The sequence below is a fragment of the Felis catus genome, chromosome D1 (assembly GCF_018350175.1).
Source record: "Felis catus isolate Fca126 chromosome D1, F.catus_Fca126_mat1.0, whole genome shotgun sequence".
In the NCBI taxonomy this organism is placed as follows: domain Eukaryota; kingdom Metazoa; phylum Chordata; class Mammalia; order Carnivora; family Felidae; genus Felis; species Felis catus.
The window spans coordinates 22,680,511-22,824,689 of NC_058377.1; the positions used below are offsets into that span (position 1 = coordinate 22,680,511).

The 144,179-nt window shown below is 42.1% G+C and overlaps 4 protein-coding genes and 1 pseudogene across 6 annotated transcripts in view; 4 read left to right on the plus strand and 1 right to left on the minus strand.

Annotated features, from left to right (window-relative positions):
* Window positions 1-6,296, plus strand: part of LOC123380390 (acrosomal protein SP-10-like) — a 26,603-nt gene extending 20,307 nt beyond the window's left edge. For both annotated transcript variants that reach the window (XM_045038503.1, XR_006586085.1), the window contains exons 3-4: window positions 4,114-4,242; window positions 4,373-6,296. In XM_045038503.1, the coding sequence (XP_044894438.1) occupies window positions 4,114-4,242; window positions 4,373-4,530 (287 nt within the window). In that variant the 3' untranslated portion in view covers window positions 4,531-6,296. The remainder of the gene's footprint in view (window positions 1-4,113; window positions 4,243-4,372) is intronic.
* An 18,842-nt stretch (window positions 6,297-25,138) lies between these two features.
* Window positions 25,139-25,958, plus strand: LOC123380262 (annotated as a pseudogene).
* Window positions 25,959-50,665: 24,707 nt separating this feature from the next.
* PATE1 (prostate and testis expressed 1) lies at window positions 50,666-52,640 on the plus strand. Its single transcript, XM_045038507.1, has 4 exons — window positions 50,666-50,768; window positions 51,241-51,276; window positions 51,557-51,685; window positions 52,382-52,640. Exons 3-4 carry the CDS (start codon window positions 51,562-51,564, stop codon window positions 52,513-52,515), a joined length of 258 nt encoding a protein of 85 aa, XP_044894442.1. The 5' UTR covers window positions 50,666-50,768; window positions 51,241-51,276; window positions 51,557-51,561; the 3' UTR covers window positions 52,516-52,640.
* A 1,839-nt stretch (window positions 52,641-54,479) lies between these two features.
* On the minus strand, window positions 54,480-60,457 carry LOC123380391 (prostate and testis expressed protein 13-like). 2 transcript variants are annotated; one of them, XM_045038506.1, is made up of 4 exons: window positions 56,734-60,454; window positions 56,578-56,601; window positions 56,083-56,226; window positions 54,480-55,766 (listed from the first exon to the last, which is right to left on the minus strand). In XM_045038506.1, the coding sequence occupies exons 1-4, from the start codon at window positions 56,795-56,797 to the stop codon at window positions 55,567-55,569; spliced, it is 432 nt and encodes a 143-aa protein (XP_044894441.1). In that variant the 5' UTR covers window positions 56,798-60,454; the 3' UTR covers window positions 54,480-55,566. The 2 variants fall into 2 exon arrangements, with proteins under 2 accessions (XP_044894441.1, XP_044894440.1); XM_045038505.1 differs by having other exon boundaries at window positions 56,578-60,457.
* Window positions 60,458-89,507: 29,050 nt separating this feature from the next.
* Window positions 89,508-92,456, plus strand: PATE3 (prostate and testis expressed 3). The gene is made up of 3 exons (XM_045039118.1): window positions 89,508-89,556; window positions 91,267-91,509; window positions 92,015-92,456. The coding sequence occupies exons 1-3, from the start codon at window positions 89,508-89,510 to the stop codon at window positions 92,137-92,139; spliced, it is 417 nt and encodes a 138-aa protein (XP_044895053.1). The 3' UTR covers window positions 92,140-92,456.
* The last annotated feature ends 51,723 nt before the right edge of the window (window positions 92,457-144,179 follow it).

The window sequence follows — 144,179 nt, forward strand, 5'->3', positions numbered from 1 at the left end:
AAGTAAGCTTGGACTGAAGTCATGAATTAGGACTATTAGCTCTTTTCCAACTTTAAGAGTATGGAGGGAGGCCCTTATGGGCTCAGGATAAATTTAATATGTGACATCTATCAAGCTGTCAATCTCTAATGGACCTCCTAAGCCTCCTCTCCTGAAAAGCCAGAAAACATCCATAGCATATCATTCAGAGACGTGCATGTGCTATCCAGCATAATCCCACCATGTAAAATGCCCATTATCTCCCTGTGCACCTGATGTCGAATCGTTACTGGATGGTGTTTAGGAAGCTTTATTGGGAGAGCAGATGAAGGAGGTCCAGCCAGGAATCTAGGGCAGTATATTGTGCTGTGAGGTGATCGTGGCCTTTGCTGGAGCAGACTGAACTTGAGATTCCTGGGCGGTGTCAGATATACAAGTGGGGCTTTTCAGTCATTTACCATCCCTACTTTATTTTACCGTAATTACATAGCCGCCAGGGACATTTTCCAGGGGGGCCACATCCCATAAATCTTTAAAAGAAGGTTTGTTTATTGCCCACCAGCTACATAGAACAGGTGCATCTCACAACGAGAATTCCGTAGTGAAGGGTCCCCCACTGTCCTCTCCTTAGGGAGCATCATCAGGATGTTCGAGGAGCATACGTTTCCACAGGGAGATTTGACCAGATCATTATTTTCTTTTCTCACTCTCTTTGCCTCGATTCCCCTGGTGAGAACATGTCCCTTTCCAATATCACATTAGGCATCATTAATACATTCTTCAAGTTTGTGCAGAACAGCATATCTTCTGTAAAATAATACTATGGAAGAACAAAGTTGCTCTTTGGCAGCTCTGATAAATGGTTTATAATTTGTTTTCCCTGTTTTCTTTTAAAATTATTTTAAAAATTGAGGTGTAATTGACATCCATTATTATATTTGCTTTTTTTTTTTTTTTAAGTGCCTGACTTAAGTTTTAATTGCCAAAGCGTCCATTTCTAGGAGGCATCCCCTTCAACGAAGGCCATCTGGAATAAACACATAGCCAGCCTCACACTAGGTAAAGAGCCAGGCCTCCTGCCTCAACTGAGACTCCTTTGTGTCAGAGATCTTGGTTGATTTTGATAAGTGACTATTTGTGCCACTTGGTTTTTTTCTCTCCCTGCATTTCAATCTCCTGTTTTTATGTTTAAAATGGTTTAAATTTTTTTAATGTTTCTTTATTTTAGAGAGAGAGAGAGAGAGAGAGAGCAAGCAGGGGAGGGGCAGAGAGAGAGGGAGACAGAATCCGAAGCAGGCTCCAGGCTCTGAGCTGTCAACATAGAGCCTGATGTGGGCTTGAGCTCACAGACCATGAGATCATGACCTGAGCTGAAGTCAGATGCTTAACCGACTGAGCCACCCAGGTGCCCTTTCTGCTTTTATGTTTTAAATTACCAATAAAGATTGAGCCCATCCACGCTGACAGCACGAAACCTGCTTGGGATTCTCTCTCCTTCTCTCTCTACCCTTCCCTGCATGCCCTCTCTAAACTAACTAACTAAAAAAAAACAAACAAAAAACTGAGCCCACAAAACTCTAAGCCCCATGCTCAACCTCAAAAGCAAACCCATGTTTGTGCTCACCTTCCCTACTCCCAATCTCACTGTGTGGCCCCAGGTACGCTGTGTAGTTTCCAGGTCTTGTAAGTAGTAAACCTTTATATTTTCAAAGTTCCCTGATGGTTGTTGCTGAAGGGCATTTTGCAGTTATAAGGGCTGCACTAACTACAACATTGGTTGATAGGCTGAGTTTGGCCCGAAACAGGTGTACATCATAATGATTTGATATTTGTATTTACTGTGAAATGGCCGCCATAATAAATCTAGTCAACATGTATTGCCTTACATAGTTACAAAAAGTTTTCTCTTTGTGTGATGAGAATTTTTTTTCAATATATGAAGTTTATTGTCAAATTGGTTTCCATACAACAGCCAGTGCTCATCCCAAAAGGTGCCCTCCTCAATGGGTGGCACCCATTGGTGCCTCAGTGGGTGCCCCATCACCCACCCTCCCCACCCTCCCACCCCCCATCAACCCTCAGTTTGTTCTCAGTTTTTAAGAGTCTGTTATGCTTTGGCTCTGTGTGATGAGAATTTTTAACATCTACTTTCCTAGCAACTTTCAAATATGCAAATGTATTATTAACTGTAGTCATGCTGTACGTTACACCCCCATGACTTATTTATTTTATCACTGGAAGTTTGTACCTGTTTCCCCTTTTTCTACTCCTTCTTCATTGCCGTTTTGCACGAGCAAATGTTTGCTATGATGGCTATCCCTATAGCTGTGAACACTGGTTCAATTTTGAGAGGGCCCCAGTCCTAACGATGAGCACAGACACAGGGAGGGGAAGGGAAGCAGAAGGTACGGCCCATACCCATGATGGACACATCCTGAGACCTGGAGCAGGGTGTCAGCCAGGTTGAGGACTGGCTTGGGCCATGGCACTGGTGGGGAGGTGGTCACAGGGGACATGGGACTAGAGGAAAGGAGCCTTTTAGCAAAGCCCTGACCACATTAGAAGCCCCTGTCTTGGACCGGGCACGGTGGGATGTCCAGAGAGTGAAGGGTCAGGGACTGTTGAGGGGCCAGCAGGTCTGGCCAAGAGATGTTGCCCACTCAGCAGGAGGCAGTCCCAAGGAAACAGGAGGGGCACGTGGGCCATCCTTTGCCCCTTGGAAGTATCCAATGGGGCTAGAGTGTGGGAACGTTTTCCGGGCATGGGCGGTGGAGGAACGCCCGCTGGCAGGGGTGAAAAAGGAAGCTTCTGCCCACAGCCTGGGAGCAGCTCAGCCCAGATTCTCCACCCTTCTCTCAGCACACGCTAGAGCAGCCTGTCCCAGCCCTTCCTGGGCACACTGCTCCCCTGCTCCGGTCACTCTGTGCATCTTCCTACCGCCCCAGACTAGATGGGCAAGTTCATGCTCCTGCTCCTGCTGCTGGTGGTCTCCCCTTTCGTGTTCTTCCAGGGCGTGGGTGAGGCCCTGGGCTGGCTGGGCAGGGGGTGAGGATGTGCAGGTAGGCTGGGGAGCCGTGCCGGCATGGTGATCTGACCTGGCTGGGAGAGAACGAGGTTAAGGGTCAGGTTCTGGGATGATCTGCCCACGAAGGGTTCAAGGTCTCTGTGCACTGTCCCTACTCTGACTCCTCCCAGGGAAACAGCTCAGGTCCCTTCCCAAGGTCTCAGAGTGGGGCAGTCACTCCCTTGGGGCTGACTGGGGCCGAGGGCTCTCGTCACTTTCTGGGTTTGGGTCTGGCTGGGATGGAAGAGCCAATGGTAGCTCAAGACTTTCTATAAAGACACAGCTTAGGGGCAGTGACGTAGCCAGTGGGGTCATTAGATGGCTTATGAAGAGCTAATATTTTCATAGTACTCTTTTCACTTAGATAGGTATGTACTTGGGATGATTTTTGGTGCTCAGCTAGGAAATCTTGGGAGACCAAAATCTGCCTCCTCATCTTCAAGCCACTGTAATCCTAATGCCCATCCATTTCCCCTGAGATCCCGGCCCAGAGTGGCTGAATGCATGTTTTCTGCTTTGTTCTGCATCATGGCTCCACAGCTAAGGGGAGACCCTTTACATAGTAACCTCTTTTAGATTTTTATGAGCATATGAGTACAGAGCTGGTACCGGAGCAAGGTGGGGGGCGCTCGGCCAGGCTCCTAGGGAACAACAATTCAAGAAAGATATAATCTCTTACTGTTGTTTGCTGCCAGGTTGGAAATTTCACTTACCTGCTTTAGAACCCATGCCTTTCGTCCTTATGTCTCACTTCCTAGGGCCTCCTGTATCACCTGGCAGGTAACATCTTATATTTTTGTTCAAGGTTATTTTTTCTAAACTGCTTTAGTGTTAAATAATCCACCTGTCACACAATTCACTGCTAGAGTATACATAAAGCTGTTTAGCCTTACTAGCTTTTCCAGATCACTACGCCAAAGACCCCATTTCCTTCACTATCCAACGGCAGCAACCTAGCGGGAATATCTCCCGCTCCAAATTGCGTGTGGAAGTATTTGGTGTCATGCTGTGTCCCTGAGCTCCTGGGTGTCGGTCCACTCAGCTCCGGGCTCGTGTCTGTGTCTCCACAGCTCCAGCCACAGTATGCATGGTCTGCAGTGTTTTTAAGAAGGGCAGATGTAAGGCAGGCAAAGGCAACTGCACGGCGGAGCAAGGCCCAGGATGCAGGACCAGGGATATATTCTATTTCAATATCAGAGGTAATGGTATTGAGCCAGGAAGGTGAAGCGGGTGTCCGGGGGCCAGGCTTGCCTGGCTGGGGAAAGTCCACTTACTCTGAGCCCCAGCTGTCACTCTCTGACCCTGAGTATGAACGTCCTCCTCTTCCAGATGGATGGGGCTACAATCACACTCAACTGGACTGCTACGATGACTGTAAGTCCTGGAAGCTGATTCGCGGGAACCTGAAGGTTTCGAGCTTTTGCTGTGAAGGTCAAGATTTCTGCAATAAATATAAAGGGCGGTCGCAGAAGTGGAAGCCTCGCTAACTGTTCTGCCTTTGTCGGTATAGGTGTCCGTTCCCCCTTCCCCATCCTTGGCCTCTCTGGTCCTCTCTCCCTCCGCACGTGCTCCTGAGGAGTGCAAAGCATCCTCCTGTCTCTGCCCGGTTTCTCTCTTCACTCCTCTCCTGCCCACTGGTCCTGCACCCCAACACCAGGCAGGGTGGGTTCACCCTTGCGCCATTTCACTTGTGAATCACCCGCTCTCCTCACCTCGCATCTCCTCCTCCCGCACAATCACTGTGCTTCTCTGTCTGACCCGCTGCCTGGTTTCTAATCCCACAACTCAGGAGCGACTGCCAGGTGCCCAGACAGGTGATGGGCTCCATTTTGCACATCAGGAGTTGGAGGGGTCCGTGGAAAGCTCAGGAAAATGTGTCCAACTGGCAGATTGACAGAGAAGCCTCAAAGTGCACGAAGGTGCCAAGGCCCGAGGCAGATGGGATCACCAGCTTTAGGTGTTATGCACATTCTCTCAAACTACTGATGGCTCAAGTTCAGAGACTCCCAGAGGTTGTCCAGGGAGGCGAGTGGGGGTGGGGCTGGGTGAATCACAGCCATGGGAGACCATGGGAGAGAAAGTGGGGGAAGGCCACAGAGGCAGGTGGGGAACCAGGACAGAGGGGCGGTGCTATCTGTTTTCTGTGACAACTTGCAGGTCACTGGCAGAGCAGGTTGAATGGAGAAGTGGCACAGAGGCCACATTACGGAGGGTTGAGGAATGAAGGGACCATGACAGGAGGACATAGGGGGTATCAGCCACTCTTCCAAGGAGCTTGGAAGCAACTGAGAGAGTGGAATAGTACTTTTTTTTAATTAAAAAAAAGTTTTTTAAAGGTTATTTATTTTGAGAGAGAGAGAGAGAGCAGGGGAAGGGCAGGGAGAGAGAGAGAATCCCAGGCAGGCCCCACACTGCCAGCCCGGGAGCCCGAGATGGGGGCTTGAACCTAGGAACCTTGGAGATCATGACCTGAGCTGAAATCAAGAGTCAGATGTTTGCCCACTGAGCCACACAGGTGCCCTGGAATCATATCTTTTATAAAACAGTGAATCTCGTATGTTTTTAGGCAAAGAAAGATTTCTATCTTCTCTAGTGTAAAATGCCTCTGCTGCTATTATTATAGGAATATTTGTCACCATCTCATTAGCTTTTCAGAGTATATTTTAAAACTTCTATCACCACTTTTATATGTATTTTTCCCACTCTTTTGCCCTCTCTTTTTCCCTTTATATTACACTTCCTCTGTCTTTATCTCCTGCCTTCATCCTCTTTCCCTTACCAACCATGATGCAAAAATGGAGAATATTATCTTGTTCAAGTCCGTATTTAACATAAACTTACAATTTTCATTCATAAATTAAAACAAAGAGGAACGTTTTGTTTCTCTTGTAGACACTAATCAAAACAAATTCATTTTGTGTGATTTTTACTTAGCTGAGATTTTTTTGCACTCAGAAGAATATCGTTTCAATATCTACTTTTATTTTCAGAATGTCGAATGTAAATATTTTTGATGGATTTTTTTTCCCCCTCAGATTGAGGTGAGATAGGAGTTAGAAGGTATGGCTAGTTGGATTAGCTATTGTGGGACACATCCTTATCCCTAAACTCGAAAGCATCAGGAACAACCCCATGAGCATCCACAGTAATAAAACCCAACTCAAGTATTCCAATCTACATTATGCTTATCTAGTTGGGTCCAAGTGTACTAACGAGAGCCATGGATGGGTCAGGGTGAGAGAGGCTGGACCAGTGAGAGGCCTTTTCTTTTCTTTTCTTTTCTTTTCTTTTCTTTTTTTGCAAACTGCCTTAATAGCCATACTCTAATGAACCATGTAAATCCCAACTATTGTATAATATCTGAAAAATACAGATACGTTAACAGAAAAGTCAAAAAAGAAAGATGTAATGGGCTATGCTTAGTGACTCACTTTCAAAGAATACCATGTGGAAAGGGGAAAAATCCAACTTACAGTGGCCTGGCCTGGCACGTGGTCAAGGTTAACGTCCACGGCGATACATCCAAGGCTAACATACACGTTTGATATTATGGGATGAGAATGGCACTTCAGCTCTGTGGTTCTCCTGCCCCATTATCATACATAACCTTAGTCTAACCATGAGACAAACATCAGACAAACCCAAACTGAGGGGCATTCTGCAAGATAACTGCACAGTCATCTTCAAAGTTATCGACATCCCCAAAACCAGGGAAATTCTGTGATACTGTCCAGAGGAGATAAAGAGCCATGATGAATGAAAGAAATGAGGTATCCTGGGCGAGAAATAAGACGTTCAGCGAGAAGCTAAGGGAATCTGAATACAATATGGAATTTAGTTAATAGTAATGAATCAATATTTTGTCATTAGTTGCTACAGAAGTACCCAGGTGATGTAGACTGGTAATAGTAGGGGAAACTGGCTGAAAAACTGAGTATTATCTCTGTAACTTTTCTCTAAGTCTAAAATTATTCTAAAATTTTAAAAAAATTATTGAAACAAACCAGCCAAACCAATACTTAGAGATTCCTTGTTTTAGGCACATCATACAGAATTTCTCATGACATCGATGCGTGCATCCGTGGCAATATATGCAAGTATATACACGGAAGTTTTTAGCACATTTTTTTTTAATTTTTTTTTCAACGTTTATTTATTTTTGGGACAGAGAGAGACAGAGCATGAACGGGGGAGGGGCAGAGAGAGAGGGAGACACAGAATCGGAAACAGGCTCCAGGCTCTGAGCCATCAGCCCAGAGCCTGACGCGGGGCTCGAACTCACGGACCGCGAGATCGTGACCCGGCTGAAGTTGGACGCTTAACCGACTGCGCCACCCAGGCGCCCCGCACATGTTTTATAAGAATAGGATCGTACATAGAATGTGGGTATTGAATGTCAACTGTTCTTTGGTGGCCACACAGGAGGCCTCAGACTCCTGATTTGTCTTAGGCCAGCTTAGATCTCGCTCCAGCCTATCTTCTCAGACTCCCTCCCAACTCAGCCCCTTCGGGAGAAGGCATGGGAGGAGCCTGGAATCCTACTGCCAGCCCCCATCTGCCTAGCTCCACCAAGAATCATCAGAGCAGAGGCCTGCCAGCCCCCACAGCTTGTCCAAGGCCCTCAGGCACTGAGGTCTTGCATGAGGGGGGCAGGCTTGAGGCTTCAGCCTTACCCTGTCCTGAGGTCAGGCAGTAGTCAGCAACAGAGTGGTGTCTGCCCTGTGTTTTCTTTTTTTTTTTTTAAATATTTAAAAAAAATTTTAATGTTTATTTTGAGAGAGAGAGAGCACAAGAAGGGGAGGGGCAGAGAAAGAGGGAGACACAGAATCTGAGGCAGGCTCCAGACTCTGAGCTGTCAGCACAGCACGAACTCACGAACTGCGAGATCATGACCGAAGCCAAAGTCGGACGCTTAACTGACGGAGCCACCCAGGCACCCCTGCCCTTTGTGTTCTTGAATATGAGCAGAGAACACTCCAGTTCCTTCCCCTGGGATTGCTGCCTGGTGATTCTAGGGTGTGATTGGGCTGCCTTGTGAATTCCCTTTCCTGGAAACTTTCAGGAGTGTTAGCCCTCCAAGCTTGCATTGTCTCTTTCTGTTTCTGGGGTGGGTGTGTGTGGGGGGGAGGAGTCAGTGGGGAAGGGGATGCTCTCATACCCCTCTTCCTGCTTGGCCAGAGTCAGCTGGAAAGAGTTCATGACTCAGGACAGCTGGGAGATGAATGAATAATCAGGGCCAGGACCTCTGGGACCTTACATTGCCTCTCCCTGGGGCTGGGGCCGTTCTTTGAAGACATAAGGTCAATCCCTGTGGATTTGAGTAATAAATAACTATCTCCTTGGATAGGTTTTTGTGCGAGATCGTGTGAAGCTGTTTGGTGAGAGCAGAGGGCACCGGGTGGTAGGTATGGGGGCTCCGAAACAGGTGTCAATACCTGGATTTTATGTACACCTTGCCTTTATTCCATGTGGGCAAATGGTTTGTCTCTCGCTGTCTACACGTTCCCTCTTACCATGTAGTAAATTTTGAAACGGACATATAGCTTCTCAGCTAAAGTTTACACTTCATTGTTTTAGTTCATTTACTTAAACCCATCTGAATGAAATTTGAAGAAGTTCCCAAATCACCTTAAGAGTATGGTTCTTAAATAGAGCAGCCTTTTATTTATTTTTATTTTTTTATTTTTTATTTTTTTCAATATATGAAGTTCATTGTCAAATTGATTTCCATACAACACCCAGTGCGTGCCCTCCTCAATACCCATCACCCACCCTCCCCTCCCTCCCACCCCCCTTCAACCCTCAGTTTGTTCTCAGTTTTTAAGAGTCTCTTATGCTTTGGCTCTCTCCCACTCTAACCTCCTAAATAGAGCAGTCTTATTAAAAGTTTTGAAACAGTAGTGAAAGACCCTCCTTAAAATATACAAGCAAAACAAACAAAACCCAAAATAAGTTCTGATGGCTTCGCACGCGTATCTACCAAACTTTCAAAAACTGTTCCCCTCTATCTTTTGAGAAATTTTCTGGGAAATGGAAGCCACGCTAGAGCTAACCAGCTGATTGGACTCCAAATTCAGATGATAGTAAAAGAGAGAAAATTATAGGCCAAAATTATTTAAATTATTTATTACATATAATAATTATTATACGTAATATTTATTTATGATTATAAATGCACAATACTAAATAAAATGTTAGCTGTGGAATCAAAAATCTGAGCTAAAAACTACACTCACGTATCATCACTTATTTCTATAGGCCAGATGTAAGTCTACCTAAGTAATCTCCTGAATTTGCAGCCCAAAGATTAGTAAAATTCATGACGTTTGCAAAATGCCCTATGCCATTTAGCACACCATCACCATGGGAGTTATAACAGGTGGCAAAAATCATGGGGCTGTGATAGAATTCTGCCTACCACAGATAGTGAGACACGTCCTAAGCCACCCTACTTCTCATCACCCAGAGCAGAGCCACAATTGGCACCAGCGACCTGGCCATCATCTTCAGGAAGTGAGGTCGTCCCCACAGACCATCCCTATGGCACATCTTCCCTGCGGCTGTGGTCTTATGTCACCCAAGTGGGCAAAGGGTCCAAGCACTGGCCGAGCTCAACCATCAGTGTCCGGGGATGAGATAGGAAGACTGGGACACGGGCTTTCTGCTGCAAAGAGAGTGGGAAATAGGGCAGAGCAGCAACTCCCTTTATCAAGCTGGCCCTTAAATGTGTTCCCAGTATGTGTCTTTCCTTTCTCTGCATAAGGTAGTTAAGGAATTTGGTGAATGAGGCCAAAAGAGGCAGTGGAGGGAGGGAATTCTGGCAGTACTCTCACTGCTTGGCCCTGATGCTCTAGACAAAAGTTTACATTGATGCATTTGAGAAACTGACACAGACTCAAAGTCTGATTTCCCCAGTGCTTTCTGGCCCGGATGTATATCCGTCCCCACCACCTACCCCATTCCTCCATGCCCCGAGCCCACACAGCACTGGAAATGGCCTGGCTTCTCAGCAGTGACGGCTGAAGAATGGCTGGAGTGCATTCGTGGCCAGTGTTGGTGGGGGAGAAGGAAGCGGTGGCCGTGGTGGATGATGCTAGGGGGTCGGTGGGGCAAGCCAGACAGGAGAGGTTTAGGGGCTGGGTCCAGGAAGTCTCTATATATGGGTTTTATAATGAATGTTCCAGAATAAGCAGCTCTTTCACTAGACCATACTTTGTGCGTAATGGATGAAACCACACAAAACCCACGAGACACGTTGTAGGAAGATGCATGTTCACCATGGTGATTTGGGAATCGATGAAGGGCCAGTGGTGGGGGCAGCCTGTTCATTGCCTCATAAAGTAACATTCCTTTTCTTGCTGCTACAGTTTGGTCTGGATGGTGGCAGCAGGTTCCCAGCGTGGAACAGGAACGAGAGGGGAGGTACGTGGTAGGAGATGGTGGTTCAGGGACTCGGCAAGACCGCCACAGTCTCTGTGTGCTGTTGGGGGAAGGGGCGCACAGGTGTGTATGGAGGGATGCGTTTGTCAGTGTATGTGTGCGGGGGGTGAAGTTCTCTGCTCATACAGACAGAGAATAGGTGTCAGTAACTATAAACTTGGGATATTTCTTTTTTTAATGTTTACTTTTGATATATAGAGAGAGACAATGTATCAGGAGTGGGGCAGAGAGAGAGGGAGACACAGAATTCAAAGCAGGCTCCAGGCACTGGTCTGTCAGCACAGAGCCCGATGCAGGGCTCGATCTCATGAGCTGTGAGATCATGACCTGAGCCAAAGTTGGACGCTCAACTGACTGAGCAATCCAGGCGCCCCAACTTGTGATATTTCTTAGTCCCTATTTTGAGCCCAACTTTTATTAAGAGATTTCATTGGTAGCATTGAAACAGAGCAATAATATGGATGATGGAGGTAATAGTCATGACTGTTAGTACTATGACATTAAGTACTATTATTATCATTTCTCTTTGGTGGAGGAATTGAGATCTACAGACGTGATGGAATGCGCCATGACCTTAACATGTTTAAATGCTGTAATGAGGCTTTAAACCTAGATCGGTCTGGTTTCTGAGTCTGTGCTCTGGCCAGGGCACTCCCTCACTGGGCCTCAACCTACACACTTCCCCAGAAGATCTGTGGGGACTGGCGTGGGCCTGGAAGTGTGGTAGTTCCGGACACCCACTGTCTGGATGCTGCAGGGGAGGGGGTTCCTGCACCAGGAAAGAGATTGTGCCTGGCAACCTCTAAGTAGGCTGGCCGTATAATTTATCTTGTGGACTGGGACATGTTGGGAGTAAATGGGTCTTTATTAATAACTAAGCTTGGAATAGAGGCATAGGTTAGTCTAACTATTGGATTTATGCCAAGCTCATGAGTCTGGGAGGCACTTCTGGGCTCAAGATGAATTTAATACATGACATCCGTCATCCTTCCAATTCCTCATGGCCCCCAAACCTCCCCTGCTTCTAAGTTGTCAGGAAACCTCCACAACTTATCACTCAACACAATTCCACTGTGTAAAATGACCTTCCTGTGCATCTGATGTCGAGTCGTTACTGGATGGTGTTTAGGAAGCTTTATTGGGAGAGCAGATGAAGGAGGTCCAGCCAGGAATCTAGGGCAGTATGTTGTGCTGTGAGGTGATCGTGGCCTTTGCTGGAGCAGACTGAACTTGGGATTCCTGGGCGGTATCAGATATACAAGTGGGGCTTTTCAGTCATTTACCATCCCTACTTTATTTTTACCGTAATTACGTAGCCGCCAGGGACATTTTCCAGGGGGGCCACATCCCATAAATCTTTAAAAGAAGGTTTGTTTATTGCCCACCAGCTACATAGAACAGGTGCATCTCACAACGAGAATTCCGTAGTGAAGGGTCCCCCACTGTCCTCTCCTTAGGGAGCACCATCAGGATGTTCGAGGAGCATATGTTTCCACAGGGAGATTTGACCAGATCATTATTTTCTTTTCTCACTCTCTTTGTCTCGATTTCCCTGGTGAGAACATGTCCCTTTCCAATATCACATTATTGTTGTTGTTGTTGTTACATTCTTCAAGTTTGCACAGAATGGTATATCTTCAGTAAAATAATGCTACGGTGTATGTAACCCACAATTTCTATGCTAAGTGAAATAAGTCATACAGAGAAAGACAGATACCATATGTTTTCACTCTTATGTGGATCCTGAGAAACTTAACAGAAGACCATGGGGGAGGGAAAGGATAAAAAAAAAGGTTAGAGAGGGAGGGAGCCAAAGCATAAGAGACTCTTAAAAACTGAGAACAAACTGAGGGTTGAAGGGCGGTGGGAGGAAGAGGAGGGTGGGTGATGGGCATTGAGGAGGACACCTGTTGGGATGAGCACTGGGTGTTGTATGGAAACCAATTTGACAATACATTTCATATTAAAAAAAATAATGCTATGGAAACAAAGTTGCTCTTTGGCGGCTCCAGTATTTTGTTTATATCCTGCCCCCCTCCTATTTTGTATTCCTCCCTCACCCCTTTTTCTTGTGCAATGATGAAGGGGGCTGTGTCCGATTTGGGGAACTGGGGGCACCCCCAGAATTCCACTGCCACTGTTAGAGAGGCACGCTAGCATACGAGGACCTTGGGTTACTCAGCAAAGTGACTCAGTTTGGGGAGTGTGGTGAAGGGGAGTTCTCACGGATTATAGCTCTGCTCTCAAAGTGTGGGAGGCAGCCAGACTCTTGGTCTTTGGGGAGTTGGATTCTCAGCCTTTTCTATCCTGCAGCTGCTTTCTGGGCTGGCAGTTACCCATGCATTCATTCATTTGCTCTATCATTTTTGTTTGGCCAGAAATACTTACTGAGTGCCCGCTCTGTCCTGTGCATTGGTTTTGCTGGAGCCCGAGCTCGAGCCCGGTGCATTGGTTTTGCTGGAGAACATGACTGTCAAGGTCTCTTCTGGGAATGGGATGTCTAGATAGAAAAGGAAAGAAGGAAAAGAGGGTGTCACTGCTCCCTGGGACATTTTCTTTAACGTCCACCCTGCACATTGGGATCTTGCTCCATGGTCTCTCTCGTTCCCTTGGCTGGATCTCCAAGCGTGAATATTCTGGTGGAGCGCTGGCTATTTTTATCAGGCATGATGAGTGAGCTGAAGACACGTCAGCGGACGTAAGTAGAGAATTAGAATTAAAAAACCAGAAGAGTATATTGTAAAAAAAAATGAGAGAGAAATAAAAAAAAAGTATACTGTACCCTCAAAACAAACATGAAGAATGTTTGTAAAATTCCAAGCCTTTTGGCCATGTCCTGGAGCAGGACGTGAGAGTCTCGATCTGAAGTACATTCATCTTGGTGAACATGGTCCCTGTTGTTAGGGGCTAGAAAAATAAGACAGTGGAATATAGTAGGAATTATTTTACTCTTTGTAAAATAACCTCGCCACTATCTATCCACAAGGCTTCTATTTGTCATTTGGAGGGTATTTGCTATACATTTTACGTGTTTATGAGAGGCTGAAGACAGGCCTTACATCATGTATTGCATGGTACCAGGCAGATGTAGATCCTGGCTTCTGGAAAATTCTAAATGCTTGTTATTATAACTATTCTCACATTGCCAGCACTGATTTAGTACTGAGAGGTCACAAAAGCTCTCTAGTCAAACCTGAGGGAAGCCCCCCACCCTGAGTACTTGTTCTGACTAGGTCCTGACTTTGGGTCCCATCTTGGCATGTTATGTCCAGTTTTTGCAAGAAGTCTTGCTGGATCAGTTTAGTAAAAACCCTACCCTTTGATATCTGATTAAATGTCCCTTCCCTAGCCCTCCTTATATCACCCTGTCCTGCCTTCAGCAGGACTCCTGTTTGGTCAACCTAGCAAAAATTCTTAGAGACCTGATGTGTCCTCTTAGGGATTTTGCATTACTGACTGCACCCTCCTTCTTGGCTATAAGTCTCCACTTGATTTTGTATTCAGAGCAGAGTCCTATCTCTATCCCCTACGACAAAACCCTGTTACAGTTTTCCCCTTGGATAAAGTCTACCTTACTATCTTTAACAAATGTCATGAATAATTTTTATTTAGCAGAGGGCCCCAGTCCTAACGATGAGCACAGACACAGGGAGGGGAAGGGAAGCAGAAGGTACGGCCCATACCCATGATGGACACATCCTGAACCCTGGAGCAGGGTGTCAGCCAGGTTGGGGACTGGCTTGGGCCATGGCACTGGTGGGGAGGTGGTCACAGGGGACATGGGACTAGAGGAAAGGAGCCTTTTAGCAAACCCCTGACCACATTAGAAGCCCCTGTCTTGGACCGGGCACAGTGGGATGTCCAGAGAGTGAAGGGTCAGGGACTGTTGAGGGGCCAGCAGGTCTGGCCAAGAGATGTCGCCCACTCAGCAGGAGGCAGTCCCAAGGAAACAGGAGGGGCACGTGGGCCATCCTTTGCCCCTTGGAAGTATCCAGTGGGGCTAGAGTGTGGGAACGTTTTCTGGGCATGGGCGGTGGAGGAACGCCCGCTGGCAGGGGTGAAAAAGGAAGCTTCTGCCCACAGCCTGGGAGCAGCTCAGCCCAGATTCTCCACCCTTCTCTCAGCACACGCTAGAGCAGCCTGTCCCAGCCCTTCCTGGGCACACTGCTCCCCTGCTCCGGTCACTCTGTGCATCTTCCTACCGCCCCAGACTAGATGGGCAAGTTCGTGCTCCTGCTCCTGCTGCTGGTGGTCTCCTCTTTCGTGTTCTTCCAGGGCGTGGGTGAGGTCCTGGGCTGGCTGGGCAGGGGGTGAGGATGTGCAGGTAGGCTGGGGAGCCGTGCCGGCATGGTGATCTGATCTGGTTGGGAGGGAATGAGGTTAAGGGTCACGTTCTGGGATGATCTGCCCACGAAGGGTTCAAGGTCTCTGTGTGCTGTCCCTACTCTGACTCCTCCCAGGGAAACAGCTCAGGTCCCTTCCCAAGGTCTCAGAGTGGGGCAGTCACTCCCTTGGGGCTGACTGGGGCTGAGGGCTCTCGTCACTTTCTGGGTTTGGGTCTGGCTGGGATGGAAGAGCCAATGGTAGCTCAAGACTTTCTATGAAGATGCAGCCTAGGGTAGTGTTCTAGCAGGAGCAGGTCATTGAAGGCTTATGTTGAACCAGTTTTGCCAGAGCAAGTGCACTGTTGCCACTTAGATATGTTTGGCCATTAGATGACTTTTAGGGGAGGTATAATAGGAAATTTTGTGGGACCGCATCCCCACCTTAGAACTTCCACAGTCCTTATATCTTACCATTTTCTAATGGACTCCTGGTCTCAGGCAGCTGTATGTAGATGCTCTCACTGTGTTCTGCATAATGACATCATAACTAAGGGGATACCTTTCACTTTATTTTTAATGGAATCAAGATCCCTGGGCCAAAGGCCCATATCCTTAAAGAATTAATGGACGTGATCCAATGGGGGAATGTTTCCAAGCTTTAAGAGTATATTAGAGGAGGTGTTTAGGGTCATGGTTTCCCCTTGAACTCCTTGGCCCTACCAGTGTCCTAGCACACTTTAGTCTCGCTCCACTCAACCCTGGGATTAGCCTTCATGTCTCTTTCCATAGCTCCAGCCACATTATGTATGGTCTGCAACAATTTTAAAAGAGGTCATTGTTTGAGGGGCAAGGCCAATTGTACCATGGAACAAGGTCCTGGATGCAGAACCAGAGATTTCTTCATTTTCACTGAGAGAGGTAATGCTGTTGAGTGAGGCTCTACGGGCTTGAGCTGGCGCCTGCCTCCTGATACTGCATAGGGGTCCTCCACTCTGAGCGGATCTTGCTGGGAGGTGGGTGTGTCCCAAGTCTGGAGGCCCGGCTTGGCATGGTTGGGAAAGTCCTCTTATTCTGAGCTCCAACTTTTGCTGTCTGACCCTGAGTATGAACGTCCTTCTCTTCCAGATGGATGGAGCTACAATCACACTCAACTGGACTGTTTTGATCATTGTTTACCTTCAAGTTTCCATTTTGGAGTCCTGAAGATTTCGAGCTTTTGCTGTAAAGGTCAAGATTTCTGTAATAGATACCAAGGAAAAGGACAGGAATGGAAGCCTCGCTAACTGTTCTGCCTTTGTCAGTATAGGTGTCCTCTCCCCCTTCCCCATCCTTGGCCTCTCTGGTCCTCTCTCCCTCCGCACGTGCTCCTGAGGAGCGCAAAGCATCCTCCTGTCTCCGCCCGGTTTCTCTCTTCACTCCTCTCCTGCCCACTGGTGCCTGCCCCCCAACACCAGGCAGGGTGGGTTCACCCTTGCGCCATTTCACCTGTGAATCACCCGCTCTCCTCATCTCGCATCTCCTCCTCCTGCACAATTACTGTACTTCTCTGTCTGACCCGCTGCCTGGTTTCTAATCCCACAACTCAGGAGCGACTGCCAGGTGCCCAGACAGGTGATGGGCTCCATTTTGCACATCAGGAGTTGGAGGGGTCTGTGGAAAACTCAGGAAAATGTGTCCAAATGACAGATTGACAGAGAAGCCTCAAAGTGCACGAAGGTGCCAAGGCCCGAGGCAGATGGGATCACCAGCTTTAGGTGTTATGCACATTCTCTCAAACTACTGATGGCTCAAGTTCAGAGACTCCCAGAGGTTGTCCAGGCAGGCGAGTGGGGGTGGGGCTGGGTGAATCACAGCCATGGGAGACCATGGGAGAGAAAGTGGGGGAAGGCCACAGAGGCAGGTGGGGAACCAGGACAGAGGGGCGGTGCTATCTGTTTTCTGTGACAACTTGCAGGTCACTGGCAGAGCAGGTTGAATGGAGAAGTGGCACAGAGGCCACATTACGGAGGGTTGAGGAATGAAGGGACCATGACAGGAGGACATAAGGAGTAACAGCCACTCTTCCAAGGAGCTTGGGAGCAACTGAGAAAGTGGAATAGTATCTTTTATAAGAATAGCGAATTTTATACATTTTTAGGCAATGACCGATTTTATTTCTGCAGCAATAGTACAGTTTCCTAATGATGCAAAATTTGAGGTACAAGTTTGGAACCACCTTAATCCATGTAGAAATTCATATTAAAAATTTTTTAATATTTTTTTTATTTTTGAGAGAGAGAGAGAAAGAGAGAGACGAGAGCCTGAGTCCAAGTGGGGATGGTGCAGAGAGAGAGGGAGACACAGAATCTGAAATAGGCTCCAGGCTCTGAGCTGTCAGCACAGAACCCGACGCGGGGCTTGAACCCATGAACCATGAGATCCTGACTTGAGCCAAAGTAGGATGCTTAACTGACTGAGCCACCCAGGTGCCCCTAAAAATTCATATTTTTGTTCTAAGACCAAAATATCCCAAATTTATAATTTACCATAACTCTATGTATCTGGGAAGGAAAGCAGATAACATGACTATGGGTTCACAGCTAAAATTTGTTATAATTAAAGTAGCTGATGACTTTAATGAACTGATCTTGTGGGCTCCTAGAGCTTATCTGCACATTTTATTGATTTGACATTCTTCTTTTCCTTTCTTTACATGGACTGACTTTTACTTTTTATGTACCTGCTATATTTGAAATCTAGAAAATATTGAAATATTATATATTCCTTTGAGATCATTTTATAATTCTGAGTAAATATTATATATACCTATGATATTATTTTATCATTCTGAGTATTTTCTACTTCTTTTTTAATATTAACTTAAATACTATTCTATAATTCTGGACATAATACCCTATCTTCCATTGATTCTGAAGGGGCTTACATTAGTGTATTACTGAGGTTATAAATATCTGTTATTTTGTAAAGTCATTGAGAAATTAAAATGCAACCATAAGACTGTCCGTATAAAAAAAAATAGATTGTTGTAAATCTTCAAATCTCCAGTGATTTACTTTAGATTTACCCTTTTCTAAAGGCTGAATCCTTCTTTAAAAGAGATTCTTCAGATATCATGTTTTTGTATATTTTTAATGTGGTTTGTATTATTCTGTGTCATAGCATAAAGAGGAAAAATATCCCAATTGTAACAAATATTCTTCTGATTAATATTGTCATGCTTAAATAGGGTATTGTTAAATTTGTGATATTTTATCACTGCGTGTGTATTATTTGGAAGAAAAAGAGAACAACAGGTTTTGAAGATGGGAAACTAAGAATCCAGGAAGCTACTAGGAATGCAGCTCACTGCTTTTAAAATTTTTATTTTATTTTATTTTATTTTATTTTATTTTACTTTATTTTATTTTATTTTACTTTATTTTATTTTATTTTATTTTATTTTACTTTACTTTATTTTATGTTATTTTATTTTTTTAATGTTTATTTATTTTTGAGAGAGATAGACCAAGCATGAGCAGGGAAGGGGCAGAGAGAGGGAGACACAGAATCCGAAGTTGGCTCCAGGCTCTGAGCTGCCATAGAGCCCCATACGGGACTCAAACCCACAAACTGAGAGATCATGACCTGACCCAAAGTAGGACACTTAACCAACTGAGTCACCCAGGTGCCCTGCTCACTGCTTTTAAATAGCAATCCCTAAATGGGAATAAAAAAATTTATCTTTTTTATTAAAATTTGTGTAATTCAACTACATCATCAGATAGTTTTCGAGATTAGATGTCATAGAAGTCCCACCACAAGCTGACCAAGACATCTAGGTAATTGATTGGCTGACCACACTGGAAATCAAAAGGATGTTTTTCCAGAGTTGGTCAAATCTAGGATCTCTGGTTTCATTTCTCTGGGGTTCTCTCACACTGCCTTTTTTTCTTGGGGAGGATTAATCCTCTTGCTGTTTACATTCATGGTTACAAAATGGCTGCATTAGCGCCAGGTCTCAGATATATACACACCATCCAGAGAGAGACTTCATTGGTGCCACAATTTTCTTCCAAATTCCTGACATTGACTTGCATAAGACAAGATTAGGTCACATGCCCACTCAAAACAAGTCCTTGGGGCGCTTGGGTGGCTCAGTCAGTTAAGCGTCTGTCTTCAGCTCAGGTCATGATGTCACGGTTCCTGGGTTCAAGCCCCACATCGGGCTCTGTGCTGACAGCCTGAAGCCTGCTTCCGATTCTGTGTCTCCCTCTCTCTGTCCCTCCCCTGCTCACATGCTGTCTGTCTGTCTCTTTCTCAAAAATAAATAAATGTAAAAAAAAATTAGAAAACAAAACAAAACAAAAACAAGTCTTTTTGCCAAACCCGGATTATTGACTGAGTCTCAGTTTCTGCACCATCTCAGGGGACCAGGGTGGACTTAGCCTCCCTGAAATCATGTGGTTCTCCAATAGAAATCTGGGGCTCTTGAAAGGGGGAAAGGAGTGGATCCTTGTCAGGACAACCAACAGCTGTCCATCCAGTAGAGTTCTGCACGGAAGCTCTCCTTCCAACTGCCTGCCAAAGACACTACATGACCAAACAACTTTCATGACTGAGGTGAGCTTTGAGAGAGTGAAGGTCCTAGTTTTCAAGGGAGGCCATCCCCACTGGACGTGACCTTGAACCATTCCTGTTCCTGCCCAAACACATTTTCCTCCTGAGAAACACAAGAACCATTATACAACCATAGGGCTTCTGCGGTGAGTCTAGCACATAACATAACAGTGCAGAGGAGAAAATGTCTGAGCGAGGAATATCATACCATCTGTAGAGACATGCTTCCCATGGGGGGAAATACCCTAGTGCGGTGTATAAATGGGGAGGACGTGGTGAAAGAGAAAACAGAACAGGAAGGGGCAGGTGCAGTCCCCAACATTTCAGGAACTGACCTTAGCATAAGTCAGCAGTCTCATTTTATTGCGCTTCCTGTAGCCTTCTCATCTAGTCTGCACTGCTAGGTGTCTATTTGTCTCTTCTGGATTTACTATCCTCTTCTGTGCCTCAGTGCTTTTTTTTTTTTTTTTTTTTTTAACGCTTATTTATTTTTGAGACAGAGAGAGACAGAGCATGAACAGGGGAGGGGCAGAGAGAGAGAGGGAGACACAGAATCGGAAGCAGGCTCCAGGCTCTGAGCCATCAGCCCAGAGCCCGACGCGGGGCTCGAACTCACGGACCGCGAGATTGTGACCTGAGCTGAAGTCGGACGCTTAACCGACTGAGCCACCCAGGCGCCCCGTGCCTCAGTGCTTTAGCACATGTAGTCCTACGCTTCAAATACCTTTCCTTTCCTCCCTGCCTGGTAGTTTCTATTCGATCTTCAAGATTACTTTTCATTCTTCTCTCCATGATTCTTCAACTGATCTTTCAGACAAAGGAACTCTGTCTTCTCAGCTCCCAGAATAGTCTCTCCATTCCTAGATCAGTACATATGATAGATTTTTTTTTTTCTACGTCCACTTTCCTAAGTTATACATGAGCCCCCTGGTTCAATCTCCAGGTATAACCACACTATTCATTGCCCAGCATCGTGTTCACAAAGTAGGTGCCAAATCAACATTAGATGATTAACGAACCAAATTAGAGTGAAAGTCTATTCTATTTTCATGGCTTTGTTCTCTACTACCTCACTGTCCCATCCTCTATGACACTGGACTTTAATCTCCCACTGAGCTGTTCCTCCAATAATGATCACAGAACATTACTATATGTACAACCAGGCACGGCTCTAAACACCCTGCCTGGATAGTCACATTTGAATTTCATCAGAGCTCGGAGACAAACCCTTACTTTACGCCCATTTTATATATGAGGTCATTAAGCAAAATGCCACAGAGACTTGCTCAAGCTCAGACAGCTAACATACGTATCCCTTGGGATTTAAATCCAGGCTGTATGAGGACAGAGCCTACGCTCGTAACCACCACAGGACAGTAGATGCAAATCTGTATCCTGTTCCCATTTTCTATGTTTATACCCTGTATACCTGTTACCTCGTATTCCTCATGAACATACCCCAAATTGTCTCGACTACAGACCCAATGGCGATAACAAGTACAAACTAAATGGATGTTAATCAGCACATTCCTTTCCTGTGTGAGGTACGGGCTTCCAGTTATGGAATGAATAAGTCACGGAGATAAAAAGCACAGTGCCGGGAAAATAGCCAGTGGTATTCTAAAAAAAAATTTTTTTTACCTTTTATTCGGTATGGAGAGACAGAGACAGAGACAGAGCATGAGTGGGGGAGGGGCAGAGAGAGCCAGAGACACACAGTCTGAAGCAGGCTCCAGGCTCTGAGGTGTCAGCACAGAGCCCGACGCAGGGCTCGAACTCACGAACGGTGAGATTATGACCTGAGCTGAAGTCCACCGCTTAACCGACGGAGCCACCCAGGCGCCCCACCAATGGTACTCTACTAGTGTTGTATGGTGACAGAGGGTAGCTACACTTATCATGAGCATAGCATAAACTTGTTGAATCACCATGTTGCACACCTGAACCTAATGTAACAGTGTGTGTTAACTATACCCAAATTTAAAAAGGGAGGCTCCGAGAGCCCAGGAAAGGATGAATTTTTAGGTATTGTTTATCGGATGAAGGAAACTGAGTGCTTTCAGGACGTAGGTGTGTGCTGCCGTAGGCTGTCTGACTTTTCTTATGTGAGTTATCAGCACAGAATGCACTAGAAGAACTAGAAAAAGAAGAGGGAAAAAGACTGTCAGCCCACCCCTGAGAGCAGTCTGAGAATGTGTTGGATCAACATTGCTGTGAAAAATCTCTTACATTTGCCTGGCACATTGTGGAAATCGCCAAATCACCATTCTGTTAGTAAAGGTAGGACTGAGATAGCGTTACACCCCTAAGTCCCACAGCAGATCTGAGAGCAGAAATAACCTGGTCCAATTCCAGAAGCTCCCGGGTATGCGATGCACATGTCACTAAATAGAAGGGACGTCCTCAGGGAAAAAGCAAGGTATATCCTGGTTGTCATTATGTCCAGGCTTCTGCAGTCTCTGGGGGCATCAATCCTCCCCTTCAATACTTTGCCCATCTTCCCTCTTCAATGCCCACCTCACTCCGACCTCGCTAAGAGAGTCACCTCGGCTCCATTGTTTGTGCTGGAAGATCTTAGTGTGTACAGAGCTCTTGTTTTCTGTATGACGATTTGCCTTCTGGCTACTTTGAGAGTTGCTTCAGTACACAGATTTCTGACCCATTTCTCTCACTGTCCCAGCCCAACCCATTTCCAGTGACCAATGCACAAGATGGACCCTCCATGATAAACTAGCTTATGGGGAGATTACCCCTGGGACAGCCTACAGCAATCTAGGTTGGATGTGGGAGAAGAGGAGAACTGCCAAGAGGAAGCCTGAGGCACATGGGCAACGAGCATCAGAACAAGGTAACTTCTTCCTCTCAGGTGGGGGATCAACCCAGAAATCAGATGGCTCCAGGGCTGTGGAGACAACTATCTCCAGGGTTTTTCTGAGCTAAAGAAGAGAGGTGATGAAGAAATCTGTGACTTTCAGCCCATCTCAGAGAGCACTCTTGGAGTTTCCCAGGTCACCATGCCCCTCCACCTTCTCCTGTCCTAGTGGCCAATGCCCATGGTCAAGAGCATCATGAAGGGACTGCAAAGTTGGGATGAACAACACATGCTCAAGCGTCGGCCACCTCAGGTGCCACTGGACTCCATTGGTGCTTGTTCTATGGATCAGCTGAGGAAGTTGTGAGAATGAGAAAGTTACTGCACTGGGCCTTTCTCTGTTCTGTGTAGAAAGCGGTGAATGGGAAATGGCTTAAGGATGCTGCCCCTATCAATCTGTTCTTTACTGTGGGTATTCTTGGGGTAAGGGCTTCAACATTCCTGTTTCTCTGGGCCACAGTAGTGCTGAATTTTCACAGACCAGTGACTGTTAAGTGCCTTACATTCTCTCCTTTTGAATGGAGGTATTTATTACAGTTACTGTTTCCCGCTCTTTTATGTGAGGTGCGTGGAGAGCGGATATATGCCTATTGAGTTCATCTGACCAAAGGCACCACACCCGGCAGCCTCACCCACCCCAGGACCTGATTTAGATGATAAGATCCTGGATTTTCATTTGATACTGTAATGGAACGGGATTATGGATCTGAGCAGACATTTGTCCCAAGAAGACATGCAAAAGGCCAACACGCATGTGACAAGGTGCTCAACATCACGAATCATCAGGAAAATACAAATCAAAACCACTCAGATATCGCCTTACACTTACCAGGTTGGCTATTGTTTAAACAAGAAAAGAAAACAGGTGTTGGCCAGGATGCGGAGAAAAGGGAACCCTCGCGCCCTGTTGGTGGGAATGCAGCCACTATGGAGAAGAGTATGGAGGTTCCTCCATAAATTAAAAATAGAAAAACCATCTGATCCAGTCATTTCACTTCCAGGTATTTATCCAAAAGAATTAAAATCACTCTTGCATAGCGATATCTGCGTGTCTGTGTTCATTGCAGCATTATTTACAGTAGTTAAGACATGGAAACAAGCTAAGTGTCCGGCAGATGAATGAATAAAGAAAATGCGGTGAATATATACAACAGAGTATTAATTCAACCTTAAACAAGAAGGAAATCCTGTCATCTGTGACAACAAGGTGGACCTGGAGGGCATTAGGTTAAGTGAAATAAGCCAGACACAGAAAGAAAAATACTGTGTGATCTCACTTATATGTGGAATCTACAATAGTCAAACTAATGGAAGTGGAGAGTAGAATGTCGGTCACAAGGGCATGGGAGGAGGGTCATGGACAGACGGACTCGTTGACATCCTAAACAGATAGGAGAACAAAGTTTTAGTTATATAAGATAAATAAGTTCTGGAATCTACTGTACAGCAGAGAGCCTATAGATAACAGTACTGTATTATATACTTAAGATTTGCCGAGAGTAGATCTTATGTTAAGTATTCTTGCCACAAAATGAAATAAATAATAATAATACAAATAATAATATTGGAGATGGGAGGGAATTTTGAGAGGCAATGGATATGTGCATGGCCTTGCTGGTACAACGGGTTGTACCCGTTTTCTCAACGGGTTTTCTCAGGTATATACTTATCCCCAGAGTCATCGGGTTGTTTACATTAAATATGCACAGCTTTTTACACATCAATCATACTTTAAATTTTAAAATATTAAAAAAAAAGTTTTTAAAATTAATTTTATTTTTTAAAATCTGCATCCAAATTAGTTAGTATAGAGTGCAACGATGATTTCAGGAGTAGATTCCTTAATGCCCCTTACCCATTTAGCCCATCCCCTCTCCCACAACTGCTCCAGTAACCCTCTGTTCTCCATATTTAAGAGTCTCTTATGTTTTGTCCCCCTCCATGTTTTTATATTATTTTTGTTTCCCTTCCCTTATGTTCATCTGTTTTGTCTCTTAAAGTTCTCATATGAGTGAAGTCATATATTTGTCTTTCTCTGATTAATTTCGCTTAGCATAATACCTTCCAGTTCCATCCACATAGTTGCAAATGGCAAGATTTCATTCTTTTTGATTGCTGAGTAATACTCCATTGTATATATATCACATCTTCTCTATCCATTCATCCATCGATGGACATTTGGGCTCTTTCCATACTTTGGCTATTGTTGATAGTGCTGCTTAAACATGGGTTTTTAAAAAATATTTTTAATGTTTATTTTTAAGAGAGAATGAGTGGGGGAGGGACAGAGAGAGGAGGAGGGACAGAGGATCCAAAGGGGACTCTGTGCTGACAGCAGTGAGCCAGACATGGGGCTCGAACCCACGAACAGTGAGATGGAGACCTGAGCCAAAATCAAGAGTCAGATGCTTAACTGACTGAGCCACCCAGGCGCCCGCGTCATCTACATATTTAATTCCTTTCCTCTGTTCCCCTTTCTTTTCTTTTTATTATTTTATTTTCACCTCTCTGTCTCTCTCCCCCACCCCCATCCCCTAGATTAAATCCCTAAATGTGGACACCCAGCACGACAGAGAGGACCTGCGAGCATATCTGATAGATCCTTCTAATGAACTTAGGGGCGTTGTATACCATGCCGAATAACTGATTAGCACCCCCACAGAACATCAGTCATGCTGGGCTTCTTCCAGGCCACCCTCCGAGTGGGGGGGAAGCCAGCCGAGCCCCGAGCAAGCAGAGGAGGAGGAGACCATGCTGGCAGTGGTCTCCTGGCGGAACTGACCGCTGAGAAACCTGAAGGAAGGGACGTGTGGCAGACGGGCGGTGAGGAGGCTGGAACTTATTTGATGAAAAGTGCCAGCCATGAGGGTGGCAGGATGCAAAGTTGGTGGTAGCGGCCGCAGCATGGTTACCACACGTTATGTTACTTCTCAAGTATTTGGAATACAGATGGATGCAAGTTTTGGAAATCTCTTTGTAAGGTCAGCATGGGTCATGGCTGCATGATCTACAGACCTTTCCGGATATAACTGTGAGATGTCAAAAGCTTGCCCTGAGAATCAGTTTGCCTTTAAAAATGGTAAGTAGAGCAGCCAATGTGGTGGGACCCAAAATCTGCCTAATGAGCGTTCTAATGAGTGGTGTTATGATAATGTTAGGAGAGGAGCCAGTGTTGCCTCGGTAGAGGGAAAAATAGAAGAAGTATTAGGCACCCAATATTTTGACACGTGGGGAAAAGATGTGGCCCCGTTTATGGAGTTTGTGAAGTCCATGCCAGATGGGAAAATAGTCTTAACCGGAACATACGATGACGGAGCAGCCAGACTCAGTGATGAGGTGCTGAACTGAGGAGAGCATCTATCACTAACCTTGGTTTTACAGACAACTGGGTCTTCTGTGCTGGGAAAAGCATTAAGACAAAAAGCCCTTTCGAGCAGCACATAAAAGGACAATAAGGACACCAAGAAATATGAAGGAATTCTGCCCAAAGTTGCAGAAAGGAAAGAATGCATCCCCCAGAAGCAAGACGAATGTGGAGGAAGTCGAAGAAGGTGTGCTGTCAGTAGTAATGGGAGAGCTGGCACAGAGAAACTTGGTGGAGATATTTGAAGAGCATGCAGCCATCTCAGGGTGTGAATGAGCATTCTCTTTTCGATATCAGGATTATTTCTTGCTAACGTATATAGACATCTTTGTAAATGGTCATCACGAGCAAATGTGCAAATCACGGAGCCATTTCTAATGGAGTACCATGTTGAGCCTACTATGGTAATGACAAATTTTGATTCTAAAAGCATACTTAATGGATAACTGAACAGATTGTGGGAAGACATATACATACACTGATAGTTTTATTATCCTTAAGTCTATCTATCTACCTCCCTCTCTATCATTTATGTGTTAGTGCAGGTAAGAGATGTGATATCATCTATCATCGATCTATCTATTATCTACCTATCTATCATCTATTTATCATGTGTCATCTATCTATCTATCATCTATCTATTATCTATCTATCTATCTATCTATCATCTGTCCTTCTATTTATTGATCTATCATCTATCTATACACTGATAGCTATGGAAATCTATCATGGAATAATACAGATTTAAGGGAGACTATGTTTCCTTTTATATATAGATATAGCATTTTGATTATAGTATCTTTTAAATTAAAAAGCTATTTGGCTTAGTTCTGTGTGAAATGTGACTTTACAGTCTGACCCTCCTGCAATATCTCTTTTCTTTAGATTTCTTTCTCTTCCCAAGAAACCGAGAAATAAAATATGAAAACACAAATTTTAATTATACGCAGTACAAAGTAAATACATAAATGTAGGTGGCGTTGGGGACTGTAGCTGGCTGGGTTTTGTGTAGGCAATGTGAATAACCCGATTTTGCAGAAGCCGTTTAGAGTGAGGCTGAGGTTGGTAACTCCACAGAATCCAGGAAGCAGACCAGTTCATTCCCTGTCCTAATTGAGGACAGCCGTGTCTGTATATTGAAAGCAATATTGCCATATATTCTCCTTATTTGATTGTTATCAGCATGGGCCAACCTGTCTGGGAAGCGGCGTGCATGAATATCACAATAATTGTGGTTTGCAAACCAAGACATTAATTGTGTATTTACTTCATTTAACTTCATAATAGAAATTTTTGCCTGAAGATATAGTGACATATTTAGGAAAGTCTTAATGGCTGAGTGGACTCAGTCATTAAACATTTACAACATAATTTTATTTGACCCAAAATGACTTTATACCCAATTCTACATCAACATATAGGAGATCTAACTTTTTGGTTAACTTTAATCATCCGCTAAATGACTCAAGCTTTCTTAAATATTGTTTTAGGGCACTAAATATCTACTGTGCATGAAGTATCTTAAGCTGGTACATATACACAAATTTAGTGATCAAACTGCCATTCATAATAAAAGACAGCACTTAAATTTTGAATCTAAATTTTTTAACTTGATTTTATTTATTTTGAGAGAGACACAGAGGGAGAGAGAGCACACACATATGTACACACACACACACACACACACACACACACATATATGCATGAATGGGGGAGGGGCAGAGAGAGAGAGAATCCCAAGCAGGCTCCACATAGACAGCACCGAGCCCTGCTTGGGGCTTGAACTCACAAATTGTGATATGACCTGAACCGAAATCAAAAGTCAGGCTCTTAACCCACTGAGGCACCCAGGTGCCCCTGAATCTAAATTTTAGATGACTTGTATAGAAAAAAACCTAAAAGTAATAATTTTCATTTTGCTGTAAGCCCAGTTAGAAGCTATTCAGTTATTTCTTTTCTTTCCTTTTTTATTCAGCTGTTTCTTAAATGTTAATGAGCTTTGGGGTACTTCCTCAAATTGAATGTAATTCGTGAACAAATGCACCTTACACATTTAAACAATTTTTGTGCATTGTTCAGACTTTTGGCATTTCTAAGCTAGATCACATTCAGCATGTATGTGCTAACATTTGAAATACTTCCCAAGATTCTTTAAATTGAAACAAGGCACATTATACAGGAGTTTTGAAATAAATGTTACGTTAAAAAATAATGAAAATAAATGGTATTGGTTTTGCCTTGTGAGAAAATTAAAATAAAAAAATCTATTATGGTTTCCTCCATTCAAGTTCTAAGTACCGTAAATATCTGGTAGTGGGGCAGTAAATGGAACTATAATCATTACAGTATAATGTTGATACTACACACTCTGCCCTCAGAATCAGGCTTTATCAAAATCTTTTTTAGTGCTTATTTTTCAGAGACAGAAAGACAGAGTGTGAGCAGGGGAGGGGCAGAGAGATAGGGAGACACAGTTTAGCTTATCCCAGTGCTATAATAACTGTGTGACATTGGGTAAATGATTTAGTCTCTGTTTCAGTTCCCTCATCTGCAAATAGGACCATCCTACAAATTAAAGGAGATAAATCGTATAAAATGCCCAGCAAGTATGCAGAAGAGCAACAGCTTCCATCCATTGAGGAATTACAACGTTCCAGGCACTGTATCAGGGGCTCGTTAAATATACGATCTCTTTTTTTTTTTTTTAACGTTTATTTATTTTTGGGACAGAGAGAGACAGAGCATGAACGGGGGAGGATAGAGACAGAGGGAGACACAGAATCGGAAGCAGGCTCCAGGCTCTGAGCCATCAGCCCAGAGCCCGACGCAGGGCTCGAACTCATGGACCGCGAGATCGTGACCTGAGCTGAAGTCGGACGCTTAACCGACTGAGCCACCTAGGCGCCCCATTATATATATATATATATATATATATATATATATATATGATCTCTTTTAATGTCACATGAGGATGCAAAGGAGCTTTATAGCTTCCTTATAGCTTCCATTTTACAGAAGAAGAGGCTTAGAATCAGGGTGGCGAGGTGTCTTGTCCAGAGTCTTTCGACCAGCAAGCATCAGAGCCCTCTTACCTACCTAGTTCTGTTGGAAGCCAAAGCATGTACTCTCCACCGCTTGGCTCTCCTACCTCAGTGGGCCACGCAGCCAAGGGGACACAGAGGTGAGTTAGAGCAGAGACCGATGGTGTGGTTCTGGGCAGAGTAGGGAAGGGAGGCCTGGGCCACAGTTAGGAGACCAGGGCCATCGGAGGGAAGGAGAGGAGACTGGGATTGGGCCGCAGTTCCGGTGGTCATGGTGCCAATCCCTACGGGAACCCACTTCTGGAATGTAGAATGAGTGCAGTCAGATGCCTCTGGCACTTACCTGCTTTGCACATTCTACAAAGTTAGTTAACCTCTCTGACCCACAATTCATTCACCTAGAAAGTAGAGATAATAATAATCTCCTCATTGCACTGGAAGGTTTATGGGGTGATGCATAAGATCACCAGCCCAGCGCTTGCCACACAGTTGATAAGAAACTGCAAACACCTGTGCTTAATAATGTACCTACAAGCCATAAACTCAATCTTCATATCCACAACATAAAGTGGGAGGTGGGCATGTACAGAGAAGCTAAATGGTTGCCTAAGGCCATTAGGGCTCGTAAGAGTGTGAGATTCAAATTCAGGCAATATGGCATTCTCCTTCAGAATATGTGGTCTTCAATACAAAGTCCTACAACGACCAGAACCAGTCCCACTGTCCTCATCATACTTACTCATCTCAGCCAGCCCCCAAGAAGGCAGAAGATGCTCTTTGGAAAGCCAGGCCTCCTTGTCAGCCCCTTCCCCCCTGCTTCTGGGATCTACCCAAGCCTAGAGTGTCATTAGCCTGGTGGGATATTGGATCTGTGACATTTGAGAAATGACCTGGGGACCTTTTCCAGGCCATTCTCTGCCCAGCATCCCTTCCTTCTTATCTGGCTCACTACTGAAACAGCCCATGAGGTCCCCTGCATATGGTCTCATTATTCAATAACAGTTGCTACTGTAATCAATTCAGAGGCCCAGGGTGTCCCAGTGAAGACTCCCCAGTCTTCTCCCCCCACTTAGACTTGGAGTTTGGCCCCTAACCAGAAAAGCAGAGCCACACGACCAGGCTGACTGGGTGTTACTTGGGCCCAGACAGCATTTCAAAGTTGCGTCACAGTCCTTCTTCATCCACAGTTCATTTCTCTTGGGCATCTTGGCTCTTAAGAGACAGTGTGTGTGGCAGTTGAGGGCGAAGGTATTTCTGGATGTTGATGTTTGTTCAGGAAGGATGGGCAGGATGCCGTCAGGAGGAGATTCCTGCAAATCAGCTGAGTATCTCAGGCTAAAAATTCTCTAGCAGGAAGGGTTGGAATGGAACATGGTCCTTCACGTTCAAGCTATTGCAATGGCTTTCATTACAACAGAAGAACACATTTTTCTCCCACTTGGTGATGCGTATATATTCCACACATCTTTTTGGGCAGCCCAGAATGGAATATTGATAGGAATATTCTGAAGAATAACAGAGAGACCCAGGTTAGACTTGGAATGTGAGGGAATGTGGCTGAGAAAGGAGTCCCTGCCTTCCCTCCTGTCCTCTGAGGCAGAGCCCAAGACTTGAACCCCCTCCACACAAGGGACGGTTTCCTTCCGGGACAACTGGGTGTCCCCAACACCTCCCCCCACCCCGCAACATTTATAGCAAAGGAGTTGCAACAGCTGTGCTCTCTTAGGGATTCAGTCACTGATTATCAGGGATGGATGGGAATTTGGAGGTCAACCATAAAACCCAATTGTTGCACAAGTGAGACATTTGAACTCAGAGAAGGGAAGTAACAAGCCCTAGGCTATTGACTGAGTTAGGCCAGAACTGGTGAGACTAGAGAATGCTGACTCCAGATCTAGTGTCCTTTTTTTGCCAAAGCAATCATAAAATTCAATCTCCCCTCACCCTCCTTCTCTTGCCCTCATCTTACCGCCAGTGAAATGTTGGGTATACACTTCTTTGATCTGACACGCAGAGTCAGGATATTTGGATTGACAGGAACCTAAATTCTTTCTGCAGTTCTTGCCAACAAATTCATCACAGGAGGTGCAAAATATAAATTTCCGTGTAGGATCTGGACATTATATGAGAACCATAGGGTGAGACCAAAGGGGGGAGAAAAGAAGATCGCTGCTGTAGGTATTGAGATTGAGGTCAGGACCTCAACTGAGGCCAGGACTTTGCAGATTTCCCTCTTCCAACCTCTGGGCGTCTCCCTGTAGAACCCAGATTTATTAAGGAGTCTGGTTTTAAGAGTCATGGGGTTACCAGGAAGCTCTTTCCCTTCTTTCCAGGATCAGCTTGCAGTGTTCTGAAAGGGACACTGAAATGGACATTTCTTGCTGGTAGGGATGGGTTAGGTTATCTGAGAGAGAAGACCCACTGTCCAGTGGGGGAAAGAAGGAGGAGGATCTCTCTTCTGAATTATTTATCAAGACCTGGGTCTTAGTTGAAACAAAAGGTGCTACAGGTCTCTAGCATGCCTATCTGTAGACCCCAGGGTTCTGCATCATCCCTTTTCCTTACACCATTCCTGAAGTTAGAGTTTGGGGGAGCTCCTGGACAGCTGCAGTGGCAGGATCCCCAGGAAGAGTTTCCATGGTAGACAAGGGAGTTTGCAGCAACCAGAGGCTCAGGGCCCAGAGCCCACGAACGCTGTCAGGACTTTTTAGGACTTTGCTCCTGGAACTCATCACCCTGCCCCCTTTGCCTCCCTGCCATAGGACTCACCCTCCGTGGAAGACCAGCACAGAACCAGGAGGGCTCCTGGAAACAGGAGAAACCGGAGCCAGTCCATATATGTTAGGGAAAGGATGATGAGGCAGGCAATCAGGCTCCAGGAAGGGTTCAGTAATGGAGCACAAGACAGGATATGGGGTGGAGAAGAAGCTGTGATCTCCTCTCTAGTCTCCTACTCTGTGAGTTATGTCCTAGACTATGAAAGGTGCAGTTCATTTACCTATATTGGGAGGCCCTGCCTCTAAAAGAGTGGGTGTTGTGCTTCCTCCCCCCACTCCATTCCACCGCCAATGCAGGGCCTCAGCCAAGGAACTTGCACAAGGAAAAGGTGACCTTGCTTCTCCCAGAGAAGGCAAAGGATCTAAGTGAAGCAGAGGTGGGAGCCACCATCAGATTCCACATTTTCTCTGGGTGTTCAACTTTCTACGTGTGACGCTACCACTTGCCCCACTGAGCCCTGGCATCGGGCTTTGTCCTACAGGCTTACAAGTGCACGGCACACTCCTGTGTTGTGTTGGATTCCTTGAGTCAGCTAAATCATGTATCACTGCTATAGGACTCAATTACTTTCAGAGAGTTTCACAGTATATTCCACCTAATAAGACTAAAACCTGTTCAGAAGAAGCATTGGTCACCATGGACCAGAAGAAGAGAGCAACAATTGATAGAGGAGGTATAATGTAAAGAATGGTAGGGTTGGGTTAAGCAGAATCAAGGTCATTGGCATTCTATAATGAGAGAAAAGTGCATGTGAAGTTCTAGAGATGGGAACAGATGTCACAGATCAGATGCTCTTGTCGTAATGTCTTTATCTGGTTTTGATATCAGAGTATTGCTGGTTCCATTAAATGGGTTAGGACAAATGAACTCCTCTTCAATTTTCTGGAAGACTTTTTCTAGAATTAGTAGTATACCTTCCTGAAATGTTTCACAGAGTTCACCAGTGAAGCCATCTGGGCTTTCCTTGTGAGGTTTTTAACTACAAAGGCAGTGTTTTTAACAGATAGAAGTGAGGTTGCCTGGGGGGCTTAGTTAAGCATCTGACTCTGGGTTTCAACTCAGGTCATGATCTCGCGGTTTCATGAGTTCAAGCTCCGTGTTGGGCTCTGCGTTGGCAGTGCAGAGTCTGCTTGAGATTCTCTCTCTCTCTCTCTCTCTCTGTCCCTCCCCTACTCATGCTGTCTCTGTCTCTCTCAAAATAAATATATAGGCTTAAAAAATAGATAAAGAAATGTATTTATTACTTTTTTAGCGTCCTTGGGCAGTTGGAACCCTTCGAGACTTCCCATTGTCTAGCACAATAAGCACCATATGCGTTTGCCTATTATAATTGGCTTTTGTGAGGACTTCAGATAATATATTTGCAGTGTTTACAACACGGATCAAGTGCTTAGAAAACAACAGTCCTTATTACTGCTATCGTCTAAGGAGAAAAAGAGCCATCTTTAATGAAGACAAAAAAATGCTCTAGGCTAATTTTATACTATAGAATAACAGGAATTCAAAAGATTCAAACACTAGCCTCCAGGAGGAATAAAACCATCAGTATTGAACCCCAGGGGCTTTTCATTTGCTCTTCTCTGAGCTAATACCATCTTTTAAGTAGCAAAAGCAATCATCTTTTCTAAGACTGCCTCTATACCTCATATGTGGATATAGAAATGTCAGATAAGTCCTTTTCCATAGCTCAGGGGGCCGGCAGGTGACTGGCTCTGCCCTCCTTCTGTGGCTCTAGCTGAGAGGTGGCTGTCTGGCACCCCTGGAGATGGGTGGAGATCTTCCCATAGCTCTGCCCTGGTTACGGAGGCCCTTTGATGTGAGCAGCTGGGTGAGTGACACTGCTTGGGTCCCATGTGTCTTCTGGTTCTAAAGGACCGAGGTGATTCTTTGAGGAAAACTCGGAGACACTGACCCTGGACTGTTTTCTCCTTGAAGCATCCTTCTGCCCATTTTACAGGTTTGGAAATGGAGGCTGAGAAAGGTTAAGTGAGTCACCAAGGTCAAAATGCTAGAGAGCAGAGCTGAGATTTCAGTTTGGGCCTGTCCCCAAAACCCAGGCAGGTTTTTGTTTGTTTGTTTGTTTGTTTGTTTGTTTACATTTCAGCATTATAGGATTATAATTGACAAAATTGGAAAGTCTTTAAAGTATACATCATGGTGGTTTGATATACATATAAACACACGTTGTGAAAAGATTTTGCCATTTTCTATCTAGATAATTAACATATCTTTCATCTCATATATTTATCTTTTTGGGGGGAGAGGGAAGTGAGAACATTTAAGTCCTACTTACTTCCTGGGCAAATTTCAATTATACAATATGGTGTTGTCAACTATAGTCTCTGTGGTTTACATTCGATCTTCACACCATTAAAAAAAAATTATTTTATTTATTTTGAGAGACAGCACATGCACACACAAGCAGGGGAGGGGCAGGGAGGGAGGGAGGAAGAGAGAGAATCCCAAGCAGGCTCCAAGCTGTCAACGCAAAGCCCGACATGGGGCTTGATCTCACAAACCATGAGATCATGACCTGAGCCGAAATCGAGAGATGGACGTGTAACTGACTGAGCTGCCCAGGTGCCCCTGCAACTTTCATCTTATAGTTGAAAGTTTGTACCGTTTTGCCAATCTGTCCCTATTTCCTCCACCCCCTGCCCCTGGCAACCACTTTTCCACCCTCTGTTCTATAAATTGGACTTTTTGTTTGTTTATTTGTTTCCAATTCCACATATAAGTGACACCATGAAGTATCTGTGTGGCTTATTTCACTCAGCATAACCCCTTCAAGGTCTACCCATGCAGCTTTTAATCACTACGCCAAATGATGTGTGTAAAGCGATGACCCAGTGACTTGGACACAAGAGGGACTCATTTAGCATTTTTCCTGTTTCTTTTTCATTTGAAGCATATATGTAACTCTTTGTTGTCTGAGCAGATGTTAATAAGTTGAATGTTAAAAATATTCTAGAGCACTGATTTCTTCAAGGAAAGCCTGAGAGGCCGATCAGTGTGCAAGAGACGAGGGAGGCAAGGCAGGGACACAGGATAAGCTTGCTTTCAGTTATTGAAAGGGGAGGAGGGACGCATGTAGCTTACTGGGTAAGAAGATCCTCTTCGGAGTCAGGCATTCTGCATTTTGAATCCCTGCTGAGTCTCCTAGTAGCTGTCTGATCTTGGGCAAATTAGTAACTTCTCTAAGCTTCCATTTCCTGAAAGGTAACATGGAATTATAATAGCGTCCACTGCATAAGCTCGTTATGTTTATAGGAGTCAATATATGTAAAGCTACTAGGGCAGTTGCTGGCATACAGCTAGTATGTCTAACTGGTTTATGACAGACTGGGGGCCAGAGTAGAGGGAGGCTCCAGGATGGGAAGCATGGTGTGAGATTGACTGCGGGCGTCTGGCATGACAAGAAGGATCCGGCTGGGTTGCACAATGAGATCGCGTCCTGGGGACAGAACCACATTTGTGGGGTTTTAGCCTAGAGCTAAGTACTTCGGCGCGCCGAGCACCTTGCACATCTTAGGATTCCTTACCAGTCTGGGGATTAGCGATCATCCCCACCTGTACATGTTGAAGCTGAGACTCTTCGTAAATGGAAGAGCTGGGATTTGAACCACAGTTGATATGATTCTACTGCATAGACTCTTACAGTTGTGGATACAGCCTTGTGAGTAAGGCAGTATGCTGAAGAGGCTTTGCACCCTGAGAGCTGGCTTTGCACCCAGACGCTAGGGAGAAGAGCGTGCGGACTTCTAGAGAAAGCAGAGCGATCCAAGGACTCTGTTCTTTAAGGAAAAACATCTGCCTTCTTTGGTCCTGCCAGAAGGTGACCAGGACCAGTTTGCAAGGCAGTCTTCCATTTTCTTTGGTCCTGCAACAACTCTCTTTCTCCTGGGGGTTTCTTGAGTATTATTTCTTCTTTCGGCCTCCCGGCTGACCCCCACCCCCTCACCGCCAGCTTTTATTCCTCTCTCTCAGAACCTGAGAAGGATTCTTGTCATTGCCCAAAGCACTAGGAGTTCCGTCTCCCAGGAGGGAGCTGAATGTTCTGGCAGCAATGTGTAGGATGGAGGGGAAGGGGCTGGTGAGAGTGCGGTTCAGGAGACCAAACCCCTGGGTGCCAGGGGTCAGAACAAGGGTACGTGATCTCATTAGCTCCCAACCACAAACCTCTGAGGGAGGTGACAGGCTGGTTATTTTCGGGGTGAGGAAACAGAGCTCTGAGAAGGTGTGACCTGAGGGGAAGGGGAATCTCAGGGCCCTGTGCTGTTGTGACCACACCGTACAATTGCTTTAGTCTCCACCATAATTTTGGGTGGTTGGGGCACACTTGGAGATGGGGGTGGGGCTTCCAAACTTATTCCCCCCAGCCCTATGCCCAGCCCAAATCCCTCCCCATCTCATACTATTTATGGCAAACCCACCCACTGAGAGGATGAGAGGAAAACACGAGGCCCTCTTCAGCTAGAGGAGAAGTGACTTAGCAGGAATCTTTTCAGAAAGCCAAGTCTGAGGGTTTTCCAATTGCTTTTGTAGTCAGGACTCAAGGAGTGTGTCCACATACAACACACTGCAGAGAATCTGAGGAAGACGAGGCATCAGGGCACCTCGGAGAGTGGGTCTCTGCCCTTTCCTAGCTCCTCGGGGCTCCCGCTTGACCCCGGAAGTCAGTGCCATTTCCTTACACTGTTGCCATGGCTAAGAAAGGAATTTGAGAAGCTAATTCCTACTGAGGTGTTTTGTTTGTTTGTTTGTTTGTTTTTTAAGATTTTATTTTTTAAAGTAATTTCTACACCCCAAGTGGGGCTTGAACTCACAACCCTGAGATCAATAGTCGCACGTTCTACAGACGGAGCCGGCCAGGCGTCCTCAGAGGTGTTTTGGACACAGGACCCCTCAGGGGTATTCCCGTGTATTTAATACATAGTTATGGAAGATCTCAAACACTCCAGGAACTCCATGTTAGAAGACACACAGAGGGGCACCTGGGCAGCTCAGTCGGTTAAGCGTCCGACTTTAGCTCAGGTCATGATCTCACAGTTCGTGTGTTCCAGCCCCACGTCGGGCCCTGTGCTGACAGCCCAGAGCCTGAAGCCTGCTTTGGATTCTGTGTCTCCCTCTCTCTCTGCCCCTCCCCCACTCGGGCTCTGTATTTCAAAAATGGATAAACATTTTTAAAAATTAAAAAAAAAAAAAAAAAAGGAAAACACACAAAGAAGTGACTGTTGGCAGTGAACCGGGCCCCGTGCCATTGGGTCCAACCACGAAATAATCGTGATACTAATAATGATAAAATTACGACCAGGCACTAGATAGTCACTGTGTGTCAGGCACCGTGCTCGATTTTGTATGTATTATCTCATTTAAGTATCATGACAACATCATTATTATTCCCTTTTCTGATGAGAAACTGAGGCCCAGCGACGTTAAATCTCTCACAAATGTGTCATTTCTACTAAGTGGCAGAGCTGGGAGTCATACGCAATTCTGCTTAACTCTAAGCACTAACTTTTAATCGCTTTGAATGCGGTGATGGCCAGTTTAAGGAGAAGCAACTGGCAGAGGGGGAGGCGGCCCCTTTATGAGGAGGACTCTTTGGGGTACCCTCTGGGCAAGTGTGGAGAGCTAAGGGGTAGTGGAAATTGTAGCCTCAGAGCTTGGTGTTGGGGAAAAGCCCTCTGTTTTCATGACTTTGTCTTGTGTCTCTTTTCCTGGAATTGAATCGTTTCATTTATCCTGGGTGTGGGGTTCAAGGTCTGTGCCACTACCCTCTGGCATCTTCTGCCCTTTCCCTTTCTGGGGTACTCTCTGTCATCTTTTTCAGCTAGTTTTCCCTCAGGGCGGTCACTGTGCACTTCAGTGGCTGGTTGATAGAATGGCCTGTGGGCAGAGATACTTACACCCACCTTGACTGGCTTCTTTCTCAGCCCCGGGGCTCAGGTTGTCCTGAGTCTCTCTGTTACACTGTGGGTCCCACTGTACCAGGACTGAGAGATTGGGATGTCAGGAATTATGTGTTCTTGAGCCATTGCCTCAAGGTTTCAGTTAATTTCCATTGCCCAGGCCTGGAAAATGGTGCTTCTCAAAATATGTTTAATGAACTATTAAACTAAACCCACGTCTTCCTAGCTCACGTGGGAGAGAGCTCACATCAACTCTCCCTCTGCTTGGGCATTAAGAGAAATATCTGCACATCGGGCAACAATCAGTTCACTTCTGCTTCGTGAGCTCCTACCCTTGGCCCAGTCCTGTCCTAGGCACTCTGGAAAAACCATGTGAACATAAGTCCCCAGAGGGGTTAACAATCTAGAGAAAATGAGGCTAGATGGAGGAAATATACCAAACGCTAAAAGTTTTCAGTGCACTGAAAGTATTTTTTTTTTCAATGGCAGCTCCCTTGAATCTTAACCACCTTTTAAACAAATGAAAGAATAGCTTTACAGAGGTAGGGGATTGGGGACCCAAACTCATTGGGTGTGTGCGTGTGTATGTGTGTTGGGGGGGGGGGCTGTGGGAAGCAGGGGAAAGAGAGGAGGAATATTCAGGAAATATAAGACACTCAGTGATATGAGAAAGAGAGAGGAGTAGAATAAGGGGTGGTGAGGCTGGGAGCGGCTTGCGTGGACAGTATGATGTTGTTGGTGTGAGATGGGATACGAAATCAATCTGTTTTTGGACTTGTTGAATTTGAGATGCCCATTCAAATGGCGAGAAAGAGAGGCCAGAGGAGGGTTCAGAGAGGAAAGCAAAGATTTGTAAGTCGTCCATATACAGAGGGTATTTAGAGCCATGACATGAGGTCACTGGAGGAGATAATTAATAGGGCAAGAAGACCAAGGACTGAGCAAGTCCCATCACGTCTATAGCCTCAGGTTTTTGGTACTGAAAAAAATAAATAAAAACCTGAAGCTCAAACCACTAGGTGTGATTATTACTATCACTATCACCATTAGCAGGGGGCCGCTGTTGTTTTGTACAACTGTTGTGCACCTACTTGTAGGGAGACAATGCCAGATAAGCACAGCCTTGCCATCTGCCTTTCACCTGGTAGCTCGTGTTCTGACTGAGCTGCTCACTCAGGCCTCCCGGGTGAGCGCGGTTGGGTCTGTGCCTGCTGGCTGACTTCTGAGGAGCAGCCCAGAACGGAGGGCGTCAGAATAACAGGAGTGCCAAAAAGAGGACCCCCCACCTAACACGCCATAAAGCCCAGCGGTGGCACCTGAGTGGCAGGAGGCGGGACAGAAGACATGCTTGTAAGCCACGGGCAAGCGGTGATGCCAAAAAATCACTTGATAGTTAAAAGAAGAAAAAGAAAGTATGATTCCAATTATGCCCGATTATACCTGCCACGCTAAACCTATTCCAATGATTTTGAAATTATGGGGACCCGGGGACCCCGGTGGACCTGAGCAGAAAGTCCTCCTCAGACTGCCTTCGGACCTGCATTCCAGACTTCTGTTTGGGGGAGGAACTTTCTGGGACCAGGAGGGGAGTACGGAGGTTATTACGAGTGTCTCACTTCCTTGTTGTATGTGTGAGCATATATCCTTGGGAAATTCATAAGACCTCCTCTTCCTAACCTTGGATCTTCAACATTTGGGCATATGTCTAAATCTCTGAAAGCTGGGTTTTTTCCTTCCTTGAGGAGACTGGTATCTTCGAAACCTCGCTCTTACCCCTCCCCCCGCCCACCTCTGAGTGGTGCCAAGACTTCCAGTGCTGTTTGATCCCTTTTCTCGTGTGATTAAGCTTTTCACCTCTCAACTGCTGCCCATCTGGACTTTAATGATCAGAAACCACCTCAGCTCAGGCAGAAGATGTTCTGTGCCTCTAACCCCAAGGGCTGGGTCCCAGGCTGTTCCTGGAACAGTGACCCCGGGCTTGTCAGGATGACGTGCCCCTGAACTCCTGGGTCCACAACCCACCTCCCACACTGTCTGGGGCTCCATGAACCACCCCCCCCCCCCCAGCAATATCTCCCTTCTTTGAGCACAGGCATCCAATCTGACTCCCCCCAGCGCTTCAGGCCCTGACCAGGGAATGCGTTTCTCTTGGGGCTCCTCTTCTTGACTTTACACAATCTTTCCTTCTGCAGTTTTATCAGGTAACTCCTTCCTCTGCGTCTTCCCCCAGGTTGAAGTGCTTAACACAGCCTCTCCTTCAGCTCCTCCAGCCTTCTTCCTTCACCCCTCCAAGCAGCTTCAGCATCCCAGCCCTGGAATAGCAGCCTTCCTTTACTCGAAGGCGCAGAGGCAAAGCTTTCTTCTCTAATCCATTGTTATTAAGGTTCCATTTCAGTGGATTGAACGCAATGAATTGTTCCATATTGAGGAAAGAATAGGCTCCAGGTGAAGCCTGTTATGAAGGCCATAACACAACAGCAAAGAGGGAATGGAGAAGGGAATGATAGTAGTAACAGTCTGAACAGATGGGACTCTGTCACTAGTTTAACATGGAATGGGAGAGGAAGAAGAGTCAAAGTGAAGGCTATCTTCATATCATGGCTCTCAGCTGTGCTGTGGGAATCAGAGGAGGAGTCCTGGAAGAAGGAACATTTACACCAACACCTGAAGTTGTGTAGGCACTTTCCTAGGAAGGAAGAGAGGGGGAACGCATGTGCAGGAGAGAATGGGGCTTTTGCCAGAAAATGGGGAAGCTTCTCCATCGTGCAAGCCTAGGGAGCAAGTTGGGCGGGGCTGTCTGCAGAGGGGGCAACCAGAAGAGAGCACCGCCCCACTCTGGGGGCTTCCCAGGACCCCTCAGTCTTCCCCACAATGACCCAGGGGCTCAACTGTCTTTCTTTTTTCCCCAGACTGCCACTATCGACCGCATCTTTTAGAGCTTTTCTCCATTGATCCCTGGGCATGAAATAGGCCACTAAGCTTCCTACATATATTTTCAGTTTTGTAATTTTACTGTCAATCACTTCAAACACAGGAATATTGCAAGAGTTTTAAAAAATCTTACCATGTTCTTATAATCCCTGGTCTTTGAAAACCTACTGCCTTCTTTCTACAGTTGGCCACTATGACATCATGATCAGGAGGCAGATGAAACTCTGTTTCAACTTGGATTCTCCACTTGGCTGGTTGTGTGACCCTGCATGTGTCTGTCTTTAACGTCTATCTTCAGCTGTTGCAACAGAAAAAAAGTAGTATCTATCAAGAAAAATCGTGAGGACTAAATTGGTACATATAAGCTATTTAATTGCTTTCAAATGTCAGACGTTTTGAGGAAGCCTGGAGGCGATACCAGTGGAAATGGCAGAGGAGGGAGCTCCAAAGGACAGTCCCTCCACAGAAATACTGATAGTAGCCAAAGTCAGAATCCACTTTGTCTAAGGTTTACAGCCACCAGGAGAATGATGAGTCAGAATAAGGCAGCTTAACCATGGGGGGAGAGTTTTACGACATTTTAAACTTCACCTTTGTCCCAGCAGCCTACATTCCTGTTGTGGGTACCTGGCTCCAGAGGAAGGAATGCAGACTTTGTTTTCAAAGAACTGTGTTTGTCTTGACATCTCTACAATTGTCTTTGTTTCACCTGCCTTGTAACTCTCTCACGGTGAACTGGCAGCTAAGTGGAAGGCTTTCCTTGAAAAACATTGAAAGGTAAATGGACAAGCTCTTCCTACTTGGGGCAAAAGATTTAAGTTAAGGCAAACAGTAGACATGCCAAAAACCAGGGAGGAAAATCTGGGGTGAGAGTCACTTTGGGGAATGAGCTTCGAAACACTCTCACACATCACGGGGGGATCTAGAAGACCACACACAACTTCCAGAGCAGGAAAGACTTGAGAAGAACTTAAGTTTTCACTTCCATCTCACTTCAGGCTCAGTGAGAGCAGGAAGACACAGAATGGATTAGTGGTGCCAGTGGTTGAAAAGGTAGGGGATGCAACCCTTTGTCAGTCTAGAAGAACGCTTTGTTCTTCCCCATTCTGGTAATAGACACATGATCTGAGCACTTCAGTGCTCAAGGACTTTTTTGATTCTCCACGGCCGTTATTGTCACTGCTGTCTGATTTTAATCCCTCCACCTTGAGGATGGGAGGCTAATCAAAGCTTCTACGGGACGGAAATTCGGACCCAAGTGACTTTATTCCTTTTCCTCAAAATTGAAAATCTTCCACGAGCTTTCATGATCAAAATGAAGAAGAAGATTTATCCTTCCCAGGGCTTGGAATTTCTTGTTAGTGAGGCTTCAACACTTGCAGGTAGCATCAATACAAACAGGGTGTATACAAGCCATATACAAACCATATATGAGCCATATACAAGCCATATACAAGCCATATACAGACCATATACAAGCCATATACAAGCCATATACAAGCCGTGTACAGACCATATACAAGCCATATACAAGCCATGCACAGACCATATACAAGCCATATACAAGCCGTGTACAGACCATATACAAGCCATATACAAGCCATATACAGACCATATACAAGCCATATACAGACCATATACAAGCCATATGCAAGCCATATACAGACCATATACAAGCCATACAAACCATATACAAGCCATATACAAGCCATTTACAGACCATATATAAGCCATATACAGACCATATACAAGCCATATACAAGCCATATACAAGCCATATACAGACCACATACAAGCCATATACAAACCATATACAAGCCATGTACAGACCATATACAAGCCATATACAGACCATATACAAGCCATATACAAGCCATATACAGACCATATGCAAACAATGCAAGGAAAAATTATGAGACTCACGCACAAAACACTTTTTTTTTAAATTTTTTTTTCAACGTTTATTTATTTTTTTGGGGACAGAGAGAGATAGAGCATGAACGGGGGAGGGGCAGAGAGAGAGGGAGACACAGAATGGGAAACAGGCTCCAGGCTCTGAGCCATCAGCCCAGAGCCTGACGCGGGGCTCGAACTCATGGACCGCGAGATCGCGACCCGGCTGAAGTCGGACGCTTAACCGACTGCGCCACCCAGGCGCCCCTAACAAAACACTTTTTGAGTCAATTTTATTAAGGTATAGATTGTGCACATCAAAATGAACCCCTTCAAAGTACCGATTTCAGTGAGTTTTGACGTATGTGCACCATTGTATACACACCATCCTAATCAAGATATAGGACATTTCCATCACTTCACAAAGCATCTCTATGCCCCTCTGCGATCAATACCACTCTCCCACCTCCTACCCATTTAACCACTGATCTGCTTTCTGTCACTAGAAATGTCACTAATTATTGACTGCTGTACTATTTAAACACTCTGTGTCTAGTTTTTTTCACTCAGTATAACGCTTTTATCCTTGGGGCACCTGGATGGCTCAGTCGGTTGAATGACCGGCTCTTGATTTCAGCTCAGGTCGTGATCTCACAGTTTGTGGGTTCAAGCCCCATGTCGGGCTCTGCACTGACAGTGTGGGGCCTGCTTGGGATTTTCTCTCTCTCCCTCTCCATCTGCCCCTCCCCTCCCTCGAAATAAATAAATAAACTTAAAAAAAAATGTTTTTGTCCTAGAGGAAGAAAAAAACACAAGAACCTGAAAAAGAATATTCATAGCAGCTTTATTTGGACTAGTTCCAAACTGGGAAAAAAACAGATTTTCTTCCATGGGTGAATGGATAAACAAACTGTTTGTCTGCAATAGAAATGAATTTGATACACACAATAACTGGATGGCTCTCAAGGGTATTATGCCGAGTGACAAAAATTCAATCTCAAAGGATTACATACTATAAGGATTCCATTTATATAACACCCTCTGAATGATAAAATTATGATGATGGAGAATAGATCAGTGGCTATCAGGCTGTAGAGTTGGAGTGTCTGACTGTAAAAGAGTGGTATGAGAGAGCTTCTTTGTGGTGACAGAACAGTTATATATCCTGATCTTGGTGATTATTATACACATCTATACATGCAATAAATTGTCATACTAGTACACACTCCCAAAAATGAGTACGTGTAAAAACTGATGAAATTTGAATAAGGTACATAGTTTAGTTAATAGCTTTGTATCAATATCTATTTCCTGTTTTGTAGAATGAACATGAGAATGTGCGTATAGTATTTCATTGGGAAAGATGGGTAGAAAATACACGGAGACTCTCTGCACTATGTCTGGTAACTTCTTGGGATTCTTAAATTGTATCAAAATAAAAACTTTTTTTGAGATTTTGTTGACGCCATGGGTCTGGAGGATATTAATTTACATTAATGAATTTTCCATCCAATAATCATGATCTGTTTCTCCGTTTATTTTTGGATCGTAGTTGGCTTTTCTTAATTATGCTACTTTCTCTTCAGAGAACTTACACAACTTGGTTTAGATTTCTTGCTAGATACTTAATATATTCCACACTGTTTAAAAGTTCACTTTCTAACTTTATTTTTTTTTTAGACAGTTCATTCTTTATTCCTTTTCGTCTGGCTTCTCTCCTCCTCTCCTTTATTTATCTCACTGTGGACACGAAAGACCTCTATGTTGGGGCACCTGGGTGGCGCAGTCGGTTAAGCGTCCGACTTCAGCCAGGTCACGATCTCGCGGTCCGTGAGTTCGAGCCCCGCGTCAGGCTCTGGGCTGATGGCTCGGAGCCTGGAGCCTGTTTCCGATTCTGTGTCTCCCTCTCTCTCTGCCCCTCCCCCGTTCATGCTCTGTCTCTCTCTGTCCCAAAAATAAATAAACGTTGAAAAAAAAAAAAAAGACCTCTATGTGCTCAATCATTCTGGCACATTTCAGGCTTAATTTTAACTTAGTCTTAGCAGATATCTTAGAATTGGACACTGAATTTGTTCATCATCCTGTGTCTGGTGATGCTTTTTCATGAACTTCTTGAGTACCAAGGATACTGCTGGCCCAAAGGTAACATGTCTGTGTTTTTCTGGGTTCAATAAGAACACCTGGACCCACCTCTGAACATTCAAGAATATTGACCATGGAGGAGGATTATGGGGGTGGGATTGCTGGAGCATGGGTTGAAGCACCTAAGGAGGTCTGAAGTTCGAGGACTCTGTGGTCCTGTGGAAACAGATGGCAGCATCAGAAATCTCTTATTCTTCTCCTTCTTCTTCTTACCCCCTTCCTCCTTCTTCTATTTCTTCTTTTTTTAAAAAAAAATATAATTTATTGTCAAATTGGTTTCCATACAACACCCAGTGCTCATCCCAACAAGTGCCCTCCTCAATGCCCATCATCCACTTTCCCCTCTCCCCCACCCCCCCATCAATCCTCAGTTTGTTCTCAGTATTTAAGTGTCTCTTATGGTTTGCCTCCCTCCCTCTCTGTAACTTTTTTTCCCCCTTCCCCTCCCACATGGTCTTCTGTTAAGTTTCTCAAGATCCGCATGAGTGCAAACATATGGTATCTGTCTTTCTCTGCCGGACTTGCTTCACTTAGCATAATACCCTCCAGTTCCACCCACGTTGCTGCAAATGGCCAGATTTCATTCTTTCTCATTGCCAAGTAGTATTCCATTGTATATATAAACCACATCGTCTTTATCCATTAGTCAGTTGATGGACATTTAGGCTCTTTCCATAATTTCACTATTGTTGAAAATGCTGCTATAAACATTGGGGTACATATGCCCCTATGAATCAGCACTCCAGTATCCTTTGGATAAATTCCTAGTAGTGGTATACTGGGTCATAGGGTAGTTCTATTTTTAATTTTTTGAGGAACCTCCACACTGTTTTCCAGAGCAGCTACACCAGTTTGCATTCCCACCAACAGTGCAAAAGGGTTTCCGTTTCTCCTCATCCTTGTCAGCATCTGTTGTTTCCTGAGTTGTTCATTTTAGCCACTCTGACTGGTTTGAGGTGATATCTCAGTGTGGTTTTGATTTGTATTTCCCTGATGATGAGTGATATTGAGCATCTTTTCATGGGTCTGTTGGCCATATGGATGTCTTCTTTGGAAAAGTGTCTATTCATGTACTCTGCCCATTTCTTCACTGGATTATTTGTTTTTCTGGTGTTGAGTTTGGTAAGTTCTTTATAGATTTTGGATACTAACCCTTTATCCAATATGTCATTTGCAGATATCTTCTCCCATTCCATCAGTTGCCTTTTAGTTTTGTTGATTGTTTCCTTTGCAGGGCAGAAGCTTTTTATCTTGATGAGGTCCCAATAGCTCATTTTTGCTTTTATTTCCCTTGCCTTCAGAGACGTATTAAGAATTTGCTGTGGCTGAGGTCAAAGAGGTTGTTGCTTGCTTCTCCCCTAGGGTTTTGATGGTTTCATGTCTCACATTCAGGTCTTTCATCCATTTTGAGTTTATTTTTGGGTATGGTGTAAGAAAGTTGTTCCGGTTCATTCTTCTGCATGTTGCTGTCCAGTTCTCTCAGCACCATTTGCTAAAGAGACTGACTTTTTTCCAGTGGATATTCTTTCCTGCTTTGTCAAAGATTAGTTAGCCATACATTTGTGGGTCCAATTCAGGGTTCTCTATTCTATTCCATTGGTCTATGTGTCTGTTTTTGTGCCAATACCACGCTGTCTTGATGATGACAGCTTTGTAATATAGGCTAAAGTCCAGGATTGTGATGCCTCCTGCTTTGGTTTTCTTTTTCAACATTACTTTGACTATTGGGGTCTTTTGTGCTTCCATACAAATTTTAGGATTGTTTGTTCTAGCTCTGAGAAGGATGCTGGTACAATGCTGCATTTTAAGTTATTTCTCAGGAATTTTTTAGGCTCCTTGAATCTCTGAGCTGATGTTTTCCATTGTTAGTGAAAAGTTATCAACCCTAAAGTTCACATAATGGAATACAACATAGAAAAAAATGTAAAGCTTTATACAAAAATATGAATAATTCCTAGGGTGCATACCGCTTGATTCCATTTATATCAATATTCAAAAACAACAAAAAATATAGTGTGGTAAAACTATAAAACAAAACAATGGTTAAATTCCATTTAAAGAGAAAGGGTAATATTTCCTACTAGATAAGGAAAAAGGAGAATGTAGTTAGGAAAAAACACTTTGTGTGGGGAATTTTCTGTGGTTTTGGTAATACTCAATTTCATGACCTGGTTCATTGTCACATGGTTTACTTTTCAATGATTTGAATATGCACTTATGTTTTCTCCCCTTCTTGGTATTTTTATTATTGTTCATCAATATAAAAACTCTGCACCCATGTATAGACACTCACACAGAGGAAATAACAGGTGGGAAATCTGCTTTGGTCAACTGGTCAGGGACAGTCTCTGAACACAGAGAAATTGTTGTTTTAAAAAAATTTTTTAAATGTTTCTATTTATTTTTGAGACAGAAAGAGACAGAGCATGAGCAGGGGAGGGGCAGAGAGAGAGGGAGACGCAGAGTCTGAAGCAGGCTCCAGGCTCTAAGCTGTCAGCACAGAGCCTGTCGTGGGGCTCAAACTCACGGACTGTGAGATCATGACCTGAGCTGAAGTCGGACGCCCAACCAACTGAGTCACACAGGCGCCCCGAGAAATTGTTTGATAATCTGAAGGGATTCATTTAAATAGCATGTTGTAAATTCAGCCGTACAGAGGACTATATGCCACCATGGAAGTGCCTGCAGTTTACAAAGAGGTCTCTGAGCGCGGTCTTTGTGTTCTGGTGAATTTACCATGGAAATGGAAAAGTGTTCCCTAATTTCTCCTTCACTGACATCACCCTTTGAAGGAGTTCTCCTGGTGAGAGCTAGGTTTGTTGATACAGCATATTGAAAGCGTAGGAGATTTTATTTGAGCTGTATGCCATAACAGGGACAATGGGTAGATTATTGGTTACTTCTGCACCCTTGAATCCTAGACTTACTTCCCTAGTCATGTCAATGTCCATGCTCTCTTCTCCAGCCCTTAGCGTCATAAGAGGGAACTATCTTGGGAGCTGTGGACACACTGAGCAATTCTGAGATTCCCAGGGGATCCTTGGGGATAGCAAGTCTCATGATAGAAAAAACAATACACACAGGAAGGCTCCCCAGAGACTTTCTTTTTATGTTCTTTCTTGGACCTGCTCATATTGTCAGAAAATTTCCTGTTTTCACATCTCTAGATAGGGGAGAACCTCTCTGATTTCATCTAGTCTCAGTCACCCAAGGCTATACTGGTCACTGGCCTGAGGAAAAAGAGACAGACTGTTCTGGTCTGGCCATTTTTTCAAACCCCAATTTAGAAGAAACTGTTCTTTCCCTGCTAGATCACCAGTACAAGTTTTGTGGGGACTGGGGAAGCCCCAGGACCTTAAGGCTTAAGCTCCTGGGGCTTCGATGGAAAAGTAACTGGAGTTCTTCATTTTGTTGACCCTCCTCCTATGTTCTATCTGCCTAAGTGAAGGTCTCATTCCTCAGATCCCGGTGGTGTTCACCTCCAGCCCCATTAACCTATTCAAAAATGTTGTTATGTGAAAATATCACAATTATGAATGATTTTCTGCATATTTTGCTGTATTCCCTGTGTAGTAGTAGAGAAACAGTAGTCTGTGCCTTTTTAAAATAATGATAACTGATTGGAAAGTGAATTTCCATTCAAAAAACATCTTTTTTTTTCTGTTTTGCTGTTTTACATGACAACATTGGAGATGCGAACCAAAAATGCTAGCACGTGTTTGAAACATCTCCTAATCATACACATAGAGACATAATTGGGTACCTACCTGGTCACTAAGAGTTGAGTATTTGGGCTAATCTTCTGGACTAGTTGTCCTAATTGGAGTACTAATTGTACTCCCAGAATTTTGTGGTGGTGAGAAAAACATCATGAGCAAAGGGGTTGTGACAGATTTAAGTAAACTTCAAAGCAATAGGCCAAAGGGATCCACTCCTGAATACTTTTAAGTCATAGATCTGAAATATATGACATAAAATGAATTCTGTGGGGCCCTCGAGGAGAGTTAGGGGCACTGAGGAAAGGAAAGAAGGGGTCTGGGAAGAAAATCAGGTATTGTGAGAAAACTAAGTCTGAAAGTATGAATTTGAGGGGACTTGAGGAGAAAAGTATGTCAGTTAGGTAAGGTTCATATATAAGCTAGGAATCCAACTTAGTAATCCAGGATCACTAAGGCTGGGAGAGGAAAATTATGCTTTAGGAAAAAGTGGTATAATCATCGCACAAGAGTGTAATCATGGGAAGAGACAGCTTCTGACGAGACAGAGGAGGAGAACATTTCCTCCCTTCTTGTGGGCTGCCATTAGCCAAAGAATGAAATATGGAATTCTTAGGCGGTAAAGAAGGTTGGAGAAAGGATTGTAAAGATGGAAGAGAAGACAGTAAATTCCAGGGCAATGAGAAGAGGGAAAGGGAAGCATCTGTTTGTAAATATGCATAACACAAAAGTCAGTGATGTTGTTTGTATGTGTGAGTGCGTGTGTATAAAAGCTTCACCAGGGTCCTATGTATCCTGGGTAAGCAGTTAACTGGTCATAATTCTCTTCCTCCTTCCTCCCTTTATGGAGATGCCAGTTTTCTCTTTTGGTGTGTAATCATAGCCTCCAATATATCGTGGAGAAAATCTCCACACATCACTCTCATTGTCCCCTGTCTCTTCAGCCAATATCTGGTTAGACCAAGACCCCACCCTGCCCTAAATTGTGTCCCATTGCAATTTGCTTCCTTCTAGTTGCTGCTCCTCTCTCTCTGTTGCTCTGCCCTAAACACAGGCACAGACATTTCCCTCAATTCCTTGTAATGACACCAGAGACGAGGCTGCAACTTCCATTAGTACCTGTTAAAAGTATAGGAATAACGGAAAGAAACTACCAGAAGGCTTAGAATGAGATACTAGGTGTGGCTGTTCTTAGACCCCACCAGCTCAACCCCCTCCATGGGAATTGTACCTTCAGCCACCTCTCTGATTGAATATCTAGTCCTTCTCAGAGTTGAGGTAACTACCCCCAATACCTGGCCTGACCTCAAGTGGGAAGGACCAGCTTACCTCACTCCAGAAGTAATCTCAGTCCTCTCTCTCCTAACGACATCTGTCTCACCCTCTGGTTAACTCCAAGAATGGCAAACAGCTTCCTCCTCGGCTCTCACCTCCATGGTTTGCTTTGTTCCAGGATGACAAACAGTGTGAAACTGGCCCCTCATGAGAATCCTGTCAGTGCCTCTGTGTCTATTCTTCCGCCTCTCTTCTCCACTCTCTCCAGGTATGCCTTTTTACTGGTCTGTGCTCAGCATCCTTTTGGCCTTTCTGCATTACAATGATCTGTGCTCATATAGTCTCTCATCTGTAATGAGCACCTTGAATCCTACCCACCCGACTCCGATTTATCCTTGTTTTCTCCCACAGTGTGGTATCCTGAAAAAAACCATAGAACATGGCATCATCCTGAGTAGTTGGACTGAAACAAATTAGGTCAGCTGGGCCTTTTTCTGCCCAGTTCTCCAAAAAGAGAAACCAGAGAGTCACTGGCTTCCCTAGGAGAAGGGTATGCCTTTCAAGGACTTCCACAGTGTCCCCACCCCTAACCCAACCTGGCTGAGGTATAAATAGACACCTGGCAGCTTCTTGCCCTAACCTGCTCTTTTCTTTCCAAAATGGACAAGCCCCTGTTGCTGGGACTCCCCATCCTGCTCTGCTGCATTAGAGGTAAGTCCCTAGGGTTGACAGTTGGTGAGGTGTGTCCAGGATACGGGAATGGGTCAGGGTTCCTGTGACAAAGGTCCTCTTCTGGAGGCCATATGATCATTCTTTTTAAAAAATTTTTAATGTTTATTCTATTTCTGAGAAACAGAGACAGAACATGGGTGGGGGAAGGGCATAGAGAGAGGGAGACACAGAATCCAAAGCAAGCTCCAGGCTCTGAGCTGTCAGCACAGAGCTTGATGCGGGGCTCGAACTCACGAACCATGAAATCATGAGCTGAGCCGAAGTCGGATGCTCAACCAACTGAGCCACCCAGGCGCCCCTCATATTACCATTCTAATACCACGCCTTCCACTCACAATGCATCACATCCCTGGGACCCTTCCCCTTATAGGAGGAAATAAGTGGATTGAGAAGATTTTCATAGAAGTTGTGAGACGGGGTTTGTAACATGAGGTCTGCAGAACATGTATCTTTTTCCCCAACAGTATTGTCTGGGTCACTGGCAGACAGTGAACACGCATGTGAATACAAATGGATCATGGTGTGGGAGGGGGAAGAAGGAGGCAGGGGAGGAGATGAGCCAGGCAGTGTGGGCATCGGGTGTTGAGAGGAACCCAGAGATAGCCCTTGAATTTCAACACTCAGCAACCTCTTACAGCAGGATGGGCTGGGATGGGAGCTGATTTGAAGTTTGACAAAATAATATCAGCAGCAGTTGACAAGGCTGAGGTAAGTGTAATAAAAGGAAAGCAAAAGGGAAAGGAGAGAGTGGAATATTGACTTTACAGGCACTGGTTGGCCAAACCGAAGTGTAGCAACCTCGTGAATTTCAGATGCTTTTCTGCATTGTCAGCTTCTAGGAACACGGAGATAAGAAAGCCACCGTAGGTCAGTTAAAAAGAAGGGAATGAGGGGGAGAAGATACACTTATCTTTCTCTTCTGGTCTGTGCTACACCCTAGAGTGATGAATAGGGTATCTGGGAGGCCCCACCGGAGGTAAAGGGAATTGAAAGGAGGGAACAGGTGCAAAGATACCAGGAGGCAGTTGCCGGGGCTTTGGAGCGACAGAAAGAGCCTACAGTGGCCCCAGGTGAAAAGCACAGGATGGACCCCATGTGTTACAAGCATCACAGGTGCCCTGGGCAAGGCTAAATCTCAAACAAAATTGCAGACTGATTTTGTTTCTCTTTGCCAATACAGTTCATGAACTATTTACTGATGAAGACTATTATCCTGGTGAGTCTGAAGAGTCTGAAGATTATCTGTCTTGATTTAGTTCTTTTCCTTACCCCTCCACCTTTCTTTCCCCTCCCGTTTTTCCAGTCTAAATTCCTGAGACCATAAACTGCAGTCCTTCTCCTGGCTTAGCCTCTCTTAATAGAGGCAGATGCCCACACTTAATGGGTCTCTGGTAAAGACTTCTGGGCTCCAAGCAGACTTCAGACCTGAAAGGGGGAGATGGGTTTTCTCATGGCAGTGTGAGATCACTTCTCACTTCTATTTCTTGACTCATTAGCCCAAATGACAGGAATCGTTCAGTGTAGGATGTGCCACTTGCAGTTTCCAGGAGAGAAGTGTTCCAGAGGCAGAGGAATATGCATTGTAACAAGTGAAGAGTCTTGCACAACTGGCAGGATTTCCAAGAGTAAGTTGTGGGATGGGGGTGGGGGAAGCCGACTGGGACATACGAGCTCTAGGAAAAAGCAGGGACCGTATTTCGCCACAGGCAGCCCCAGCCCTGGGATGACTGCTGTCTCTACCCTGAACATAGGCCCTAATGAAAAATAGACGGAGGTGGTCACCAAGGGGTGGGGATCTATAGCTATGGAACCAGTATTCTGAGCAGCTTGCAGAAAGCGGGAAGACCGCTGGAGAGTGGAGAGTGGAGAGTGGAGGCGCAATATGGCCAGTGGACACTGGGTGGTTGTTGGAGGGTGGAAGGCAGTTCCTTGTCTGTTGCTACCTGGACTTCCATGGGGACGGGTCAGTGTCAGCATTAGATACTGTCTAAATGGCCTCTATTTTCCTGCCCTTTGTGCTCAGTGAGCCCTTGGCATTTATCACTCTTACTTAAACCAGTTGTTGAGATTCTCCACTGAGATACCCAGCTTTGGAAATCCCTCAATTGCTTCTGTCATTACCTCCCCACCCCCAGGAATTTTTTCAAACTTCTCTGCCATTGCTTTTCTTCTGGAAAGCCCTCAACTTGTAGCAGCTTACAGTTCTTCACACTTGAATAACAGAGACTTGAACTACACACAAGTTGTTCTTATGTCCTGGTATGGAAAGAGGTTTCTTTGCAGAAGCCTCTCTGCTAATACGTTTCTTCTTCCTTCTGCAGAAGACGGTACTCCATGGTTAATGTTCATGGGCTGCCTGAAGAGCTGTGCTAATGTGGGCAAAATAAAATGGAGTGTCTACTTGGTGGAGTTCAGGTGCTGCCGGGGCTATGACTTCTGCAATGAATACCTATAGAGACTGCCTGTCCTTCAGGAGCTCCAATCTCTGGATGATATTGTTGCCTCCGCCTCCTTGCAATGATCTCTTAAAAAGCCACATTTCAGGTTGCAAACACATGGTTCTGCCTTCTGCGTGTGTAAGAAAAAGTCCTCTCCTTTTCTAGATTTTCTCTCTTGGTCTCTGGTGGCAGGTGGGATTTGGGGAAGGGGCGGAGGACAAACACCTTGGGAGTAAGATCAATGTCTCCCACAGGTTATTGCAAAACCTAGTGCTTCTACTGTATAGCCTAAGGTGCTTCCAGAAAGGGAAGACGAGAATCGGGGGCAATTCTTTTCCCGACCTTCCCCCTTCTTTCTGAGGCAGGATATTTTCCTCCCTTTCTTCTTCTTAAATGTTTCTATCTCTTGGTATTATCCTTCCTATCTCACTCCCACGAAAGCTTATGACCCTGGCCTCACAGGGAGGGAAGTAGCAAAATGAAGAGCTGGCCTGAGTCTTCTTGAATTTTGTTCACGAATGCTGTTCCCAGGGTGAGGAGAAGGGTAGAGCGTAGAAAAGAATTTGCATCAGAATCCTGAAGAGAGAATAATTTTCTGCCTTCCAGAATGAGACTCTCTTCAGGGTTACGGGTCGGAGAAGAAGTGGAGAAGTCAGCTACGGGATCTAAAGACAGTAACTTATACCCTGCTTCCCTGGCAAACTCACCAGAAAGCACCCTTAGATATGGAAGGGCTGTGGGATACTTTCAAGGAGATGAAACCAGAAGGAGTAGCCACACAAATGTTACCATGTGTCTAGCATTGCGTGAAAGAAGCTGAAATTTGTGGGATCTGAGTGAGCCATGTGAGTCTGGCCCCTGGACATCTCAACAGCAATCTCTGTACAGAGCTGTCCCCATGAGCAGATGCCTCTCCCCTTCCCCCACTGCACACACACTCAGGCTTTCCGCTCTGTCTAGTTCTAGTACCCTGGAAAAATAAGAGTGAGCATGAGCATGCACACAGGATTGAGACTAATTTCTAACAACCTGGTAGGATGAGGCCTATTTATGTGATTATGTAAATATAAATTCACTTTTCCTGTTTTGTTCAGCTGATTATCATACTGAATCTAGAACTAGGGTGTGTGTTCAGGGTCTGTCTTCTGTCATTGTTCCCTCTACTTCCTATGTTTTTCCCTCCAAAATGTTAAGAACAGAGATGTACTGCAACTGGACAAGAAAATTAGGAAGTGTTGTACATGCGACAATATAGGAGTTAGAATCTCATGAAAATCAAAGATGGGAAACACAATAGGGCAAGGCTCAGAAAGATTGGACCTAGAAAGCTAGTCTGGGTAGGATGAAGGTCTGGGGGCTTTGCCAGAATGATTTAGGAAGCTTCACTTCAAACTTAGCTATAAATGTGTGCTGGTCAGCCTCCAGCTGTCAGTATCACTCAGTATCTATCTGCTACTCTTCCCGCCACTGGCTAACTTCTTCACTCTACATTGTTTCTCTCCTCTAATCTGAAGTTTCCAATTTTGACTTGCTTGGGACCATTCTGGGCGCTAATCACACATCACAGTAATTCCCCTGGTAAAGCACTTCATCGTTGGAGCCTCCTGCCAGCACCTCCGTTCTCTCCATATAGACTAATCCTAAATGGAAGAATCTAGCATATTTTCTGCTTCTCATGATACTAAAGTATAACACTCCTGCTAACATGATACAATTTGGAGGAAATCCAAGCATACATATATTGCAAACTTTTCAAAATTAATTTGTCTGTTAAAATATTTTATTGGGGCGCCTGAGTGGCTCAGTCGGTGGAGCGGCCGACTTCGGCTCAGGTCATGATCTCACAGTTCGTGGGTTCGAGCCCCGCGTCGGGCTCTGGGCTGACAGCTCGGAGCCTGGAGCCCGCTTCAGATTCTGTGTCTCCCTCTGCCCTCCGCTGCCTGCACTCTGTCTCTCGCGTTGTCTCAGAAATAAATAAACATTAAAAAAAATATTTTACTATGTTTATACAAATACAATGTGGTAGAAAGCAGTAAGCAATTATAAGCCTGGATCAGGAGGGATACTACTAAAACTGGGATGATATTATATATGTACACATAACTGTACAGCCAAATATGAAATGTAATAGTGTCTGTAGATTCCAACATAGGAATGCAAGCATAGTAAAAGAAAAGTTCAACCCAAAGTGAGTGAATAATACTTTAGGGAGTCATTTTTGTCATTTCGTAGCTTATTATTTTTGTTAGGACACCACAGTGAAGTCTGAAACTCTTATCTTCCCTTGACATAATTTGTTACGGGGATGTGTCAATAGACGAAAAGCACTCAGCTTTTTACCAATGAATTCATTGAATGCAAGGAGATATTTAAATATTTTTCAGAACTGGGTGGGAGGGGACTCCTCACATGCCAGGAAACAGAGTAGCTGGCCAATACCAGGCCAAGTGCTTACCCTGATGTCCTTGGCTTTGGCCATGAAAGCAAGAGAAGATCATTAGAAACATGGTAACTTTGGTCTGTGTGGTCAGGAGGAGCTGTGGTTGGTACAGTTTCCCCCAAATGGTGGCAGAGGCACAAAGACTGTTTGTCTAGTTCACGGCAGTTAGAGTTTTCTATCTTCACATTTACTTTCTCAAGCCCCTACTTAACACAAGCCTTTCCTGCCCTCCAACAAACCCAAAGATTTCTCCTAAAATCTCTTGCAATTTCGTGTCCCTATTTCTCTCCAGCCTGCTTTCTCTTGATCTTTGCTCAGAAGCTCTACCAGAAAAATACTTTGTTCCCTTTGCCAAAGATTTGACCCCAGGCTTAGCATCAGAACTTAAGGATAGTTACAGATTGCCAGACGCTATCAGGAGGTAAAGACAGGGGAATCCAACCAGAAGGCAGACATGGGTGTTCTTATTTTCCTCTTAATGGAAAAACACTGACACAGGACATACAGAGCTTCCATGGGTAGTTCTGCTGGAAAAGAGTAGAGAGTAGGGTCTGGGTTTGAGATAATGTGAGATGATGTTGCCATTGTGTAGGGGAAGGGCAAAAATTACTGGGAGGATAGTTTAAGGTTATGGTAGGACATCATCATGGATAGTGTGTTCTTTATCTTCTCCAAAAAGCGCTGACTTTTCCAAAATATCATGTCCAGTATTACACATATGTTTATCAGTGCAGCAAAATGTTTCTCTCGGTAAGTCATGGTATGCTTGGAACATTCCCTCTTCACAAGGATTACAAGACAGTTTTGTATATCGGTACAGATATCTCCCTAAAGAGAGAAGAAAAGTAAAGGTAATCGCCTTACTTAATCACACTGTCTCCCTGGCAATGATGGCTGTCAAGAATCTCATTGGTTTTCTGTAGCCAGGGATGAGCCCTCAAACTGTGTCTGCATCTCATCTCGGTCTCTCTAGACAGGACGGGGCAAAAGACATCTGCCTCCCACACAGGCTCCACCCGAGGTCGGGGTATGGAGAATTCCATTTTCCCAGCCTCTCCATGGGCCCTGTTCCCTCCACACCTTGACCTCAAGGAAGGTGGGCACCACTGGTAAAGTCTTGTGTCTCTCTCTACCTCTCACTTACCTGTAATTGGATCATTGTAGTAATAGTGATCTGTGGTGCAACTCTTATTGGATTTGAGGGATAAATTAAACTTCCAGCAACGTTTCTTGGGACCACGGCATTTGAATCCATCATAGAAATCACAATCATGGCAAAATCGAAGCCCTAAAGAAAAAGGGGAAAGATTTAAAGCAGAGCTCTAGGGAAGGCAATTTTTCAGAAGCCTGCCCCACTGTCAACATTTACACTGGCGAGGGGCAGTCCTCACAGGAAGGAAGTTGACACCCTCCCCAACTTCTGCCAGGGGTCCTTACTCCCTTGTAGCGACAGCTATAACCCTATATATTCAAACCCCCTCCCGCCTTCACCCAAGGCTGGGGGCAGAAAAAAGATCCCAGGGCAGTGAGTGAAAAGACTGGAAAATAGTCAGAGAGATACAACGTGTGAAAAAATCAGGAATGTCCTCTCTCCCTGTGGCATCATATATCCCAAAACTGCAAACCAACTACACCATACATTTTGATTTGGGGCCACGGATATCTGTGAAAAGAAGAAGAAAAATTCTCCTTGAGCCATTTTACAGTATCCCAAAAAGCCAACTTTAGAAACCACCTCCATTTCCTCCCCATATAGCCTCTCACCACCCATCACTGCCTCCTTCACAGGTTTTACCTTCATCCATGAAGACCACTGTGAAAATGCCCAGCAGAAGCAACAGCAACAGCCTGAGACCCATTTCTGAGACATTCCCAGTGGGAGGTTCAGCTTTATTTATTCCCGTCACCTGCCGTCAGGCATCGCACTAGATCCCAGAATCATAAATTTCAGATCGAGCCACCTGAATCCTCTCTACAACGTTCCCAGGAGACGGTACATCCTGTCTGCATTTGCATTTCTCCAGATACTTGGAACTCAGCCCACCCAGACAGCTCACTTCACTTTAGTAGATCTAACATAAGGAACTGATTAACGTTGGTGTAGAATCTCTCTCCCTAGTACCTCTTCACTTCGCTTGTCGTTCTATTCGTTGGCCTACACGGAGCATGTCTAAGCCCACGTTCCAGGACAGCCTTTCACATGTAGCAAATCTGGGGGGGTCCTGAGCCTTGCGAGGGAGTGGCTCAGTCCCTTTCAGGTACCAGAACCATCCAGACACTGGCCTCAGCATGACCTCCAGCGGTACTCCCTCCCTCCCAAAGTGAGTCGTCACTGCCACCAGGATACTCCAGATGTGGTCTGACCGCCCAGCGTTAACACCCTTCTGAGAGTTGGATGGGGCAGCACAAGAAAGGGGGATGCAGAGGTGAAGATGATCAGTTTCCCTTCAGCTTTATTCACTAATTTGTTCAAGGGAGACAAAGACCGGAAATGATTCCAGTGGGGAGACGTACACTGGGGATTATGGGCAGAGAGGAAGACATATTTGGATTAGTCACTAGAAAGGGGACAGAGCGGGGAAGGGAGCAGGGAGGGCTGGAAATGAGCTTTCCCATCAGTCCCCTGCCTTTGCCTCACTTCCTCCAGATGGTGCCACACATTTGTGCCTCCCTCCTTCATCTACTAAGTGTCACTTTATCACCGAGGCTTTCCAATATACACCCATGTAAATAGGAAATATTTGTCCATACGTGCAAAACTCCCTTACCACACTTGCCACGTCCCTTTCCCGTTTTCTCCGGCATGCTCAAGCTGCTTTGTCATTCTAAGACTTTCCTCATTTATGTTTTCTTGCCTCTTTCCCCTCTAAGAACGAAAGCGCCCTGAATGCAAGATTTCCCTGTGTTGTGTTTGCTGCTTTCTCCTCACACTGGGATGCCTTGCAATTATCAGATAGGCAAGATTATCTGATGAAAAAGTGAATGCATCATTGGTGTGGTTAACCTGAGACACGAGGGAATGGTGAAAAGCCCCTAGTACCAAGTTGCGGGATGACCTGTGGTTGGTGGTCACCACAGAGAAGACAGGCGATGGCAACGGAAGATTCCCCTGTCTTGGGGACAGAGTGAGTGTGGGGCCCACTTATCTGAGTGGACTTATTCCCAGAGCCAGACACATGCTATTCCCAGGTACGATCCCTCACATAATCTTCGCCAGGAGGGTACTCCCTGTACATCTGGGATGGAGGCCCAAGGGTGCTACCTACCTGCTACGTGACCTTAAACAAGTTACTCATTTCTCTGGGATCTGGGACCTCACAGGTGAAATCAAGGGCTGTCAGAGGTATATCAGCTGTAGTTATTAGGACTTAATAAATTCACATATGATAATGGTCAGTAAGACCCTACTTGGTGGCAGACATTCTTGATTTCTTTGACTTCTCTGAACAACCACATAGCTTAGAAATAATTGACCTCATCTTCAAGTGTGCTTGAAGCCCAAGTACACTTAGAGATGAAGTATTATTCCCCAGGGAACAAGGGTGGACCCGGTGAGCCATATCCTTCCACTACATCATGCTGTTTCTTTCTCTTTACAATCCGAGAAGGGTTGTACATGATACGTATGAGATTCTGGTTCCTTATTGTGAAAATTGTGACTTTATCAGTGTACCTGTCTTCCCTGTTGAATGTGAGGCCCAGAAATGGTGGGAGATTCAGGAGCTGGTGCCCTGGTAAATCCCTTTAAATGGGCTAACACCTGAGTTGCCTTCCAGACTCAGCCAGAAGCTTTGGCTAGCTGCTTAGCCTTTCAACACTTCTGTCCTCAGGATCTTAGTGTGTGCCTCCGACAGACCTTGGACACCCGTGGCCACCTCTCCCTCCCACAGAGAGAGAGGATGTGCTGTCCAGGCATTCTTTCCTCCCCGCCTCCATATCTGAGTCCCCAGAACTAGGTTCCCAGCCCTCCCCTGGGGCCTCTCCTGGGGCTGAGGGTCTGCACCTTCTCCCCTCCACCCCTGGCTCCTATTCAAAGCCTTTCCAGCCTGCTGCCCCTTCCTAGATGGGTGGTTGAAGGACTCGCTGTCCTGCTCTTTGCTGCTCCCGCCCTGCCCAGAGGCTCAACCTGTACCCACGTCCTATCTCTGCAGACAGAGGAGAAGGTAATGGACTTGAGGCCACATTTGGCTCCTTTGTAGTCAGCCCGTGGTTGGGCTCACTTTGTCCCTGCAGGAGGGCAGCGAAGGGGCAAAGGATACAGGGAAAAAGAAAATAAAAGCAGAACACCACCCCCACTCACACAGAGAAAGTTCCCTGCATAGAGCAATATGCCCTTCAACCATTTCTGCCAACCTCAGACAAGCACTTTCCCTGGCCCTGCTCAGCAGGGAACACACCTGAGGGTGGGATCATCTGGTCCCAGGTGAGTCCACGACAAGAGGGAGCCTTGCTTTATTACAGGACTCCATCTGAGCCCCACACACCCAGAAAAAAGGACATGTGTGACGGAGGTCCAGGCACGTTTCTCCTCCATGACCATTTCCCTTGCACGCAGTGCAAACCTGCCTCACTGCCAGGCCAGCAGGGGACATGGGGTCTGGCTGACTCGTTCTCCTGGCTGGCCCTTCACCCAGCCCTGCCTCAGAACCACACTCCCTCTAGTAGCTGGACCCACCCCACATCACTGCCCTGCATGCCTGGGTCTCACTCCAGAAACCCTTGCCGTCCCCCCATACTCAACCCAAAGCAGCCCCACTTCCCTCCTTTCACTGTCCTTCAGACTTTCTCGCTGTGGGCAGCCTCGAAGGTACCGTTTTCCCCAGTGGGTCAAATGGAGGAGTTGGGCATGGAAGCAATAGAGCCCCATGTCTTTATTTTACGCCTAAGAAACAGGACTGAATTGCAATTTCACCGCAGTGTGAAGACAGAGGGAGATCCTGATCTGGGTGCTCTCAGCTGTCAGGTCAGGGATCATGTCTGATTGGTGCTAACAGAGCAAGAAACGGGAAATCAGGGTCAGACACGGATTCTGGGTCACCACTTCCCATCGATTCGGCTCCTACCACATGCCCTGCTTTGGAGCTTAACTCATCTAACCAACTTGACAGTGGATGGATTGTGGGGAGGCCAGGAGTGACAATGGACTTCTTCAAGAGGACTCCTCCTCAAAAGCCCCTATTTCCTGAGGCTTTTCTTACACTGAGTCAGCAGGATCTCAGTCTCTAAGGCAGTGAGGGCTTTGCCCTGAAGTCCTATTCCATTGCCCCAGCCCACTGCCTAACACTCCTTTGTTCCAGTAGTTGCCCATCCCGTTTTGGAGTGATGAGTACGGGATGGAAGGCTGCTGCAAGCCACCCTTAACAGCAGTTCTCGACCACCTTCCAGGACTGCGGTCACAGTACGTGTGCAGTAAATATGCTTCCCTGTACAGGCTGCTGGGACATTGACAAGTCAGGCTGGAGAAGAGGGACTGGAAGTTATACTGCCCTCTAGCTGTAACTTACACCTGTTCTTGCCTACCCAGGAAAACTCACCTGTGGAGCCCAGGAGAGTGAGAACACCCACGTTAAGGCCATTTAAATTTTCTCTGAAAGTGCATCGGGAAGAATGGAGATTGTCACCCCAAACATGACATGTCGGATCCGTATTCTCTATGTTCCCAGACTAAAAGTGAGCCAAGTGGGTGCTCACCAGGGCTACCAGAATAGAAAGCCCTGTGATAGGGCTGAGATGAGAACTAAGAACATGGAACACTTTGTGTTACTTTCCATAGTAGCCCAGACCTCTTAGCCAGAGTAAATGTCAGAGCCTTCAGCCAGCAGGAGCCATTCTCAAGATGGTCATCTGTCCATAGAGAACAGCAGGCTAGAGCCTGCAGGTGCCCCTCTGGCGTGGGATGAGGAAGAACCTGGCCATGAGGGTCGCTGCAGGAATGTCCTGATGAAGGTTAACTACCACAAAGGCTTAGATTAGACTTGTGTGTTGAAGTGGGCACAAGAACTGTTTCTTCCAGAATAGACTTTGAAGGTGGAGACTCAGGTTCAGGGCATACTGATTTTCCTTGATGGGCAAACAGCACCGATATTCACTGAGTTCTGATATTGAGCCTGTGCAAGACGGGCCCCACTCTGCAACTCTTGATGGCCACAGTCTGGGGAAACATCCAGAGAATGCATGGAAATCCCAAGAAGCTCAAGTTAAATGTCTATAGAGGTTCTCTTTGTGTCTCTTCTTCATCTGTACAGCCACCAACTCTTGGAGCTTTGTTGGCGCCTACAGAGGCCCTTCTACATGTTCCAAACTTCTGGGAATAGGTTATCTTTTCTTGGTTCCCAGGGGCGGGAAAAAGGAGGTATCTGAGGGGAGAGGGAAGGAGATAGCCTACAGTGAGTGTCAGGATTTGGGGGAGACAATCTCTTTTCCACACACATCTAGCTAAGGAAAAATTTCCCAAACTTTAACACACTGTGAACAGGAACTTTATCAATTAGTTATTTCCTAAAGACCCCCGATCATGCGAACTCACACATCGCCATCTATTAGATGGGAAGTCATAAACTCCTTCACTCATACTACAGTTAGTGAAGGGATCCAGGACCTCATCAAGAGAGTAATAGACAGCTTCAGCCGCAGAGGGAGGGAAGAGAAGGGTGTCACTCCTTAATCAGGAAGTTCCCTGTTACTGCCCATAGCTTGCCATCAAGATTTCTACTGCTCACCATCCCCGCCCTGCCCCCGCATTTGCTGCCTCTGACAATCTCTCTGCCTCTCCTTTTTTCACCTTTTCTTCCTAGCAGTGCCTTTGCTTTCTCATTCAATGACATCACTCTTCCCCCCCAATCTTGATTGGGAGATAGTAGAACTGCCTAAGATAGTTCTTTCACCTATAACCAGGCATGAAGGTTTCTGTTACTATCAACTACATGTTCATCCTGGATTCGTGGCTTCTCCCTCCATTTGCATAGAGGCCATTTATCATAAGGCATAGAAGCCTCTTATCATTTAGATAAAACTCATTATCTACTTATCTAAACACATCCTTATATGAATTTAATTCAAGCACTTCTTGGGATGTTTTTAATGTACCAGATAGAGGAATGACATAGAAACTACTACATTGTGGTTCACAAAATTTATGTAATTAGATGAACAACCTACTCTGCCACCCCATCCCCCTGCATATATGCCAACACCAACATGACCACCTTTCTAACTCCTGGTTCACTTGGGGATGTAATAAAATTAAAACAATTTTTTAATTTAATGTTTATTTTGGGAGAGAGAGAGAGACAGAGACAGAGCACAAGCGGGGGGGGGGGGGGGGCACACAGAAAGAGGAAGACACAGAATCCGAAGCAGGCTCCAGGCTCCAAACTGTCAGCACAGAGCCCGATGCAAGGCTCTAACTCATGAGCCATGAGATCATGACCTGAGCCAAAGTCAGACGCTCAACCAACTGAGCCACCCAGGCACTCCATGGGATATAATAAAATTTAAAACTTTTGCTATCTCTCTTCACACATAGACAACAGTGTAGAAATCCCCTATTTAAAATGGTAGTTTTCCGAGAGCAGAGTAGTAGATCCAAAACTCCAGCTCGGGCTTTTGCAGCCAATCATGGGCTATCAAATTGTCATCTTTATTGCTTAAAAACAGAGCATCTGTGGCCTCATTTTTATGCACCTGAGCTGCTCATCAAGGTTTGAAACAGGAGGATGAATAAGGAGTTCCAAATAAAACTGAGCATATTAATGAAAATTTTATCCTCAGAATTGATGGAATCACATGAGATTATAATCTACTTAGTAGAATATCTTTGTAAATTAATGTTTGCATGTGGGACAAGATGGTCTCCAACTGGGTTCCATATGATGGAGGGGGCATTGCCTCACCTTGCATTGCTTGGAAGATCTTCAAGGGAATAGGACCTGAAGAGCTGAAGCCACCCAATGACTTTCCACTGGATTCAGAGAGCTGAAGCTCACCCAGATTGCCCTCCTAAAATACACATCTCGAAGCTCACCACAATGTCAACCAATTCATTGCTGTGGAAACAAAATTCTATGGGTTACCAAGTACCAGTATCAGACTGGTGGGGAGGGAGCAGGCCAACCTCCTTGTTGGATTCATTCCTTCGACACATATGTTGGATGCTTGCCACGTGCTAGATATTGAGGAGTTGCTTTAGGTGCTGGGGATACTTCTAAGAACAAAAGAGACCATTAGGGGTCAGGGGCTAGATAGTGTTTTGAAGAAAGACTCAGAGGGACAGAGGGACCGATTTCAATCTAAATGGAATTAGAGACTATGACATGGAGAATCTAATGCATGCTCCCTCAGAAAGAACGGAACTTAAAAAATGAAAGACTGATTTCCCATAAAAGCCCGATTTAAAGACAATGGAGCCTTATCTCATGACCACTGAACATCTGCCAAAAAGCTCTCGCTATACTCAAGCCACTGAAATTGCTTCGTGAACTCTGGCTGGACTCCCCCCTCTTTGCATTCCTTGACCATAAGTATAGCCCACCCCAAATCCTGAATGGACTCACCTGTAGCTTGCTACAGCATGTGTTTCCCCAATTGTAATTTCTCTGCTATTACTGAATGAACTCAATTTCTGGCAAGGTAAGCTTGCTTCTATTCACCTCTTTATTTAGGTAGACAGAAGAAAGCTAGGACCTGGGTCATGTCTGTGAGAAGGCCAACTAAGATAGATTGCACTTTCCTTCTCTTTCCATTGGACTATGGAAATGGTCATATTTAGTGTGTAGTTTGCATTTTTGCTACACCTATGCCAGCCACTCAGTAAAGTCTGATATGTCCATGTAATTCTGAAAGGTGGTATGTTGGGAATAAAGGAACTAGGTCTTCCTACATTAACTCCTTTATTGAGGCCCGTTTCATGGTAGCAGCACCATATCAGCTTAACATAACGCTCCCATGGCTTCTGGTTTCAAATGACAGCTTTACTACGTTTGTGACCTTAAGAATGGAACTTAACCTCATGTATTCATAAGGTTGTAGTAAGAATAAAATGAGATAATGTGCGTCAATGGCATAGATCAGCACTCGGCACAAGAAAGTGCTCATTACCTTTTTAATGTAAAAATTATAATAAGTTATTAAGTCAAGAAGGACAGCAGCCGAGGGGTCCCAGAGAGTGACCAGTATCGAATGAACCAGGGCCTATTGTGGAAATGAGATCACACGGAGAACAAGGTATAGGATTAATCTGAATTAGGAGTAAATTAAAGACTAATCTCCTTTTATCTCCAATGTATTTGCAAGAGGAGCCCTTTGAAGGAGGAGTTTACAAAAGTACAGAACCAGAACTTGGAAAGGAATACTTTGAGTTGCTGCTGGTTGAAATCACTGATCCACAAGGGCAGCCAAGTGTGAGAGAGAGACACTGAGTCTGGCATTAGACACTGCCTGGGGTTTCAATGCAGCCGATGCCTCAGGGTAGATGGCCAATCTCCAAGAGCCCTAGAATAGAAACTTGGTTTTGTAGATGGTCTTAGAGAAAGTACATTTCACTTCTGGACACCTGGTACAAGAAAACCGAAAATATCTTTGCTTATATACTGCAGTTTGGAAAATTACTGCAAAGACAGTGCAAATAGGGAACATAGGAACATAGTGAAACATTACTGTAGGCTCTGAGACTAGAGGAAGTGGAACCAAGGAAAGGTCTATTTGATCTTTCATGTGATTTTTCTCCTTTGCCTCTTGCAGAAACCAGCCTGACCCATTCTACCTGGATACTACCTATATAGGAATAAAGCAAGATTTGGTATAGAAAAAAAGGAAAAAAATAATATAGTAATATGCATGACCTGACATTTTACTTTTTATTTATTTATTTTTTTAGTTTGCTCCCTGCTCAACGTGGGACTGGAACTCACAACCCCCAAATCAAGAGTCCCATGCCCTACTGACAGAGCCAAGCAGGTGCCCATGGTGTGACATTTTTCAACAGATAATACTACATAACAGTAACCTCATCAACCAAAGAATTATTCTGAGAAAGCGTTTCCCAAATTCCTTCATGTTTAATTTGTAATGGAACCTGGAGGACACATATCAGAATATTCTCTTATGTCATAAGAGGAATGCCTCATCCCTCATTAGCCTATGATGCCTATGGTCAGAGGAAGAGAGGAGAAAAGGAGTGGGAGCGGGATAGCAAAGTGTCTCCAGTCCTTCTTCCCAACAGGCAGAGAAAAAGGTCACTGTACTGACTCTGGTGACTTATTCTGATCACAAGGGGGGAGTTTAAGTTGTGCCTACACAATGGGGGCAAGAAAAATTAGGTTTGAAAATCGGGATTCACTAGAAGATCTTTAATTATTCCCTTGTTCAATAGTCTTGTTGAATAGAAAAGACAACAAAGACAAAAACAGCAAGGATTCAGATCTTACAGAAATGAGGGCTGGGGTATGCCACCAGGTCAGGAAGCCTATCCAGTTGATGGGCCAGCAGAAGTGAGAGAACAGAGAATACAAGTGGAGGAATGCAGCTGTGACGACCAACCATCTCAGTTACAGAAGTGGGAGTTGTGGCAGCTATATTTCAGATTGCTTCATCATTTCAATGATCTCCCTTGTCCTCCCCCCCTCACTAGAAAGAGCTTTGGTGGTGGCTATTTCACTTTTTTTTTTTTTTTTTTTTTTTTTGGTGATAGTATGGTTGAATTGCTATCACCTCCCAAGGATAAGGTAATGGGAATTTTTATATTCCTGGTGCTGGGACTGTCAAGTTTCCACCCAGGTGAAGAATGGATGCTGAGAGATTAAAGGGGTGAATCCTTGCCAACACCTCTTGTTTCTTGCATTGTTAATTTTAGCCATTCTGACAGGTGTGAGGTGGTCTCTCATCATGGTTTTGATTTATATTTCTCTAATGATGAGTGATGTTGAGCATCTTTTCATGTGTCTGTTAGCCATCTGGACGTCTTCTTTGGAAAGAGGTCTATTCATATCTTCTTCCCATTTCTTAACTGGATTATTTGTTTTTTTGGGTGTTGAGTTTTAAAAGTTCTTTATATAGTTTGGGTACTAACCCTTTATTCAAATATCCAAATATCTTCTCCCATTCTGTGGGTTGCAAATATCGTCTCCCATTTGCAAATATCTTCTCCCATTCTGTGGGTTGCCTTTGAGTTTTGCCGTGCAGAAGCTTTTTATCTTGATGAAATCTCAATAGTTCATTTTTGCTTTTGTTTTGTTTCCCTTGCCTCCAGCAACGTGTCTAGTAACAAGTTGCTCTGGCAGAGATCAAAGAGGTTGCTGCCTGTGGTCTCCTCTAAGATTTTGATGGTTTCCTGTCTCACAGTCTAGGTCTTTCATCCATTTTGAATTTATTTTTGTGTATGGTGTAAGAAAGTGGTCCAATTTCATTCTTTTGCATGTGGCTGTTCAGTTTTCCCAACACCATTTGTTGAAGAGACTGTCCTTTTCCCACTGGACATTCTTTCCTGCTTTGTCAAAGATGAGTTGACCATGAAGTTGTGGGTCCATTTCCGGGTTTTCTATCCTATTCTATTGATCTATGTGTCTGTTTTTGTGCCAGTACCTAACATCTTGATGACTATCGCTTTGCAAAAAACCTCAAGTCCGGAATCATGATGCCTCCAGCTTTGCTTTTCTTTTTCCGGGATTGCCTTGGCTATTTGGGTTTTTTTTGTGCTTCCATACACATTTTAGAATTGTTTGTTCTAGCTCTGGTGGGATTTTGATAGGGATTGAGTTAAATCTGTACATTGCTTTGTTTCATTCTTCATTGCTTGTTTCATTCTTTCCTCCAGATTAAGAGAGAGAATCCCAAGTATCGACATTTTAACAATATTTGTTCTTCCGATCCATGAGGAATGTTTTTCCATTTCTTTGTGTCACCTTCAATTTCTTTCATATGTGTTCTGTAATTTTCAGTGTACAGATCTTTTACCTCTTTGGTTAGGTTTCTTCCCAGGTATCTTATGGTTTTTGGTGCAATTGTAAATGGGATTGATTTTTTGATTTCTTTTTCTGCTTCTTCATTTTTGTTGTATAGAAATGCAATTGATTTCTGTACGTTGATTCTGTATCCTGCAACTTTTTCTGAATTCATGTATTGGTTCTAGCAGTTTTCTTGGTGGAATCTTTTGGGTTTTTAGCATATAGTATCATGTCATCTGTAAATAGTGTAAGTTTTATTTCTTTGCCAATTTGGATGCCTTTTATTTCTTTTTATTGTCTGATTTTTGTGGTTAGGCCTTCTGGTATTATGTTAAATAACAGCATTGAGAGTGGGCATCCCTGTCTCTATCCTGACTGTAGAGGAAAAGCTCTCAGTTTTTCCCCATTTAAGGATGATATTAGCTGTGGGTTTTTCACATATGGCCTTTATCATGATGCGGTATGTTCTCTCTAAACCTACTTTGGTAGGGGTTTTTATCATGAATAGATGTACTTTGTCAAATATTTTATCTGTATGTGGCGTATCACATTGATTGATTTCAGAATATTGAACCACCCTTGCTATCCAGGGATAAATCCCACTTGATCATGGTGAATCATTTTTTAATGTATTGTTGGATGTGGTTTGCTAGTATTGTATTGGGAATTTTTGCATCTGTGTTCATCAGGAATATTGGCCTACCGTTCTCTTTTTTAGTCATGTCTTTACCTGGTTTTGGTATCAGGGCAATGCTGGCCTCACAGGATATATTTGGAAGTTTTCCTTCCTTTTCTATTTTTTGGAATTGTTTGAGAAGAATATATATTAACTCTTCTTTAAATGCTTGGTAGATTTCACCTGTGAAGCCATCTGGTCCAGGACTTTTGTTTGTTGGGAGTTTTGGTAATTGATTTAATTTCTTCTCTGATTATTGGTCTGTTCCAGTTCTCTATTTCTTCCTGTTTCTGTTTTGGTAATTTACACATTTCTAGTCCATTTCTTCCAGATTTCCCAATTTGTTGGCATATAGTTTTTCATAATATTCTCTAGCAATGTTTCTATTTCTGTGGTGTTGGTTGCTATTTTCTCCCTCTTTGTGATTTTATTTTTGGGGGTCCTTTCTGTTTTTACAGTAACACAAGTTGTTGTGAGTTGGCTTTTATATACCTATACAAGGATAAATGGAATTGAGGAAAAATTTTGGTAGTTCAAGGGTTTATAGTATTGACTGTTCTTTCATCAGTATCTTTGCTATGCAGGCAACATGAGTGATGATCTTGTTATCTGTTTTTACCTAGCCTAGCAAATTGCCAGCAGTATCATAACTGAAGAGAAAGTTAACCAATCTTCTACTTCGATATGTCTGATTTACTGAATAATATAGTGTTGTCCTATTTTTATTTAAGTTTATTCATTTATTTTGAGAGGGGTGGGAAGGAGGAGGGAGAGAGAGAGAGAGAGAGAGAGAGAGAGAGAGAGAGAGAGAGAGAATCCCAAGCAGGCTCTGCCCTGTCAGCACAAAGTCCCACATGGAGCTCAATCTCACAAACTGTGAAATCATGACCTGAGCTGAAGTCAAGAGTCGGATGCTTAACCAACTGAGCCACCCAGGCACCCCCAGTGTTATCTCATTTAAATTATTTATGTCCTTCATTTAGTTTTTAAGCTACTAAAAATAATTTTATGTTCATTTTTAAAAATCAAAAAGGAGAAAGGGACAAAAATATAAATTACCTACAACATTAGTATTGTCTGAGATTTTTTGTCAAATAGTTCTTGATTATATTTTGCACCTCTCTGTTGAGATTCCCTCATGTCTCTCTTTTTCTGTAAGTTCTTGAGAATATTTATAATAGGAATTTTAAATTCTTTGACTGTTAATTCCAACATCTGGGTTGTTGCAGTCTTTTTATATATTGATTCTCTGAAACTTTTTCCATGGCTTTACTTCTATAGGAAAAGAAAATAAACTTATGCCAGAAAAATATATCACTCAATGCTTAAAACTAGATAATACATTAAAATACCACCATTTTTCACTATTAAAATTAGATGAATAAAAAAGCTGATTGAGAGAGAGGTAGATAGATAATAGACGTGAAGTGAAAATGGGATCACACTAAACTGCACTATTTTAAAGCCTCCTATTTTAATGAACATATTCTAACATGTTTTGAAATCCATATATTTGTGTTTATATTATATCACTTCTATGGAGGCATGGTGTTTCGGTATACCAATGTATCACATTTGATTTAGGCAATCCTGATTGTTTCTACTTTTTGACTTTTATTATCAACGCTGCCACAGAGCTTGTTTCCTCATGTGAATTTTTTTTCATCTTGTTTCATTCTTTCCTCCAAATTAGAATTATTTTCTTGTGATATTTTTTTTAAAAATTGGGGTATAATTGACATAGAAATATTAATTTCATGTGTAAAACATTGTGATTCGATATTTGTATAGATTGCAAAATGATCACCACAATATATCTAATTAATATCCATCATCACACACATTTACAAATGTTTTCCTTGTAATGGGAACCTTTAAGATTTACTGTCTTAGCAATTCAAGTATGCAAAACAGTATTATTAACTACAATCACCATGCTGTAATTATATCTCTTATTTATTTTATAACTGAAATCTGTATCTTTTGACTTCCTTCACCCATTTCATCCATCCCCTACCCCTCACCTCTGGCAACCACCAATCTGTTTTCTTGTTCTCTGTATCTATGAGCTTGCTTGATTGTTTTTATTGTTTTTCTTTGTTTTTAGATTCCACATGTAAGTGAGATCATATGGTATTTGTCTTTCTCTGTCCGACTTATTTCACTTAGCATAATGCCCTCAAGTTCCATCTATGTTGTTGTAAATGGCAAGGTTTCTTTCTTTTCTGTGGCTGAATAATATATGAATATCTATATGATTGACAAAGCTTCACCATGTCCGTTTAAGGAATTGTGGACTCTTGGTGTTGCCAATTGTTCCTGATTGGCCCTTTGATGTATGTGCGTGCATGTGCACACACAAACACACACACACGCCACTTTTGCATGTGGTCAGATCTATCAATCTTATCCTATTTGTGATCGATGTTATGATTCAAATCTTCCTCTATCACTAGATTATATAAATAGTTAATATAATAGTGAGTTTAGAAAAAGAGAGTGCTTTGGGATTGTGTAGAAATTGGATCCAATTCCAACTGTGCCACTAACTAGTTGTAACAAATTGTATTTTTCAAAGATGGCTGCCACATTATCTCCCCTACCACAAGCTCTCTTTGCTACTCTCCAATCAAAAAGGGGAGCTTGACCAGGTTTGTGACTCACTTGTAACCAATAGAATGTAGCAGAAGTAATAATGCATGACTTCCAAAGCTAGCCCATAATATGTGATGCAACTTTCACTTTGTTAAAATATACACTTGCCTTTAGAGCCCTAAGCTTCTGGGTAAGAAGTCTGGAGCCTCCATGCTGTGAAGGAGCCCAAGAAAGTCCATATGAAGGTATTCTGACCAACAGCCACAGGTGACATCACAACTTAAACCAGCATCAACTGCAAAGACGTGAGTGAAGACACCTCATAGTGATTCCAGTCTTCAGCTCTAGAATCACCTCCAGACTCTGAATCTTCCCACCTGAGGCCCCAGACATCATGGAGCAGAGACGAGCTATCCCCACTCTGTACTTTCTAAATTGTGATCCCTAGTACCAGTCAATACAATAATTTTTTAATGCAGCAATATTAACTGGAAAGCTGTGTAACACTTGTCAAATTACTGTACTTGTCAAGTTACCCAATTAGCATCTGGGCAACCAGTCTGTTCTTCAGGTTTCTCCTCCACTAAAATGTCTTACAATAATAGCTACCTCATAGGAAGTTCCGAAGATTAAATGAGATCATACATGAAAGTACTTAACCTGTGTCTAGCATACTGTAAGAGGTTAAGCAATAATAGTCACAACAATATTTAAAATGTTTTTTATATTTATTTATTTACTTATTTATTTTGAGGAGAGGAGGGGTGGAGAGAGAGGGAGAGAGAATCCCAAGAAATCTCCATGCTCAGCACGGACCCTACACAGGGCTCAATCCCACAACTGTGAGATCATGACCTGAGCCACAATCAAGAGTCAGATGCTCAACTGACTGAGCCATCCAGGAGCCCCAGGTTTTTTGTTTATGGCATTTAAATCTTTAATACATGTGACATTTATTTTGGTCTAATGTGTAAGGTTGTATGAATTACTTAGCAGTCAACTCCAAGTTAACACTTAGATTAGTAGTCAAATTATTGTCTTTTAAAAGGTATGTGAAGAAAAAACTCCCGCACAACTACATGCATATATGAAAAAAGAGCATGTGCATTGGAGGATTGATAGTTGGGGCGGTATCGTGTGGATAAAGAAATTTTCACCTAGGTCTTATTGTGTTCATTTGTTCAAGATGGAAAATGGGACTAAGAAGAAAATCCCGAAGACGGGGTGAACCAAGAGGTAATATCCAAGCTTGAAGCACTTTTAGCTAGGAAGCCGAATAAGAAAGATTCTCCTCATTCATGAGGATGAATCCATTTATATCTTATACACACCGTCACTCGTAGGTACCAGAATGTAACTTCAGTTTCTAACCCAACTTCTCGTTTTAGAGCATCATTCACAGTGATGGTGGAAAATATATGGTCTTCTTACAATTGGAGGGGGGAAAATCAGAAGCAAGGGAGGTTGGCAGGGGGGCGGAATATTAACAAGTACATGGTCTCAGCTGGGAGACTGGCTTCGGTCAGATCCCCTGGAAAAGCTCTGCAGCACAAATTGCACCACAGGCTCCATCTCATCTCGATGCAAGGAGTCTGCCATTTGTTGGCTGTGGTCTATGCTCAAGTTGGGAGCTGAACATCTGGGCAAAGCAGCTCCTATTTGGCAGAGGGCAAGTCTGCAGAGCAAATAGCTATCAGTTGTCATAAGCCAACACTCAATGCAGCCGGGAGGCAGAAGCAAAACAATGATCTCGGTCTCTCTCCTTTTCCCCCCTAGACTGATGTCTCCCATCCCCATGATTCCATAGGTGAGCAAGCCCCTGTGCAACCAGGAATAAAAATATGTTCTTTCCGTAACTCAAAATATCCACATTACACTGGCTTTTCCAATCTGTCCATTTTGAAAAGGTTCTCTTTATGTCTTGCTTCATCCTGGCTCTGTAAAATCCCAACTGAGAATTCCTCAGAAAGGATCATATTCTCAGACACAGACAGAATGCACCAAACTACTCAAGTAGAGGGGTAGTTGGTTTATTGTTAAGAATTTTACAAGGCCTGGGGCGCCTGGGTGGCTCAGTCGGTTGAGCGTCCGACTTCAGCTCAGCTCATGATCTCGCGGTTGAGGAGTTCAAGCCCCACGTCGGGCTCTGTGCTGACAGCTCAGAGCCTGGAGCCTGCTTCAATTTCTGTGTCTCCCTCTCGATCTGCCCCTCCCCTACTCATGCTCTGTCTCTCTCTGTCTCAAAAATAATTATAAACATTAAAAAAAAAAAAGAATTTTACAAGGCCTAATAAAGGAGAAAAAAGCTCATGGAAATCCAGGACCAGGAACTGCAGTAGGCCTTATAAGGAGAGAAATGCCAGGATTATTCTGTATCCAAGAAAGCTTCACCACCTTGGTCACATTCCACCATCAATGCTACTCCATTTCTCTCTGCCTGTTTGTTTCACTCTGTCTGCCTGCCTCTCTTCCCACCACTATTAACTTCTGCTATCTCATACCATCAGTTTACTCATAATGTCATCTTATATAGGACACTTTGTAGCTACAACACTACCTCATGGCATCTCTGTTCATTTCTATTGTCTTCAACTACTGTGCCATCTGCTTTATTTTTCTCAATTTTTTCCTCATCCTTTTTTTTTTATTATTTATTTTGAGAGAGAGAAGGAGGGAGAGAGAGAGAGAGAGAGAGAGAGAGAGAGAGAGAGAGAGAATGAGCGGGGGAGGGACAGAGAGACAGGGAGAGAGAGAATCCCAAGCAGGATCCATGCTGTCAGCACAGAGCCCGACTCGGGGTTAGAACTCACAAACTGCGAGTCCTTATCCGGGGCCCAAATCAAGAGTCAGATGCTTAACTGACTCAGCAACCCAGGCGCCCTTTTCCTCATTTTTATAAGGAGAGACTGACTGACCACTCTTGCAGAAGGTCTCCATTCCCAATTAAATCACCTTTTTCAATCTGGTGCTAGCTGGTCACCTGGCCATCCAGGGCCCTGATCATTTAAGCCAATTTCACCCACACCAAATTGTCTCTCAAATCTTAGTTTCCACAAACTGAAATGCCCTTTCTTTGATGCCTCATCCTTATGCCTGTCCAGCTTTCTGTCTGCCTGAGATTTCCCTCCTCTAAGAGCCCTACCAAAGAAAGATATGGCTCGTGTTGCCCACAAATTGGGAAGCCAGAGCTATTTTTTCTTTTATCTCCATAACCTATGGGCAAAAGGAGAGCACCAGAAGGTGTCAGGGCTAATCCGAAGAGAATCTCAATTCCAACCAGAGGAGTGGATATAGATGAGCATAAAGTATGGCCAGAGAGTTCTTGGTACAAGTTTGTGACTATTTTGACCCAATTCTTTGCATTACCATATAGGAGATAATAAATAACCAGTTCCAAACCCAACTGTATTTGTGGCAACCCTATTTCCATCATAAGGAAATCCAAACTGCCAGATGTGAGCAACAGGGATTTGCAAAACTTCAGTCTAGTTTAGTCTTCCATCATTAATGAGACTCAGCTACCCTCCACTCTCTCCTTGTGACCTCACTAGCTGGCTTTCTCTCTCACTCTCTACCAGTGGTTGGAAGAGGAAAGCAAAATACAGGTCTGGCGGAAGAGACTAGGGGATGGTGAGTTGAAGAATGACCCCAAGTCCAGGAGAGATATAGAATTAAACTCCCTCAGGGAGGTTGCAATAGTTATTATGTTTGCAACAGATGAGCTCTCTTCTTTTCTCAAAACTCAAGAAGTTGATGTCCTCACAGTTGGTCATACATGACAGTTTGGAATAATAATACATACTTCTCCCTGAAGAGATGAAAGAGAGAGAACACAATTGTAATGGCTCCATTTCCTTCTATCATATTCCCAGGAGTATTTTCTCTACAGAGCCTCACTAACCTTTCGCTAAGCCCCAATCAACTATAAGGCTGAATCTACCAATGACTGACCCAGAAAATGGATTGTAGTTCCCTGATAGGAGACATCAACTTCTCCTTTACCCAATTTTGTCTTAAGGAAAAGTCTTTGCCATCCCCTCTAAATGACCACTCACCCGTGCACAGGTGGTTATTTCTCAGACACTCTCTACTCCTCATTACCTTTTCTCGTAAGGAAGTAAAGGTTCTCAATAGCACAGGACTGTTGTTGCTTTAGGATGCAGATCTTCATGGTGTCATAGCATAACCCAAGATGATATTTTTTACATTTATAACATGCTGTTGCAGAGTCTGTGAGACAGAGAAAGAGTTAATAAAAAATGTAGTCTGGAGAAGATTCTCCAGGCCTGTGAGTTTCTCTGCGGGAACTTACTATTGTCTAGTGGTTCCTGATCTTTCTCTGGCATTTGACTCCTTTGATATTCTTGTGACTCAATTGTTGTATCTGATCAAAATATCAGAGTTCCTATAAAACTTATCTATGGACGCAAGTAATGAACAAGTTATTTAACCTGATGATTTTGTCCAGTAATGGGGAAAGGAAAGCAAAGAAGGAGATTTCAGCTTCCTTACTCCAAGAAATGGACTAACTTGGTCTGGGAGAAGATAGAGCTCCTAGGATTGTAGAGTAAGAATGGATTACAGCCCTCTCTGAAGACTGAGAGGAGGTTTGTTCCTAAACACATCATAAATGATCTGTTTACCAGAGATTGTGGACGAGCCATAATTGTACCTGTCAGATGGTCCTTAAATTCACCTTGGGAAAAAAAAAAGAAAAAGAAAAATCTTCTTTGTCATAATCTCATATACATCTGCCAACACCCAAAGAGCCAGTTGTGGAAATTTCCCCTTCCTCAGCATCTGCCCATCTCTTAATCAACAATCAGCTCTCCCCATGTCTCCATGACTTACCCTTATTTGAGCAGACCAGAAAGACAATGCACAGCAGAAACACAACAAACATCCTGAGACTTTTATCATGTACAGCTTTCTGTGAAAGGTGCTGGTTGATCTCCAGTCATCTGTCCTTGCGCTACTCATCCAAATCATATAATCATAAAATTTCAGGGACATACAGCACCTCAGTGTTCCCAGAACAAAGCCACCAACTGAAGTTTCACTACCCCTACGGCATCTATTTCAAAATTCTCCTCAATGATGAGATCAACGGTACATATTATATATGATCTATAATATAATATGGAATTATATAGACTATATTATATAACATAAATTTTATATTATACATTATTATATTTATAACTTATTATTATATATTTTAATATATATTATATGTATTTTATATATTATATAATATATATCTACAATATATATTATAATCTATAATACAAGATATACTCTACTATAATATATAATATACATGTATATAATTTCTATTCATTGTTGCATACCTAAGCCTTGTGCTTTGCAAGTAGAGTCAAATTTCTCTCCTACATTTTAACATTTCAGGTATTTCAAGACAGGATTTGGACACCTGGCTCTTTGTATCTCTCTTCACTAACCTGGTTACTCTTCTCAGAATAATCTCAGATTTGTCTTTGTCTCATGTAGACCAAGGCAGACTCCAGGTATAGTCTGTATGTGTGGGGGGTATTGGGGTACTGCTTTTGTGGTGGAGGAAAAGGAGCTCCAGGAAGAAGGTGAGCAAAAATAAAATTTGTCTAGTTTGCCTTCGGGTGTTATTAACTGATTGATTGGTATTCTAATTAAATAATTTCTAAGCATATACCACATGCCAGTATCACAGGAAGAAAAGATGCTTATGCAACCAGGACGTCAATCAATGGCCTCACTAGAGACATCAAAAAGGACATCGAGCGCAGTTGGCTATGGACATCTAGATGAAAGTCCTTCAAATTTGACTGCCTGACCGGGGAAGGCTCCCGTGAAGAAGGGGGTGCTGAACAGGACTTGGAGGGCTAGCAATGTGTGAGCTGGAAAAAGTGAGTAGGGACAGGCACCCAAAGGAACAGCAAATGTCAGAGTACAGAGAGGTCAAACAGCCTGTCACAGCGTGAAGAGAGCAGGTCATGTGGCTGCAGAGACATGAGTGTGCCAGAAACTCAAGCACAGAGAGACACAGTCTGCTGGAGAGGACGGTATATGGGTGAAGGGAGGGGCCCAAGGGGACATTGCACGGGTCTTGCTGCTGGCACCACTTGGTCCCAAGCTTGCAGGATGGAATTTCTTGCTTGTTACTGTGCACTTGCAAGATGTCAGTGAAAAGAGCCATTTTCCCCGGAGTTAGGAAAGATGTGAAAGCATACACTCCTCTTCAGTACCAATATTGAATTGTGGAAAGGACACATCCTTTAATCCCAGACTCAAGTTTGCCACTATATGGGCTCAAATCCTGACATTGCTGTTTGCCAGCTATGTAATTTTTGGGTGAGTTACTGACGTTGAGAATAATTTTCATATCTCACACGATCAGTATTAGGATTATATTACTGTTTGTGAAGAAAGGGAAGCTCATATTTGTGGAGACCCTGGAAACCATCAAGCACTAACTCCCTGTGTGCTTACAATTTCAGACAAGCAGCCTTGACCCTTTTGCTAGGGTAGGCATCAGAAATTTCCATCATAAGGAGTCATACACAAGAAAGGGCATCTGGCTAGGAAAGACAAGAAGGTAGTGGCTATAGCTGTGGTCTTAGCATTCAAGGGCAAGAGCCCGGCTGTGAGGACGGTATCAGGAGTGTTTTGTCAAGGGTTAACTTTCAATAAGGCTTACATTTGGCTTTGGGTGTTCAAAAAGATGGGAAGTTAATAACAATCTCTTCTAGAATGGACTTTGAAAACAGAAAGTCAGATTCAGAACAAGCTGTCTGAGTTGGCTTGAATAAGTGAGCAGCTGGGAACAAGTTGAGTTCTGATTCACTGAGACTGGGTGAGAACTGGATCCATTCTTAAAGCTTAAGGTAGGCTCCATATGCTTATGACAAGCCATTTTATATCTCTACCTCAGACCCCTACTCTGACTTCCAGATTCACATCTACAAACAACCATTGAATTTTGGGTGGCTCACAAAGTATCAATCTCAGGCTGTCTCAAAATGAAATCATAATCTTTCTGATTCACTAAACCTGCTCCTACTGCAGTGTTTAGGGTCTCAATAAACCCAGGAATCATTCTTTATAGATACCTGTGCCCTGTCCTCAAAGAGAATCAAATAGCAAGTCTTATCCATTCTACCTACTAACTTCTCCCTCACATGGGTTTATTTTTCTCTATCCACTGCCACTACCATAACCTTCAGCTTCATCTCCTGCCTGGTCTAAGCAATAACCTTATTTTTTGGCTTGCCTGCTTATAATCTTTCCCTATTATAGTCTGTTCTCTATAAAGTGGTCAGAGAGCCCTTTTATAGGCCATCGATGCCACACTCCTGCTCAAAACCGTCCAATGACTTTTCCTCACGCTTTGAAGAAAATCCAAAGGTCCTCCCATAGCAAGTCTTCCCCAGGCTGAACAAAGGCCATTCTCCCATTTCATTTCCTACCACATTCCCCTTGCTCATTCAAATGAGCAATGAGCACCCTCTCAGGGCAGCATTTCCTGGTTGACATTAGGAAATGTCAACATCCCTTCTTCAACCTTTTCCCTGCTTCTCTTTTTAATAGCAATTCTCACTACCTGACCTTACATATCTATTTGGTCACTTGTTTGATTCTTCCACTAGCACAAAGCCAAGACTTTGTTTTATTTACCACTGGATACCCAGCATCTGGAGGCTCAGAATATAGGAAACACCCCCCAAATATCTGTGGAACAAACAAATAATGATCTTCCCACATCCGCTCTTGAGTCCTTCCAGCCCATTATTACATAGGAACCAGGTTGATCAGATTCATTTTTGTTTTTTAAGTATAATAAGGATGTGAAAATGAGGCTCTTTCTATATTCCAGCTAGGATCCCAAAATAGTAGGTGGCAAGTATTTTTACATTTCAAAGTGAAATGTTGTGCTAGTTATGCAGATTAACAAAGAAAATCAATGAAAACCAGTTTCAGTATCTAGGACCCTTTGACCACCTAGATGGTTTAAAGAAATAAACATTAATGTGTCAAAATAACAAATAAATAGCAGGGGAGTTTTTATAGTCTTGGAGGGGGAGATGTCTTTCAATATATGGCTAAAAATATACAACCATAAAAAATTTTATTTTTTATTTTATTTTTTATTTTTTTTTCAACGTTTTTTATTTTATTTTTGGGACAGAGCGAGACAGAGCATGAATGGGGGAGGGGCAGAGAGAGAGGGAGACACAGAATCGGAAGCAGGCTCCAGGCTCCGAGCCATCAGCCCAGAGCCTGACGCGGGGCTCGAACTCACGGACCCTGAGATCATGACCTGGCTGAAGTCGGACGCTTAACCGACTGCGCCACCCAGGCGCCCCTACAACCATAAAAAAAATGTTATATGTTTGGCTACACTTTAAAAAATCTTCTGAAGCAGGAGGTGGGGTTAGGAACAAACCACTAACTCATAAGCAAACTCTGAATAACAAATAAACAACCAGTTACAAAATATTTGCAACTCATAATGCAGACTGAGGACCGCATCTTCCTATTTTACAAAGAAATCCTAAAAATTGATTAGAAAGCTATTAAGAATTCAAGAAGAAAGGTAGATAGTTAAGAACAGCATTTGTTCACAGAAAAAGGAATTTAAATGGTCTTATGCATATAAAATGTGCTGAGCTTTACTCATAATTTGAGAAATGTGAGCTGAAGCTAACTCAGATACGATTTGACTTTATGGGTAGATCTAGGCAATCATCAGAATCTAATCACACCCCTAAATTGGTGAGGTTGGAAAGCAGCACTACTCATCACTCATACATCACTACTAGAGGGTAAGTTAATACATCAGTCGGGGGGGGGGGGGGGGGATTTGATAATGGCTATCAAAATTATAAAGATCTAGGGATCTTACCCAAGTCATTTTGTGGAATTAGCCTTGCACATCTGTGAAAAGGTGAATACACACGGTTATTTATGGCTTGATAACTGCAAGATTGAAAACAATTTATACTGATCTCATTTATATGCAAAATCTTTAAAAAAAAAAAAAAAGGTCAAATTCATAGAAACAGAAAGTAGAACGGTGGTTACCAGGGGCTTGGGGTGGCAGAATGGGGAGGCTGATCCAAGGGTACATGCTTTCATGTACGAGATGAAGATGTTCTGGGGATCTAGTAATGTACAGCATGGTGACTATAGTTAACAGTGCTGTACTGTGTACTTGAGAGTTACTAAGAGAGTAGATCATAAGCACTCTCGCCACACAGGCACATGCACATGCGCACACACACAAATACAACGGTAATTATGTGGCGTGATGGATGTGTAATTAACCTGATTATGGTGATCATTTCACAATGTATGAATATCAAATTATCACATTGTACATTTTAAATATATATACTTTTGTTTGTTATATATAACAGACAATAAAGCTGGGGGAAGAAAGAAGAGAAAGTTTATGGACCAGTTGGGAATAGCTACATAAATTGTGATATATCCACACAATAGAATATTATGCAGGCAGAAAAAAAAGAATGAAGAAGGTTTTTTTTGAAGTGAATTTAGTAACACATCAAATATACCTTGTAGGCTAAGTGAGTCACATCCTATTCAGCTGAAACTGAATTTATACATCTTAAAATATCTAGGACATGAGGATAAGGCTGAAATTTTACCAAAAAGTAATTAGAAGGCTATTACATAAAAATATTGATTTGAAAAGCTTACTATTATAGCTCAAGTATAGTACTTTCTCAACACCATCAGCTTGTAGATGGCTCCTCTGGCCACTATTCTGTATGTTCGCAATACTAAATACAAGCCCATTTTAAACTGAATTTAGTAAAGGAGTAAAAAAACTTTAAGCCAGCTCTGCCAGTCATAGATACTGATGAATGACATATTACTATCTGGATTTGGACTATTTCTTTCCCGCTAATAATAATTAAGTAAAAGACAGTGATCTCCTCTTCAACTCCTGGTCCACAGTGATGATGTAATCTCATTGAAGTCATCCCATATACTGAAACTCTGCATACCTTGCTTCATCATCTGCATTAGGAAATAGAACTTTGGGGAGGCTGGGTGGCTCAGTTGGTTAAGCATCCGACTTTGGTTCAGGTCGGATCCCTTTTGCATTCCGCTTAAAATATATAAGAGTGCATATTTTAACAATAAGCCGGTTTAACAATAAGCCCATCAAACTAGTTGAGCTCACTACAGGCCAGTTACTTTAAGCTATTTACATTCATCTATAGAACTAGATTTGTGTGGTGTAAATGTGGAGTTATAGATTCATACATATATATTCCTGTCCTCTAACATTGATTCATATTTTAAACTCTTGATTGTGACTACTTACTAATAAAGAACTTCTTATTCAAAAAAGTTGAGTAATCCATATCTCCAGTCATTTTCTTTATCAGAAGCATTTTTTCACTGGATTCTTTAGAAATGGCTTATAGGAATAATAATTCTCAAATTCCTGTATGTCCAAACACTTTATGTTCTTTACCTTTGTAGGTGAATTTTGCTATATTCAAAATCTTTGGTTCACATTTTCTTTCCTTACATATCATAAATACATCACTGCCGTTACAAAAGTCTAATGATTAACCAATTTTCTGTCCCTTATAAATTATGGACATTGGTCTAAAAACTCAAAGGATTTTTTTTCTTTTTTCATAAGTTTGGTAATTTTACAAGAATATGTCCTGATGTTGATCATTCTAAGTTGGCAGCATCAGGCACAGTGTGCTGTTGCAATGTAAAGTTTCAAGTCTTTTAAAATCCTTTTAGAAAAGTGTTTTATTATAATTATTAATTTTTAGTATTCTTTTCTTTTTCCTTGGTTGTCTTTTTTCAGGAGCTTCTTTATCTGTATATTGAATCTTTTTGTTTATTTAAAAAATTCTAACCTTTTAGGAGCACCTGGGTAGTGCAGTCAGTTAAGCGTCTGACTCTGGATTTTAGCTCAGGTCATAATCTCATGGTTTGTGAGTTTGAGCCCCGTGCTGGGCTCTGCACTGGCAGTGTGGAGCCTGCTTGTGATTCTCTCTCTCTCCCTTTCTCTCTGTTCTTCCCTTCCTCACTCCTCTCTCTCTCAAAATAAATAAATAAATAAATTTTAACCTTTTAAAATCTATAAATCTCTTCATTTCTTTTAAATTTTAAAATCGCTACCTTTTTCACTTTCTCTTTCTCTTAGGTCAATATTCCACTATATATGCTTATATTCTTCAACTTTTGTTAGTAGAGATGGTGGACCACGGGCCTGAGCATCACAGTGTATTCTTGTTGAGTGTGCCAAGATGCAAGGCCTTGACCACTCTCTTTTCCCAGGCCATTGCCTGGGTTGTGTTCACAGTGAAAAATATTGAAGAATGAGGTAACATCTCCACCAGGACAAAGAGCAGTTGTGCTTCCACTTAGTATCTAAGTGGTCAATTTCTCTAGCTCAGTGTTCCCCAGCTATAACGCAAACCCACAGTGAGTAGCATCTACCTGGGCCTCAGCTATACTGCCTGTGGGACTCAGAGAACTTGAGAATTGATGCAAAGCAACATGGAGTCTGGCTTCTGCTTTTGCCATGAGAATGAAGTCTTCTGTCTCTAATCCAGGAGTTTTGTTTCTTCTACCAGCATCTATAAAACAAGAACAGGCCAGATTATTAGCTCGCAGGTAGGGTAAAATCCCAGACCCTTTGCTGTTCTTGACAGTTTGGGAGATGAGGGTACGATGGTGACAGGGATATGGCTTTCTGGAAGATGAAGGACAAGGGCTCCCACAGGATCGAGTTAAGAGAGAGAGAAGACGTCCGGGGATCCAGTAGCAGGTGCTCGTCACCCCAAGGGTTGGGAGGTAAGGGAAACTTCTTCTCCTAGCTGTTTGTTTATTACTTTTCTATTGTTGCATAACAAATTACCATACACACAGTGGCTTAAAACAACACAGATTTATTATCTCACAGTTTCTGTAGGCCAGAAGTCTGGGCACAGCGTGACTGGATTCTCTGCTTAAGATCTCACAAGGCTAAAATCAAAGTGTTATCCAGGGCTGTGTTTCTCATTTGAAGCCAACAACCAGTTGAATAGCTCAATCTGTCAACACTGTGTGAGTGAACTTGAAAGTGACTCCTCCCCCAGTTGAGCCACAAGATCACTAGAGCTTCAACGACACCTTCATTATGTCCGTGAAGCACTCGGAAGCAAAGGACCCAGCTAAGCCACACCGATTCCTGACCAACAGAAACTTCGAAATAATATATTTTGTTGTTCTAAGCCACTAAGGTTTAGGAAATTGGCTACACAGCAGATCATGAATATATTGGCTGAAAGCACAGAGGACTGCAGCGCAAAGCCACAGCAGCACCTGATGGGAAAGGAGAGAGCCCCAGAGTGGGGGAGTTATGTAGGAGTGAGGGGGGCCGTACCAATAGTGAGAGAAGGTGCAGAGGAGGAGGAAAAAACTTCCCACTGCTCCAGCCATGCCCTACACACTAGCTTCACCTCCTCCCTGCATGCGCCACCCTCCCGACCACAGACTAACAATCTCCCTGCAGCTGTGGTAACCCCAGAAGTGTGTGTGTGTGTGTGTGTGTGTGTGGTAAACAACCTGGACTTTTTCCCATAGGGGAAAAGCTGTGGCCCACTCTCTACCTCTGAGCCCTTCAACCCTAATGACTTTTCTGAACTACAGACACTGTGGTTGATGACAGTCAGACGTTGGAGCTTCTGGCAACAAAGAGGTAACGTCCACTTGGAGATGGCGACTTCTCACCTCCTTGATACAGCTCTAGCCCTTTTGAAAAGCAGCTATGGATCTGCTACTGAGTGCTAATGAAAACTGAAGCCCAGTCCAAGGAAGCCTTGTGATGTATTTTCTAAGCTGATATTCACATTTGGGAGTGAGTCAACTCAGACCTGATAACTCAGTAAAGGGTCAGGGTTCAAAAGCTCAAAAGGCCTCACTAGTCACATGAAATGGTATATTCGTGAGACATATGAAGTATATTCTCAATTGTAGCCTACTGTTGTATTTTCTTAGTAGTGATTTTTAGAAATCAGAAGACTTGAATTTTGATGAAGTTAAATTTATAATTTTTTTCTTTTATGATTTGTGTTTCCATGTTTCATTATAGAAGTCTTTGCCTACTTGAATGTAGTGAATATCTTCTCTTAAATTTTCTTCTAGAAGATTTATCATTTTAGTTTATATATATCATATATGATCCATGTAAAGTTAATATTTCTGTATGGTGTAAAGGCAAAGTTACATCTTTCGCCATATGGCTATCCAGTTGTTCTTGCACAGTTTGTTGGAAGGACTTCTGATTTGATAATTCACCATTACATGGATGTTAATAGACACTCTATCAAATTTTAAAAGTTCTCTTCTATTGTTATTTGATGATAATTTTATTATAAACTGATATGTGGTTTTTTATCATTGAAGTTTTATTTCTCTTCTTCCATGAATGGGGACAATTAAATTGATTCCTTCCTCTAATGTCAAACCTTCCTTGCATTCCTCAAACTGGTGCAGCCACTCAGGAAAATAGTATGGAGGTTCCTCAAAAAATTAAAAATAGAACTACCCTACGACCCAGCAATTGCACTACTAGGCATTTATCCAAAGGATACAACTGTGTTGTTCCATTGGGACACAAGCACCCCAATGTGTACAGCATCTATCAACAATAGCCAAAGTATGGTAAGATCCCAAATGTCCATTGACTGGTGAATGGATAAAGATGTGGTATGTACATATACAATGGAATATTACTCAGTGATTAAAAAGAATGAAGTCTTGCAACTGCAACAATGTGAATGGAAGTAGAGCATACTATGCTTAGCAAAATAAGTCAGAGATAGATAAATATATGGCTTCACTTATATGTGGAATTTAAGATACACAACAGATGAACATAGAGGAAGGGAAGGAAAAATGAGACAAAAACAGAGAGGGAGGCAAACCATAAGAGATTCTTAACTACAGAGAACAAACTGAGGGCTGCTGGTGGGGTGCCGGGAGGGGAGAAGGGCTAAATGGGCAAGGGGCATTAAGGAGGGCACTTGTTGGGATGAGCACTAGGTATTATATGTAAGTGATGAATCACAAGATTCTATTCTAGAAATCATTATTACACTATATGTTAAATAACTTGGATGTAAATCTAAAAAAAATTTTAATTAAAAAAATTTAAATAGTTAATAACCTCCCAAAATAGAGAGCCCCCCCCCCCTGCCCCGTACCCTCCATAGGTTCACTGGTGAATTCTACCAAAAACTTAAGGAAGAAATTATACAGATTCTCTACCATCTCTTCCAGAAAATAGAAATAGAGGGACCATTTCCTGACAAAATATGGAATAAAACAGAATAAAACTACTTATTCTACAGATTTTAAAAACAATAATAATAAACATTATTAATAATTTGAACTTACACAATGTTATATGTCAAGCATGTATCAATAACTCTGGGAAAATATTAATGAAAGGGACAAAAGATTTGAACAGATGTTCAATCTGTTTACTAATGAAGCACACGAAAAGAGCCAAATAAATTGACAACAAATTTTGTATTTCAATTCCATCCTGCTAAAGCTTTTCCCACAGCACTTAAACATTTGCAAGAGGGTGAGAGGGAGATGTTGGCCAATGAGTACAAACTTACAGTTAGAAAATGAGTAAGTTCTAGGAATTTAATGCACAGCATTGCGATTACAAGTCACAGTCTTGTGCTACATTTCTTGAAAGTTGCTAAGTTACACAAAGCTATATGTCAATTATATCTGAATAAAGTTGGGGGAAAAGAACATAAATTTGCAAGGATATTGACCTCTACCTTCTTCTTTAATATCGGCAATTCAGCCAAGAAATCTTTAATTTTTCAGTAACACATTAACGATAAATACAGAACCTTGAGTGCAAATTTTTATCTCATTCAGATGGTTAAAAGTATCTTTTAGGTGAGCCAGGCCATGAATAAAGTCCTCTTTTTCAAACTGTTTCAAGAGTAGGTTTGCTTTTTCTTTAAAAAGTAAACAAACAAATAAAACTTATCAAAATCGGTACTAAAGTTTGTCCCTTTGAAAGCCAGAGAACTTCGGTGGTGACAGAGAAGATTTTCTTATTCCCCGCAAAGGCATTTTTAAAATGTGATGATTTAGAAATTACTTTGGATAAAGTCGATGGCTCTTTTGGCTGATGACAGAATTTCTTTTAGAGTTGTTTGAATAGTCTTGTCAGTGCATGTCTGTCACAAAACAAGTGAGTAGCTAGGAGGCGAGGAAAACCAGACGCCCACCCAGCATTGCAGGAGTTCTGTTCCGTCTGCAGAAAGAGACAGGAAGCTTTTGCTTCCCTCAAAGTTCTGCATGATAAAACCACCTTTTTTACCTATTGACAAAAAGTCGTTGACTTTTACACTTCCCAGGGGAGACTCATGATGTAAGAATTCTTCGATGGCTTCAGCATGCGCAGAGCAAGCAAAATCAGAAGGAAATGGGAAGCTTGGCAACACTGAAGGTGGCTTTAGTTTCATCCCATTGTAAAATGAAGGGGTGTGGCATAAGTGCCGATTCCTCAATGGCTGCTTCAAGGTTTTAAAGAAATAGGAACTGTTGGAGAAAGAAAATGGATGACAGAGTTTTTTCCTTCGTTGCAGTCCACGAATCAGTGCCGACATGGTTCACCAAAGTTTATCCGATATAAGTGGAGCTTCTATTTATTCAGCAGGCTGGTAAGAAAATGTGCAGAAGCCCCAAGAAAAGGGTTTTGTAAAATGGCACAACTACGTTTAGAAACACGCCAATTCTTTCCAACTGAGCTTTCTTATTAGGAAAAATTCCAAATTCTAAGATATAGTTTCTGGAAAGACAGAAGTGAGATGCACTTTTACTCTATCTGCATTCACAAGAACATTTACACATACACGCGCGCGCACACACACACACACACACACACAACCACTGTGACCTTTGTGTCCTAGTAAGTTCAAAGATGCAAATGAAGACATCTGATTCCTGTTTTTTCACTTACTTCTATTAGGAACAAAATCTTAGGCACTGCTAACGTTTTGTAGTTTGTTGCCAACATTGAATATGGAAGGGAGTGATTGATAACCTTTAGAGTGTAGCCAAGAGCAGGATGCCCCAAGATGGACCACTTTGGCATGAAAATTATTTTGAGTTAAAAAGCAATCAATCAAAAGCCAGCAGATTCAGGAAAAGCACCCCTCAACCTCTTGATAGAATTTAGATGGAGGACCTGCTCCAGGAAGACAGCTATCACCCATAGATAAAACTCCAACATGGTAAGAGCTAGGTATGGTAGATGGGAGGAACCTAGTTCTCCATGTCCCACTGTTTCGGAGTGGCCCAGCAAATACTTGTTTACCAAATATTTACTCTTTTTTTAAAACTTCCCATAAATTGCATTCCTATCCTCTGAGGTCCCAGACCCTTGTCCCCTTTTCCTTAGTTTGGGGATATATATATTCTATGTCTGTGTGGATCCGCCATAGATATGCTATAAAATTTGATTTTCTCCTGTTAATCTGTCTCATGTCAATTTGATTCTTAGTCTGGCTAGAAGGATCTTGAAGGGGACAGCAATTCTTGCTCCCCGGCAAGAGGTTAATGAAAAATTTAAAATTTTCTAGCAAGGTTCATGGACCTCATGAAACTAAGAGGCCACTAAACCCCATATTAATAAATTTTGCTCAGGAACCAAGATAAGGTGCTAACAAAAATCTGTTACCACACCTGCATAAATTCAGTCCATAAACAGTCCTGAAAGGGTTTTTTGAAACTTTTCATTACCATCAGGACTTTTCATCTAAAACATTATATTAACAGCAATATTGTGAACAAAGAGAATGTTAGTGACACTGATCTATGCTTGAACCTGAGCCGGGCTGCTTCATGGACGCTTCACCACCAGGGTGTTGTGAGGGCTCCATGAAACGATGCAAGTAGAAGTGGCTGGCCCCATGTGTGGCACACAGCAAGCACTCAATAAATGTTGGTTTTGTTCTTCTCTCCTTCACCTCTCTTATCACCAGCAATTGGAAGAAGAGGGTGATTTCCCTAGGCCCTGCAAACAGGCTCCTCTCCACCACACTTTTTAAAGATCATTATTTCACACTCTATATACACTCTGAAAAGCCATTACTTCCCCTGGAAGCCAAGGAACAAAGCAGCCTGACTTCTGACTCTATGTCCGTTCCCTCCAAAAAACAAAAGGGCAGCATTTAGAAGCCAGATTAAGAGGGTTGCTCATCTGTGGTATCACCAAGATTTCAGTTACCAACCCTGAAGCCAAGAATGAATATGAGGACACAATGTTCTGCTGTCTCATCAGAGCAGGACAAATGGCATCTAGGCTGAGTAGATGGCCTTCTTGCCATGGGGTGCATTAATCTAGGACTCTGTATCAGTGGGATTGTGGATAGTGGTATCATGTGAGATTTATCCATCATATGCTCAGCACATCACCATGTGCCAGGCAAAATGCTAGGTCAGAATAACAGATCTTAGTATCCATATTCATGATTTACATTATGAAACCATGTTAAAGTCGTAAAGGACCATAGAATTGTTGAAGTCTAAAAATCACAGATAAATGGCTTGCTAAAGATGCCATGAATTACATAGTAATCAACCAAAAGTCTCAGACTCCCAGGAAAATCCTCTTTTTCCATCGTACCACACAGCTTCTAGTAGGTTCTAATACTTATTCTTTCCTATGCCGTGCTAAATGAAGAAGGAAATTGTTTCCAAGAAAAAACTTAAGGTTCTGGGGGAGGATGAGGAGTAAGTCAGGTACCCAATGTTTGGGTAGAATTGCAAAACTTCACAATCTTAACTACAAATAATCCAGCAGAAAGGAGATTCAAAACTCAATGGGCCTTTCAGAAAGCATCTGCCAAGGGGAACCTTGAAAGAAGGAAGAGTAGACACTGATAACCAACTGCAGTTTAACCTGGAATGTTCTTTACTTCATTTGCTATGGTTTTAGAGTCATTCTCTTTAAACAGATAAATCAGAGAAAATAGGTGACAAATGAAATGCCCTGATAGCCTTGTAAACCCAAGCACCAAAGGCTCAGGGCTTTGCCTTCTTGATAAGCCTTTGAAAAGTCCTGGAAAAAATGCCATCCAGTTTCTAAGATGCCCTCCTGAAATATGGCAGAATAGAAAACTAGACTCAAGACTTCACAATCTGGCTTTTCATTCTAGAATCAATTCTTTTCGAAGAAACGAATTCCCTCATGTTTCTCTTCTTGGGCAATGATCGGCTCCACACTCTGGTCATAGAAAAAGAACACTGTAACGTTTGTGGCATTTGACGTAAGACTTCATGTCACCCAATCTTCACCTGATATCTAAAAATGTCATACTTGATATGTTTTAATGAACGTATTGTTCCTACAAGCAAGAATATGTCCTTAAATTAGCTCTGCATGGAAGATTCCCAATACCTCTTGCCAAGGTGCCATCAGCTCACTGACACAGGTTAAGCAGACTTGGAATGCCAGGGTTAGTCATGGTTTTCCAGTGCTTTACCCATGGTGAGCCTTAACTGAGTTAACTTTTGTAGAGATAGATACCTAAATCATAGAAAAATGAGCCAGTTCACAATATAAATTTGGTAAAGATCATGTTGTGTGGTAATTCTAGCAAGAATCTCCCAGCCCTACAGAGTAAATAGTCCCTGACTGTGGAGGACAGATTTCTGCTAAGGTGAAGTCGTTCTGGGCTGAGAATCAGAAGTTCTAGGTTGAAGGCCCAGCTTGGTCATAGATTATACATCTTTTTCTCTTTCATTCTCCTGTTTCTTCCCCATCGGGTGAGGAGCTACGTGATCTTTTCTTACTTATACATTGCTCTACGTGCACACACAGAACTGTACCTGGAACACCAAAGTTCTCAATAATACTTATTCGTTGATTGTATGAATAAATCTCCAAGAGGCATTGAATCAAGGTGGTTGAAAGTGTGGCCTCCACTAGATATGTAATCATGGGTAAGATACTGGACCTCACCAAGCCCCAGTTTCCCTCTCTGTAAAGTTAGAATAAGAATGATAATGTAGTAACTATAACAATAATTGCTGTGCTAAAGATTATAATTAAAAAACCAAGTTAGCTTAATGTAAACCCCAAATTCACTAATTATCTTTATGCTTTGCTATGGGGTAGAGAGAGAATGAACTTGAGCTTCCAGAGAAAAGCTTGTGTGATTGGTTTCCCTTAGGCATGAATAATTCCTGCCCTGTGAAGAAGGTTTCCTCCCCATAGCCTAAAGAGCTGTTCTTGCAGTTCCTGGCTTCTTTTCCTCCTGTACAGAAGACTTCTAGTTCAGGATGGACAAACACTTCTTGATAGTCTCCTTCCTTTTCTGCTTCATTGTAGGTGAGTCACAGACCTGAGAAGTGGGCTCCAGAGGCAGGATCTCAGGAGCCCTTGGAAACTCTACATGTACAGGAGGTATCCATGGAGGGCTGAGCCTTGACCATGTTTATAAGGGAGGGGAAGCCATTCTTCAGAATGCTCCTTCTGCCTTACGGGCCAACTTTTCTGACCTTTTCAACATTCTGCCATTCCTCACCAGGGGCTCAAGCCTCTATGGCTGCCCCTTCCTATTCTTTCCCCATTCTGTCCCTACCATTCCCCATAATCTAAAATCCTAGCAAGATTTTCCTTAGGTCATCCTTTCCATTCATAAATCTGTATCCCATTTGCTGTGACAGCTGGTCAGTCTATAATGAATAATTTTGTAGTTTGTTTTAGACAGTGACTTTTGATACCCTTATCAGGGAGTTTATATGAAAACAAGTGATTATAGGAGAGGAAATACTGGATGCTGTAGAACCAGAATTTTTAAATTGTTGTCTTAACATGGATGGAACAGGAAGGTATTATGCTAAGTGAAATAAGTCAGTCAGAGAAAGACAGACACCACATGTTTTCACTGATAAGTGGATCTTGAGAAACTTAACAGAAGACCATGGGGGAGGGGAAGGGGAAAAAAAAGTTACAGAGAGGGAGGGAGGCAAATCATAAGAGACTCTTGGATACTGAGAACAAACTGTGGGTTGATGGGGGATGGGGGAGAAGGGAAAGTGGGTGATGGGCGTTGAGGAGGTCACTTGTTGGGATGAGCACTGGGTGTTGTATGGAAACCAATTTGTCAATAAATTATATTAAAAAAATAAATAAAACAAGAACAATTATTTCTCACTAAAATTTTTTTAAAAATTGCTGTTTTAAAATCTCTGTACCTTTGGTTACTCATCTGAGAAATGGGGAAATACTTACTCACGAGGCTCTTGTGATGATTAAATCAGATGCAAAGTGAGAAAGCATGGCCCAAATCAGATGCTCAATAAATGCTACTTTCCTTTCTCACCTAGGTGCACCAGGGAGAGGTTTTTTGTTTGTTTTATTAAACCTGTATTTCTGATTAGGTTATCCCACAATACCATGGGAAGTGTTACTAATATGTTGTAATTCATAAGGACTTTACATACATTCAATTCAAAGTTCAAAATTACAGAGTATATTACCTCATAATATCTAAGTGGCGAATGTTAGTAACCTAGCTTGGGTAAAATATTTTATTCTTTTTTTATTTTTTAAAAATGTTTATTTTTGAGAGAGAGAGACACAGAGAGAGACAGAGACAGAGTGTGGGCGGGAGAGGGGCAGAGAGAGAGGGAAACACAGAATCTGAAACGGGCTCCAGGCTCTGTCAGCACATGGCCCGACATGGGGCTCGAACCCACGAACTGAGAGATCATGACCTGAGCAGAAGTCGGACGCTCAACCCACTGAGCCACCCAGGCGCCCCTTGGGTAAAATAGTTTAAAGCATTCACCCTCATTATTACACTCCCACCTATCTACAGTGCTGCCAAGTTGGCTAGGCCATCATTAGTAGAACCGTTTTAAAGCTGGAAAAACCAAAGTCATGGGGGCTAAATCTTTGCTCTGAGTTACCTAGGTTAAAACGGCTAAAACAGGGATCCGAAGAATCCTTTTATACCCACAATCGCATTGCTCTGTGACACGAAGTTGGTGAGAGCTCCAACTGCTTACTACCTGCTATTCTACCCACCACCAGCTCCTCATCCGCCGCCCCCACCCCCGTCACCCCTACTCCGCCACCCTCCACAATCAGGTCTAGACAATTCCAGCTCCTTCCAAAGTGTCCCTGGTCTGACACCAGCTCTACACTCTCCAGCAGTGACACCCCTGAAGTGCGTAACGTGCCACCTTCGCACACGGACAGATCGCTGTAGAAGAGGCTTTGGTTCCTGTATTGCTCAGACGTTTGAGTCGTGCATGTCTTTAAAGATCTTCCAGGGTAAGTTAGAGGGCCAGTAGAGGTACCGTGAAAATCTTAGAAAATTCTTAGGAGAGCGCTTCAGCGATTTTGTATCTCAGACTACGGCCAGTCTAGGAGAGGAACCGACGAGCAGAATGCCTCTGAGCTCAGGTCCCTGTGCACGCAGACAGAAGAGGATTGGGGGAAATGAGACAGGAGGAAGAAGACGGGGGCCCTATATTCCCAACGAAATGGACCAGATTCTAACTCTGAAGACACTAAAGCACTAGTTGCTAGTCTACCAGGAAAGGAAATGAAACAGCTATATAGAGTCGTAGGGACCTCAGGCAAACGAACATGAAGGGGGCCGGTGGTTTCTACATCTCCCTGCCTCAGTCCTCATGGTACGGATACGCTGTGAAGCCATCCCTAAACCCACCCTGATGCCTAATTAAATTTCCACGGGCAGGAATAGTGCCTGGTTTGACTTGTCTTTAGAAAACTTAGATCACTGACTTATTTTCTATGTTCTTTCTTATTACAGATAACATTCTGCAGTTATCATATATGGTGTGTCAGAAATTCTGCAGAGACTTGACATTTGATTTCCACAATCGGACTTACGTTCATAAATGTTGCAGATACAATTATTGTAACATCGAAATCTAAGATATTTGCCCTCCCGAGGCCTCACTCTGAAGTGTTGATGTTTCTCACCCTTCATACCCTGCCTGCCCTTGCTTTTTTGCCTTGTCTGTCTTGTAAGTACCCCAGCTGTCTCTTTAATTCAGTGTCACCCTTCCTGGCACCTCCAGCTCGGTTTCTATCTCAGTCAGAGGATGATGATTCTGAACAACAGACCTCTCCCATGACAGGGATTGGCATTTCTATACTCAAGAACCCTGTCCCAAGAGGCTCTGTACAGCGAAATTTAAAACAAGACTGTTCCCAAACCCTATGATCAGCTAAGATAGTTGAGGTGGACTAGAAGCACTTCAGCTGAACATTCACAAATACTTTTGCCTTAAACTCCCATTTTTATCATTACTATAATTAAGCAGAAATAGCAGCAAAATGGATGGTGGACACTTGAGATTTTCCTCTACGGACACAATCTTATTTTCCAAGTGGACAGTGTTCACTTCAAACCCAGTCATGATTTTCTTGGCACCTGCAAAGTACACCCGTATACAACGTTAGTATGAAGGAGAAAATAAGGAAATTCCTGCTGCTGTGATATTCATAGCTCACACATGGCCACTTGTAGGTCTGTTAATATGTAGTCCAGATACATCACAACTGTCCTTTCTTCTCTTTCCTCTCCTAATCTTTCTCTGCTGCTTCCTTCTATGTTACGGTATGCAAAAGGAACCAATTCAAACTGGATTATAAATTGAATAGGAAAAGTACCCAATAAAACTAGAAGAAAGCATAGCATGCATTTATAACTTTGGAATAGGCAAAGGTTACTTAAACATGACCTAAAAAGCAAAATCGTTTTTAAAAATTGATAAATTAGACCACATTAAAATTAACAATGTCTGTTCACTAGAATGTATCATTAAGAGAGTAAAAAGGCAAGTTAAAGACTTGGAAGATATTTGCAATACTTATATCCTCCATAGAACTTGTATCCAGAATGCAAAAATAATTCTTACAAAAAGCTGAGGGACTTTATTATTTTTTTTAATATATGAAATTTACTGTCAAATTGGTTTCCATACAACACCCAGTGCTCTCCCAAAAGATGCCCTCTTTAATGCCCATCACCCACCCTCCCCTCCCTCCTACCCCCATCAACCCTCAGTTTGTTCTCAGTTTTTAAGAGTCTCCCATGCTTTGGCTCTCACTGAGGGACTTTATTACCACTAGACCTGACTTGCAAGAAATGCTGAAAGGAGTTATTTAAGCTGAAATGAAAAGATGCTAATCAATGGCATGAAAACATACAAAAATACACAATACACTGCTTTAGCTTCATGTATAGTCAGGCCTAGAAAATTCTAATAGGATGGTGTGTTAACCACCTAACTATATAGTACAAAGGGCAAAAGGGAAACCATTAGTATAATTGTAGCTCCTGTAATTATTAATAAATACACAATATAAGAGATAAATAATAACCTCAAAATAAAAGGGGGGAAGCTTTTGTAGACAATCAAAGGTAAATTACCATCAGCTTAAACTGGACTATTTAATCTACTTGACACTTGATCTCCACCATCAGACTTAGGTGCAAAAATGATGTAACTACAATTATTGTAACTTCAATAAGATTCATGGTAAGCACAAAGCAAAAACCTAGAGTAGATGCATAAAAGCTAAACAAAGGGGAGAAAGAGCAAACGACCATGGAAAATATCAATTTGCAAAGACAGGCAGAGACAGAGCGAAGAAAGAAACAAAATAGACACAAAACAACCAGAAAACAATCAATAAGATAGCATTAGTAAATCTTTACATATCCATAACAACTCTAAATGTAAATGGATCAAATTCCCCGGTCAAAAAAGGACACAGAGTGGCTGAATGGATAAAACAAGATCCAACTGTATGCTGCCTATAGGAGGTTCCCTTCAGTTTTAAGGACACACATAGGCTCAAAGTGAAAGCATGGAAAAATGATATTCCATACAAGCGGAAACCAAAATAAAGCAGGGTAGCTACACTTATATCACACAAAACAGATTTTAAGCCAAAAATAGTAATCAGAGGAAAAGAAGGTCAATACATAATGATAAAGGAGCTAATTCATCCAAAAGATATGACAGTTATAAATATATGCAAACTTAACATTGGAGCACCTAAATGTATTAAGCAAACACTAACAGATTAAAGAAGAAATAGACAATGACACAATAGTAGCAGGAAACTTCAATACTCCACTTTCAGCAATGGATAGATCATCCAGACAGAAAATCAACGAGTAAACAATGGACTTGAAGCATACCTTAGACCAAATGGACCTAATGGACATTTGTAGAACATTCTATCCAACAGGGACAGAATACACATTCTTCTCAAGTGCACATGTAACATTCCCCAGGATAGACCATATAACGGGACACAAAACAAGTCCTAGCAAATGTAAAAAGATTGAAATCATACCAAGTATCTTCTGAGCACAAGGCTATGAAACCAGAAATCAATAACAAGAAGAAACTGAGAAATCTACAAACATGTGGAAGTTAAATAACACACTCCAGAACAACCAATGGTTCAAAGAAGAAATCAAAAGAAAAAATAAGATATATATGTGTATATATATATATATATATATATATATATATATATATATGGAGAGAAAGAGAGAGAGAGGGAAACAAAAATGGAAATACATGGGAATGCAAGCTGGTGCAGCCAGTCTGGAAAACAGTATGGAGGTTCCTCAAAAAGCTAAAAATAGAACTACCCTACGACCCAGCAATTGCACTACTAGGTATTTATCCAAGGGATACAGGTGTGCTGTTTTGAAGGGACACGTGCACTCCAATGTTTATAGCAGCACATTGTATCAACAATAGCCAAAGTATGGAAAGAGCCCAAATGTCCATTGATGGATGAATGTATAAAGAAGATGTGGTATATATATACAATGGAGTATTACTCGACAATCAAAAAGAATGAAATCTTGCCATTTGCAACTATGTGGCTGGAACTGGAGGGTATTACACTAAGTGAAATTAGTCAGTCAGAGAAAGACAAAAATCATATGATTTCATTCATATGAGGACTTTAAGGGACAAAACAGATGAACATAAGGGAAGGGAAACAAAAATAATATAAAAGCAGGGAGGGGGACAAAACAGAAGAGACCCATAAGTATGGAGAACAAACAGAGGGTTACTGGAGGGGTTGTGGGGGGGGGGGGGTGGGCTAAATGGGTAAGGGACACTGAGGAGTCTACTCTTGAAATCACCGTTGCACTATATGCTAACTAATTTGGATGTAAATTTTTAAAATAAAATTTAAAAAAATCGAAACACAACATACCAAAACCTATGATATGCTACAAAAGCAGTTCTGAGAGGGAAGTTATAGCAATAAATGCATATATTCAGAAAATATATATCAAATAAACAACCTAACTTTATACCTGAAAGAACTAGAAAAACAAAACAAAATAAGGCCACAGCTAGCAGAAGCAAGGAAATAGCAAAGATCAGAATAGAAATAAATAAAACAAAGACAAGAAAAACAATGTTAAAAATCAACAAAACTAAGATCTGCTTTTTCAAAAAAATAAACAAATTGACAAACCATTATTAGGTAGGCTAACTAAAAAGAGAGAGAGAGAGAGAGAGAAGATTCAAATTATAAAATCAGAAATGGAAGAGGAGACCTTACACTGATAACACAAAATAAGAATTATAAGAGACTACTAAGAGCAATCATATGTCAACTAATTGATTAACCTAGGAGAAATGGATCAGTTGCTAGAAACATACAACCTACCAAGACTGAATCAGGGAGAAATGAAAATCTGAACAGACCAATGATGAGTAAGGAGATTGAGTCACTAATCAAAATCCTTCCAACACAGAAAACTCCTGGATCAGATGGCTTCACCAGCAAATTCTATCAAACATTTAAAGAAGAATTAACCTTCTTGCAGTTAGTGGGTTCGAGGCCTGCATCAGGTTTTGTGCTGAAAGCTCAGAGCCTGGAGCCTGCTTTGGATTCTGTGTCTCCCTCTCTGTCTGCCCCTCCCCTGCTCACACTCTGTCTCTCTCTCTCAAAAATAAACAAACATTTGGGGTGCCTGGGTGGCTCAGTTGGTTAAGCTTCTGACTTCGGCTCAGGTCATGATCTCACGGTGTGTGAGTTCAAGCCCTGCCTGGGGCTCTGTGCTGACAGCTCAGAGCCTGGAGCCTGCTTGGGATTCTGTGTCTCCCTCTCTCTCTGCCCCTCCCCTGCTCATGCTCTGTCTCTCTCTCTGTCAAAAATAAATAAACATTAAAGAAAAATTTTAAAGAAGAATTAACATCAATGTTCATACTCTTTCAAAAAATTAAAAGGAGGGAACATTTCTAAATTCATTTTACAAGGCCAACATTATCCTGATCCCAAAGCCAGATAAAAACATTATTAAAAAACTATACGCCAATATCCCTGGTAAATATAAAAATCTCAACAAAATATTAGCAAATTCAACGACATATTGAAAGGATTAATCACCGTGACCAAAGGGGATTTATGTCTGGGATCCGAGGATGGCTCAACATACGCACATCGATAAATCTGATATACCACATTGGTAGAATAAAAAATTAAAATCATATCATCATCTCAATAGATGCAGAAAAGCATTTGACAAAATATAACAACATTTCATGAGAATAAAATCATCAAAGAAATGGTTATAGGGGAAATATACCTCAACATAATAAAACCTATATATAACAAGCCCACAGTTAACATTATACATACAATGAAAAGTTGAAAGCTTTTCCTCTAAGATCAGGAACATGACAAACCGTGCTCACTCTCACCACTCTTATTCAAGATATACTGGAAGTCCTAATCATAGTAATTAGGCAAGAAAAATAAAAGATGAGAAAGGAGGAAGCAAAATTGCCATTATTTGCAGATAATATGAACAACTCTGAAGATGTAACCAAAAAGCTACTGGAACTAAGCAACAAATTCAGGAGAATTGGTGGATATAAAATCAGCACAGAGAAATTAGTTGCATCTGTACAAAACATCTGAAGAAGAAATAAAGACAACTATCTCCTTCAAAATAGCATTCAAACAAACAAAAAAGTATTTAGGAATAAATCTAAGGAATAAATTTAAGGAAGGAAGTGAAAATTCTATACAATGAAAACTACGACATTGATGAAAGAAATTAAAGAAGATACAAACAAATGGAAAGATATCCCATGTTCATAAATTGGAAGAATTAATATTGCCAAAATATCTATCCATATATCCAAAGCCATTTATAGATTCAACACAATTCCTATCAAAATTCCAACAGCATTTTTTACAGAAATAGAAAATCAATACTAAAATTTGTATGAAACTACAAAAGACCCTGAGTAGAAAACCAGTCATGAGAAAGGGGAACAAAGCTAGAGGCATCACAATTCTTGATATCAAACTATACCACAAAGCTGTAAAAATTAAAGCAGTATGGTACTGGCATTAAAATAGAAGGATAGACCAATAGAACAGAACAGAGAGCCCAGAACTAAACTCTTGCATTTATGGTCAATTGATATTTAACAAGGGAGTCAAGAACACTCAATGGAACAAGGATAGTCTCTTCAACAAATAATGTTGGGGAAAGTGGATAACCAGATGAAGAGAAAGAAAAGAAAGAAAGAAAGAAAGAAAGAAAGAAAGAAAGAAAGAAAGAAAGGGATTGGACCCCTATCTTACATCACTCACAAAAATTAATTTGAAATGTATGAAAGACCTAAACAAAAGACCTAATACTGTAAACTCCTAGAGGGAAACATAGGAAAGAAACTTCTTAACATTGGTCTTGGCAAATATTTTTTTAGGTATGACACCAAAAGCACAAACAACAAAAGTAAAATTCAGCAAGTGGGTTTCAATCAAATTAAAAGCTTCTACACAGCCAAAACACAAAAAATAAAATGAAAAGATAACTTGCAAAATAGGAGACAATGTTTCCAAGCCATATATCAGATAATGGGTTAATAACCAAAATGTATAAAGAATTCATACAATCCAGTAACACTAAAACAACTTATGGCATTTATTGAGCACCTAATACATGCCAGGCAATTAATATAAGATCTAATTTCTTTCTTGCAACAACTCAGTAAAGAAGATGCTATCATTTTTGTTTCATAAATAAGGAAACTGGAGTTCTGAGATATTGAGAGTAGTTTAGGGCCATTTGGTGAGATAGTAAGTAACAGCACTGGGGTGATTCAAATTGGTATGTTTGGGCTCAAAACACATCACTCTCTCTATGAATCCAAAGGAAGAAAAGAAAGAGAGAGAGAGAGAGAGAGAGAGAGAGAGAGAGAGAGAAAGGGAAAGAGAGAGGGAGAAAGGAGGAAAGAAAGAAAGAAAGAAAGAAAGAAAAAGAGAGAAAGAAAGAAATAGAGAAAGAAGGGAGAGAGGAAGGGAGGGAGGGAGGAAGGAAAGAAGGAAGGAAGGAAGAAAAAAAGAAAGGAAGAGAGGGAGAGAGAAAGGAAAGGAAAAGAAAATCCAATTAAAAACGGGCAAAAGAACGAAATAGACATTTTTCCAAAGAAGACTTCCAATGGTCAACAGGTACATGAAAAGATACTCAACATTACTAATCATCAAAGAAATGCAAATCTAAACCATAATGAGATATCACCTCACACCTGTTAAAATGGCTGTCATCAAGAAAAATAGAGATACATATTGTTGAGAATGTAGAGAAAAAAAGGAACTCTTGGACACTGTTGGTGGGAATGTAAATTGGTAAAGCTAGCATGGAAAACAGCATGGAGGTTCCTCAAAAATTTAAAGATAGAACTACATATGGTCCAGAAATTCCACTCGTGGTTATGCATCCAAAGGAAATGAAAACAGGATATCGAAGAGATACAAGCACTCCCACGTTTATTGCAGCATTATTTATAGTAGTCAAGCTGTGAAAACAACTTATACTCATCAACAGACTAATGGATAAATAAGAGATGTGATACCCACCCCCCACCATGGGAATATTGTTCAGCCATGATAAAGAAGGAAATTCTGCCACTTGGCGACAACAGGGATGAAATTTTATAGCATTTGAGATAAATTAGAGAAAGCATATATGTGGAATCTAAAAAAGCCAAACTAGTAAGAACAGAGAGTAGAAGGGTGGTTACCAAGATCTAGGGCATGGAGGAATTAAGGAAGTGTTGTTTAAGGGTACAAACTTGCAACCAGTAGATAAATAAGTCCAAGAGTTCTAACGCACAAAACAGTGATTACGGACAATACTGTATTATAAACTTCAATGTTGCTAAGTGACTAGATCTTACTTAATTGTTCCCACCCCAAAAAAGAAATGATAATACTGTGACATAATAAAAGTGTTAGCTAATGTTTCAGTGGCAATTATATTGTAATATATCGATGTATCAAATTGACACATTGTATACATTAAATTTATACAATGTTATGTATCAATTATATCTCAATAAAATTAAACATTAAAAAAACTATTCTTGCAGATCAGTTTGATAATGAAAAACTACCAAACAAAAAAATAAGCTAAAGACTTAAACAGATCATTTACTAAAAAGAATACCCATACGGTCAATAAGCATCTGAAAAATGTTGCTGATGAGACTGTAAATTGGTACTTTGAAATATATGGTTATCTTCTCAACCTCATTATTAGGTACATCCTATGATTTAGCAGGTCTACCCTATGTACCGAAAAGAGTGGCTGGTCCATCAAAAGATGTCTATAAGAATGTTCAGGGAGGAAACAGGCCAAGAGGGATGACAGAATTAGCATAAACCACACAATCTAGAGGCATAATTACAGCTCTAATCCCTCTGATTATAAAGACTTGTCTTTTTCCTGTATGTCACTGTGGGCAATTGGACAGGCTGTTTAGCGTGGGCAATTGGACAGGCTGTTTAGCCTGTCCAATTTCCCCAGAAAGTATTTCATTCTTTAATGGAAAGTAGCTCACTGGAGAGCCGATGTGTAATTTGGGGGGGGGGGGGGGTCGTCACATTTCCCTTTCAATTCCCCTATGATAGGCCTCATTGTGACTAAAATGTTTGCATTTTAATCTTTAAAAACTGTAAAGAACTATTTAATAGTTTCATTGGCTGCTACTTTTCAAGAAAGCATTTCACTTAAAACCCTAACCTTCTTGAGCCCTTTAACCATTCCCAACCATGTTAGTCCTACATCATATTAGGAAATGGCTGTAATCGTTGTTTCTTGTGCCCTGAGAGCACTTGAGGCAGCTGTTTTGTTTCCTTTGAACAATAACCCACGAAGAATCAATTTTTTTTAATCAGCACGATTTTCCAAATGAAGGGGTTGCCATAAAGGGAAGAGCAGGAGGAAGAGAGGGGAGTGGTAGGAAGAGGTTCACGGCTGCTTTATTGGTGATAACTAGAAACAACCCAATTGCCCATCAACAGCAGAAAATATAAAATGTGGTATATTTATATAGTGTAACACTACACAGCAATATAAAGACTGAACTATTGCTATATGCAACATTACGGATAACTCCCAAAGGCATAATGGTGAGCAAAAGAAGCCAGGCACAAAAGAGTACAGTTCATTTCATCTATACAGTTGCACTCATATGAAGTTTAAAAACAGGACAGAAATACCATGATAGAATTGAGAAGTGTAGTTACATTTGAGGGTTATGATATAGGAAGGAACAGAGAAAGCACTACCTCAATAAAAAAAAATTTTTTTTTCTTCAACTGCCATTTAAATTTTCAAGGACATCTTTTCAAAAGTTGTCCCCTTCATCTGTTTATGTATTCATACCCTGCTGTTTTAATTACAGACCTTCGTAGTTGATTTCAACATTTGGAAAGGCTAGCCGTAGCAGTTTGTCTATTGCTTCTTTTGGTTTCATCAGTTATACACCTTGCATTTGCAAAAGAAAATACTTTTGCCTCTTCCTTTCAAATTCTAAGGCCTCTAATTGCTTTCTCTTGTCTAATTACATTGAGTAATTTTTTAATATTACATTCACTAACTGTAGAGGCAGAGGGCATGTATGCACACATGTGACTGAGGGAGGGGAAGAGGGCAAGGAAGAGAGAGAATCTTAAGCAGGCTCCACACCCAGTGGGGAGCCTGACAGGAGCTCAATCTCACAACCATGAGATCATGACCTAAGCCAAAATCAAGAGTCCTAGCTTAACTGACTGAGCCACCCAGGTGCCCCTTCTTACTTCTTATTTTAGCATGAAACCATCTAATATTTCCCCCATCAAATAAACTACTGGCCTTCAGACTCAGGTATATATCACTTTATCATGTTAAAGACATTCATCAATACCAATTTTGAGGGTTGTTTTTTTTTTTTTTTAATGTATGAACAGGTGTTGAATTTTGTGAAATGACTTCTTGTTATCTTTTGGGATGATCATCTGATTTTTCTGTTACTATAATATTGTATTAATTGATATTTTTAACATGGAACCACTCTTGTATCCCTAGAATAAGACTCCCCTGGCCATAATGTGTGGTAAATTGCATCATCTGGACCTAATTAGTCATCTCTCCTTTTTTTTTTTTTTTCAACGTGTATTTATTTATTTTTTGGGGGGGGGGGGAGCGGAGAGAGACAGAGCATGAACGGGGGAGGGGCAGAGAGAGAGACACAGAATCGGAAACAGGCTCCAGGCTCTGAGCCATCAGCCCAGAACCTGACGCGGGGCTCGAACTCACGGACCGCGAGATCGTGACCTGGCTGAAGTCGGACGCTTAACCGACTGCGCCACCCAGGCGCCCCAGTCATCTCTCCTTTATGTCTCTGTCCTTTAACCTGCAAGTTCTCAACGTCCTCCCACTGCCGGTGGGATTACCTGCCCAGTTTCCTGACTCTAGGCATGGCCTTGTAACTTGCTTTGGCCATTGGGGATGTTAGCAAACTTAATGGAAGCAGAGGTTCAAAATGGGCTTGGATCTTGCTCTTTATGCTTCTGCCATTGTCATGAATAAGGCGTGTCTAAGCTAGTGGATTAGTCCTAGGGGGAAATGAGCATGTAGAGCAGAGCTGAGTCACCCTAGCCAAGGGTGACTAAATCAAAAAATTTCCAGATACCCCCTAGACATAGGAGTCTAGTTCATTGAGATTAGCAGAGCTACTCAGCTGAGCACATTGGGATTATCTGAATTCCTCAAACACAGGAAAATGATTGTTTATTGTTTTAAGCCACTCAGTCTTTGAATGGCTTGTTACTCAACAAAGATGAAATAATTCATTCTATATTATCCTTTTATCTGCCATTGAGATCTGCTTGCTAATACTTTGTCAAAGATTTTTAAATTGATGTTTATAAGTGAGATTTTTATAATGCTCTCTATTACATAATCTCATTTGGATTTGGAGATTAATATTATTTTGTTTAATAAAAAGAATAAGTCTCCTTTCCTTATCTATACTCTGAAATAGTTCTTTCTAAATTGTTTACTTACTTATTTATTTATTTATTTACTTGCTTGTTTATTTATTTTGAAAGAGAGCACATGTAAGCAGGGGAGACGGGCAGAGAGAGAATCCCAAGCAGGCCGCATGCGCAGTGCAGAGCCCAGCACAGGGCTTGATCCCATGAACCATGAGATCATGACCTGAGTTGAAACCAAGAGTCAACTGACTGAGCCACCCAGGTGGCCAACCAGGTGTCACTATACTCTGAAATAGTTTAAATAGCATTGGGATCATCTAATTTTTAAAGATTTTTTTGGAATTCTTCTGTGAAACCATGTGGATCTAGTGCTTTTTTGGGAAATGACAAGAGCTCTTTTATAATTTTCTCTATTTTTTTTTTTTTTAAATAGAAATCAGTTTGTGTAGATTTTCTAATTCTGCTTGGGTCAGTTTGGTAAAAATTCTATTTTCCTAGAAAATTACTTATTTCAACTAGATGTTTATATTCATTTGCATAGGATTATACAAATTAGTTTTGAAACTTAATTTTTTTAAAATTTTGTTTAATGTTTATTTGTTTTTGAGAGAGATAGAGCATAAATGGGGGAGAGACAGAAAGAGAGGAAGACACAGGATCTGAAACAGGCTTCAGGCTCTGAGCTGTTAGCAGAGAGCCCGACATGGGGCTCGAACCCACAAAGTGAGATCATGATCTGAGCTGAAGTCAGACACTTCAACGACTGAGCTACCAAGGTGCCCCATGAAACTTACATATTTTTAAAAATTTCCTTGTTTTGGATGTTTATTTCTCCTTTGCAATCTCTAATATTTGTATTTGTGCAGTCTTCTTTTTTTAAATTTTTTTAATGTTTATTCATTTTTGAAAGAGAGAGAAGAGCACAAGCGTGGGGGGGGGGGGGGGTTGGGGAGACACAGAATCTGAAGCAGGTTCCAGGCTCTGAGCTGTTAGCACAGAGCCTGATGAGGGGCTCGAACTCACAAACCATGAGATCATGACCTGAGCCGAAGTCAGATGCTCAACCGACTGAGCCACCCAGGCGTCCTGTGCAGTTTTCTTTTTTAAGTAACAGGTTAACTTGTGATTTGCTTATTTAGATAAAATTTTTAACTCATTTGTTGTCCTTACTTCCTGTTTTCTACCTGTGGCAGACATATCCTAAGGAATGGGATGTATCCAGTGAGTCACAGCCTTGAATAGCCCTCTCCCCTTGAGCGTAAGCAGAACTTGTGTCTTGCTTCTAAACAATAGAATTACCAAAGGTGATGGAATATTATACATATTATTATGTTTCATTATATAATATAGATTCAATCTTAGCAATTAGGAGAGAGACCTTCCCACTGGCCTTGAAGAAGCAGTCATATTGTGAATTGACTATGGGAATAACCGTGTTGCAGAGAACTATGAATGGCCTCTTGGAACTGAAAGAGGCCCTAAGCAATAGCCAGAAAGAAAACCAGAACCTCAGTTCTACTACGACAAAGAGATAAATTCTTTTGTTTTAAATATAATTTATTGTCAAGTTGGCTAAGATACAGTGTTCACAATGTGCTCTTGGTTTTGGGGATAGATTCCTGTGATTCATTGTTTACACACAACACCCAGCACTCAAACCAACAAGTGCCCTCCTCAATGCCCATCACCCATTTTCCCCTCTCCTCTGACCCCACCCCCCATCAACCCTCAATTTGTTCTCTGTATTTAAGAGTCTCTTATGGTTTGCCTCCCTCTCTCTCTGTAACTTCCCCCCACCTTCCCCTCACCCATGGTCTTCTGTTAAGTTTCTCAAGTTCCACATATGAGTGAAAACATATGATATCTGTCTTTCTCTCACTGATTTATTTCACTTAGCATAATACCCTCCAGTTCCATCCACGTTGTTGAAAATGGCAGGATTTTATTCTTTCTCATTGCCAAGTAGTATCCCATTGTATATGTAAACCACATCTTCTTCATCCATTCATCAGTTGATGGACATTTAGGCTCTTTCCATAATTTGGCTATTGTTGAAAGCACTGCTATAAACATTGGGGTACATGTGCCCCTATGAATCAGCACTCCAGTATCCTTTGGATAAATTCCTAGTAGTGCTATCACTGGGTCATAGGGTAGTTCTATTTTTAATTTTTTGAGGAACCTCCATACTGTTTTTCAGAGTAGCTGCACCAGTTTGCATTCCCACCAACAGTGCAAGAGGATTCCCGTTTCTCCACATCCTCGCCAGCATCTCTTGCTTCCTGAGTTGTTAATTTTAGCCACTCTGACTGGTTTGAGGTGATATCTCAAGGCGGTTTTGATTTGTATTTCTTGATAATGAGTGATGTTGAGCATCTTTCGTGTGTCTGTGGGCCATCTGGATGTCTTCTTTGGAAAATGTCTATTCATGTCTTCTGCCCATTTCTTTGCTGGATTATTTGTTTTTCTGGTGTTGAGTTTGGTAAATTCTTTATAGATTTTGGATACTAACCCTTTATCTGATATGTCATTTGCAAATATCTTCTCCCATTCCATCAGTTGTCTTTTAGTTTTGTTGATTGTTTCCTTTGCAGTGCAGAAGCTTTTTATCTTGATGAGGTCTCAATAGTTCATTTTTGCTTTTCTTTCCCTTGCCTTCAGAGACTTGTTGAGCAAGAAATTGCTGTGCCTGAGGTCAAAGAGGTTGTTCCTGTTTTCTCCTCTAGGTTTTTATGGTTTCCTGTCTCACACTTAGGTCTTTCATCCATTTTGAATTTATTTTTGTGTACGGTGTAAGAAAGGGGTCTAGTTTCATTCTTCTGCATGTTGCTGTCCAGTTCTCCCAGCACCATTTGCTAAAGACAGTGCCTTTATTCCATTGGATATTCTTTCCTGTTTGTAAAAGGTTAGTTGGCCATACATTTGTGGGTCCAGTTCTGGGTTCTCTCTTCTATTCCATTGGTCTATGTGTCTGTTTTTGTGCCAATACCATACTGTCTTGATGATTACAGCTTTATAGTACAGGCTAAAGTCTGGGATTGTGATGCCTCCCGCTTTGGTTTTCTTTTTCAACATTACTTTGGCTTTTCAGGGTCTTTTCTGGTTCCATACAAATTTTGGGATTGTTTGTTCTAGCTTTAAGAAGAATGCAGGTGCAATTTTGATTGGGATTGCATTGAATGTGTAGATTGCTTTGGGTGGTATTGACATTTGAACAATATTTATTCTTCCAATCCATGAGCATGCAGTTTTTTTCCATTTCATTGTATCTTCTTCAATTTCTTTCATAAGTTTTCTATAGTTTTCAGCATACAGATCTTTTACATCTTTGGTCGGGTTTATTCCTAGGTATTTTATGGTTCTTGGTGCAATCGTAAATGGGATGGATTTTCTTTCAGTTGCTTCATTATTGGTGTATAGAAATGCAACCCATTTCTGTACATTGATTTTGTATCCTGCGACTCTGCTGAGTTCATGTGTCAGTTCTAGCAGCTTTTTGGTGGAGTCTTTCAGGTTTTCCATGTAGAGCATCATGTCATCTGCGAAAAGTGAAAGTTTGACTTCTTTGCCAATTTGGATGCCTTTTATTTCATTTTGTTGTCTGATTGCTGAGGCTAGGACTTCCAACACTATATTAAACAACAGTGGTGAGAGTGGACATCCCTGTTGTGTTCCTGATCTCAGGGGGAAAGCTCTCAGTTTTTCTCCATTAAGGATGATAGTAGCTGTGGGCTTCTCATATATGGCTTTTATGATATTAAGGTATGTTCCTTCTATCCTGACTTTCTTGAGGGTCTTTATGAAGGATGCTGTATTTTGTCAAATGCTCTTTCTGCATCTATTGACAGGATCATATGGTTCTTATCCTTTCTTCTATTAATGTGATGCATCACATCGATTCATTTGTGAATACTGAACCAGCCCTGCAGCCCAGACACACTACAAAGAGATGAATTCTACCAACAGGCCAAGAGTTTAGAAGTAGATTCTTCCTAAATTAAGTCTTCAAATGAGAACATGGCCTGGTCTACCCCTTGACTGCAGCCTTGTGAGATTCTGAGCTGAGGACCCAGCTAAGCTATGTCTGGACTTCTGACCTATAGAAACTGTGAGATAATGTGTGTGTTTAAGCCACTAAGTCTATGGCACAAAGCACAGAAAGTAACACAGCCATACGAAACAAATACACCACCTCTTAGATTTCTGTTTTTACGTATTGATGGTTCTTTCTCTTTTCTATTTACTTTGTTCTTGGTCTGCTACTTTGAGTTGCATGTTTAATTAATTTCTTACTTTTAAAATTTTATGTGTATTTAATGCTATGAATTTTCCTCTGATAAATGCTATTGCTGTATTCCATAGTTTTTGATATATCATGTTTTCTGTTAAGAAATTCTGCATTTTTGTGTGTGCGTCCTGGATTTTCCTTTCAACATAAGAGTTGCTTAATAACATGTTTCTATATTTCCAGGCCAATGACACAGGCTTATATTTCCAGGCGGTGACACATTTTTGGTCTTGTTTTCAGCTTCCACTTTATAGCATGTGGTAAGTGAATATTGTTATATTATTTCTATTTCTTGGAATTTGAGTATTTCTTTGAGGACTTGCAAAGATTTCCCAAGTTTAGATATTTGAAAGAACTCATCAGACTTCATAGAACATACATATTCTCTAAGAACATACTTAGAGAGCATACTGAATACAGATTTTATTTAAAGACAAAGGATACAGTGCAGCAAAAAAAAGAGAGGGCAGACAAACTTTAGGGAAATCTGGGAGACATTCCATGTGCAAGCTCCCAGGACTCATCATTTATATACATACAGATTGCCCTCTGTCACTAGATTGAACAATCACAATTTATGTGAGGGATCTCAGCTTCAGGAGTACTTTAAACAGAAGTTCTTAATGAGGGTGCATGTGGTTGGTAGGGTGGGGTGTGGTTATAATGCCTCTCTGACCATGTGATCAAGCCATGTTGGGAAACAGTTTATTTATATCAGCAAATAAAATGACACTGGGAGTCACCGGGGGAGTTTCAGACTTTAAAGAGAACATCATACATGTATTTTTATCCTGGCCAAAAGTCCAAGCATCTACTGAGAAAAATATAGCCTTTTACAGTTCAGATGTAAATCAACTCTATCCTCCAAAGGGCTAACATATGTGACCAATCTTTGTGAATGTTCCGTGGGCACTCTATTATCTGAGTTCAGGATTAGATGTAGGTTTATAAGATCCACCTTAATAATGGTATTGTATATGTGTTTAATCTCCTTGCTAATTATTTACCCACATGATCTGGTGATTAGCATGCATTTCTTTTTCTCATCATATCTCCTATAATTTCTATAGAAGAGTTGTTACCAAAGTCATGGCTGTGGTATTGGCTGCCTCAATTTTAATAATTTATATCTTTATGGTAGATTAGTGGCTTTAATAACATGAAGTATATATTCTCTCTTTTGATGATCTGGAGCATAAAATATAGGCTCATGATCCATATTAATTTTTAATATATATTTTCCCATGCATTTATATTTGCACATTTTTAATTGCTTTGATTTGGCCATATTTCTGGAAGGCAGCTATGCTCACCACTATACCACCAACGCTGACTATTTGGCCATATTTCTGAAACATCATAGAGTTGGATTTTGCTCTGTTTACCAAACTAAAATCTTTTTTTTAATTAATTTGGCTGATATGTTTAGTCAGTGCAGTCATGTTGTTTTATGGTGTGTGTGTTTGTGTGTATCTTTTCTACTTTATGGTCTGTTTCCATTTATACTATCTCTTTTTTTCTCTCTCTTTTTTGTTTGTTTGTTTGTTTGTTTGTTTATTTATGTAATCTCTACACACAATGTGGGTTTGAACTCATAACCAAAAATCCAGAGCCCCATGTTCTTCTGACTAAGCCAGCCCCTATATTATCTCTTTTTCTAGTTCAGGGGGAGAGTATTATTTAAGAAGATGTGTATTCCCATATAGTTTAAAAATCTTAAGCACATGTTTATCTTGATTTACCTCATGACTTTTCAGCCATCAAATCTATCCCTTTTCCAAATTTCACTGTAGTATCCATATTTATATTGCCATTATTACACAAGTCAGCATGATTGCAGCAAAATGTTTCTCTCAGTAAGTCATGGTATATTTGGAACATTCCCTCTTCACAAGGATTATAAGACAGTTTTGTATATCGGTACAGATATCTCCCTAAAGAGAGAAGAAAAGTAAAGGTAATTGCCTTACTTAATCACACTGTTTCCCTGGCAATGATGGCTGTCAAGAATCTCATTGGTTTTCTGTAGCCAGGGATGAGCCCCAAACTGTGCCTGCATCTCATCTCGGTCTCTCTAGACAGGATCAGGCAAAAGACATCTGCCTCCCACACAGGCTCCACCCGAGGTTGGGGTATGGAGAATTCCATTTCCCCAGCCTCTCTCATGGTCCCTGTTCCCTCCACACCTTGACCTCAAGGAAAGTGGGCACCACTGGTAATTGTCTTGTGTCTCTCTCTCCCTCTCACTTACCTGTAATTTTATCATTATAGTAATAGTGATCTATGGTACAACTCCTGTTATATATCATTAGATTGAACTTCGAGCACTTTTTCGAGTGAGGCATTTGAATCCATCAAAGAAGTCACAGTGATAGCAAAACCGTATCCCTAAAGAGAGAAAAGATTTAAAGCAGAGCTCTAGGGAAAGTAATTCTGCTACCTCTCCTGTCAGCATTTACACTGGTGAGGTACAGATGTCAGAGAAGGAAGTTGACACCCTTCCTAACTTCTGCCAGGGGTCCTTACTCCCCTGAGTGGGTGACAGCTATGACTCCAAGGATTCAAGACTCCTTTCCCCTTCACCAAAGTCTGGGGGCATAAAGAAGACATTAGAGCACTGAGTGCAGAGAGTGGAATATAGTCAGGGAGGGTAGAAAATCTGTGAAAAAATCAGGAATGTCCCCTCTCGTTGTGCCATTATTTATCCAAAAACTGCAAACCAACTACACCATACCTTTTGATGTCAGGACTCTGTCTCCTATGAAGAGAGGAAGAAAAATTCTCTATCAGCCATTTTACAGTAGCTCAAAAGTCAAGTTGAGAACCACCTCAGTTTCCTCCCCATATAGCCTCTCACCACCCATCACTGCCTCCCTCACAGGTTTTACCTTCATCCATGAAGACCACTGTGAAAATGCCCAGCAGAAGCAACAGCAACAGCCTGAGACCCATTTCTGAGACATTCCCAGTGGGAGGTTCAGCTTTATTTATTCCCGTCACCTGCCGTCAGGCATCGCACTAGATCCCAGAATCATAAATTTCAGATCGAGCCACCTGAATCCTCTCTACAAAGTTCCCAGGAGACGGTACATCCTGTCTGCATTTGCATTTCTCCAGATACTTGGAACTCAGCCCACCCAGACAGCTCACTTCACTTTAGTAGATCTAACATAAGGAACTGATTAACGTTGGTGTAGAATCTCTCTCCCTAGTACCTCTTCACTTCGCTTGTCGTTCTATTCGTTGGCCTACACGGAGCATGTCTAAGCCCACGTTCCAGGACAGCCTTTCACATGTAGCAAATCTGGGGGGTCCTGAGCCTTGCGAGGGAGTGGCTCAGTCCCTTTCAGGTACCAGAACCATCCAGACACTGGCCTCAGCATGACCTCCAGCGGTACTCCCTCCCTCCCAAAGTGAGTCGTCACTGCCACCAGGAGACTCCAGATGTGGTCTGACCGCCCAGCATTAACACCACTCTGAGAGATGTATGGGGCAGCACAAGAAAGGGGGATGCAGAGGTGAAGATGATCAGTTTCCCTTCAGCTTTATTCACTAATTTGTTCAAGGGAGACAAAGACCGGAAATGATTCCAGTGGGAGAGACGTACACTGGGGATTATGGGCAGAGAGGAAGACATATTTGGATTAGTCACTAGAAAGGGGACAGAGCGGGGAAGGGAGCAGGGAGGGCTGGAAATGAGCTTTCCCATCAGTCCCCTGCCTTTGCCTCACTTCCTCCAGATGGTGCCACACATTTGTGCCTCCCTCCTTCATCTACTAAGTGTCACTTTATCACCGAGGCTTTCCAATATACACACATGTAAATAGGAAATATTTGTCCATACGTGCAAAACTCCCTTACCACGCTTGCCACGTCCCTTTCCCGTTTTCTCCGGCATGCTCAAGCTGCTTTGTCATTCTAAGACTTTCCTCATTTGTGTTTTCTTGCCTCTTTCCCCTCTCAAGAACGAAAGCGCCCTGAATGCAAGATTTCCCTGTGTTGTGTTTGCTGCTTTCTCCTCAAACTGGGATGCCTTGCAATTATCAGATAGGTAAGACTATCTGATGAAAAAGTGAATGCATCGTTGGTGTGGTTAACCTGAGACACGAGGGAACGGTGAAAAGCCCCTAGAACCAAGTTGCGGGATGACCTGTGGTTGGTGGTCACCACAGAGAAGACAGGCGATGGCAACGGAAGATTCCCCTGTCTTGGGGACAGAGTGAGTGTGGGGCCCACTTATCTGAGTGGACTTATTCCCAGAGCCAGACACATGCTATTCCTAAGTACAATCCCTCACATAATCTTCGCCAGGAGGGTACTCCCTGTACATCTGGGATGGGGGCCCAAGGATGCTACCTACCTGTTACATGACCTTAAACAAGTTACTCATTTCTCTGGGATCTGGGACCTCACAGGTGAAATCAAGGGCTGTCAGAGGTATATCAGCTGTAGTCATTAGGACTTAATAAATTCACATATGATAATGGTCAGTAAGACCCTACTTGGTGGCAAACATTCTTGATTTCTTTGACTTCTCTGAACAACCACATAGCTTACAAATAATTGACCTCATCTTCAAGTGTGCTTGAAGCCCAAGTACACTTAGAGATGAAGTATTATTCCCCAGGGAACAAGGGTGGACCCGGTGAGCCATATCCTTCCACTACATCATGCTGTTTCTTTCTCTTTACAATCCGAGAAGGGTTGTACATGATACGTATGAGATTCTGGTTTCTTATTGTGAAAATTGTGACTTTATCAGTGTACCTGTCTTCCTTGTTGAATGTGAGGCCCAGAAATGGTGGGAGATTCAGGAGCCGGTGCCCTGGTAAATCCCTTTAAATGGGCTAACACCTGAGTTGCCTTCCAGACTCAGCCAGAAGCTTTGGCTAGCTGCTTAGCCTTTCAACACTTCTGTCCTCAGGATCTTAGTGTGTGCCTCCGACAGACCTTGGACACCCTGGCCACCTCTCCCTCCCACAGAGAGAGAGGATGTGCTGTCCAGGCATTCTTTCCTCCCCCGCCTCCATATCTGAGTCCCCAGAACTAGGTTCCCAGCCCTCCCCTGGGGCCTCTCCTGGGGCTGAGGGTCTGCACCTTCTCCCCTCCACCCCTGGCTCCTATTCAAAGCCTTTCCAGCCTGCTGCCCCTTCCTAGGTGGGTGGTTGAAGGACTCGCTGTCCTGCTCTTTGCTGCTCCCGCCCTGCCCAGAGGCTCAACCTGTACCCAAGTCCTATCTCTGCAGACAGAGGAGAAGGTAATGGACTTGAGGCCACATTTGGCTCCTTTGTAGTCAGCCCGTGGTTGGGCTCACTTTGTCCCTGCAGGAGGGCAGCGAAGGGGCAAAGGATACAGGGAAAAAGAAAATAAAAGCAGAACACCACCCCCACTCACACAGAGAAAGTTCCCTGCATAGAGCAATATGCCCTTCAACCATTTCTGCCAACCTCAGACAAGCACTTTCCCTGGCCCTGCTCAGCAGGGAACACACCTGAGGGTGGGATCATCTGGTCCCAGGTGAGTCCACGACAAGAGGGAGCCTTGCTTTATTACAGGACTCCATCTGAGCCCCACACACCCAGAAAAAAGGACATGTGTGACGGAGGTCCAGGCACGTTTCTCCTCCATGACCATTTCCCTTGCACGCAGTGCAAACCTGCCTCACTGCCGGGGCAGCAGGGGACATGGGGTCTGGCTGACTCGTTCTCCTGGCTGGCCCTTCACCCAGCCCTGCCTCAGAACCACACTCCCTCTAGTAGCTGGACCCACCCCACATCACTGCCCTGCATGCCTGGGTCTCACTCCAGAAACCCTTGCCGTCCCCCCATACTCAACCCAAAGCAGCCCCACTTCCCTCCTTTCACTGTCCTTCAGACTTTCTCGCTGTGGGCAGCCTTGAAGGTACCGTTTTCCCAGTGGGTCAAATGGAGGAGTTGGGCATGGAAGCAATAGAGCCCCATGTCTTTATTTTACGTCTAAGAAACAGGACTGAATTGCAATTTCACCGCAGTGTGAAGACAGAGGGAGATCATGATCTGGGTGCTCTCAGCTGTCAGGTCAGGGATCAGGTCTGGTTGGTGCTAACAGAGCAAGAAATGGGAATTCAGGGTCAGACATGGATTCTGGGTCACCACTTCCCATCGATTCAGCTCCTACCACATGCCCTGCTTTGGAGCTTAACTCATCTAACCGACTTGACAGTGGATGGATTGTGGGGAGGCCAGGAGTGACAATGGACTTCTTCAAGAGGACTCCTCCTCAAAAGCCCCTATTTCCTGAGGCTTTTCTTACACTGAGTCAGCAGGATTTCAGTCTCTAAGGCAGTGAGGCTTTGCCCTGAAGTCCTGTTCCATTGCCCCAGCCCACTGCCTAACACTCCCCTGTTCCAGTTGTTGCCCACCCCGTTTTGGAGTGATGAGTACGGGATGGAAGGCTGCTGCAAGCCACCCCTAACAGCAGTTCTCGCCCAACTTCCAGGACTGCGGTCACAGTAAATGCTCATGTGCTTTCTTTTTTTTTTTTTTTTCTTTTTCAAAATGTAAGTTAAGTTCTAATTCGTTAACATATAGTGTAATATTGGTTTCAGGTGTAGAATTTAGTGATTCATCACTTACATATAATACCCAAGTGTCAACATGACAAGTGCCCTCCTTAAATTTTTTTTTTTTTTTTTTAGCGTTTATTTATTTTTGAGACAGAGAGAGACAAAGCATGAACGGGGGAGGGTCAGAGAGAGGGAGACACAGAATCTGAAACAGGCTCCAGGCTCTGAGCTGTCAGCACAGAGCCCGACGCGGGGCTCAAACTCACGGACCGCGAGATCATGACCTGGGCCGAAGTCGGCCACTTAACCGACTGAGCCACCCAGGCGCCCCACAAGTGCCCTCCTTAATACCCATTACCTATTTAGTGTGCTTCCCTCTACAGGCTGCTAGGACATTGACCAGTCAGTCTGGAGAAGAGGGACTAGAAGTTATAGTGCTCCCGAGTTATTCTGCCTGGGAGCAGTATAACTTCTGCCTGTTCTCATCTACCCAAGAAAACCCTGGTGTGCAGGAAAGTGAGAATATTGACCTAGGTTCACACAAATTTGTTAGAAAGTTATACTGGGAAAACTTGGACCCACCACTGTGCAACATAACTCTATGAAATTCACTATTTCTATTTCCCAAGCAAAAGTGAACAGGATATTCTGTCATATATGCTCCCCCAATGCCAAAGCACAAGAACATAACTGAGGTAAGATAATGGAAGATTTGGGTGTGTGGGAGTCTCAGGAATCACACACATCCCCCTAGCCTGAGTAGGTGTCAGATGCATCAGCCAACAGACTACTCTCAGCGGTCACCTGTCCAAAGAGGGCCCATAGCCCAGGGGCTGCAGCTGAGGCTCTAGCATGGCAAGGAGACAAACCTGGCAGTGGGGTTAGTGCAGGAGTGACCTGCTAAAGGTTAACTATCTTTAAGGCTTAGAGTCATCTTGTCTGGGAGTAAACAGGAAGAGAAGATCAAGAACAATTTCTTCTAGAATGGCCTTTGAAGTCAGAGACTCCGGTTCAGAACAGACTGGTTTCTCTCGGATGAGTGAGCAGAAAGAAAATTAAATGAATTCCAATTTACCAAAAACAAGAGGAGATCTGGAGTTCTAAAAGCCAGAGTGACCAAAAATTGAAGGAATATCTAAAGGATTGTGTAAAATCTCTAAATGAATCTCAACTGAAACGTTCTGGGGATGTTCTTCTTGTATCTCTTCCCCCATCTCCAAACCTCCCCTCTCATTGTGATTTTCTGAGCATCTCCAAGTGCTTTTCTAGATCCCAAAGTCCTAGGCACAAGTAGTTTCTTCTAGAAAAGGGCATAAAGAGCCTGGTTCAGGATTATCAGAAGGGACTCTGTTCCCAGACCAAGCCCAGAGTCAGGCACAGCTTCCAGGATTTTGAATGCTGAGTCAATTCTACCACTCTCCCCTTGCTTTCCCAAAGGCCTGACCCTGGGTCTCCCAGATCTCCCTATTTGCCCCTATTTTGTCTTTGAAAGATAAAATTCAACTCCTCAACCCTTCCCACAATGACTGACTGCATGAGAGCATCCAAGTCAGAGAAAGACTGAGCACAGAGGGGCATAATTCTTAAATGCTGCAATTATGGCATCTAAAATACCAAGCTTTGGGGCGCCTGGGTGGCATAGTCGGTTAAGCGTCCAACTTCAGCCAGGTCACGATCTCGCGGTCCGTGAGTTCGAGCCCCGCGTCGGGCTCTGGGCTGATGGCTCGGAGCCTGGAGCCTGTTTCCGATTCTGTGTCTCCCTCTCTCTCTGCCCCATCCCCTGTTCATGCTCTGTCTCTCTCTGTCCCAAAAATAAATAAACGTTGAAAAAAAAAATTTTAAATACCAAGCTTTGTGCAATGCTCACCTTCCAGGGTCTCACTCAGTGGTACCACTGCACCTTTGTTTCGTCTCCTTGCCTGTACTTCCCTGACCTTTCTTTCTTGACAGGGACTTTTCTAAGTAATATGTGTATTCCCACTGAAACCAGGGTGCAGCAAGGGTGAGGCTAACAATAGTTTCTTCTCTGCTTACCTGGCTGCCAAAGAGGAGGACTTCTGGACCACAAATTTTTCCTGTTACTACAAGCAACACGTTCTGCCCTAGGGCACAGAGACCATTTAAGAATCAAAACTGCTTCTTCTTTGGACAGCCAAGCTCCATAAATTTAAAACAGCTGCTTTAGAAGCTGTTGTTTGCATAAGAAAGGTCGATCGTCCCATAACCATTGTGAGTCACAAATTTTTACATAAATTGAAAAAGCAGCTCCTACATCTACCTTTTTGATTTGGGAGATGAGAGTGATGATCCATCGTTCTGTGTTCCCTCTTTGAAAGAGAATATCAAGAATATCCAGTCTTGGAACACCTGGGTAGCTAAGTCAGTTAAGCATCTGACTTTGACTCAGGTCACAATCTCACAGTGTGAGAGTTTGAGCCCTGCATTGAACTCTCAGCTGTCAGCACAGAGCCCGCTTCGGATCCTCGCTGTTCCTCCCCCCCTTTGCCCCTCCCCCACTCTCTCTCTTTCAAAAATAAACAAACATTTTTTAAAAAGAATATCCAGTCTTAAAATGTGGTTCTAAAAACAGCAGTTTCAGGGTTTCAGCCAGGTCTTTTGGTAGCCATTGGTTGGCAATCGAGCACCAGATACTCTGTTGCTTGAAAAAGATAGTAAGATCCCTGGCCTCGTTTTTCTGTTCATCAGGATGTGTGTGCATGTGTGTACATACATGTGTGTGTGCAGGTGCATGCATACCATTATTTTCCTGCTGAATGACTGAGAAGACTGGGGAGGAAATATACACCTCATGCTGATGAGCAGTCTTAAAGGGGAGGCAACTTGGCACAGAAACACCACCTAGGACTGGTTCCATGGGTGCAGAGACCCAAACCCCTCTTGAGTGGCATGCCAGTGGTAAAGACCTCTGGACCACAGATTGCTTCTATCGTTCTCCTCTAGATTACAGAGGATCTTTTCCTTAAGTACAATCCCTATGGCTACCTGAATAATTCACTTTGGGGGAAACAACTTGTAGATTATTATATGTCAGGATATATACTAGTGCGGAGAAAGTAGATCTGCTGCTGATGGCAGGAAGTAGGGCACCTGAGGATACCTGTTCTAAAGGGGGGGATTTATACTATGGAGGATTTAAGAAAGGTATGAACCTGAAGACAGACAACCATAGTCAGGAATTGGGTTGTGCCCATGAAGGCCCCACTGGTAACGGATTTTCCTTTGTGTTTGTGTTACATCCCTTGAACCATGAGAATAGGCATAGCCTGTGTACAGGTGAAAATTTTTGTTTCTCATGTCAAACAATCCTTCTCAACTATCATAACATTCTAAAGTTTCAAACATCTATACACCCCTTTACTGTGGTATTACTAGGAATAAATGAATGGCACAGAAGTGCAGCCCCCCACTTCTATTCCTCAGCTGAACCATGAACCATGACAGCAGCATCTTCTCAGTTAAGCATTATGCTTCAGACCACCTGGGTTCGAATCCCCGGTCTGTCTTTTACTAATGATGCAATCATGCCCAAGTTGGTTAATGTTTCTGTGCCTTCCTTTTCTTATTAAGAAAGATAATTACACTAATTACAGTATAAATTCATACTAATAACTGGGTTAATTTAAAAAATAATTATATTAACCTCACAGGGATTTTGTGACAATGAAATTTGATGATGTATGTAAATAGTGTCTACTACAAGAAAATGCTCATTAGATGCTTATGATTATGATTAGTATAGCTGACGCTTGAACAATGTGGAGGTTAGCAGCACCAACGCCCTGCTCAATCAAAAGTATGCATGTAACTTTGACTTCCCCAAAACTTAACTATTAATAACCTACTGTTGATTGAAAGCTTGACCAATACGCGTTTTGTATGTTACAAGCATTATACTGTATTCTTACAATAAAGTAAGCTGGAGAAAAGAAAATGTTATTAAGAAACTCATAAGCATCAACTGATGAATGGATAAAGAAATTGTCATTTATATACACAATGGAGTACTACATGGCAATGAGAAAGAACGAAATATGGCCCTTTGTAGCAATGTGGATGGAACTGGAGAGTGTGATGCTAAGTGAAATAAGCCATACAGAGAAAGACAGATACCATATGGTTTCACTCTTATGTGGATCCTGAGAAACTTAACAGAAACCCATTCTGTGTCTCCCTCTGTCTCTGCCCCTCCCCCATTCATGCTCTGTCTCTCTCTGTCCCAAAAATAAATAAAAACATTGAAAAAAAATTTTAAAAAAAAAAGAAACCCATGGAGGAGGGGAAGGAAAAAAAAAAAAGAGGTTAGAGTGGGAGAGAGCCAAAGCATAAGACACTCTTAAAAACTGAGAACTGAGGGTTGATGGGGGGTGGGAGGGAGGGGAGGGTGGGTGATGGGTATTGAGGAGGGCACCTTTTGGGATGAGCACTGGGTGTTGTATGGAAACCAATTTGACAATAAATTTCATATATTGAAAAAAAAAAGAAACTCATAAGGAAGACAAAATACATTTATAGTACTATAGGAATACTTATTTTAAAAAGTCTGCATATAAGTGCAGTTCAAACCTATGTTGTTCAAGTGTCAACTATACAGCCAAAGAATTCCAGGAAGTGGCTAAGATGTAGTTGAATAAGAGTTCTGATGGAAGTGAAGCGAACGTGGAACATCAGCTACTGCATTTAACTGGCATAGAAGTGAATATGATAACACAAATCCCTTTTACTCTCAAATAAACTTGCAGTAGAAGCCCTCTGAAGGGGCATTTACAAGGAGCACAGACTCAAAGCCCAGAGAGATGTTTGAATCGCTCCTGGATCAAGCCACTGAAGTGGTCAGGCCTGAGGCAGAGGGCAGCGGAGAGTGAGAGAAAGCCTCTGAGACCTGGATTAGACGCTGCCTATGATTTCAAAGCGACTGATGACAATCCTTTTTTTCTCTCTTGAAAATAACTTTTTTTTTTAATTTAAATTTTAGTTAATCAGCATACAGTGCAATATTGGTTTCAGGAGTATAATTCGGTGATTCATCACTTACATAAAACACTCAGTGCTCATCACAAGTGCCCTCCTAACACCCATCACCAATAGCCCTGGGGTGAGCTTTTGGTCTTACAAATAGTTGCAGATATCGACATGTTCAATTTCTGACCACTTACCTGAGAGAGAAAAAAATTCCCTGTGTAGTTATTGAGGTTAGAGAAAAGGTAGAGGAGGCAGAGGAGAGGGCCACACAGCATAGCACTGGAGAAAGTAATGGCTGATGGTTTTGACAGTAAAATATTATTATGGAAATTTAGATGTCTCAAGAAGTGCTCTGATAATTTGTTAATTTGAGGAGAAAGAGAGAAGAGATATTACATTGACTTGGAGGAGAATATATAAGGCTTAGAGTTGACATCGCAGGCTTAAGCTTAGCTTTCTTTTTTATCTTATTTTTTTATTTTATTTTTTTCATCATGGTAAGTGTACTCTTCAATCCTATTCACCTATTTCACCCATCCCTCCACCCGCCTCCTCTCTGGCAACCATCAGTTGGTTCTCTATAGTTAAGAGTCTGTTTCTTGGTTTCTCTTTTTCCTTTGCATGTTTGTTTCTTAAATTCCATATGAGTGAGATCATATGGTATTTGTCTTTTTCTGACTTCTTTTGCTTAGCATTATATTCTATCCATGTCATCACAAATGACAAGATTCCATTCTCTTTTATGGCTGAATAATATGCCATTGTATACATGTGTATGTTGTGTACGTGTGTGTGTGTGTGTGTGTGTGTGTGTGTGTGTGTGTGTGTGTACACCACATCCTCCTTATCCATTCATCAATTGATGCATACTTAGGCTGCTTGCTTACCTTGGCTATTGTAAATAATGCTGCAATAAACATAGGGGTATGTATATCCTTTTGAATTAGCGTTTTTGTATTTTTTGGGTAAATACCCAGTAGTGCAATTACTGGATCATAGGGTATTTAAAATTTTGAGGAACCTCCATATGTTGTCTTCCACAGTGGCTGCACCAGTTTGCAAGAGGGTTCCTTTTTCTCCACATCCTCACAAACACTTGTTGTTACTTGTGTTTTTTATTTTTACCATTCTAACAGATGTAAGATGATTACCTCTTTGCAGTTTTCATTTGCATTTCCCTCATGATGGATGATGCTCAGCATCTTTTCATGTGTCCACTGGCCATCTGTATATCTTCTTTGGACAAATGTCTGTTCATGTCTTCTGCCCATTTTTTAAATGGATTATTCATTTTGGGGGTATTGACTTGTATCAGTTCTTTATTTATTTTGGATACCAATCCTTTAGCAGATATGCCGTTTGCAAATATCTTCTCCCATTCAGTAGGTTGCCTTTTAGTTTTGTGGATTATTTCCTTCACTGTGCAGAAGCTTCTTATCTTGATGTAGTTCCAATAATTTATTTTTGCTTTTATCTCCCTTTCATCAGGAGACACACCTACAAAAATGTTGCTATGGCCAATGTCAGAGAAATAACTGCCTGTGCTCTCTTCACGGATTTTTATGGTTTCAGGTCTCACATTTAGGTCTTTAATCCATTTTGAGTTTATTTTTGTGTATGGTGTAAGAAAGTGGTCTAGTTTCATTATTTTCCATGGGACTTTCCAGTTTTCTCAACACCATTTGTTGAAGAGACTATTTTTATTCATTGTATATTCATTCCTCCTTTGTCAAAGATTAACTGACCATATAATTATGGGTTTATTTATGGATTTTCTATTGTTCCATTGATCTATATAAGTATTTTTATGCCAGTACTATACTGTTTTAATTACTACCACTTTGTAATATAACTTGAAGTCTGAAATTGTGATCCCTCCAGTTTTGTTTTGTTTTTTTCAAGACTGCTTTGGCTACTTGAGGTTTTTTATGGTTCCATACAAATTTTAGGACAGTTTATTCTAGTTCTGTGAAAAATGTTGTTGATATTTTGATAGGAAGTGCATTAAATCTGCAGATTGCTTTGGTTAGTACAGACATTTTAACACAATTTGTTCTTCCGATCCATGAGCATGGAATGTTTTTCCATTTCTTGGCATTGTCATGAATTTCTGTTATCAGTGTTTTATAGTTTCAGAGTATAGGTCTTTCATCTTGTTGGTTAAGTTTATTCCTAGATATATGATTGTTTTGGGTGCAACTGTAAATGGGATTTTCTTAATTTCACATTCTGCTGCTTCATCAGTAGTGTATAGGAATGCAAGAAATTTCTGTACATTGATTTTTGTATCCTGCAACTTTATTGAATTCATTTATCAGTTCTAGTAAGTAGTTTTTTGGTGGATTCTTTAACATTTTCTATACATAGTATCACATCATATGCAAATAGCGATGGTTTTAGTTCTTCCTTACCAATTTGGATGTCTTTTATTTCTTCATGTTGTCTCATAGCTGCAGCTAGGATTTCTAGTACTAGGTTGAATATAAGTGGTGAAAGTGCACATCCTTGTCTTGTTCATGATCTTAGGGGAAAACATCGTTTTTCACCATTGAGTATGATATTCACTGGGGTTTTTTCATATATGGCCTTTATTATGTTGAGGTATGTTCCCTCTAAACCTACTTAGTATAGGGTTTTTATCATGAATGGATGTTGTACTTTGTCAAATGTTTTTTTCTGAAACCATTGAAATAATCATATGGTTTTTATTCTTTCTCTTATTGATGTGACATATCCTGTTGATTGTTTTGCAAATATTAAACCATCCTTGTATCCCGGGAATAAATCCTATTGATCATTGTGTATGATTTTTTTAAATGTATTGTTGGATTTGGTTTGCTAATATTTTGTTGAGGATTTTTGCCTCTATATTCATGAGAGATATTGGCCTGTAGTTCTCTTTTTCTATGGTGTCTCTATATGGTTTTGATATCAGGGTGATACTGGCCTCATAGAATGAATTTGGAAGTTTTCCTTCCTCTTCTATTTTTTTGGGAATAGTTTGAGAACAGGTATTAACTCTTCTTTAAATGTTTGATAGAATTTGGCTGTGAAGCTCTCTGATCCTGGACTTTTGTTTTTTGGGAAGTTTTTTAAATTACTGATTCAATTTTATTGCTGGTAATTGCTCTGTTCAAATTTTTCTTTCTTCCTGTTTTAGTTTTGTTAGGTTTCTAGGAACTTATCCATTTCTTCTAAATTGTTCAATTTGTTGGCATATAGGTTTTCATAATCTGTTAACAGTTGTATTTCTGTAGTGTTGGTTATTTCTCCTCTGTCATTGGTGATTTTGCTTATTTGGATCTTGTTTGATGAGTGTGGCTAGAGATTTATCTATTGTGTTGATCTTTTCAAAGAACCAGCTCCTGGTTTCATTGATCTGTTCTATTATTACTATTATTTTTTTAGTTTTGGGTTTTCTTTTTCTCTTTCTAGCTCCGTTAGGTATAAATTATGTTGTTTATTTGAGATTTTTTTTAATTTTATTTTTTATTTTTAAAATTTACATCCAAATTAGTTAGCATATAGTGCAACAATGATTTCAGGAGTAGATTCCTTAGTGTCCCTTACCCATTTAGCCCATCCCCCTTCCCACAACCCCTCCCATAACCCTCAGTTTGTTCTCCATATTTATGAGTCTCTTCTGCTTTGCCCCCTGCCTGTTTTTATATTATTTTTGTTTCCTTTCCCTTATGTTCATCTTTTTTTCTCTTAAAGTCCTCATATGAGAGAAGTCATATCATTTTTGTTTTTCTCTGACTAATTTCACTTAGCATAATACCCTCCAGTTCCATCTACGTAGTTGCAAATGGCAAGATTTCATTCTTTTTCATTGCCGAGTAATACTCCATTGTATATATATACCACATCTTCTTTATCCATTCATCCATTGATGGACATGTGGGCTCTTTTCATACTTTGGCTATTGTTGATAGTGCTGCTATAAACATGAGGGGTGCATATGTCCCTTCAAAATAGCACATCTGTATCCCTTGGATAAATGCCTAGTAGTGCAATTGCTGGGTCAAAGGGTAGCTATGTTTTTAGTTTTTTTGAGGAAACTCCATACTGTTTTCCAGACTGGCTGCACCAGCTTGCATTCCAACCAGCAGTGTGAAAGGGATCCTCTTTCTCCCCATCCTTGCCAACATCTGTTGTTGTCTGAGTTGTTAATGTTAACCATTCTGACAGGTGTAAGGTAGTATCTCATTGTGGTTTTGCTTTGTATTTCCCTGATGAGGAGTGATGAACATTTTTTCATGTGTCAGTTGGCCATCTGGATGTCTTCTTGGGAGAAGTGTCTATTCATGTCTTTTGCCCATTTCTTCACTGGATTGTTTGTTTTTTTGGGTGTTGAGTTTGATAAGTTCTTTATAGATTTTGGATACTAACCCTTTATCTGATATGTCATTTGCAAATATCTTCTCCCATTTTGTCGGTTGCCTTTTAGTTTTGCTGATTGTTTTCTTCACTGTGCAGAAGAGTTTTATTTTCATGAGGTCCTAGTAGTTCATGTTTGGTTTGGTTTCCCTTGCTTCCGGAGATGTGTTGAGTAAGAAGTTGCTGCGGCCAAGATCAAAGAGGTTTTTGCCTGCTTTATCCTTGAGGATTTTGATGGCTTCCTGTCTTACATTTAGGTCTTTCATCCATTTTGAGTTTATTTTTTGTGTATGGTATAAGAAAGTGGTCTGGGTTCATTCTTCTGCATGTCACTGTCCAGTTTTCCCAGCACCCCTTGCTGAAGAGACTGTCTTGATTCCATTGGATATTCTCTCCTGCTTTGTCAAAGATTAGTTAGCCATACGTTTATGGGTCCATTTCTGGGTTCTCTATTCTGTTCCATTGATCTGAGTATCTGTTCTTGTGCCAGTACCATACTGTGTTGGTGATTACAGCTTTGTAATACAGCTTGAAGTCTGGGATTGTGATGCCTCCTGCTTTGGTTTTCTTTTTCAAGATTGCTTTGGCTATTTGGGGTCTTTTCTGGTTCCATACAAATTTTAGAATTATTTATTCTAGTTCTGTGAAGAATGGTGGTGTTACTTTGATAGGGATTGCATTGAATATGTAGATTGCTTTGGGTAGTATCGACATTTTAACAACATTTGTTCTTCCTATCCAGGAGCATGGAATCTTTTTCCATTTTTTTGTGTCTTCTTCAATTTCTTTCATAAGCTTTCTATAGTTTTCAGTGTATAGATTTTTCACCTCTTTGGTTAGATTTATTCCTAGGTATTTTATGGTCTTTTGTGCAACTGTAAATGGGATCTATTCCTTGGTTTCTCTTTCTGTCGCTTCATTGTTGGTGTATAGGTATGCACCCGATTTCTGTGTGTTGATTTTATATCCTGCAACTTTGCTGAATTCATGAATCAGTTCTAGCAGTTTTTTGGTGGAATCTTTTGGGTTTTCCATGTAAAGTACCATGTCATCTGCGAAGAGTGAAAGTTTGACCTCCTCCTGGCCAATTTGGGTGCCTTTTATTTTTTTGTGTTGTCTGATTACAGAGGCTAAGACTTCCAATACTATGTTGAATAACAGTGGTGAGAGTGGGCATCCCTGTCTTGTTCCTGATCTTACGGGGAAAGCTCTCAGTTTTTCCCCATTGAGGATGATATTAGCATTGGGTCATTCATATATGGCTTTTCTCGAGGTATGCTCCTTCTAGCCCTACTTTCTTGAGGGTTTTTATCAAGAAAGGATAATATATTCTGTTAAATGCTTTCTCTGAATCTATTGAGAGGATCATATGGTTCTTGTCCTTTCTTTTATTGATGTGATGAATCACGTCGTTTTGCGGATATTGAACTAGCCCTGCATCCCAGGTATAAATCCCGCTTGGTCATGGTGAATAATTTTTTTAATGTTTTGTTGGATCCAAGATTTTTTATTTTTATTTTTTTGCTTCTTGAGGTAGGCTTGTCTTCCTATAAACTTCCTTCTTAGAACTACTTTTGTTGTATCCCCAAAATTTTGGACCACTGATTTTACTTGTTTCCATGTAACTTTTGATTTCTTGGTTAACCCATTCGTTGTTTAGTAGCATGTTATTTAACCTCCGTGTATTTGTGCTCTTTCCAGATTTTTTTCTTGTGGTTAATTTCTAGTTTCAGAGCATTGTGGTTGGAAAAGATGCATAGTATGACTTTGATTTTCTTGAATTTGTTAAGGCTTGTTTTGTGACCTAATATGTGATCTATGCTGGAGAATGTTCTGTGTGCACTTGGAAAGAATGTGTATTCTATTGTTATAGGATGGAATGTTCTCAATATACCTGTTAAATCTATCTGGTCCAGTGTGTCAATCAAAGCCACTGTTTCCTTGTTGATTTCCTGTTTGTATGATCTGCCCATCAATGTAAGTGCGGTGTTCAAGTCTCCTACTATTATTATATTATTATCTATTATTTTGTTTGTTTGTTAGTAACTGTTTTTATGTATTGGGATGCTTTCATGTTGGGTGTATAAATATTTATAATTGTTATATTCTCTTATTGGATTGTCCCTTTTATTATTATACAGTGTCCTTCTTTGTCTCTTGTTACAGTCTTTGTTTTAATGTTTATTTTGTCTGATAAAAGTATTGCTACTCTGGCTTTCTCTTGACATCCATTTGTATGAAAAATGTTTCTCCAACCCCTCACTTCCAATATGCAGGTGTCTGTAGGTCTGAAATAAATCTCTTGTAAGCAGCCTATAGACAGGTCTTGTTTTTTGTTTTGTTTTGTTTTGTCTTTTTTATCCATTCTGTCACCCTATGTCTTTTGGTTGGACCATTTGGTCCACTAACATTCAAACTAATTACTGATAGGTATGTATTTAGTGCTATTTAGTTACTTGTTCAGTGTTTTTTTTTTTTCCTATAGATTTTCTCTAATCCTTTCTCCCTTGCTCTCTTCTCATGATAAGTTGACTTTTTTAGTGATACACTTGGATTCATTTTTCTTTATTCTTATGTATCTATTAGTGGTTTTTGATTTGTGGTTACCATTAGGTGTGTACTTAAGCTCTTCTGCATATAGCAGTTTATATTAAGTTGATGGTTACTTAACCGTCTGTACTCTTAACCCATTCTGTACTCTTCTCCCTCCCACATTTTAAATATATGTCCTATATCTATAGATATTTACTTCCTTTTATTTTATGAATCTCTTGACTGATTTTTAGAGAAGTACTTGTTTTCACTGATTTTGTGTTTCTACTTTTCATACTCTCACTTACGGTCTTTCCACTCAAAGAGTCTCTTTTAATATTTCTTGTAGGGCTGGTTTATTGGTCATGAACTCTAATAGTTATTGTCTGAGAAACTCTTTATCTTTCTTTCTACTCTGAATGATAACCTTGCTGGATATTCTTGGCTGCAGATTTTTCTCTCTCGGTGCTTTTGAGTATAATATGCCACTCCCTTTGGCCTGAAAACTGTCTGCTGAAAAATCTACTGATAGCCTAATAGGGTTTTCCCATATGTAACTACTTCTCTTGCTGCCTTAAAAATGTTTTTCTTTGTCATTACTTTCTGCTATTTTAATTATTATATGTCTTGGTGTAGACCTCCTTGGATTGAATTTCTGGGGGGAATCTCCGTGCCTCTTATTTCCTTCCCCAGATTAGAGAAGTTTTCAGCTATTATTTCTTCAAATAAATTTTCTATTCCCTTTTCTCTCTCTTCTTCTTCTGAGATCTCTATAATGTGAATGTTACTATGTGTGATAGAATCACTGAGTTCCCTAAGAGTATTCTCAATTTGCATAATTTTCTTTCCTCTTCTTTGCTCAGCTTAGTTATTTTCCATTACTCTGTCTTAGAGATCATTAATTTGTTCCTCTGCTTCATTTAGTCTACTATTTATTCCATCAAGTGTATTATTTATTCATTTATTTTGAGAGAGAGAGAGAGAGAGAGAGAGCGAGCATAAGCAGGGGAGGGGGCAGAGAGAGAGGGAGAAAGAATCCTGCTTGGGGACTGCTTTTGGTGGTGACCATGGTGGCAAAGCATAAGCAGCAAAAGGAGAACCTAGGATAGCTTTCCTGAAGCGGGGCTTGAACTCACAAACTGTGAGATCATGACCTAAGCCCAAACCAAGAGTTGGATGCTTAACCGACTGAGTCACCCAAGTGCCCCCTTTATAAAAAAATTTTTGTTAAGTTTATTTATTTGTTTATGTTGAGAGAGAGAGAGAGAGAGCCTCAAGTGTATTTTAAATTTCATTTATTGTGTTCTTGATCTCTGATTGGTTCTTTTTTATATCTGTGTTAAGGGTCTCACAGATGTCTTCCACTCTTCTCCAGTCGAGTATCTTTATAACCATTATTTTAAATTCTCTTATCGGGCATATTACTCATGTCCATTTCGCTTAGGTCTCTCGCTGTGGTTTGCTCCTATTCTTTCATTTGGGACATATTTCTCTGTCTCATTTTGTCTAACTTTCTGTGTCTGTTTCTGTGTGTTAGGAAAGTCAGCCACTTCTCTTGCTCTTAACAGTAACAGCCTTATAAAGAAATCCTGTAGTGCCCTGCAATGCAGTGTCCCATGTTCCTCAGGGCCTGGCGCTTCAGGGAGTGTCTCCTATGTGTGTTGCATGTGCTCTGCTTTTGAGTTTTGCCTCTTTTTCCTTCAGTACCATTGTCTACAGAGGCTCTCTTTGTCTATTGGTCCCCAGCAGGGGTGGGGTGCATTTTAGCAAGGTGTGTGGTGGTCTGCTTACAAAATGAGACCTGCCCCTGCCGCTGCCAGAATTAAGGTCCCACAATACACACAGGTTAGATGTGGTACTGGCAGGGTTTGCATGAGAAGGGCCCACAGCACCAAGACTGAGGCAGGCATGACTGGGAAGGGCAGATCTGCTGAAGCAAGCACTGCTTGACGTAAGCAAGTTAGGTAGTGAGTGTCCCAGCCCTGCTGGTTCCTGCGGGTGGCTGTGTGTTTGTGCTGAGCAGCAGGGGAGGGAAATGGTGCTGCTAGCTCCTTTGTTCCTGGAGGGGTCTCTCCACGTCATGCTCTGAGATGAGCAAACACTCTCCCTCTGGTCTTCTCCCAGCATTTTCCCAAGTCCTGGTCCTACAGCGTATCTGCACAGGCTGTTTGTCATGCTGTCTCTTTAAGGATAGGGATTCCATTTCCTAAAACCCTCTGGGATCTCCCAGAGCCAAGCCCACCAATTTTTAAGATTCCAAGCTTTAAGTCCTGCTGGTTATAAAAACTCATGAAATTCAGCCCCTCTTGCTTTCAAAGGCAAATGTCCTCCCTGCTCATGGGCTCTTCAGTGTGAACGTCTATCTTTTGCCCTTCTCTGTGCCACCAGCTCCCTCCCCACCGTGTATGGTCATGATCCATTTCACTCCCAGACTGCATCTTTGCCCTTCTTACCTTCTTTGATGTGGCCTAATTTTAATTTTGGAGTTTGTTCTGCCAGTCTTCGGATCATTTTTCTGAGTGATTTATGCTGATGAGAGTGTTATCTAGTTGTATCTGTGGGACAAGGCAAGCTTATGGTCCTTCTACTCTGCCATCTTCCCAGCCAACCTCTTAAGCTTAGCTTTCTTGACAGGAGCTAAGGTAGATAGACATCGCCTAGGCACTGAGGTCCTGCACACAGGTCCTGAGGCTTCTGAGCCTGGGAGAAAGAATAAAAAAGAATAAAATTTATTTTACTTTTGGCTCCTGCAATAGCCAACTTTATTGCCCATGGGTGAATTGGTATTTGTTTCACAAGGAGAGCAGAACAAAGTCAGGAGATAATACTCAAAGATTGACGTTCAAAATGAGATTATGTAGAAGACAACAGTTTTAGAAGCCAGATAATTGTTCTGGGAAGAAAGGAAAAGAAAAGGGATTTGTAAATTCTCTTTGGCTCCTCCTTTAACAATCCAACAACTAAAACTGGAGAACTCAGTGAAAATTCCTTCATGGTACAGAATGACTGTCCTATAAGGCTGTGATGTCCAGGTCTACTCTGTCATAGAAGGGTATGTGTGATTTAGAGGAAGTAAAAATAAATGGCCTCCCTTTTCCAGCTTTCACATTTTGCTACCAGATGTGCTTTGTTAGATCTGCATGGCACAGTAGTTTTATAATAATAAAATTTTTAAAATAAGAAATACAAGAAGAATTCACATAAATATCCAGATTTCTAGATATTTTACAGCACACATGTGGTATTTTTAAGCATCAAGGATTTGTCAATACTGAACCCGAAATACCCCATGGCTACAATCCACCAGAACTCAATACCTGCTGTCCTTTCCAACTAGGGTCACCCGGTTTCTTACAGCCTCCACTACTCTATATTTTCTCCCAGATACAACTAATTAAATCTAATTTACATTATTTGTTGGCATTTGAGCTTGGGTCTGACCTAAGAGATGATATCAGACATGTATAGCAGAAAGGAGTATAGTGAGAGTGGAAGGTACAAGAGTGAGTTTTTGAGGCATAATTCCTAACTTCAAACTCCACTCCTCATTTAGTAGATGTGTGGCTTCTGTGCCCCTATTTCTTCATCTATAAAACAGGATAATACTATCTTAGGACTGTGGTAATAATTACACGAGATAATATACCCCTAAAGAGCTTGCTACAGCGACTGGTACGTCAGAATTTCTCCACAGATGTTAGCTGTTCTTAATGACATCATTTCCATACTCATATCTACATCATCTGAACACATTTGGTTACTCGCCTTCTCTTTCCCTGTCACTCGAAATACCTTGGTAATGGTGCCTAGCCAAAGTTCAAATCCTCCTTCTCAGGCACTGGCCCTGTACCCCTGGAAACATGAAATTTTCAGTATTTTGTGGCAAGGATCAAAGGCAGACGCTCTGCCCTGCTGCCTGTCTCAGGATTTTAGCTGAGGTCCCAGGAAAGTCTGCTATAACAGCTGGTGTTCTAGATCTAAGACAGAACCCAAACCTAAGTGCTACAGACCTTCTTTCTGTTTCTAGATGAGAATCTACATCCTTTAACAAAATACTACATGTCTGAGTTGTGAGTTTATAAGCTATCTTCATATTCCCCTCTTCTCTAACCCTTTGTGACAGAGGCTTGGGGCCTTACAAACCTGGTCACTACCTACCTATGTACATATAGGTGACTCTGATTATATCTAATCTCACCTAGCAGTCACATCCAGAGTATCAGTAATTTTCCTTTTACAAGGAGATAACCTGTATTCCATCACAAATCAGAATAAGACAAATCAAAACCGAAAGCAAATGAAGCTATCATGGCATAGAAAAATCACAGAATAGAAGATTAAGAAGAAAAGAGCAAATGAAGAAAGAAGTCTGACTCAGTCCTACTCTGCTCAAAAGAATATTCTGTCTTTGAAGCCAAATCTGTTGGAACCACTGAAAAGCACATTCAGAAATTAATCGTGCAGCATCATTTCTCAACCAAATACGTTTTAGTTTTTAACCAAGTGCGTTATTTTTAAACATATTTATTTAAACTTCTATAAAAATTTTAAATCATAATGTAACATATGCCTGTTATAAAATTTTAAATAATACAGGAATGTAAAGGGGTGCCTGGGTGGCTCAGTTGGCTAAGCATCTGACTCTTGATTTCCACTCAGGTCAGGATCTCATGGTTCATGAGATCGAGCACCACATCAGGCTCTGTGCTATCAGCACAGAGCCTGCTTGGAATTCTCTCTCTCCCTCTTGCTCTCTACCCCTCCCCCTGCTCATGCACATGCACACTCTCTCTCTTTAAATAAAGTTTTAAAGAAAATACAGGAATATAAAAAGAAGTTGATGGTCTTGCCATCCTCCAAAGCTCCCTCAAACCACATATTTTCAAGGTAATCAGTTTACAGTTACCAGTTTGTGTGATTACAACAGTTGGAGTTAAAGTCCTAAGATGACAACCAGAACAGGGAGCCTCCTCCACCAGCCCAATGGAGACTCCAGTAGACATGGTCCCTCTGACACACTTTGTCTGGTATGCACCCCCCCTCCCCCTGCTGGGTAATGTTGTGATTGCCACAGAATGAGGCTGCTCTTGCTGGTTCCTTTCAACAGAGAAGCAGAGGCTCTGCCTCAATGCTCTCATTCATGCAGCAAATATCTAGTAATCCTACCTCTGAGTACTAGGCCCTGTCCTAGGAGCTGGGAAAACAATAAAATTTTGATAGTCATGGTTCCCACTCTCAAGAAATGAATATGCAAGTAAGTAAAAGAATAATTATGAAGTGTGTTTACGTGCTATGAACAAACCAAAGAGAATACTGGAACATAAATACAAAAATCACAGGTGGTCACAGATGAGCTCTGGGGACGGCAACATTAAGAGAGAGAAGGATGGTGGCACTTGGGTGGGTCAGTCAACTGAGCTTTCAACTTCGGCTCAGGTCATGATCTGGCGGTTCGTGGGTTTGAGCCCCACATCGGGCTCACAGCTGTCAGTGCAGAGCCTGCTTGGGATCCCCTGCCCCCTCTCTCCCTGCCCCTCCCCCGCTCGCACGCTCGCTCTCCCTCTCTCTCTCTCTCTCTCTCTCAAAAATAAACAGGGGAAAATGGAAGCGTCTGAGCTATACTTTGGGTAGATTGTAGGTGATCTACTAGAATGGAGAAAAGGGTGGATATCAATGACTCTCGGGTATCCGGTATGTGCAACTGAGTGTAAGTCTCATCACTCACAGGGAGAAATCCCCTCGCTGAGGAATTCTGTCATTGTGGCATGAAGAAGGGAGGTAATTCAACTTTGTACATATTATATCTGAAAGTAAAGTGAGACATTCAAGTAAAAATGGCAAGTAGACAGTAGCTATGTGATCATGTAGCTCAGGAGAGAAGACTGGGATACAAAATTAAGATGGCAGGATATGGGAGAAGGCGGTAGGTGTGATGGTTAATTTTAGTGTCAGCTAGGCTGGGCTAAGGGGTACCCAGATAGCTGGTAGAGCATTCTGTCTGGGTGCATCTGTGAGGATGTTTCCAGAAGAAAGTAGCATTTGAATCAGTAGACTGAGTAAAGAAGATCACCTTCACAAATGAGGGTAGACACCATCCAATCCATTGGAGGCCTGAAGAGAACAAAAATGCAGATGGGCAAATTTGCTCTCCTGGCTTAAGCCAGTACAGCCATCGAAGATCCTGGTTCTCAGGCCTTTGGACTCAGATTGAATTGCACCACTGGCCGGGTTCTCCAGCTTGCAGATGGCTAATTGTGGGACTTCTTGGCCTCCATGATCACATGAACCAATTCCTATAATAAATAAATAATTATATATTTTTAAAGTTATAAATATGGCTTCTATATAAATATAACATATACATACACATCTGTATGAATCTCCTTACTAGATCTGCTTCTCTGACTAATAAAGATTTTGGTACTGGGGTACCTGGGTGGCTTGGTCGATTAAGCATCCGACTTTGGCTCAGGTCATGATCTCACGGTTCGTGGGTTCAAGCCCCATGTTGGGCTCTGTGCTGACAGCTTGGAGCCTGGAGCCTGCTTCAGATTCTGTGTCTCCCTCTTTCTCTGTCCCTCTCCCACTTGCACTCTGTTTCTCTCTGTCTCAAAAATAAACATTAAAAATTTTTTTAGTAAAAAAAAAGATTTTGGTACTGACGGTGATTCTAAAGGAGCAGAACTGTAAAGATGAGTATTCTGAATTAGTTCTGGGGTTTCTGAAATTGGCTCTCTAATCCGATGAGATTAAAAAAAAAATGTTTTTAATGTTTATTTATTTTTGAGAGAGAGAGAGCACAAACAGGGTAGAGGCAGAGAGAGGAGACAAAATCTGAGCAGGCTCCAGGCTCCAAGCTGTCTGCACAGAGCCCGATGCGGGGCTCGAACCCATGAACTGTGAGATCATGACCTGAGCCAAAGTCAGACGCTTAACCAACTGAGTCATCCAGGTGCCCCTCTAATCTGATTAGATTTAAAGACACTAAGGACTCTATTTCCAGTAGTAAAGAGTGCAAAGATAGTTGATTGCATAATCTGGCAATAAAGATAAGCAAAATATCTCCACTGGGCACTCATTAATTACTTATAAGAAACAAGACTAAAATGGCTATGTGTACTTTCAAACATTTTCAGAAAACTAACAAATAGGATAAGATTGGCTAGTTGCTCCCAAGATCACTAGACAACGTGGGGAAAGAAAAGGATGAGTTCAGAGATTTGAATGTCCAGGTCCTGGGCCACAGAAATGACTGAGAACTTCATGTGTGCCCCGAAGGAGACCTTTTATCTCCTCTAGCTGCAGGGCTGAAATTGCTGAAAATCAAATGCAGACCCTCATCCTACAAGTGGCTGCATTACCATGTAACTTGAACTCCTGGTCTTTCAAAGGCTCTACTGTTACAAAGAGGTCATTAATTGAGAAAGAATAAGTTAGAATGATGGAGGTGGGGACAACGAACTGCTAAATTTTCAAGAGTCTTCTCTGCTGGTGGAAGACTCCTCCCTGTCCCCAGGGGAACTGACTTCCCCACCCTCAGCTGAAGTGTTTCACCCAACTGCAGTGGCACTGGCCTCCCCAGACCAGTGGCAGCAGTATCCTCATTTCCAGTAGTGTCAGCTGTTCCACCCCCATCTGAGGGGATTAACCCTGCATTGACTGAGGAAACTATAATGGCCACCCCTGAGGCAGCTGCCTTACAAGATAATACAGCTTCTCCGCAGGATCCACCCCACCACACCCCTTTGCTTCTAGACCTAGAACTAGAATCAAGTCCTAGCAGGCCACTTAAGGTGAGGTGACCCATGTGCTATACTCCAAAAGAAAGAAGTATTTGATTTTTATAATCCATACAAGCAGAAATCTGGGGCACATGTGTGGAAATGGATACTAAGGGTATGGGATAATGATGGAAGGAACATAAAGCTGGATCAGGCTGAAGTTACTGATATGGGCACACCAAACAGAGATTGTGCATTTAATTTTGCAGTTTGGGAGTTAGAAAGGCAGTTAGAGGAAGGGATTCAAAGGCTTAGGGAGATTGGAATGTCAGAGTGCATTGTGATTTAAGACTTACTTACCCACAGGGTTTGGTGGGGGGCGAGGGGGGGGAGATGGGGGGTGCTCAGACGTACGTCTTCTCACCACTACTTTGACAAATAAATTTGTGAGGGGAGCCCCAGCATCCTTGAGGAGCTCTATGATCACCCTTCTCTTATAGGACAGAACTTACAGTAGAAACTGCAGTCACAACTGGAAAACCTAAATGCATTGGGACAAATTGGACCCCAGGGTGGCAGAAGCCAAGTGGTGACACCCCAACACCATCAGCAAGGTGGGCCTGGTTACTGCAAGGGACAAGAGAGCCAAAGCAGCAATCTGATAGTTTGACTTACACAGACTTATAGCTTTGGCTAGTTAATTATAGTGTTCCTGCAAGTGAAATAGATAGAAAATCTAATAAATTCTTACTTGTTCTATACAAGCAGGAAAGTTCTACATCGGTGAACAAAAGTCTAACTTGAATCATAAAAACAGGATCAGGGACTCCTCAATCGTTCATTGACTTGAGCAAGTTTACAGACTCAGAATCCTTTGAATGAAGGGGGTGTCTCCCTCTTCTTGAAGTACATTATTGAAAATGTATACTGTCATTATTCCTCCCAGCCTTGCTCAAAGGGACCTACGGCCTTTTACCAGGGTAACTGTGAAGTGGGGAACAGGAAATATTCAGACCTTTCAGGGATTACTAGAAACTGGCTCTGAATTGACACTAATTCCAGGAGACCCAAAACCAGTCAAAGCAGGGGCTCAGGAAGGTCAGGTGATCGATGGAGTTTGAGCTCAGGTCAATTTCACAGTGGGTCCAATGGGTCCCTGAACCTTCCTGTGTTTACTTTTCCAATTTCAGAATGCATACTTGGAATAGACATACTTAGCTGGCAGAATTCCTTATTGCTTCCTTGACTATGGAACGAGAGCTATTATGGCAAGAAAGGTCAAATAGAAACCATTAGAAATGCCTCTACCTAGGAAAACGGTAAACCTAAAGCAATTCTTAGGAGGGATTTCAGAGCTTAGTGCCACCATCCAGGATATAAGGGATGCAGGGGCAGTGATTCCCACCGCATTCCCATTCAACTCACCTAAACACTGGACCATGGGATACCAGGTTACCATGAAACCTGAGCTGCCCAGCATGAACTAGGTATTATCTGATCCACCTGCTGATTTTTAGTCCCATTAAAAATCATCTTAGTCAAGATGGTCTAATAAGGACCAGATTTATCCTCCTGCCTAAAGAAACTCAAAAAATGAATAGAATATAGGACATAGTTTTCAAGGCATTGAATATCAGGTAATGTAGGTCAGTGATTCCTGAAGCATGGAAAATTAAGTGAGGTGAGCCATATGACTATGACTGTACCATCTTACACCTGGAGAATTCGCAGGCTAAGGACGTGTGCCTGAATTGAAGAGGCAAAATTGACGGTCTGGAGAGACCAAGATGGCTAGAGGTCACAGAGAAGGGAACTGGAGAAAAGAGTACAGTGAGAACACAGATCTGGAGAGGATCTCTCTCAAGTATTCAACTGAGTACTGATTGGCACATGTGTGAACAAACTACACAAAGCAGGAAAAAGCACGATAAAAAGCACAGTGCTTATTCCCTAGGGCAGAGTGAAAAATCTCACAGTCAAACACAAAGAAATCCACACCAAGACACATCATAGTCGACCTTTTAAAAACTGCAGACAAAGAGAAAAGTCTTGAAAGCAGCAAGAAAGAAATGACATTTTATCCACAAGGGGAAACAATTCAATGGTAAGATTTCTCATCAGAAACTGCGGAGGCTAGAAGGAAGTACATTTTCCTATTGAAAGAAAAGAATGGGTAGATCCTATATTCAGCAAAAATATACTTCAGGAATGAAAGGGAGACACAAGACACTCTAAGATGAAGAAAACTAGGAGAATATGTTGCCAGTAGACTGACCCTAAAAGAATGGCTAAAGGAAGTACTCAGAATATGCTGTTCTTGGGACATCAAGAACAAAGATAAAACATCATAAGAGAATGGATAAACACAATAGACTTTCCTTCCTCATTTGAGTTTTCAAAATTACATTTGACAGAGAAAGCAAAAATTATAATATTGTCTGATGTAGTTCTTGATGTATGAAAAGGAAATATTTAAAACAATTAAAAATGGAGGATTAAATTATAAGGGGACATAAAAGGACAAAGGGATCCTATACTGCATTCCAACTGGTAAAATGGCAACACCTATAGACAGTGATAAGTTGTCACAGACTATGAGTCTGGAGTTCTTTCTTATCCAGCAAGAGAGCAGACACAGAATTGAATACGAGAGTGGCTAATGTCCAGGAGACAAGAGCCCCAAACAGGAGTTTTGTCTCCGTAATTATGGACCCACATGGTGAATGTGAAGAAAACAAGATCTTACACACGTGAATGTGGAGAAAACAATCAGACAGTAATCATTAACTTGTGTGTTGTAAGAAGCAAAGAGTCTTGGGGGGCAAGTGGGGTTTGTGATCAATGTACAATAGTATATTGGTATCAGATGAAAAGTAATTTCCTGCAGGTGATATAACAAGTTACTCATGATCCCATTACAATATCTCACTAGCTAACCTTGGGTGCTTTCGCCCCGTGGTGGCAGCTTTCTGTCCTAAGCTTTTTTCTAACCCATTTATGTAAGTAGAACATATTTCCCCACAATAAGTTATGCATATATAACACCTCGAGCAACCACTAAAGGACCTATACAAAGAGAGTCACTCAAAAACATTATAGATAAATTAAAATGGAGGTTTCAGTTCAAGCCAGTGATGTAGTAGGATCCTGCACTCAACCTCTCCCCACAGACATACAAAATCTATATATGGAGAAAGATCCTCTGAGAGAAACCCAAAACTAGCTAAGCAGCTCCTACATGTTGGATAAAAAAACAAAAAAAACATAACATAACATGAAGGGGAGGAGAAACTGAGACATGTCATAAATGTCCCCTTCTCCCACAACACACAGCAACTTATGATCAGGAGAGAACTCACAAACCCAAGTTTCTCCTTGAAGAGTGAAGGGTTTGAACCACATACCTGGTACCCCAACTTTAAAGACCTGCACCTGAAAGACAGTCCCCAAAACATCTGGTTTTGAAAACCAATAAGGCTTGTGTCCATGAGACCCACAAGGCTGTTTCAACTAAGAAACAGTTCTTAAAGGGCTTGTGCAGACTCACCCACTCCAGAGCCCAGTACAAAGGCAGCCAGTGGAAAAAGTACCAAGACTTTGGGTGAAAGAAGCTTATCTATTTATCTTAAAGCATCCGCCAGAGGGGAAAGCATCTAATTTAACACTCATCTACAGGCCTAATGAAACACTCTCCAAAAACAGAGGCCTACAGGCATCTTCTTTGTGCTCACCCTCTGCCTTGCTCCAGGCCACTGGTATCTCCTGGAAAGGAACTTATACTCTCCTCTGGTGCTCTGATATTTGTGCCTGCTGCCCACCTCTAGGTCGCCTGGTGGTCAGTGAGGCTTACACTTGTGGGTCCCACAGGATTATAGACAATGGAAAAAGACACCTTAACTACCTCCCAGGGCACAGCAGAGAGACAACGGACTGAGGTGCCCAGTCTTCCTATGAAAGAGACTTATTAGCTTATGTTCATAGCTATGGCCTGAGGAACAGGCTTATTAAACACACGTATAGGAAGCAAGCAGCAAAACTTAAAGGCAGCCTACAGAATGGGAGAAGATATTTGCAAACAGCATATTGGATAAAGGGTTCGTATTCAAAATCTATAAAGAACTTATCAAACTCAACACCCAAAAAATGAACAACCTAGTTAAGAAATGGGCAGAAGACATGAACAGGTGGCTAACAGACACATCAAAAGATGCTCAGTATTACTCATCATCAGGGAGATATAAATCAAAACCGCAATGAGATACCACCTCACGACTGTCAGAATGACTAAAATGAACAACACAAGAAACAACAAATGTTGGCAAGGATGCAGAGAAAGGGGAACCCTCTTGAACTACTGGTGGGAATGCAAACTGTTGCAGCCACTCTGGAGAACAGTATAGAGGTTCTTCAAGAAACTAAAAATAGAGGGGTGCCTGGGTGGCTCAGTTGGTTAAGCGACCGACTTTCGCTCAGGTCATGATGTCGCAGTTTGTGAGTTTGAGCCCCGTGTCGGGCTCTGTGCTGACAGCTCAGAGCCTGGAGCCTACTTCGGATTCTATGTCTCCCCCTCTCTCTGCCCCTCCCCTGCTCATGCTCTGTGTCTCTCTATCTCTCAATAATAAATAAACGTTAAAAATTAAAAAAAAAAAAGAAACTAAAAATAGAACTACCCTAAAATCCAGCAATTGCACTATTAGTTATTTACCCAAAGGATACAAAAATACAGATTTGAAGGGGTACATGCACCCCTTCAAATAGTTATAGCAGCATTATAAACAATAGCCAAACTATAGAGAGAGCCCAAATGTCCACAGAATGATTAATGGGTAAAGAAGATGTGGTATACATATGCAATGGAATATTACTCAGCCATCAAAAAGAATGAAATCTTGCCATTTGAAATGACGTGGATGGAGGTAGAATGTATTATGCTAAGCAAAACAAGTCAATCAAAGAAAGACAAATACCATATGATTTCACTCAATATGTGGAATTTAAGAAACAAAATAGATGAACTTATGGAGTGGGGAGAGAAGACAGGGAAGCAAACCACAAGAAGATTCTGAATGATAGAGAACAAACTATGGGTGGACAGAGGGAGGTGAGTGGAAGATGGGCTAGATGGGTACTAAGGAGGGAACTTGTTGTGATGAGCACTGGGTGTTTTATATAATCAAGTGTTTTGATGAATCACTGAATTCCACCCCTGAAACTAATATTGCACTGTATGTTAACTAAATTTTAAATAAAAAATAAATAAAGTAAGTAAAATAAAAAAAATAAAATAAAATAAACACACATCTAAGGGCCAACTCTAATCCTCTCCAGAGACCTTGGGGGGAGGGCACTTTCTTCCTATTCTCCTTGTGCTGTACCGCAGATCATTGGTGTGCCCTGGAGGGGAGTTAGTCCATACGATTGGTATCCCCTCCTGGGAACACCTCTAGTTGCCTCGCTCTGGTGGCCAGTGGCTCTTGTGTCCACGGTCCCATGGGAATGTAACAAATGAAGAGACAAGACTTGGCAGCTACCAATCTCAGGGCACAGCACAGAGACGGTGACCAAAACACATGCTGGTTTCTCTGTGAAAGAGGCTTATTTCCTCCTCTTGGAGCTTTGGCCTGAGGGGTAAACTGCTGGTTTAACACACATCTCGAGGCCCACTTAGGTACCATCTAGGGATGAGGGCCAGTGGGTACCATCTTAGCACTATTTCTCTATCTCAGTCAGGGTTGCTGGTATTTATGAAAGAGGCCTATTGGATTATCTTCATAGCTGTGGCCTGAGGGGCAGGCTTCTAATTAAACTACATCTAGGGGCCAACTTCTCCAGGGACCAGGGAAGGTAGTGGCGTCATTTCTGTGCTCTCCCTCTGCCCTGCCCCAAGTTGTTTGCATCTCTAAGAAAGGTGCTTATGTACACATCTAACGCCCTGGCTGCCCAGAGGACACATCGGTTTGATAGCCTAAGTCTGATGGCCAGTGGGGCTTATGTTCATGGGTTCAGTGATACAGTAGCAAAGAAAGAAACAACTCTTAACTGGCCATCAGCACAAAGGGAACAGACAGAAACTCTTATCTCCCAGTATTCCTCTGAAAGAGGTCTATTTGCATACTCTACAAGCTACTGCCTGAGGATCTGGCTTTCATCAGCCTGAATCTAGGTGCTGACTGGGATCATCCCATTCAGGACACTGAGGGTCCTAGCACACCCTCAACTACTCGGAGTCACTAGCATTAAAACAGGCTGTTTTCACGATCACAAAGGTTTGAAAGGCAACCAAGAGATAGGGCAAGGTTGAATAATAAAGTTCATCTACTGCACAATGCCATTCCTTTAAGACTGGGAGAGGACGCTATTTTATCTAATGTGTGTACATTAACACAATGAAAATGAAGAAATAGGGGAATATGTTTCAAATGAAAGAACAAGATAAAACATGAGAAAAAAATATTTTCAGAGAGAGTGTGCAAGAGAGTTGGGAGAGGCATAGGGAGAGGGAGAATCTTACACAGCTTCCATGCCCACCATGGATCCTGACATGGGGGCTCGATCTCATGACTGTGAGACCACAACCTGAGCCAAAACCAAGAGTCAGATGCTCATCTAACTGAGCCACCCAGGCACCTCTAAGTTGGTAATATCAGGGACTTTAACACTCTGTTTTCACCAAAGGATAGATCATCGAGACAGAAAATCAATAAGTAAACATTGGCCTTAAATGACACATTAAGATGAACTTAAAAGACACATACAGAACATTTCATCCAAAAGCAGCAGAATGCATACCTTTCTTAAGCACACATGGCTTAAGCAAACACATCCTCCTGGACAGATCATAAATTAGGCCACAAAACAAGTCTTAATAAATTTAAAGAGAATGAAGTCATATCAGGCATCTTTTTCAATTACAATGGTTTGAAACTAGAAATCAATTACAAAAAGAAAACTGGAAAATTCATAAATATATAGAGATTAAACAACATGCTACTGAACAGCCAATGAGTCAAAGAAGAAATCAAATCATAAATCAAAAAATACCTCAAGCCAAATGAAAATGGAAATTCAACACACCAAAACTGAGGGGGGCAAAAGCAGTTCTAAGAGGTAAGTTCACAGAGATGAACGTCTATGTTAAGAAACAAGAAAGACCTTAAATACACAACCTAACCTGACACCTCAAGGAACTAGAAAAAGAAGAACAAATGAAGTTCAAAAGTAACAGAAGGAAGGAAATAACAAGGATAAGAGTGGAAATAAGTGAAGTAGAGACTTAAAAGGCAATAGAAAAGATCAATAAAACTAAGAGCTGCTTTTTGAAAAGAATAAGATAAAACAAACTTTCAGTTAGACTCACCAAGAATAAAGTGAGAGAAAATGCAAACAGATAAATAAAAATGGAATTCTAAAAATTATTCCTGTACTCTATATGAAGGCAGGAAAAACTAAAAGACATGAAAAACAAAAACAAAACTAATTAAATGACTGACTTAAAGTCCAAAATATCAATTATTATCCTACCTGTAAATGTTCTAAATACATCAAGACACAGATTGGCAGAGTGGATTAGCAAACATGATACAACTTTATGTTATCTATAAGAAACTCATTCTAAATATAATGTTGAAAATAAAAGGATGAAAAAGATACAGCATACAAATAATCAAAAGACAGCAGGAGTTATTAACCATAGATAAAGTAGACTCTGGGGCAAAGAAAATTACCAGAGACAGAGAGGAACATTACATAAAAGGGCCAATCCATCAAGAAGGCAGAGCAATTCTAAATAAGCAAACATCCAACAACAGAGCTATAAAATATGTAAAGCAAAAACTGATAGAACTGAAGGAATAGACAAATCCACAATTATAGCTGGAGATGTCCACATTTTTCTCTCAACAATTGATAAGACAACTAGACATAAATTTAGCAAGTACATGGGTGAACTCAGTACCATAATCAACCAAAGAATCTGACATTTGCTAAACCTTTTACCCAATAACAAAAGAATAAACACTGTTTTAGGTGCCCACAGAACATGTACCAAGGTTTGCCACATCTGGGCCATAAACAAACTTAAATAAATTTAAAAGACTTAAACTCACACAAAGTGCATCCTGCAACAACAATGGAATCAAACCAGAAATTCATAACAAAAAGATAATAAGAACATCTACAAACACTTGAAAATTAAACATACTCTTAGGTACCCCATGGATCAAAGAGGAAGTTTCAAGGGAAAATTGTTTTAAATGCATTGAACTGAATAAAAATTAAAATATGTCAAAACTTGTAGAAAGGAGCTAACACAGTGTTCTTTCTATAGCTCCTCTTATAGCAAGAAATGCATACATCTGAACAGAGGAAAAGCCACATATCAGTATTCTAAGTACCCATCTCAAGAACCTAAGAAAACAAGAGCGAATTAAACCCTACACAGAAGGAAGGAAATAATAAGAGAAGAAATCAATGAAAATGAAAACAGAAAAACAATTGAAAAAAATAAAAGAGCTGATTCTTTGAAAAGATCTAAAAAATTTAGAAACCTCTAGTAAGACTGACAAAATAGAGAAGAAATATTATTTCCAACATCAGGAATGAAGCATGGGATGTCACTACAGACCTTGATGACCTCAAAAAGATAATAAGGTAATACTATGAATGATTCTATATAAATAAATTTGACAACTTAGACAAAATGGACCAATTCCTCAAACATTACAGACTATTGCAATTTACCCAATACTGAATTATTTGATTAGTTCCATAACTATTTAAAATATTTTTTTTAATTTTTTTTCCAACGTTTTTTATTTATTTTTGGGACAGAGAGAGACAGAGCATGAACGGGGGAGGGGCAGAGAGAGAGGGAGACAGCATCGGAAGCAGGCTCCAGGCTCCGAGTCATCAGCCCAGAGTCTGACGCGGGGCTCGAACTCACGGACCGCGAGATCGTGACCTGGCTGAAGTCGGACGCTTAACCGACTGCGCCACCCAGGCGCCCCTAAAATATTAAATTAATAATCAAAAAACTTTCCACAAAGGAAACCCATGGCCCGGATGACTCCACTGGTAAATTCTAGTGAAGTTGCAAATCTGCATGTAACTTCTGACTCCCCAAAACCTTAACTACTACTAATAGCCTCTGTTCACCAGAAGCATTACTGATAAGATACTTGGTTAATACATATTTTGAATGTTATATATATTATACACTGTAGTCTTATAATAAAGGTCGAAAAAAGAAAAAATTAAGAAAATCATAAGGAAGAAAAATATATTTACGGTACTATTATTGTATTTATTTTAAAAAACTACATGATCAGTCAGTCTGCACAGTTTAAATCTGTGTTGTTCAAGGGTCAACTATACTATATAAGATCTATAATGCGGCAAGTTATTATTATTTGGTAGACACTGTGCTAATGTGCATTTTCTCATTTAACTTTCACAACAACCCCATGAAAGTCAGATTATCATCTCCATTTTAAAAGTAAGAAAATCGAATCAAAGAGATGCCATATAACTTGCCTCAGTCACAAAACTAGGGAGTGGAGGAGTTAGATTTTGAGCCCAGATAATATGAGCTCAGAGCATACAGTCTTAATTACTATGTCATATCCTTCCATATTATTAAATGTGTTACTGAAAGAATCTGAAAGTGATATAATTAGGGCTGAACTAGAGATTAATAGTAAAAAGGAAATGGAAGTGAGAGGAGACTTTAAAAGGAAATAAATGCAAGAACTTAATAATTATAAGATATATAGTGAAGAAATGGGCAGAAAACATGAATAGACACTTCTCTAAAGAAGACATCCGGATGGTCAACAGGCACATGAAAAGATGCTCAACGTCGCTCCTTATCAGGGAAATACAAATCAAAACCACACTCAGATATCACCTCACGCCAGTCAGAGTGGCCAAAATGAACAAATCAGGAGACTATAGACGCTGCAGAGGATGTGGAGAAACGGGAACCCTCTTGCACTGTTGGTGGGAATGCAAATTGGTGCAGCCACTCTGGAAAACAGTGTGGAGGTTCCTCAAAAAATTAAAAATAGACCTACCCTATGACCCAGCAATAGCACTCTTAGGAATTTACCCAAGGGATACAGGAGTACTGATGCATAGGGGCACTTGTACCCCAATGTTTATAGCAGCACTCTCAACAATAGCCAAATTATGGAAAGAGCCATCAACTAATGAATGTCCATTGTATATAAATGGACATTTACAATACATGGATGAATGTCCATGTATATAAATTGTGGTTTATATACACAATGGAGTACTACGTGACAATGAGAAAGAACGAAATATGGCCCTTTGTAGCAACGTGGATGGAACTGGAGAGTGTTATGCTAAGTGAAATAAGCCATACAGAGAAAGACAGACACCATATGTTTTCACTCTTATGTGGATCCTGAGAAACTTAACAGAAACCCATGGGGGAGGGGAAGGAAAAAAAAAAAAAGAGGTTAGAGGGGGAGAGAGCCAAAGCATAAGAGACTCTTAAAAACTGAGAACAAACTGAGGGTTGATGGGGGGTAGGAGGGAGGGGAGGGTGGGTGATGGGTATCGAGGAGGGCACCTTTTGGGATGAGCACTAGGTGTTGTATGGAAACCAATTTGACAATAAATTTCATATATTGAAAAAAAATAATTATAAGATATATGGGGATAAGAAAGAGTAAAAAATGATCATTCCTTCAGGGATGAAAACCCGGGGAAATGAAAAGATCACTGAAAGGAATATGGATATCATAAGGGTGAATCCAGAGGGAAACAATAAATAGTATTTTAGATATGTTGTATTTGGGAAGACAAAAAAGGTATTCATGTAGAAATCTTAGTACACAGCAAAGATAAATTTTAGAAACCAGGGAAGAATAAGAATTGGAAATATTTTGAACTTATCTCACATAAAATGAGTTGTGGAAGCGATAAAACTATTTAGCTCTCCAAGGGGGAAAAAAGACCATACTCTGGAAACCAGCAACAGTTGAGAGGCAGAAGAGGAGAGGTGAGAGGAGAGCCAGGACAGAGTAACCTCAGAGAGTTCACCAGATGAGTTTCAAGAAGAGACTAGGCTGCTTTCTCTTTTCATTCTATACTCTTTCCTGGAAGATCTCATTCACACCCATTACTTAAACAACTATCCACCCACATGCAAATACTACAAGGCCATACTTTG

What these genes read in the sequence shown, in the direction of transcription:
- PATE1 (XM_045038507.1), top strand. Translation starts at nt 51,562, where the DNA reads ATGACAGGAATCGTTCAGTGTAGGATGTGCCACTTGCAGTTTCCAGGA. An exon ending in AACTGGCAGGATTTCCAAGA is followed by an intron (nt 51,686 to 52,381) that starts GTAAGTTGTGGG and finishes TTCCTTCTGCAG; the next exon opens with AAGACGGTACTCCATGGTTA.
- LOC123380391 (XM_045038505.1), bottom strand. Translation starts at nt 56,808, where the DNA reads ATGTCTCAGAAATGGGTCTCAGGCTGTTGCTGTTGCTTCTGCTGGGCA. An exon ending in CCGTGGCCCCAAATCAAAAT is followed by an intron (nt 56,227 to 56,577) that starts GTATGGTGTAGT and finishes CTTTTTCTTTAG; the next exon opens with GGCTTCGATTTTGCCATGAT. An exon ending in CTACAATGATCCAATTACAG is followed by an intron (nt 55,767 to 56,082) that starts GTAAGTGAGAGG and finishes TTCTCTCTTTAG; the next exon opens with GGAGATATCTGTACCGATAT.
- PATE3 (XM_045039118.1), top strand. Translation starts at nt 89,508, where the DNA reads ATGGACAAACACTTCTTGATAGTCTCCTTCCTTTTCTGCTTCATTGTA. An exon ending in CCTTTTCTGCTTCATTGTAG is followed by an intron (nt 89,557 to 91,266) that starts GTGAGTCACAGA and finishes ACCCACCACCAG; the next exon opens with CTCCTCATCCGCCGCCCCCA. An exon ending in GTCTTTAAAGATCTTCCAGG is followed by an intron (nt 91,510 to 92,014) that starts GTAAGTTAGAGG and finishes TTCTTATTACAG; the next exon opens with ATAACATTCTGCAGTTATCA.